The 124797-nt window shown below is 39.4% G+C and overlaps 3 protein-coding genes across 3 annotated transcripts; 1 reads left to right on the forward strand and 2 right to left on the reverse strand.

Annotated features, from left to right (window-relative positions):
- The first annotated feature begins 13902 nt into the window (after nt 1–13902).
- Nucleotides 13903–31317, forward strand: dla (deltaA). Its single transcript, XM_057843552.1, has 11 exons — nt 13903–14268; nt 14348–14671; nt 15181–15241; nt 16028–16285; nt 17933–17993; nt 18068–18198; nt 19926–20095; nt 21294–21510; nt 25071–25848; nt 26978–27086; nt 30484–31317. The coding sequence occupies exons 1-11, from the start codon at nt 14212–14214 to the stop codon at nt 30487–30489; spliced, it is 2172 nt and encodes a 723-aa protein (XP_057699535.1). The 5' UTR covers nt 13903–14211; the 3' UTR covers nt 30490–31317.
- Nucleotides 31318–44779: 13462 nt separating this feature from the next.
- Nucleotides 44780–74109, reverse strand: zbtb45 (zinc finger and BTB domain containing 45). The gene is made up of 7 exons (XM_057844419.1): nt 73823–74109; nt 72156–73022; nt 68955–69365; nt 61563–61703; nt 53730–53870; nt 49430–49700; nt 44780–45890 (listed from the first exon to the last, which is right to left on the reverse strand). The coding sequence occupies exons 2-7, from the start codon at nt 72774–72776 to the stop codon at nt 45490–45492; spliced, it is 1986 nt and encodes a 661-aa protein (XP_057700402.1). The 5' UTR covers nt 72777–73022; nt 73823–74109; the 3' UTR covers nt 44780–45489.
- Nucleotides 74110–79207: 5098 nt separating this feature from the next.
- Nucleotides 79208–117111, reverse strand: LOC130920118 (hexokinase-1-like). The gene is made up of 18 exons (XM_057843040.1): nt 116825–117111; nt 111034–111196; nt 106462–106610; nt 101454–101573; nt 100876–100971; nt 100701–100800; nt 97296–97479; nt 96741–96896; nt 96018–96251; nt 95521–95825; nt 94248–94396; nt 94027–94146; nt 93821–93916; nt 89925–90024; nt 89331–89514; nt 89106–89261; nt 88277–88510; nt 79208–80750 (listed from the first exon to the last, which is right to left on the reverse strand). The coding sequence occupies exons 1-18, from the start codon at nt 116885–116887 to the stop codon at nt 80600–80602; spliced, it is 2760 nt and encodes a 919-aa protein (XP_057699023.1). The 5' UTR covers nt 116888–117111; the 3' UTR covers nt 79208–80599.
- Nucleotides 117112–124797: the final 7686 nt, after the last annotated feature.

Consider the following 124797-nt stretch of genomic DNA (forward strand, 5'->3'; position numbering starts at 1 on the left):
AGCTTATTTACATTTTTTTTTTTTTTTTTTTTTTTTTTTGTGAGTTCAACATATTCATTCAGATTTAACAGCATTGGAGATATATACATATAAGACATGTTTCCCTTTTTTTCCAAAAGTATAATTAAAAAACAAACAAAAACATGTATATGGCGGAAAACACTCAGGTGACTTGAAGTTCCACTCTGAGACCCCCAATTTGGCCAAATTTAAATATTGTCCAATATGCATATGTGATACATCATTGGAAAGCTTAAAATCTCAATTTTCTGGGGAAGAAAAATTTTGCACAGGAGGGCATTTTTTATTTTATTTTATGTTTTTGCAAAACCCTATCTAGAGGTGAGAGCACCCGAGAGCAGAATTACAGACGCCATGACTTTAACGAGATGTTATCGCTTACTTACCTTGTTTTGATACAAACACTCCATGTCGCATGTATCACCGAGTGTCAAGACACAGCTGTGAATGGCCACAGCTGGATTTTTGGGGGATTTTATGGGTGAAACATGGTAATATAAGAAGGACCGCGGTGCAGAAATCGCAGACATCAAGGAGTGGTCGAGATTTTCTTTTTCATATATTTACCCTTTTTAACTTTTTTTTTTTTCAATTTTTCTTTGTTTGGATCGATTATTTATCATCTAACATATCGGGGGAAATGCAACAGTAACAAAAAAAATACAATTTAGCAATAGTTATGAGGTCGATATCAGTGACTTTTTTACAGACGCCATTTTTTTCATTGTGACGTAATTTGTATAAAGTTTAAAATATGCGAGGGAATAATTTTTTAACGACTTTTATTTATTTTTTCTAACGAACTATTAGACATCAATGAATGACTCAAAGCTAAAAATGACATTTTGAATAATAAATATAATTACTTACCTTGTTTTCATGGCTGGGTTAAAACAAAAACAGTTGCGCGACGTCTGTAAACGCGTTTTCCAGGGTAAAATGGGCAAATTAAAAATAGTTCGGGGGCTTAATGCGCCATGAATCTGCTATGGCAGCATATAGACATATTGTTCTATCAAACACAACAGTTATTTTGGCTTAAAAAACAGCAGTTTCTTTTATAGAGGAGTGCAAGAGCAGAAACTGCTTTTTCAGTCTTGTCTATGTTTTCCGCCAAATGTATATTTTTATTTTAAGCACTGCAAATTGAATGATTATGATATAAATGAGGAAAGTGGAAAAACACACTACAGGCTGATTCAACTTTCATGTGAACAAGTCAAAATGAGGCACAGTAGTGTGTGTGGCCTCCAAGTGCCTAGATGACCTCCCTACAACGCCTGGGCTTGCTGCTAATGAGATGACGAAGGGTGTCCTAGGGAATCTCCTCCCAGATCTGGACCAGGGAATCACTGAGCTCCTGGACAGTCTGAGGAGCAACCTGGGTCTGCCAGATGGACCTAAACACAATGTCTCAGAGGTGTTGTATTGGATTTAGGTCAGGCGAACGTGGGGGCCAGTCAATGTTATCAATTCCTTCTTCCTCCAGGAACTGTTTCATACTACAGCCACATGAAGTTGGGCATTGTCGTGGACCAGGAGAAACCCAGGTCCCACTGCACAAGCATAGCTTATGACAATGAGTCCAAGAATTTTATCCCGATACTAATTGCAGTCAGGGTGCCATCATCTAACCTGTAGATGTCTGTGTGTCCTTCAGGGATATGCCACCCCTGATCATCACTGACCCACCACCACACCGGTCATGCTGAATGATGTTGCAGGCAGCATAACGTTCTCCAAGGGATCTCCGGACCCTTTCACGTCTGTTGCATGTTCTCAAGTTGAACCTGCTTTCATCGGTGAAGAGCACAGAGCCAGTGGCAAAGTTGCAAATTCTGGTGGTCTAACAGGTTGAAGCAGTCATATCAAGAGTCAGGCAAGGTTATTAAATCTATGACACAACAACAAATTGCAACGGAGTGCCCACTCAGAGTGTCATGGGTGTTGGCCAAACATAAGAAGTCGTTCTCTGATGGAGAAATAATAAAAGAATGTATAACTGAAGTGATGACAGCATTGTTCAAAGGGAAAGAAAAGGAGGAAATGACAACAAAAATCAAACAAATCTCACCCTCAGATTTACCAACCACAAGACGCACTGAAGTACTGGCTGATGATGTGAGTAAACAGCTTTGTGACCCCCAAATGCCATTTCTCTCATTAAGCAGTTAAAGTTACTAGAGGTGGGAATCTTTGGGCACCTAGCGATTCGATTACGATTCAGAGGCTACGATTCGATTATAAATCGATTATTGATGACACCCCCCACCACCCCGCTATTAGCTGCTAATGTTTTGTACATTAGTTACAAAAACTGATTTAAAAAAAAAAAAGCCTCGCAGGCTTAAATAAACGACTATTTCAGTATCAAGTTAACAGTTAAAAACAATAAATAATATACTCAAATCCCCATTCTGTATCAGCAGCTTTAAACTACATTCAATTAATTTAATGTTGTCAATCAACCGTTAAAGTTGTTAAAATTGCTCCTGTTATTCCATAATTTCCCTTTTGTCTACTTTCGACATGTGAAAGTTTTAAAACTATTTTAAAGATAGATTCAAGTCAATATTTTACCGATTTAGGAGTATTTTAGATAAAAAGTTAATTAGGTTCGCTTGCAACGTTCGCTACAACAGCCTTGCAGGGAAGTCTACTGCTTTAAGATGGCGGCCGTTTACTAACGCCCGCATCTAGCTTTCTCTACATGTGCTCTACATGTAGTCTATTCTATATCTAGTCCTATATAAATTTGATATCTACCTTAACATTATGTATTGTGGACGTACTTTGTAGCAGCTTTCGGCAGCAGTCAGGTATGTTGTTGTTTTTTTTATCTCGCGGCATGAGTTGAGCTAGAGCGGTGATTTGAGCATTGGCATTACCCGAGGGGCTGGGTAATGACAAGCATGATGTTTAGGTACTCTCGCTCCATTTCACATTGCGTCCCGAAGACCGCGCGGCACGCTGAGTGTGTTTTACTTCCGCTTTTCTTGACATATTACAATAATCGGAATTTGGATGTTTGTGAATCGTTCTCGAATCTTCCACGGCCAAATCGCGAATAATCTAAGAATCGGAAATTTCGCACACCTCTAAAAGTTACTGTCAATAATTGTTATGTTTGCACCTTAGTGACAGAGCTTGTCATTTATGTTCTAAACAAATGTACATGTACTGTACTACTTGCACGTTTTCTTTTTTGTCCAGCAGTGTTTTACAGTTACAAAATTTAGAGTCAATAGTTACTGTTTGCACTTTAATGACAGGTCTTGTCAATTATTTAGTGTACATGATTAAACATTGTACTGGCATGTTTTTTTTTTTTGTTTGTTTTTTAATTTTAAGTAAAAAAAAAAGTAAATTTATTTTTATTTAATCGGAATGTACATTGTATTTTTGTTTGGTCAAAAGAAAACCACCTTTACAGGGGCGTTACCGGGGGGGATGGGGGACAGAGCCCACCCACGGACACGCTCTGCTCACCCAAAGAAAACTGGATGTAGTACTAACGGCACTCTGGGCACTGCGTATGGTATCCCATTCATATAGTACTGATGTGTTCTAAGTTTTAACCTTTGCGTTGTTACCTCCGCTTTCACCTCAAAAAAATAAATGAAATGAAATGTTGGTTTTGTTCCTAGGGGGCGTTACACATATTTACGCATATTTTGATTTATTTATTTATTTTATTTTACATTTTATCAAAGTTTTTACCAGTGTTCACCTGGCTGTTGAGTTTGGTGGGTTTTGAAGCATTCTGAGGGGGTCAAAGTAGGGCTCAAAGCGTCGGCGGGACAAAGTTTGTCCAAAGTTTGACAATGTTTTAAGGTGCTGTAGCACTACGCTGGATTTCAACCTACTTGAGCATTGTATTCCCCCCCGGGTAAGACTAATGCCCACCCACATCTGGCATCCTGGTAACACCACTGCACCTTTACCACCTTCGACTTGCCTTGTACTTGACCGACATTAATAAATGGACCAAGGGCGTAGGTTTGGTCTCAACATTGGTAGGGACGATATAACAGCATAACCTGCATGTACACATTTTGCTCGGGATGGAACATTAATAAGACCAAACAGATCGGGTGAACGGTGGTCAGGGCTACATTACTCACGAATATGAACCCAATTAATTGATATGCTAAATCAGGGGTGCTCATTACTTCGATCAGCATCGACTAGTCGATCGCAAGGCTAATGTGGGTAGCTGGCGGCTTATTTATTTATTTATTTATGTACATAGTTAATTATAATTATGTTCTGTTGTGTGAGCAACATATGAGGTTCTGCAGCACCCGTCTCTCTAAGCAGCTTCTTGCTCACATTTTTCTGGTTTTATCGTTTCCAGCAGAGTTCACTACATTTCTCACAGTTTAATTCATGTTAACAGTAGAAAACACAAAAATAAGGACATTTCTTAGCAGCTTCCTACTCGAGTTTTGCAGGTTTGCAAGTTCACACAGTTTAATGATATGCAAATTCTGATGCAGGTCAGGCTTTCAGTAGCAAAATTAGTGGACTGTTTCCCACCTCAGCAACATTGGCATCTTTTTAAATTGCTTACAGTGGCTGCTGCTGGCCCAAAAAAATTTCTAATATCCCTCGTCTTTGGAGGAGGCGGCATGTTGTCGATACGTATTTCTGTCGGGGCTGTGTGCATGTGAGCGTGCATACGTGTGTGTGTCGGGGGTGGGTCTAGTCATCAGCCAATCAAAGATGCAATTGAGGGGGGGAATGGACTGGCGCATTCAGCAAGTGAAAAGGGTTAAATATAAGTTTGAACATAATGAAAATAATTCACTCAATAATGGGCGGGTCAATTTTGTCCTTACAACATAAAGGAACTTGGGAAGACAATATAAATTAACTGTATAACAGAACTCATTACATAATGCATATACAGTGCCTTGTGTATTCGGCCCCCTTGAACCTTGCAACCTTTCGGCACATGTCAGGCTTCAAACATAAAGATATAAAATTTAAATTTTTTTGTCAAGAATCAACAACAAGTGGGAGACAGTCGTGAAGTGGAACAAAATTTATTGGATAATTTAAACTTTTTTAACAAATAAAAAACTGAAAAGTGGGGCGTGCAATATTATTCGGCCCCCTTGCGTTAATACTTTGTAGCACCACCTTTTGCTCCAATTACAGCTGCAAGTCGCTTGGGGTATGTTTCTACCAGTTTTGCACATCGAGAGACTGACATTCTTGCCCATTCTTCCTTGCAAAACAGCTCGAGCTCAGTGAGGTTGGATGGAGAGTGTTTGTGAACAGCAGTCTTCAGCTCTTTCCACAGATTCTCGATTGGATTCATGTCTGGACTTTGACATGGCCATTCTAACACCTGGATACGTTTATTTTTTAACCATTCCATTGTAGATTTGGCTTTATGTTTTGGATCATTGTCCTGAGGGAGATAAATCTCCGTCCCAGTCTCAGGTCTTGTGCAGATACCAACAGGTTTTCTTCCAGAATGTTCCTGTATTTGGCTGCATCCATCTTCCCGTCAATTTTAACCATCTTCCCTGTCCCTACTGAAGAAAAGCAGGCCCAAACCATGATGCTGCCACCACCATGTTTGACAGTGGGGATGGTGTGTTCAGGGCGATGAGCTGTGTTGCTTTTACGCCAAACATATCGTTTTGCATTGTGGCCAAAAAGTTCAATTTTGGTTTCATCTGACCAGAGCACCTTCTTCCACATGTTTGGTGTGACTCCCAGGTGGCTTGTGGCAAACTTTAAACGAGACTTTTTATGGATATCTTTGAGAAATGGCTTTCTTCTTGCCACTCTTCCATAAAGGCCAGATTTGTGCAGTGTACGACTGATTGTTGTCCTATGGACAGACTCTCCCACCTCAGCTGTAGATCTCTGCAGTTCATCCAGAGTGATCATGGGCCTCTTGGCTGCATCTCTGATCAGTTTTCTCCTTGTTTGAGAAGAAAGTTTGGAAGGACGGCCGGGTCTTGGTAGATTTGCAGTGGTCTGATGCTCCTTCCATTTCAATATGATGGCTTGCACAGTGCTCCTTGAGATGTTTAAAGCTTGGGAAATCTTTTTGTATCCAAATCCGGCTTAAAACTTCTCCACAACAGTATCTCGGACCTGCCTGGTGTGTTCCTTAGTTTTCATAATGCTCTCTGCACTTTAAACAGAACCCTAAGACTATCACAGAGCAGGTGCATTTATACGGAGACTTGATTACACACAGGTGGATTCTATTTATCATCATCGGTCATTTAGGACAACATTGGATCATTCAGAGATCCTCACTGAACTTCTGGAGTGAGTTTGCTGCACTGAAAGTAAAGGGGCCGAATAATATTGCACGCCCCACTTCTCAGTTTTTTATTTGTTAAAAAAGTTTAAATTATCCAATAAATGTTGTTCCACTTCACGATTGTGTCCCACTTGTTGTTGATTCTTCACAAAAAAATTAAATTTCATATCTTTATGTTTGAAGCCTGAAATGTGGCGAAAGGTTGCAAGATTCAAGGGGGTCGAATACTTTTGCAAGGCACTGTATGGTTGCTTAAAGTTTGGTGGGGACAATTTGAGCATCCTGAAAAGTTGGTAGTGTTATGTCCCTACCGTGTGGACCTTCAAGATTTGTATTTGAGGACCCCTGCCATATGCAAACCTACACCCTTTCTATTCTTGCAGTCGGACATCCGGGAATTAATGGCGTCACCAGCCACAACAAAGCGTCGCCATATTGAAATGGGGGCAAAACACGAGTCACAAGCAGTTGCTCTGTCGTGCATTGTAGTACAAACGCGTTGAACTTTTGTCTTATTTGTATTTATTTATTTGTCTTTTTTTCTGTCAGAATGACTAAAAGTTGCCGTGTTGCGAGTTGTACCACAAGGAAGAGTTCGGAGCCGCATTTGAAGTTCTTCATTCTTCCTCGTGAGAAGAAAAGGACACGGAATTGGCTGAAAGCAATCAATCGAGGAACAGTAAAAGAAGACGGTTCCGTGGACAAGGCACATTTACGTTTGTAGCCGACATTTTATTACTGGTGAGTAAACTTTAATCGATTTTTTTCCCCCAATTAGCTGCTAGGATTCAATAGACTAGGCAGTGGTTATTATTACCGGAACCGACAACTCGCAAAGCGTTATTTATCTTTTGCCGTGAACTGCTCTGATCGGTCAATCGTTATATTATTGGCCTGGTGGGAATTGATTAGTTTGCCGTGATGTGTTCACGGCTAAATCACGCTTGGAGGCGAATTACCGGTTACGGCAGAAATAATCACTCCGTATGTACTACCAGTTTTCTTAGTTCCACACAGTCCATATTCCACATAATTGATAAAGGTCAACTTGCTGGGTGACTTTATGAGGTAGTTGTAGATGTTTCCTAACTCCACTGCAGGCAATTCCTTTGGACTGTTTATCCAGCGATCAGCTGCGACTTTGTATGGGCAGATTTGCTGGCCAATACACGCTAATTTTAAGTTGTATCGCCTCCTCGCGTCTGTCTGCAGTGATTTGTGATAATAATAAGTCATGTTTAAGACGTTTTTATGAAAAAAAGATGCAAAACACAGCTGAAATATATGAATTTCAGATGTTTGTGTACGGATGTTGACCTGTGCGTGCCCCCCCTCTCAAAATGGCGACACGTTGCTATGCAAGATGACGTCAGCGTGACATCACGCCGACTGCGAGAATAAACAAACACCAAGCGGGAAGCGTGCATGAGTTTGACGTCACAATTGACGCTTCATAGTCAATGCTGTAAACGCACCGGAAAACAGACGCAATAATAGTCACCCACCAACGTGCACGCGCCAGATGTGTGCATTGTGAATGGAGTGGGACTGTTGTGGGGAGGGATGGGGCCACGTGTGTGTGTTTCAGGGGGATCTTGGACTTTGGGGGGGAGCGGGTGGGGGGGTGGGGGGGGTTCCGTCCGGCACAAGCAGGCAGGCGCGCGCATGCTGTTGTTGAGAGAAGAGCAGGTGCGAGCTGAATTAGCATACAGCTGAGGGGGAGGGAGGGTCTAAGTAGGAGATGGGGGGGGGGGTCCTCCTTGGTTTAGTCACACACAATGGCACAAGTTTCCCCTCATGTAGGCCACGCGAGCCACGCACACACGCAAAGTACACGAAATACACACACTTGTTTGTTACAGCCAATAACTCATTTTGCTCCCAACTTTGCCAAGGAATGTTTTCGACCACAAAAGTGGAAGACGAAGGACAAGATGGGGAAGATGAGGGATGTAAACAATTAGGCAAGCTCTCATTTAGTGTGTCAAGATCGTGTGTGTGTGTGCTTGGGGGCGTTGTTTAAGGCAATAAACTACTTTTGGGAAGAAAACAACAAATGGAAAACTAAAAACAAAGTCACATGTCATCTGTTTCTGAGGCGACTGGAAAAAAAAGTTTTACACTTTAAAATATTTCAAACAACATGTTGTTCATGAAAGAGAACGAAGGCAACAAAGGCAAACAAAATAATCTTTTTAGAAGGTTTGCAAGAACTCATTAACACTATAGACTCCTGTAACGGAAGCTGAAAAGTTTTGTTTTGATTGATTGATTTATAAACATTTTTCATCGGGCAGTGATGTTGCTGCAGGAAGGGGAAGACATTTTTGAAGGCAACAAAAGGTAACTAACAAATCAGCTGTTTGGGAAATTGGGAAGTTCTCATTAAGAAAAAAATCACAAAATCCAGAGATGTTTGAAAAAAGTTACATAATTAACATCTTTCATTATGCAGACATATTGTTGCTGGATAATTGCATCTATCTTTGAAAAAAGGAAGCCAAACATTTTATCTTTTTTCTTATTTACTTCTGGAGAACTTTGGAAGAGCTCACCAAGAACCACCTATCCCCCAGAAAGTTGTATTTTCCATATATCTTCACCAATGTACAGTCATTTCATTATGAGGAGGGCAGGGAGAAGTTTGGGGACAACAAAAGGAAACAACCATAAAAAGTCCCCTCGTGCCAGGTCAGTTGTTTGTGTAGTTTGTAAGTTCTCAAAATTTCTAATATTAGCTCTAAAAATACTATCCCATTTTATATCCTTTACACCATGTGCAGCCAAGTTGGTGCTGGAGGAGGAATCATAGTAAACACAAAAAAATCACATGTCCGCTGCTTGCAAGTTCATTCAAGTTCAAGCCAAGTTTTTTTTTTTTTTTTTTTTAAGATAATGTAGGTTATCTACGCAAGTAAAACATTTTAAGACGTAATTTTTCTTTGTGTGGTTGATGAGAACTTCCAATATTCCCAAACAGTTGTGGCGACACTTTGTATTTCCTTTCGTTGCCTTAAAACTTTTTCCTACCCTCTTTGAGTAAAATGTTGGAAGGTTGGATGAATATTTAATATTTCATACTCATGAAGGGTGTGAGGTGCTTAGAATAACTTCCAAACTTTCCCAGGTAGTTGACATGTAATGTTTTCTCCCTTTTGTTGTATCCATACATTCAGCCACCATACTGTATCACTCCATTCGTTTTGTCCGTTGTCGATCAAATTTTGAAGGCTACAAAAAGAATCAAGGAGTTACGTGCGAGCTTTTTGACGGTTGTCATCAACACAGCACCTCTTGAAATGTGTAAAATTTTGCATTCATGTTGTTGCTGAAGGGTGATGAGGAAAGGTTTGAAGGCAACTAAAAAAAACTACAGAGACATTGGCCAGGTGTTTGGGAAGCTTGGAGGCTGTCTTCAACACCACAAGCTCTGCAAAAGTTTTTTAAAAACAAAACAACAAACACGTTTTTACATGTCTTGAAAAAACGTTCATTGTATAGCCATGTGGCTGACATCGAGTTAAGAAACTACTTCCAGAGCTAATTAATTTCATAGAGGTACTACTGTACATGCAATCACTTGCTAACCACTTGTTTCAAAGTTTTAACAACTTTACAAATGCCCTAAAATAAAACATTTATTGTCTTTATTACGTACCCCCGTTGCTCCTGAAGTAAAATGTGGAGAGGTTTTCAGTTTTTGTTTTACCAAGCCAACTATCGTAATTTTTAGACTATAAGCCGCCACCCACCAAGTATGACACAAAAACAACATTTGTTCATAGACAAACCGGCACTGGACTGTAAGCCACAGCTATCCTCACTGTGTTATGCGATTTTTATATCAAAAGATATGAACCAGTAACACTTTATTTGACACCGGCATTATAAGACTCTCATAAGATCAAATGAACCACCATGACGCTTTGAACCAAATGACTGATAAGCACTGCTTCAAGAAGCTTCATTTGGCCATCACTGCTCCCTTGAGGAAGACAGTCAACCTCTGCTGCCACCTGCTGTCAACAATCTTGTCATCCAACATGCCTCCTAGCATGCATTGCAGCGCTACAAATGTAAATAACGATCTAAATTCATGTTCTGTGCTAATTATTTCTTCAGATACTGTTCCAGTTGTTCATTAATTACTAGTTATGGTATTTGGTAACAAGTGGTGCCATAGGACTGTCATAAAACTATCATTATTATGACATGACACTGTGCCATGAGCAGTAACAAATGCTTATGGCAGATATAATTTTGTGTCATCCGGCAAAATATCTCACTTATGAATGGATGTAAAAGATCTGAGCTGAACATACAATGCCTTGCAAAAGTATTCGGCCCCCTTGAACCTTGCAACCTTTCGCCACATTTCAGGCTTCAAACATAAAGATATAAAATTTAAATTTTTTGTCAAGAATCAACAACAAGTGGGACACAATCGTGAAGTGGAACAGAATTTATTGGATAATTTAAACTTTTTTAACAAATAAAAAACTGAAAAGTGGGGCGTGCAATATTATTCGGCCCCCTTGCGTTAATACTTTGTAGCGCCACCTTTTGCTCCAATTACAGCTGTAAGTCGCTTGGGGTATGTTTCTATCAGTTTTGCACATCGAGAGACTGACATTCTTGCCCATTCTTCCTTGCGAAACAGCTCGAGCTCAGTGAGGTTGGATGGAGAGTGTTTGTGAACAGCAGTCTTCAGCTCTTTCCACAGATTCTCGATTGGATTCAGGTCTGGAATTTGACTTGGCCATTCTAACACCTGGATACGTTTATTTTTGAACCATTCCATTGTAGATTTGGCTTTATGTTTTGGATCATTGTCCTGTTGGAAGATAAATCTCCGTCCCAGTCTCAGGTCTTGTGCAGATACCAACAAGTTTTCTTCCAGAATGTTCCTGTATTTGGCTGCATCCATCTTCCCGTCAATTTTAACCATCTTCCCTGTCCCTGCTGAAGAAAAGCAGGCCCAAACCATGATGCTGCCACCACCATGTTTGACAGTGGGGATGGTGTGTTCAGGGTGATGAGCTGTGTTGCTTTTACGCCAAACATATCGTTTTGCATTGTGGCCAAAAAATTCCATTTTGGTTTCATCTGACCAGAGCACCTTCTTCCACATGTTTGGTGTGTCTCCCAGGTGGCTTGTGGCAAACTTTAAACGAGACTTTTTATGGATATCTTTGAGGAATGGCTTTCTTCTTGCCACTCTTCCATAAAGGCCAGATTTGTGCAGTGTACGACTGATTGTTGTCCTATGGACAGACTCTCCCACCTCAGCTGTAGATCTCTGCAGTTCATCCAGAGTGATCATGGGCCTCTTGGCTGATCAGTTTTCTCCTTGTTTGAGAAGAAAGTTTGGAAGGACGGCCGGGTCTTGGTAGATTTGCAGTGGTCTGATGCTCCTTCCATTTCAATATGATGGCTTGCACAGTGCTCCTTAAGATGTTTAAAGCTTGGGAAATCTTTTTGTACCCAAATCCAGCTTTAAACTTCTCCACAACAGTATCTCAGACCTGCCTGGTGTGTTCCTTGGTTTTCATAATGCTCTCTGCACTTTAAACAGAACCCTGAGACTATCACAGAGCAGGTGCATTTATACGGAGACTTGATTACACACAGGTGGATTCTATTTATCATCATCGGTCATTTAGGACAACATTGGATGATTCAGAGATCCTCACTGAACTTCTGGAGTGAGTTTGCTGCACTGAAAGTAAAGGGGCCGAATAATATTGCCCGCCCCACTTTTCAGTTTTTTATTTGTTAAAAAAGTTTAAATTATCCAATAAATGTTGTTCCACTTCACGATTGTGTCCCACTTGTTGTTGATTCTTGACAAAAAAATTAAATTTCATATCTTTATGTTTGAAGCCTGAAATGTGGCGAAAGGTTGCAAGATTCAAGGGGGCCGAATACTTTTGCAAGGCACTGTAAATGGAGTTAAGACATAATTTGTCAGATGACACTTAATGACATCTGTCATATGCATTCGTTAATGCCCATCATAGTGTCATGTCATAATTATGACGGTCCTATAGCAGTCTTATGATGCGGTTGTCAAACAAAGTGTTACCTATTAACCCAATAAATCAACAAACAAGCCACACTGGACTATAAGCAGCAGGATTCAAAATGAGGGGAAAAAGTAGCGAAAATGATAGTAATTAACACTTTCAATCAGCATTTAAAAAAAAAAAAAAACAGGGCTACATTACTCACGACTATGAACCCAATTAATTGATATGCTAAATCAGGGGTGGTCATTACGTCGATCACGATCGACCAGTCAATCACAACGCTAATGTGGGTAGCTCGCGGCATCGCCCCAAAAAAACGTTGTTTTTTGTTTGTTTGTTTGTTTTCTTAATGTACATAGTTAATTATAATTATGTTGTGTTGTGTGAGCAACATATGAGGTTATGCAGCACCCGTCTCTCTCTATGCAGCTCCTTGCTCACGTTTTCCTGGTTTTATCATTTCCAGCAGAGTTCACAACATTTCTCACAGTTTAATCCATGTTAACAGTAAAAAACACAAAAAGAAGGACACTTCTAAGCAGCTTCCTACTCGAGTTTTGCAGGTTAGCAAGTTCACACAGTATAATGTTATGCTAACTCTGATGCAGGTCAGACTTTCTGTAGCAAAACTAGTGGTGTGTTTCCCACCTCCACAACATTGACATCTTTTTAAATGACTTACAGTAGCTGCTGCTGGCCCCCCAAAAAACGTCTAATATCCCTCGTCTTCGGAGGAGGCGGCATGTTGTCGACATGTATTTCTGTCAGGGCTGTGTGCTTGTGAGTGTGCGTGTGTGTGTCGGGGGTGGGTCAAGTCATCAGCCAATCAAACGTGCAATTGAGGGGGGCAAGGGGGATGGACCGGCGCATTCAGCAAGTGATATATAAGGGTATATAAGTTTGAATATAATCAAAATAATTCACTTAATAATGGTCGGGTCAATTTTAACATTACAACATATGGGAAGATAATCTAAATTACCTGTATAACTGAACTCATTATATAATGCATATAAGGTTGCTTAAAGGTCGGTGGGGACAATTTGAGCATCCTGAAAAGTTGGTAGTGTTATGTCCCTACCGTCCCTATATGCAAACCTACGCACTTGATCGAAAGTACAGTAAATGCACACAGCTAAGAAAGTTTTGATGTTCTCATCAAAACTACAATCGTCCAAAATGGGAAGGAAAAAAAATATCTATAGGTATCTTTCATTCAGCCACGTTGTAGCTGCTGAACAAGGAGGTTGGCAAGTTTGAAGCAATAAAAGGAAACAAAAGAGTCACGTGTCAACTATTTGGAAGTCACTACCTCCTCCTAAAACGTCCAAGAAGTTTCATATTTCATATGATCCGAGCAATACTCAGCCAAGTTGCCGCTGGAGGACGTCGAGGAGGCTCTAGGCCTAGTATAGGGAGCGCTCAAAAGGGGAGGGGGGGGGGGAGGGGGGGTAAAGGAGGAGAAAGAGGAGGAGGAGGCCACATTTGCATGTTATTAGCATAGCATGTATATAACCGGCTGTGGGCGGCCTGCGCTGGAGAGACGCGAAGAAAGAAAACAAGAAGGACAGGAGGACAGAAAAGAAAGGAAAATGCTGGATTTATCCGCGAGGAAAGGAGTCCAATTTTCTTTGGGATTATAAAACCACTGGAACACTTTTTTTAAATTCTTAAATTATTATTATTTATTTTGGGGTTAAAACCTCCAAGAACGCACGCATCACAATCCTCCGACTCAGGAGAAAGTTTTGGGATTGACTATCTCGCTTTCAGGATGCGCATGCGCAGCGGCGCTTTGTGAGCTGCTCCATGCATCTTACTGCGCCCGTTTAACCTATTTATTTATTTTTATTTATTTATTTATTTATAATGTATTTATTGAAGATGCTGCTGGGCGTCGCGGTGCTGGCCACGTTGCTGGGTCAGGTAAGTCGCACTTGATTTTGAATTTTTCTAATGAGAAGAAAAAAAAGTGGCAAAAAACAAAAAGTGGCTTCGCGCGCAGGGTCTGTGCTCGGGGGTGTTCGAGCTGCGTCTGCAGGAGTTCCTCAACAAGAAGGGCGCGCAAGGCAACAGGAACTGCTGCGGTCGGGGGGGCAACGGCGGTGGGGGATCCTCTTCACCTTCGTCCGTTCAGCAGTGCGCCTGCCAGACCTTCTTTCGCGTGTGTCTGAAGCACTACCAGCCCAACGCTTCGCCCGAGCCGCCGTGCACGTACGGCGGCGCCGTGACGCCCGTTCTGGGCGCCAACTCCTTCCAGGTGCCTGACACCATCCCGGAGAGTTCATTCACCAATCCCATCAGGATCAACTTCGGATTCACTTGGCCGGTAAGCAGGAGGGGGGACGCGGAGGGTGGAGGGGCAGCTGTGGCGTGCCCCTCTGGGCTTGATGTTAACGCGTAGGGAGGGAGGGAGAGCACCTGCCTCACCAAGCCACTTGTAAAGTAAATCTATCTGAAATTACCCCCCACCCCCACCCCACACACAACACATCCAAAATGTCCTCAATGATGTCTATTCCTTTTTCCACGCTAGAGTCAAACAATACAATGAAGCAAATTTGTTCAAAGTGTCCCTATATATAGTCCATCCATCCCAAGTCAGCTCAACTTAATGTATAGAGCACTTTCACAACAGTAACAAATCTCAACACATTTGGTCCATATGTCCTTCAACATTTTATCAATCCATCCATCTATACGGATCAGCTTTGTGTTGGCTTGGCCGACAAGTGGGTGGATGAAGCCAGAGGGAGGGTGGAGGGGCTGCCCCTCCGGGGCTAGATGCTATGACGCATTTGGTGTCCACCTGTCTCACCAAGCCACTTGTCTCCTCAGGGGACCTTCTCTCTCATCATTGAGGCCCTGCACACTGACTCCAAAGACGATCTGTCCACAGGTAAGATTTGGAATATTATAATCGATCTAGCTTTAGTTGCAATAGTTTTGATTTTCATTTTTCATTCATTCATTGTCTGAGCCGCTTATTTTGATCTGTTTCAAGTTAATAGGTATTCAAACAAAATATATGTATGTTGCCAAAAACAAACTGTTAACCCTTTCCGGCACAGTAGCGACTACAGTGGACAGCTATTCAAAAGTTGACTCTTTATAGAGCAGTTGACTGTTTTTGCTCATTCAAAGAAAACAATATAATCATTGCTAATATTAGGTAATCATGTACTTCAATAATATAAATAATTTCGTTAATCTATACATAGTGAATAAAAACTAATGAAATGAAATTGAATAAGTAACACTCTAAAGTGGATTTTTTTCCTCATATTATTTGAATCATTGCATTCCATTGTATGGCAATAGATGTCCAATTAATAAATGCTCATGTTTCAGTGCCACGAATACTGCTAGACGTCCAATCCATTTTGATTGGAAGGGTGCGAATGAACAAGCGTCAATTGGCCCCTCCCAATCAAAATGTATTGGACGTCTAGTGGCGTCAATGGCAGCAAATGAGTTCAATGAGTGCCCTGTAAGAATTTAAAAAACACAAACCATCAAAATAACGCATGTGCCTAACTCCAAAAGTGAAATACAACTGAATTGTATACAGGCAGTGTTCCTTTAACATACCACTAGAGGGAGCCCCCACACCACAGGCAGTATTTGAGACAGATGAACAATCATCACACGTTAATGCCAAAATGGGCTTTCCGTCCTCCCCCAGAGAACCCGGAGCGTGTGATCAGCACCATAAGCACGCAGCGGCACTTGACTGTGGGCGAGGAATGGTCGCAGGACCTGCACACGGCCGGCCGAACGGAGCTCAAGTACGCCTATCGTTTTGTGTGTGACGAACACTACTACGGCGACGGGTGCTCCGTCTTCTGTCGGCCCCGGGACGACGCCTTCGGACACTTTACGTGCGGAGAGCGTGGGGAAATTGTGTGCGATGCTGGATGGAAAGGACAGTACTGTACCGAGCGTGAGTACACAGACACTCAACCAAAAATAAAACACAAAAATAACTAAAAACCATGTCATGATAGGGAAAGTCACTATGCCATTATATTGTTTATTAAATCTGTTATACATGAGATATGTGTAAATAGGATCGATGGATGGTGAGTTAGAAATACGCATATGAAATGTAAATTTTTTAAAACTAACTTTGAAATAGTAAAAAGAAAAACAGAATTCAAACAGTAACTATAGTCATACTTGAGAAACAATTAAATTTACTTTGATGATTAAAAAAAAATCAGTCATTAATACCTTAAAAAACTGGAGAATAAATGGGGGAATGGGGAAAAAAAGGGGGGGAAATGAGTGTCATTCTTGAATGTGATGTAAAAAGTGGAAAAATACCAATTCTCATTAAATTACTAGTTACAAAAAATGTGAAAAAAATACTTTTAGAGAATGAGAAGATAACATTTAAATGTAAAAAAAAAAAAAAACTAAAAAAAAAAAAACACTGACAAGTAATAAAGTAGAAAATATTTTACCTTTTTTTTTCTTTAGCGAAGAAAAAAACCTTAAAGATTTGAAAAATAAAGGGAAAAAATATTGGAATTGTTTGAAATAGGATGAAGTAAAATAAGATTTACCAAAACAGAAAACAATTCATGAAAATTAGGAAAACTATGCACTTTGAAACAAAATTGTGAATTAAAAAAGATATTTTCACATCCTTTTTATTGCCTGGCATGCTCTATTATCATGGTAGTATATTATTACATGGTGTGTAGTACAGTAAGTTCTAAATATCGCCCAATTATGCATGCCAGATAACTGCTATATTGTGGTGAACAGCCTGTTGTTGTACATGACTTGTAATTTTACTCATTAAAAGTCCTATAAAAGTTAGTGTTAGCAGGATGTGCCATTAAACGGGAAACTTTTTGAGGGCGTAAACACAACCGAATCCATCCCAGTTATGATCTCGCCCCCTATGTGACACACGCGCGCGCACTTGATTTATTCCATGGAAAGTTTTGGGGTGAATAATGTCACGCGTGCCATAAATTGACATACGTGCCTCCTGATTGGCTGCCGCTGGTAGTCGTGGTTCAGGGCTGGGATGAGGGGGTGGACGGGGTTGGCGGGGTGCAAGTGTGGGGGGTTATCATTGTTTGAAGTGGGCAGCTGCCGGCAGCTCTCAGACAATGGGGCAGCTGTCGCACGCTGGCAACACACTCGCCAGCTGTCCACTCTTATCTGCGACCACCAGTGTGGGTGTGCACGCGCGTGTGTGTGTTGGGGGAATAAAAGAGTTTTGAACCTCAGTTAAGAAGAAAAAAGACAGTGGCTGTGGGCGGGTTGAGAATGAGGAGTCATAAGGATTGCTGAGAGCATGTGCTCTCTCTCACACAAGCACGCATGCACACACACATATTCACGCACACATAACCAAACAAATTAAAAAACATACACACTAACAAGCGTACGCAACTCCTTACAAACCGACAAATACAAACAGACGAACACAGAACCACAAAGACATTTTTGCACACAAAAATACAGTAACAACTATACAAACAGACTTGCCCTCTCATTTCCCCCTCAATCCACCTTTGTCTTTTAAAAAGTTAATATTGTAATAAAGATTTTTTTTTTCTTTCTTTTTTAGCGATTTGCCTGCCTGGCTGCGATGACGAGCACGGCTTCTGCGAGAAACCCGGCGAGTGCAAGTAGGTTGTAGGGCTATAAATGCACATGTACGCAGGTAACACGGTCTTATCTCTTTCCTGCGATTTGTCCACAGGTGCCGTGTAGGCTTCAAGGGGCGCTACTGCGACGAGTGCATCCGATACCCGGGCTGCCTCCACGGGACATGCCAGCAGCCGTGGCAGTGCAACTGTCAGGAGGGGTGGGGAGGCCTCTTCTGCAACCAAGGTACACATCTCACCTCGGAAAGTGGGGTGGAGCAATGGGAAATGTTATTAATTGCCAAAAGCAGGGGGAAAAAATCGACAATACCAGAATTTTAACAGGAGCTGCTCTTAGTCCTATAAAAAAATAGAACCAAGGATATGTTAACCCATTTTGAGAGGCTAGAAGCTTAAAAAAAGGCATAAAATTTGAGTTCAGGTTTGTCAAGGTTTTACTGCAAAATTAGGGCCCTAAGCCTTTCTCACCACCTTAAACTATATAACTGACTAACATGAATACATCATCTCAAGTACATTTAGGCTCCTACTAACCAAGCAATAAACTACAGGTAGTCCCCAGGTTACGCACGAGTTCCGTCCCTACGCTGGCGACTTAACCTGAATTTCCGCATAAGTCAGATTTAACCCTTAAATGCCCCTAAACCTCAAAATAACTGTCCAAAAACATGTATTATACATCATATTAACAACATAAAAAATAAGATACCGTACTTGCCATTAATGCTGGTGGATGGTAAAAAAGCTACACTGAGTATGTCGGCTTGTTCACAAGTGGAGACACAAGAGTTCTTGTTTCACTGATGTTTACCATAGTTTTACTTTTAAAAACCACAGACACACCGTAGAATACTTTGGCCTGCTAGTGAACAATCAGATAAGTCGATGTGACTTTTGAAGCTCATTTAGAACTTGATTTCAGCAACTTAGACGAGGTCGAACTGCTTATGTACACCGTTGCGCGCTGCATGGCACTCTACTTCCTTAGTAGAAAACAAAGCGACCTGAATGGGTGTGCGCTTACTGCAATTAAACATATACATTTCACCATTTTAATTTAACTAGTAAACAAATTATTATTAACAATATAGGCCCAAGAATTGTACAATGACGGCAGGAAAACAAAAACAATGCACGCAAAAGAAGATAAGTTCCGCATCATGTAAATTTTCATTTAACTGTAGTGAATCCTAATTGGCGAAACAGATATTGCAGGGAAAATTCACAGCTCTTGCACTGGGAAAAATATTGAGCTAACACATACTGTACACTGTACACTGTAACGCGACTTTAAAAAAAAGAAAAAAAAAACGACTGGAGACAAAATGGCGGTCGAGACTCCGGCGTCATAGTAGAAATTATGTAAGTCGGGTACGTCGTAACCCGGAGACTACCTGTACATACGATATCGCGAGGAACTCCCAATGCTGCCCTACATGGTTTGCAATTGTTTTCACTTCTAAACTTTAAATGCTGCACCATTTTCTTGAGCTACTGTACCACTTGGTCTGTACATGGAAGTCGTAAAAGTTTGGAACTGTGATTAGCTTTGAGTTTTAATAACACCTTTTTCTAAATTTATTACAACATTTGAAAATGAAGAAACTATTAGAAAAAATAACCCACTCAAAGTGGTCATCCAAGACAAGAAAAAATGCATTAAACATTGAGTGATTTTTTTTTTTGTGTGTGTAACTGCAACCATTAATTGGCTCATATAATATGTTAACCAATTTGAAACCTGGAAAAAGTAATAAAACTAAACTGTTGTTCACTTGAAACAAAAAAAAAAAAGAAACTTTTTCTCCACAATTACAGCTGTGGTTTGTTGGGGAGTGGTTAAGAAGAGAGGGCCCAGCTGTCATTCACATGAAAAATGGAGAAAAAAAACGCAGTCCGGTGTGCAAAAACATTCTTGGGCCTAATCCACATGTGTGCATGTCATGTGTCCAGACCTGAACTACTGCACGCACCACAAGCCGTGCATGAATGGAGCCACTTGTAGCAACACGGGCCAGGGCAGCTACACCTGTTCCTGCAAACCCGGCTTCACGGGCGCCAGCTGTGAGCTGCAAGTCAATGAATGCGCCGGAAACCCTTGCCGAAATGGGGGCAGCTGCACCGTAAGTCTGCACTGGAAAATCATATTCATGAATCCGGTTTCAAACACACAGAACACATAAAAACAAAGGTAAACAATCACAGACGTGAACATCAATCCAAAGAAACACTCTAAACGAGCGCTTTCACGCAAACATATTTAATAAAAAAAACAAAGAAATACATAGAAAAAAAACACATACTCGATCTCGCTGTTACAAACATAACGGCATACGCGCAGACGAACACAATATACACATTTAACCAAATGTACACAAAAACAAACACAAATTGCAGCAAACATATACACTTGTTAACAAACACAGGCATGCCAACAGACAGTCAAAGACACGTGTTCATGCATCCCCCCCCCAAAAAAAACACACACATTTGATCAGACACATACCAACCCAAACAACACCACAAACACACATGCAAACACCCCATCACTTATGAACACATATTAACATACAACTAACACAAACAGGCAAGCACACGCATACAGTCCCTGACAAAAGTCTTGTCGCTTATCCATTTTGTAGAAACAATTGCTAATAACCTGACTTTTAATTATTCAGTTGGTTTAAGAAATGGCTCATATGAAAGCTAAGACCCTCCCAAATGATGTTGAATGTACAAAAATATATTTGTTTCACTGAAAAAAAGATTTATCATTTAATGAAAACATAAAGGTCAAATTTTGGCAAGACAAAAGTTTTGTCGCCTACAGAAAGTAGTGTGAAAATTGAACAAGACATGTACTTCAAATACAAATATATGTTACATAATATAAGTGAATTAAAGTAGTGGTGCTGTGAGAGCCAAATTTCATATTTTGTATGACTTCCATGGGCTTGAAGGATTGCATCCATGTGGTTCGGCAAGGATTCATACAATTTATTGATGAAGTCAGATCAGGAACATCAAAGAAAGCAGTCTTGAATGCTTCCCAAAGTTTATCAACATTCTTGGATTAGCAAATGTCATTAGCAATTGTTTCTACAAAATGGATAAGCGACAAGACTTTTGTCAGGGACTGTAATCAAAAACACATGCATACATGTACATTATGGCACACACCCACACAATTAAACAAAGACACATGTACACATACAGATGTTTAAACAACAACACAAATGAAAACAGACACAGGACAGACAAAGCCACACAAGCACATTCTTTTCTGGGGTGTCAGCTACTGATGTTGCTTTCACCTGTCAGGACCTCGAGAACACGTACAGGTGCGAATGCCCTCACGGTTTCTACGGCAACAACTGCGAGCTAAGCGCCATGACATGCGCCGACGCACCGTGCTCCAACGGCGGCCGCTGCACCGACAACCCGGATGGCGGCTACTTCTGCCAATGCCCCACCGGGTACGCCGGCTTCACCTGCGAGAAGAAGATAGATCACTGTACCTCGGCGCCCTGCTCAAACGGTGAGGGCACTAGCATTCTCAACTCAAATGGCCATTTACATTCTGAGTACAGGTAGTCCCCGGGTTACAACGTACTAGACTTATGCGATTTTGACTTTACGACGCCGGAGTTTTGTTCGACAATTTGTCTCTAGTCATTTTTTTCCTGTCGCATGAACAGTACCTTATTGTATTTCACAGTATCTTATTTTTTATTTTACTTTAATAATATGACATGTTCTGTCCTCACGAAACGTGAAGTTTTTCAGCTTTACAGACAGCAAACAAGGTAATTGTGCTTTTTGAACCTTTTTACTTCCTTCACTTTTGACAATTTGTAAAGCTGTAATACACATATATACACTTATGTTAAAAAAGACACACATTTTAACAATAAAAAATTGACACTAAACAATTGGTGTTCAAATGTCCATCTAGTCAGATCAATATATAAATTTAGTAGATTAAATTAGCTTCATTTGCCGAACAAAAGTCCGCTCGCTTAAGTGCTACGAATGCTAACGTATTTACAATTCTCATAGCGAATTGCTCACACATAACTCCACAAACTTTAGCTCTAAAGTTTCTTACAAATGCATACACAAACATATATTAGCTGAAACAATATACAGCCGATGTGGGCCAAAACAGAGCGCAGCTATCATTTATCCATGTCAGGCATCTGAGTCTGCGCCTCAGTCATACGCTGCCACCAGAGGGCATCATTAAACAAATACAATACTCTGGGACTTTTCGGACAGTTATTTTGAGATTTACGTGTACTTAAAGCATTAATTCCGATTTATGCGGAAATTCAGGTTACGTCGCCAATGTAGAAACGTTCGTAATCCGGGAACTACCTGTAGTTGAGTTAAAGTGCAGGTACTTGATCGCAAGTGTTGAAAAAAAGCAACTGGTCTCGTTTTCAACAAGAATCGTTTAATTCAGGTAGCGTTATCTTCCATAGACGTTAACCTTTTCATGCACGAATTATATATATTTTTTAACCATTGCAGGGCAGTCATTGGTTACCATTGATGACGCTAGACGTCCAATCCATTTTGACTGGAAGGGGCGAATGGCATTTAAAGCCAGTTCTCCCGGCTTAAATCAATTGGACATCTAAAGCCATCAATCTCGTGAATTAAGTTAAATAATATGAAAAAAAAACAACAACAAAAAACTTTTGTGTTACTCTGGGTTTTTAATTCAATTTTATTTAGGTTTTAATAACATTGTATTAATTCAACTTAACCTCAACTTATGAACATCTCTACAGACAGAATTTTCAAGTTAAGATACGCCTCAATGGGAAAATATTGCCTCTTTTTACGAACCTCCTAGAGTTTGCTGAATTTAATATAGTGATAGCTGCTCTAGCCGAGCATTTTCCTGGCATCCAATTGGCTAAAAGGGACCACTACTGTATGTAGGGGTGTGCCATCTTAGGCACCACACGATTCGATTTGATTACGATTCAGGGTGCTACAATCCCGTTATTGAACAATGATCGCGGTACTGGTGATGATCGCGGTTATCGCGATTATCACGATTATCGATACATCGTACATTACTACTTAATACAGTAGCCAAACAAATTGATGTCCATTATTTATTGAAAATATCCTAATGATTCAATTGGAATGATGGAAACATGCCCATACAACAAAAAACTGCCCTTAAGATGCTTTTTTTATTTTTATTTTTACAAGAAAGTGCAAAAACATTAACCATTTTAAAGGGAGCACTTATTTCTCTCAACAATACAATAAAATTTACACAGGTGGAATGAATTCCACATATTCTGGAAACAAAGTGTCTTTAGAAATAAGACTTCTTTTAACCAGTATACTTTGTTTTCACAGAATTCTGTACTATTTTGCATGTTTGTAGTGTTACCATTGCATTTAATCGTGGTTTTACACGGTCTGCATATGAAATACACTTTAGCGAATTAGCTTAGCGCTCGGCGCTAGCTATTAACATGTCAAAAACAATAACAATAAAGGGTAAACAGTACAAGAGGGTTCGTGTTCTCACCTCTTTTAGATGCACACGACATTTTTCAATTGAAATGCCTTAAAACTACTGCTGGACATCTAAATGACAAGTAGCAATGAACTATCTCTCTTCCCCTCTTGCTCTAAAAAAAATAACTTGCGCGCAAAAGCGCGACCACTGTGTCGCGTATCTTTTTCTGCCTGTCTCATACACAAATCTAGTTTCCAGTCTTTTAAAAAGGAGTAAATCTCTCTCTCTCTCAGTAACCGGCAGCATCCATCATAACATGCGCACGCCTGTTAACGGTGCCCGGTGGCAGACGTGTCTTGAATTTTGTTCAGCTACGAGAGGCTGCCATAAAGTTATGGGCAAAAACGTAGTTTTTGAACCTTTATGAATCGTAATCGAATCGTCACGTGTCAAATCGCGATGCATGTAATAATCGATTTTTTGGAACTCCTCTCACTGTATGTGTGTATCCCAGCATCTTCATTCGCCCCTCGTTTTCCGACAGCTTTATGTGAGTGTATTAAATCATTTTCTTAATTTTTTTACATAATGCATAACTCTCATTTTATGTTTATTGTGCAATAATCTAATTGTAACATGTATTTGTTACATATTTTGATGCATTTTTCTTCATTATAAAATATTTATGTCTGAATTTTTTACATGGAAACGCGTCTCTATTTACAGAATTTTCAGGTTAGGAAACTACTTTCAGAACCAATTAATTTCTTAAGTGGAAGTACCACTGTATTTATAAAAAAAAATGAATAAATTACAATACTGATTGATTATTAAAAAGAATAACTGCTAACTTTTAAGTTCTTTTAAATTAACAGTTAGCGTCACTTGCCCTTTAACGAGTTAAAGGTTTGAAGTGTCAACTTATGAATACCATAGCTGTCCCGAAAGGGTTAAAGAATTTGCATATGTTGACAGAAGAAGGAGTAGAAAAAAATATTTTCCAAATATGTCAGACAAATTAGTACCTGAAAAATCTTTTTCTGAGGTTCAGGATTCAAACTGGCCATAAGGCAGGAATGCTTCTGCATTTCCAAGATATGATTTTTAGGTTTACCTCAAGACTTAATTGTCACACAGGGTGAATGTTAGTCTGAACAGCTGGCTGGTAACCAGTCCAGATTGTCCCCCACCTCCCCTCTTGCTCAAAGACATACAGTATCTGAAACATGTTGGAGACCAAGGACACATCACTCTGACTTAGGGGAAAATATGTTCCTGCAAGAGCCCATAGTAATATTTTTGTTCTCCTGAGTCGCGGCAACTTCTCTGTAAGTTAAACAGGCCCTTAATATACAACTATTTTTATGATTTATTCATGTTTAAAGACTTTTAAAAAAAAATGTATTTTAAATCCTTTCTATTTAACCCTCTCAATAGTAGAAACCTATAGTCCGTTATAAAATCAGACTGCTGCTGCGGTAAGTTTGAACCTTGAGGGTTAAAACTAAAGATTTACTCCAATCTCGCTGTGCCAGTGGATCAAAGCACAAGTCCTTCCCACATAGCTTCTATTTCGAGACACATCCTAACCCTTCTGCTTGTCTTATCAGGTGCTCGTTGCGTGGATCTGGTCAACTCGTACCTGTGCCAGTGCCCAGATGGCTTCACGGGCATGAACTGCGACAACACTGGTGACGAGTGTTCCTCGTACCCCTGCCAGAACGGTGGCACCTGCCAGGATGGCGTCCACGGCTACACCTGCACCTGCCCGCCAGGTTACACGGGGCGCAACTGCAGCTCGCCCATCAGCCGATGCGAGCACAACCCATGTCACAACGGCGCCACCTGCCACGAGAGGAACAACCGCTACGTCTGCGCCTGTGTCCCGGGTTACGGCGGACGCAACTGTCAGTTTTTGCTTCCGGAACACGCCGCCATCCGAGGTTCCGAAGTGCCCTGGATGGCTGTAGGATCCGGGGTTGCCATGGTGCTCCTACTTCTGGCAGGGTGCGCGGTCCTTGTCGGATTCTTCCGCTCCAAAGTCCAACGTGACAGTCCCGGGGAAGTGGGATGCGAGAGCGAAACCATCAACAACCTGACTAATAACTGCCAACGTGGTGAACGGGATAGCATGGTGTTGTCGACTCCGGGAGTGAAAAACATCAACAAAAAGATGGACTTATGTAGCGGAGGGGACCCTGACGAAGGGTCGTCACCGGGGCGGCGGAGCTACAAGAGCAGGCCGCCACCTGCTGACTACAACCTGGTGCGCGAGGTCATTTATGAGCAGGCGGCCAAAGAAGCCGTATTAGAGGCAGCCTGCGAAGACAAGTGCCAATCTTCGGACTCCTTTGAGTTTGAGGAGAAACACAGCAAATCCTTAAAATGGTAGGAAAGCCAACAGCTTTGAGTTCTACTTGAAACATCATAATTCCATAATGCAGATAATTAATCACCAGACTTTTCAACAGTTTATATAAAATGCAGTGGTTTGTTCAGTTTCAAATTTGACAAAACCCAAAATTAAGAACTGAAGATGATCATGAAGCCATCCAGGTGTCTTGTTTTTGAAATTTTAACCCCCCCCAAAAATACATCCCAAAATTTAGACCTACGGAAAACTTTTTGGATTTAAGGTGTTCGCTTGGTTTCATTTTACCCTTGAGGCTCCTGAAAAGAAAAATATTTTTTCATTTAAATTGTGTCCCTTTTCCATCTCCTTCTGAGAGCTGGAGATTTTTATCAAGCCCTTTTTCCATCGTTATGTAGAAATCTTAGCCTGGGTCGGGCCTGCTAACCAAGTTACTGACGCTAGGGTGCCTAATCATTTAAAATGGCAAAATGAAAATGTATTTAAAACTATGTTTACCAGAAATCTTGCTTCGAAGGAGCAGATTATAAATAGATTATTAGCATTTATTATATGTGTTAAATATTAGATAATTAATTCAATTATTACAAACTATTACAATATTATTTACCAAAGACTGGATACGTAGCAGTGCATACGTACTGTATAGTCATAGCATATTTCTTTTTTGCAATGCTTCGCAATTATTTTCTGTACAAACACACCCAACGCACACTATACCTGGTACCATTTGAGGATGTTTTTACTGAAAAAAAAAATCAAAAGGCTTATAATTGTCATTGTGTGTAAGTGTTTGTAAATGACACCCTTAATTTATCTGGATTCATGTAGTACCAAGCACTACATATGCTTTGCCATATTTCCTCATTTTCGCTTTTGGGAGACTTTCATTATTGCGATCTCTCAACACCTAATCAGCCCTGTTTTTCCATGTTGTCTCTTAAAGATTTCTTCATTGCACTAGGAATCTCCTTCTCTCTGCTGTGTTTACGCGTGTTCGGTGCATAAAAACCTTGCGCATACAGAAAATATTTCCCGCGCCGAATCTGTCAATAAGTGTGCCATTGCTATCTACTCTAGAGGACTACTTAGAAATTGATCAAATATGTGTTTTTGTATAAAGTTTTTATTTTTCTTTCCCAACAGCGATATTTTGGAGAGGAATAGCCCAGAAACGTCTGCATGTGCAGACAACAAGTACAAATCTGTGTTTGTCATGTCGGAGGAGAAGGACGAATGTATAATTGCAACTGAGGTGAGTTGTTGTTGCCGTTGTTGTTCCCATGTTACAAAAAACAAAATAATCTTCATTCACGATGATATCTGCACATAGTCTTCATAATATATTGACAAGACACGGGATCGATTGATAGGGGGCCTATCTCCGTCAAAACTGACAGAGTTGAAACCACAGACATGGAGTTTTTTACATTGAAAATTTTTGTGAGTAAATGCTTAAATCCTTGAATTCTTTATAGATATGGATGTAAAAGAGTCTCGATTCTTGGTTAAAAGCAAAAAAACGGGCACTTAGCCTTTATTTTATATAAATATGTCGAATATGCTGCTGGTCTTTAAGCCACTGTGGCGCCGGCTTATCACCACAAAGAGCTTTTTACTTTGAAAATTCTTGTGAATAAATGCTTAAATCTCTAAATTCTTTATAGATATGGATGTAAAACAGTCTCGATTCTTGGTTAAAAGCAACAACAAAAAAACGGGCAGTTAGCATTTATTTTATGTTAAATATTTCAAATGTGCCGCTAGTCCTTAAGCCATTGTGGCGCCGTCTTATCACCACAAAGAGCTTTTTACGTTTAAAATCCTTGTGAATAATTTAGGGCTGTCAAACGATTAAAATTTTTAATCGAGTTAATCACAGCTTAAAAATTAATTAATCATAATTAATCGCAATTCAAACCATCTATAAAATATGCCATATTTTTCTGTAAATTATTGTTGGAATGGAAAGATAAGACACAAGACGGATATATACATTCAACATAGTGTACATAAGTACTGTATTTGTTTATTGTAACAATAAATCAACAAGATGGCATTAACATTAACATTCTGTTAAAGCGATCCATGGATAGAAAGACTTGTAGTTCTTAAAAGATAAATGTTAGTACAAGTTATAGAAATTTTATAATAAAACCCCTCTTAATGTTTTCCTTTTAATAAAATTTGTAAAATTTTCAATCAAAAAACAAACTAGTAGCTCGCCGATCTTGATGTCAATAATTACACAATGCTTATGGTGCTTTAACCCATAAAATCAGTCGCACCCAAGCACCAGCAGAGGGCGACAAAACACCAAAGAACACAAGTAACAAGTGGACATGACAGTGCTGTCATTTTAATCTGTTTGAGCGGGGCATGTGCCTTAATTGCATCAAATATTTTAACGTGATTAATTTAAAAAATTAATTACCGTCCATTAACGCGATAATTTTTACAGCCCTAGAATAAATGCATAAAGCCCTAAATTCTTAATAGATATGGATGTAAAACAGTCTCGAGTCTTGGTTAAAAGCAAAAAAAAAGGGCTGTCAGCATTTACTTTACGTAAATATGCCGAATGTGCTGCTAGTCTTTAAGCCATTGTGGTGCCACCTCATCACCACAAAGAGCTTTTTACGTTGAAAATCTTGTGAATTAATTCGTAAATCCCTGAATTCTTTATAAATATGAACCTAAAACAGTCCCGATTCTTGGTTGAAAATAATAAAAAAAAACGGGCAGTTAGCATTTATAATAATATCACATAATATATATATATATATATATATATATATATATATATATATATATAATATATTATAATAATATAATATATATATTAGGGCTGTCAAAATTATCGCGTTAACGGGCGTTAATTAATTTTTTAAATTAATCACGTTAAAATATTTGACGCAATTAACGCACTAGGCCCGCTCAGACAGATTTAAATGTCAGTACAGTGAAAGGCCAACTTGTTAATTGTGTTTTATGGAGTTTTTCCGCCCTCTGCTGGCGCTTGGGTGTGACTTGCATATGTGATGTGGCGTAATGTCGCCCTCTGCTGGCGATTCAGTGCAGCTGATTATTTGGGTTTCGGCGCGCTTTTCTGACGTGATTATATGTCGACGCGAACTCACACTAATAGACAGTGCTATTCAGACCAGCTAACGTTCGCATCCAGTATTCAGTGGCAGTTCTCATAGCCCCATCACACTGTTTGTGTCTAATACATGCATCGCTTGAGTTATATTCCTCCTTTGTTTATATTCATGAGCATTAGATAGTTATTGATGATGTGTATTTGAATTTGTTCACATATATGGTGAAATGCAGTTACATTGTTAGATGCTTGTGAGCTAATTGGCTAGTGCTACTGCTCAAATGGACACGTGTGTGTACATTTTATGTTATTTTGTGATTCATGCAAGTTATTGACACATTGCCTTGTTATTTTCAGTTTTACAAAAATACAAGAAACGTGCTTCTGTCAAAAAGAGATGACTTCAGTAAAGCCCATGCAACTTTGCCACACCGTCTGATTTCTTTTTGGAACTTATGTTCGCTATCTGTCAATTTGTGTACTCACACACATTGAGGACAGAATAGGGCTACTAGTTTATTTTTTGATTGAAAATTTTACAAATTTTATTAAAACGAAAACATTAAGAGGCGTTTTAATATAACATTTCTATAACTTGTACTAATATTCATCTTTTAAGAACTACAAGTCTTTATATCCATGGATCACTTTAACAGAATGTCAATAATGTTAATGCCATCTTGTTGATTTATCGTTATAATAAACAAATACCGTCCTTATGTACCGTATGTTGAATGTATATATCCATCTTGTCTTATCTTTCCATTCCAACAATAATTTACAGAAAAATATGGCATATTTTATAGATGGTTTGAATTGCGATTAATTGCGATTAATTACGATTAATTAATTTTTAAGCTGTAATTAACTCAATTAAAAATTTTAATCGTTTGACAGCCCTAATATATATAATATATATATATATATATTATAATGTATATAATATAATAATAATAATATAATATATATATATATATATATATATATATATAATATCACAAATTATGACGCCAACGCTGTAGCGGTTAATTTCTCCCATTGATGTTTTTCACGTTTCAAAATGCATGCATGGCACGAAAAATATAATAATTACCTTGAATCCGCGAACAAATCACTCTTGAAACAATCCTTCCTGTTTGTATGCGGTACAGCTGTTGTACTTTTTCAACCTAAATCCGGCGTTGGATCGCTACATTTGTTTGAGAATAACTGCGACCAACTTCGACCGACTTAAGCGGAGTGTGGCACGGCCCCCTACTTGAAGGCGTGGCGCAGTGTCTGGGGAATGTGTCCTGTCAGTATCATTATGAAGTTTATGTCCTGCACTACATGGATCCGAAACCAAAAACAGAATCAGTGTTTGTGTAACCAAGCATTAGTATAGCCCATGACAGGAACATATTAATAAGCAGTTTTTCTTCACATTGGTGTTGAAAACTACTTTTGGCACCTGTTGCGGATTGGACTACTTTTCACAATTCCACCGATGTGAAGGACTGCTAAACCATTTTCACAACTGTTTTCTTAAAACGCCATTTATATCTTGCAGGTGTAAAAGGGCCGGCGACGGGCTCACTCATTTTGCTGTATGGGAGACTTTTTATGCTCCTGGATGAGATGCTGCTCTAAGCTCGCTGCTGCTGAGACCTTTGACTGATATTCAGACTGAGCTGGTTCTCGACTGGAAACTTCGGTGGCCTGCCGGATAGGAACTGGCGGGGTCGTGTAAGGGGGAAGTAAATATGTCAAGTTCTCGGTTAAACGTGAACGGCCACTTAGCTTTCTGTTTTGCCTCTTTGTTGGGCATAGGGGGTACAAATGAAGATAAATATTACATGGACGGTGTGAGGATTTTTTTAAAGGCACCAAGATAGGATTTTCTTTGTTAATTGTTTTTTTTTTTTGTTGTTGTTGTTGCAACATTTGCACCCAGGCCTTTTCTCGAACCCAGGAACCGCAACAAATGGCGGATGTTTGGCCATACTGGCCTCTTCGTAAAGAAAAAAAAATTATAAAGGAAAAAAAAAAAAGAGCGGTCACTGTATGAACTTTGAAGTTTCTTACCCTCCAAACTGCCCATGACATAAGTATTGTTGTCCTCTATTCCTCTGAACGGTTTCTCATGCAGATTATCCTTTTTGTAACATAAAGAGAAAAAAACAAGAAAAAGTTATGATTTAATTTAAGTTAATTTAAGCATTTTGTGTTATTCTTATTTTATATTGTGTATTTGTGCTTGTTTGTCAGGATTATTTAAATTGCTTTCTTTTGACAGATGATATTTGCAATGGCACTTCAGGTCAATGGGAAAGGAAAAAAAAGTTATTTAAGAGGGATTGTGCTGTACAACGTATTCTTCTGCTCTTTGTCAATGAAGGAATTAGCCAAGACTATTTTTCCAAATAATAAAAAGATGCTAAACGTCCTCGCTTGAGTGGCCTCCATCTGTTGTCATCCCGCCCACCCAACCCCGCGGCGACCATTTGAATGGACGCACTGTTGGCCGCCACCGCAACATGAAAGTATCTCCCTGGAGACAGAAGAGAAGGGGGTTTTGAGAAGTGTGAGGGGGGTGTCTATTCATGCAAGACAATGTCCATCCTGCCGCTACATTTAACACCAACAATGGTGCTGCCTCTCAAGTTGGAAGGAACTTCACAAAAACAACTTAAAAGAAAGTAAAAGTTTGGAAAAGTTCATTTTTAGCCTAGCTAAGTGCTTGGAAGACATCATCCACAATATGTAAGCATATGTAGGAAGGCAAACATGTTAAGCTTTTATTTATAAACACCTGAATCAGAATAGTCTTTATCTGCCTAGTATGTTAGAAATACTTTCCAGTTTGGGGGTGTGCAAGAGATCTGCAGGGTGGAAGGCAACATAAATAGTCTGAAATATAAACAAATCTTAGCTGCCTCTTAACTTCCTAACCATAAAAAGGGACAAATTCTGAAGCAGGATGGTGCTCCATCGCCTACTTCAATCTCTACCTCAAAGTTCCTCAAGGCAAAGAAGATCAAGATCCTCCAGGAGTGGCCAGCCCAGTCACCAGACATGAACATCATTGAGCATGTCTGAGGTAGGATGAAAGAGGAAGCATGGAAGACGAAACCCAAGAACGTTGATGAACTGGGAGGCATGCAAGACTGCTTTCTTTGATGTTCCCGACAAGGGCGTAGGTTTGCATAGGGACGGTAGGGACATAACACTACCAACTTTTCAGGATACTCAAATTGTCCCCACCAACTTTTCAGCAACTTATTTGCATTATTGGGTGATTCAAAATGAATGTGCTAAAATCATAACACAACATGTCAAAAATGAAAAACATTACAAAACTCTAGCTTGGACACAAGTTTTACACATTGATTAATTTATTATTAATGGCTCTATGGCTCTCTCTAAAATGTGTATTTACTGCCATCCTGTGGCAAACACATGACATGATATTTATTATTACGTACACTGCTGGCCAAAAGTATTGGCACCCCTACAATTCTGTCGGATAATGCTCAATTTCTCCCAGAAAATGATTGCAATTACAAATGCTTTGGTAGTAATATCTTCATTTATTTTGCCACACTGAGTTCTTGTAGTAGTAGTAGTTTGAGCACTTATAAAACATGGAATAAAACTTGAAATGATGTTCAACACATGCGTCCAAGCTAGAGTTTTGTAATGTTATTCATTTTTGATATGTTGTGCTATGATTTTGGCACATTCATTTTGAATCACCCGATGGGTCATTTAGATTGTCTTCCTATATGTTGTAAGGATATAATTGACCCTACCATTATTAACCGACTCATTTTCATTATGTTCAGACTTACATTTACCCCTTTTCACTTGCTGAATGTGCCAATCCACCCCCCCCCCAAACACATTTGATTGGCTGATGACTTGGATTTATTTTAAATTTATTTATTCATTTTCTACTATATTTAGAAAAGGTTTTTGTTTGCAGCCTGCGCTGACATTTTTTTTTCTTCAGATAATCATACATTAATCATAATCGAGGTAAAAAGTTTTCATATTTCGTTAAGTTTGGCTGTACTTGTGGACAAAAGCAGCAGTGTTTTACCTGAACGAAGGCTCCATTTTTATTATACCCTGATTAAGACATTATTGCTACAGATAATGTTGAGTGGTTTTAAGACAAATATTTATATTTTGCATTTCTGGATTGTTAAGAGATTATTTACATGTTTGTAGTTATTGTGCATGTTAAGGTAATTTATGTTCAAATATTGCAATTTAAATTTTCTAATAAAATCCGGTCATTTATTCTGGAAGTTTTCAAAATGTTTCTTTAGCAGTTTTGAATCGAACAGGGGGGGTCACTAGATTGGATACACGTGAAAGTGAGCATAAATCAATATTTTTTTTTTTTTGCATTGATCATTTGACATATCAATAATTAGGTTCCTATTTGTGAGAAATGCAGCCCTGACCTCAATTTAATAATCATTTGATCTCATTAATGTCCCGTCCACAGCAAAAAATTTACATGCAGTTTATGCTTTTATATCGTCCTTACCAATTTTGACACCAAACCTACGCCCTTGGTTCCCGATGACTTCATCATAAAATTGTATGGATCTTTGCCGAACCGCATGGATGCAGCCCTTCAAGCCCATGGAAGTCATACAAAATATTATATTTGGATATCACAGCACCACTACCAAATTCGCTTATGTTTTGTAACATATTTTTGTATTGGAAGTACATTTTTTGTTCATATTTCACACTACTTTCTGTAGGCAACAAAACTTTTGTCCTGCCTAAATTTGACCTTTAGGCTATGTCTTCATTAAATGATAAATCTTTTTCCAGTGAAACAAATATATTTTTGTACATTCAAAATCATTTGGGAGGGTCTTAGCTTTCATATGAGCCATTTCTGAAACCAATTGAATAATTAGAAGTCAGGTTATAAGCAATTGTTTCTACAAAATGGATAAGCTACAGACTTGTCAGGGACTGTAGTTCGAGCCACCCTAGTATTAGAACTCGCCACTATATCAAAGTGCAGTTCAGACATAAAGTAACAGACGTACAGAGAGCCATTTACTACAGCAATATAAAAGCTTTCTGAAAACTGCTTCACATCATGGAGCATGAAGATGAAATTGAAAAGCACGTTTTCAAAAGAATTTTGGAACGGAATCCTGGAATGTAGGACAATAGTCATTGGCTTGAATAATTCACAGTTGTTGTCAAAAACTACAACAGAATGCTTAGAAGGAGCACATACAGTGATATGAAAAAGCATGTGTCTCGTTTTGTTTTTTTTAATATGTGCAGCTTTGCCACTGTAATTGTTAAATAGATCAAACAAATGTAAATATCAGGCAAAGATAACCCAAGTGAACAAAAATGCAATTGTTCAAAGGTGATTTTATTTATCAAGGGAAAAAACTTCAAAACTACATAGTCCTATGTGGGTAAAAAGTAATTGCTCGGCTTGTTAAAATCATAACAGGCTCACTAAGCAGACTAGGGGAATGCTTGGGGCGCCTGCCAACCAGAGGGCGGCAGCTGGTGAAAGATGCCAGGTTTCCTCTCCTTTTTCCTACCAGAGGACACCCTGAGCACCAGAGGTCAGAGGTGGGTAGAGTAGCCAAAATTTTTCACTCAAGAGTACCGTTACTTCAACATAAATATTACTCAAGTAAAAGTATAAGTAGTCATCCCATAAATGTACTCAAGTACAAGTAAAAATGTACTTGATGAAAAGAATACTCAAGTAATGAGTAACATTGTGAGTAATTGCTTTTTTTTTCTCAGCACAAATTTATCTACAGTATATGAACTGTTATAATGATACTGAACAACCACATTAAGCCAAAATAATACAAAAACAAAATTCCAGAGAGAAAAAAATGACAGAAATGAAGCATTATTCGTCCAGAGAGCATGAATGCCCTTTAGCAGAGAAAATAGTTCCTAGTTTGAATAGTGAATAATTCCTTCATGAAATTAAAAGGATCATATCTCCATTTTTCCATGGTCAATTGGTGCCAAATATAAATTGGGACAGAGGTTAAAATCTGTGCTTTTGAGTCATGTTGAGGGCGACGCTCAATAACAATTACTTCATTTTTTTTTTTTACAGTGCTTTAAAGACGCCACGTGAACGAGCAGGCTGGCGTGATCATAGAATGGCAAGCTTGCTTCAGATTGGTGTAGTGGAGTCATGTGATTTTTGTTGCGATGTCTCATTGGTGAAATTGGTACAGCTAATCTTGGCATCACTGGCAAAAAAAAACAAAAAAAAGTAAATCTAATATGTAGAATAAAGAGGAAAAATGTAACGACTCTTGTGCAGCCCAAAGTAGTGGAATAAGTGTAGCGTTTATTTTCTTCACAAATCTACTCAAGTAAAAGTAAAAAGTATGGGTTAGTAAAACTACTCTTCGGAGGATGTACATTTTTCTCAAAAAGTTACTGAAGTAAATATAACTGAGTACATGTAACGTGTTAACCAGTGTTGTGTTCGTCAATAGGGGTGTGACAAAATATCGAAATGGTGATATATCGTGATACTTTGTATCCCAAAAGGTTTCTCGATATGCTCCTGTCAAGAATCGAGATATTGTTTTATAAAAGCAGTTAATGTTTAAAAAAAGAAAAGAAAAAAAACCTCATTGCCTGGCATTGGCTGCCACTGACAGCCATAGACGTTCAATCCGTTTGAAGTGGGAGGGATGGCAGCGAATGAACATTCATGCCACCCTCCTAATTCAAATGGAATGGACGTCTACTAGTGATAAACACACAGCCGAAGGATGAAACTTGTGTTTTTCGGTTCATTCGTTGCTTGTAGAATATCTTAGAATGATTTCCTGACCAATGTATTGATAATCGTTGTGTCGCCATATCGTCAGATCATTATCGTGAGCTTTGTATTGCAAATCGTATCGTATCTTGAGGTGCCAAGAGGTTCCCACTCCTATTCGTCAACCATGACTGTAACGAAAATATTTTGTCAACGAACACTTTTTTTTAATGACGATGACGAGACGATATTGGGCTAAAAACGTGTTTTGTGAGACTAAAACATTATGAGCCTAATGCCAGTTTTTGTCTGACGAGACGAGAACGAGGCCGAAATATGCAATAGTTTCTGTCACATGTTCACAGTGTGTGACATTTTATGCGTAGTGAGCAAGCATCGTCGCAGTTTTTGGTTGTGTTATTCATGTGACGTGCTGCGCACTCTCCCGCCATTCACCACTGCAGTGTTATCTCAAGGCTTGCACACACGGTAAGATTTGTTTTCTTATCAGAGAGAATATGCAATGTTGCTTTATCCTTTAAAGGTCTGTGCTGAGTGATTATCGCACACTAAATGTAACTCGTAGCATTAGCATAGAATTCGCGTTAGCATTAGGCTAATGCCAACAGTAAGCTAAACTAAATTCTCAGACAGCTGTTTTTTTTTTTTACATACAGTTCGTGACGTCAAGGCGGGTATAATTAATTGCAAATAATTTATTGTTCTCCTGCTGGGTGTGTATTATCACAAAGTTGATGTTGACCTTGTAGAACCTGGGAGGAAACTTTATTTAAAATTGGAGTATAATTTGTAAAATTTTAAAGACAAAACGTTTTTTAGTAAACTTTAGTAAACGACTAAAACTAGATGAAATTTATGGGTCTTGAGTTTTCGTTAACAAAAACCAGACGGAGACAAATACATTTTGAGATGACTAAAATATGACACTGACTAATAAGTATTACCTTCCAAAAGATAAAGACTAGGACGAAAATTAAAAGGGTTGCCAAAAATAACACTGGTGGTCACTTTTTGAGACAAATGTACCCCTAAGAGTAGTTTTAATCAGCCATGCATTTTTTTTTTTTTTACTTAAGTAAATTTGTTAAGAAGAAACGCTACTCTTAGTCCGCTACTTTGCGCTACACTGGTCGTTACATTTTTCCTCTTTATTCTACATATTAGATTTTAGGGGTTTTTTTTGCCGGTGGGTCTACCGGGTTCATCAATGAGACGTCGCAGCAATAATCACATGACTCTATTATACCAATGAGACTCAAGCTTGCCGTTCTATGATCTCGCCAGCCAGTTCAATCACATGGAGTCTTTAAAGCACTGTTTTAAAAAAATTAACTATTTGACATAGAGCACTGCCATCAACATGACTCGAAGGCGCCGATTTTTACCTCTCTCCCAGTTTTTATTTGGCACCCATCAGCCACAGAAAACTGGAGATATAATCCTTTTAGTTTTATTAGAGGAAATATGTTTTCTCCACTAGAGGGCACTCATACTCTTAGGACGAATGACGCTTCATTTCTGTAAAAAAAAATTCTATCGGCAGAATTCAATTTCTTTTTGTATTTCTATGGCCTAATGTTGTTATCTAATAGGTAGGGAAGTTGTGATCTGATCATGTGATCGGAAATCAGGCTGATCGCACCATTTTCAGAAGATCGGAATCGGATGAAAAGGATCGAGTTTTTAATTTAAAAAATATATTTGTTTTTCTGCTTCATGCTCATACAGCGCCACAGCGTTGCATCCCCCCTTCTGTTAAGCCAAACGGTCCAGCTTATGTTTGGTACTTAAAGTTTTGTAATTGACAAGTTTGTAACTTTGATCTTGCAAAGTTTGGTAGCTCTACGATCAAAAGCCTTAAATCTGTCAATCATAGTAAAACTTGCATAAGAGTGCTGAGGTAACTCATTGTGTGAGATGCTGTTCTCTGCAGCGCCAGCGTCAAAGCGTGAGTGGGCTCACTCAGTGAAGAATTTAATAAAGACATGCATTTTTCTATGTAAATGTTGTTTAAAAAGAACTCACATTAGGAAGGTGGCATGGTGGGACACTAACATGTTTGGAACTTTTGTTTTAAAAAAAAAAAAAAAAAAAAAGGTTTTTTTTTTTTTCGGTATCGGATCGGGCTCGGCAGACTCTCACAATCTGGTGACTCTGACTCGGGTGCAAAAATATGTAATCGAGACATCCTGAGTAATACGTTATAGTGCAGTATAATAATAACAGTTCATATAGACAACTTTGTGCTGAGAAAAAAAATACAATTGTTTAAAAAAACAAAACAAAAACATTGTAAGCAGTTACTCACAAAGTTACTCATTACTTGAGTATTCTTTTCACCAAATACTTTTTTACTTTTAGATTTTTTTTTTTTAATGACTACTTTTACTTGAGTGATATTTTTAAAGTTATGCTACTTATTTGAGTAAAATTTTTGCCTACTCTACACACCTCTGCTGAACACCCTTTTGCCTGATTCTACACCTATTCTGTCTAGCTGCACTCTCCCCTACCACTACCTTACAGCCAGTGATTGCCTTCGTCTGCACAAAACGGAATTATGAATTCTGTTCTTCAGAAACAGAATCATCTCAATCATAATGGCCAGATATGTTAGCATATTTGTTTTGCATGGAGTTAAAAAAAAAAAAAAAAAAGTGTGTTCAGAAGGATGTTGGTATGCAGTCCAGTGGCCCTGATCGTGAGTGGCAGTTCAGTAATTTACAGAATTCCATAACCTTTCATCATGTTTTACTTAATAAGAACATTTATTTCATATCACTGTTGCATGAAGGGAAAAAAAAAAAAAAAGACATTTTCTAGTTTACAAAGTTGCTCGAAAGACCTCCCCAAATATCTGTATATTACAAACATATATACACACAATGGAGGAGCAAACAATGGCGGCAGTCACAAAAGGCCCCAAGCTCAACCCTCAGCATGCTGGGAATGGGGGTGGGGGGTGACAGATGTTGTCTCCCGGCAGATGGACTGCCACAAAAAAAAAAAAAAAAGTTCAAACATGGTGTGCTACTCCAGAGAATTGAATGAGACTTCTTGTTTTTCATGACAAATGTTTGAAGGACTTGAAATGATGGACTCCATGAAACATAGATGTGAAGCACTTGTCAGGAGGTGTTTGAAATATTATACTGTATTGTTATTGGAGCTGTCCCGACTAGTCGACGTTGTCGACGTCATCGATGACGTAAATACGTCGACGGGCAAAACATACCGTCGACGGGTATTGACGGAAAGAGAGGGAGTGAGATCGGTGAGTTTGGAAAGTACGCGACTGCGCGGGTAGCGCGGAGTTCAGTGGCTGTAGCCCCTGCGTTTTTGTTTTGGTCAATAAAAGTATCCAAAAAGAGCCATCCGGCGCCTCTCGGTGTTTTTATGCACTCCGCCGCCTTCCTGAGGAGAAAATCGGACGAACCGACGACAACGAGCCAAGTGAATCGCCGGTTCACTCTTCACAAGGCGAGGAGTTGAAAACACCGCCAATTACCAAACAGGGCAGAATTGGTGACACGTGAAAGTGGCATAAAGCCAAAAAAGCGGACCAGAATAGCCAGAGCCTGGAATTATATCAAGGAAAATATGGAGGGTGCCACTGTGTGTACTCTTTGCTAAGTTGAGCTCCCATGCCACGGTAGCACGTCGGCTATGAATACTTGAAGCGCCGTCACCCAAGTATAATTTTCGAAGACAACAAGAAACAACAAGCTAGCGGATTGTAAGACCATACAACTTTCTAACGATGTTTTTTAAAATGGAAGTTACCTTTATGTGCGTCGTATCAACGTGCATTTTTATTTAATAAAATAATTAATGTATATATATATATATATATATATATATATATATATATATATTTTTTTTTTTTTTAAATTATTATTAAATTTATTAGCATCATGGAAGCTCCCACTTGGGGAAAATATATACATACATCCTGTATATACATAATATAATGAAAATATATATGGAAACAGCACTGGCCTGCTTACTGTAATCCATGACTGCACTCATGTTAGTCACTTTATATTATAAAGTATCATTGTGTATATACATATAGTAGTATACTATAAAATTAATACTGTATATTTAATTTTTGTTACTGTGAGTATGTGTGCCTCTCATTCAAAATAGTTGAGGTAATATTTCAGTGTGCCCTCTACTTTATCTATTTTCAGGTTAAAACAAACAAAAGTTGAACAGTTTTTCCCCTCCCCCAAAAATGCAGAATGCACACCAGAAAAAGCATCTAAACTCACACAAAGTATTCTGAAAATGGTTGTCCGGGACATTTCGATTCATTTTAACATTTAGAACAATGTAGACAATGACATACCACAAAAAGAGTGAGAATTGTTTTGACTCCTGTTAAAGAGGTGAAGTCTCAGTGTTTCCGTTTACATTTTTTTGCACTACGGTAGTTAATTCCAGCATCATTTGACCTCATTGTTTGTGATTTATTATTGATTTATTATTATTAATTATATTGATTTATGTTTATTTATAGATTAATAAAGAATGTAGGTGTTCCAAAATGTTTTTTGTGAATTAATAAGCTTCAACAAAAATTTCATTATTAAAGTAGTAGTAAAAAAAAAAAAAAAATTATTAGATTAGTTGACTAATCGTAAAAATAGTCGGCTGACTAATCGGGAGGAACTTAGTCGTCTGGGACAGCCCTAATTATTATTATATTAAATTATAATATTATCGATTATTGGGCAATCGACAGGAAAAAGAACACTCACTTTTTCGGAGAACTGCTTCTCAACTGTTTTGCATGGATTCCAACATCTATAAACTATTATTCCAGTCCACGACAGTACAATTTGTACAATTCACAAACGCTCTGATGGTTTAGCTTCCACTTAATGCAACATAGATGTGAGACATCTGTTAGAAACATTACTGATTCCAAAAAATCCTAGTTCAATTAATTTATTCACCGCAAAGGTTTGGCATCGACTTTAACATCTGTCGAAGAATTAAGCTAATCTGTTACCTTTGTTATGATAAGGGTGCTGCTACAATGGCGTTTTCCGTTCAAAATTCTTCTGAATAAATGCTTAAATCACTAAATTCTTCATAGATATGGACGTAAAACAGTCTCGATTATTGGTTGAAAGCAAAAATCGGGCAATTTTACATAAATGTGTCGAAGAATGACGTCAATGGCTCCCATTTATGTTTTACAACGTTTCAAAATGCATGCATTGTACAAAAAATATATTACCTTGAATCCTCGAACAAATCACTCCTGAGACAATCCTTGTTGTTAGTATGCGTTCTAGATTTCGTACTTTTTGAAGGTAGTTCCAAACACAGCATATGTGATAGTCATTCCCACCTACTTCTAATAAATGAAGCTGACTCACACAGCCCCCTACGGGCGGGTGGTGCGCAGAGAATACCTCAAGTGACTCGTCAAGTAAATCATGATGTCTATGGCCAGGTGTTAGAAAGCTGGGTCTCCCTCAGAAGTCAAGGGTCTTCCAGCAGGACAATGACCCAAAACAAACTTCAAAAAGCACTAGAAAATGGTTTGAGAGAAAGAACTTCTTTTAATTATAAAAGAAGTTATAAAGACTTCTAAAGTGGCCAGCAATGAGTCCAGATCTGAATCCCATATAACACCTGTGGAGAGATCTGAAAATGGCAGTTTGGAAAAGGCACCCTTCAAATCTCAGAGACCTGGAGCAGTTGGCCAAAGACGAATGGTCTAAAATTCCAGTAGAGCATTGCAAGAAACTCATTGATGGATACCGGAAGCAGTTGTTCGCAGTTATTTTGTCTAAAGTTTGTGCTCCCAAGTATTAGGATGAGCCCATTTTTGGTGTTTTGTGTAAAATGATAATGATTTTTTTCCCCCATTCTCTTTTGTTTTTTCATTGTAAGCAAAATTACTAAGACATAAGTAAGCTATTACTACCAAAGCATTTGTAATTGCAATCATTTTCTGGGAGAAACTGTGCATTACCTGACAAAATTGCAGGGGTGCAAATACTTTTGGCCAGCGGTGTACGAAGAGCAATTACTCGTTCCAATCACAAATACATGCACCTTACACACACACAAAATAACAAGAAAAAACGAGCCATCCTTTAGTCATAGAAGACGTTTAATTGAAGAAAGAAATCCTTGAAATCAATCAATCAATCAATTTTCAAATTCAATTAAAGTCATCGACTACAACATCTATAAGTTGTCAGAAAAGGTTAAAATCATGCCTCTTAGCCTTTGTTGTACAGAAAAGATCAGCGTTCTTGTTTTTTTTTTTTTTTTTTTTTTTTAAAGGATGACGAGTTTATAAAATTGCCACTGCTCGTCAGAGAAGATTTCCTATAGAAAACATCCCAGAAAAAGAACAGAAAAGGCATTACACAGTACGTCACAAAGCGGCGACATGTTACAGTACTGTACACGGGTCCTTGAATGCACCACAACCACTTCTGCTGCTGAGGAAAAGTCAATCCCACCCCCCCACAAAATCTCAACACTGTTAAGTCAACTGAGCAGAGCCCTGCCTGTGTGTTGTTGGCAGCTGGCAAAATGAGGTAAATATGTCCAGAAAGAGAACACAAACAAGAACAACAACAACAATAACAACAACAATTGAGGGAGAAACAAAAAGCACCAGAGGTTTGGCGTTCAAAGTGGACATTTAGCTTATTACTTGACAGCACTTGTGCACTCCTCGTCTTTGCCACAATTAACCACGGGGACATTTCATGTCAAATCTTTAGAGTGAGGTCTCCACAAGCTTTTTGCTTACGAAAACAACTTTTATTCAAGCGTGGCAAGGAGGTACACCGAAGAGGGAGTAACAAAAACAGGCCAAATGGTTGAGGGGGGGACAAAAACGTCTAGAGCTAATAAACAGGATGTGCAAACTTAAGTGTGCATAGAGATCAAATTGCAATAAATATTAATGTGATAACTTCCCGTTATCACTTTCTTTTTTGACTTGGTCAAAAACTCTTTGAGGGGTGATTGTACAATTTCATCATTCATTTTTAGTTTGACTACAAAAACTTTTTTTGTGCCACAACAAGAGCAACAAACATCAAAAAGCCCCAAAACACAACCAAACATTCATTTTACTTTTGTAATAATATATATATGTATATATAAAATCCTGATAGAAATCACTGATTTGTCAAACTGTTCCCCACTGACTTTCTCGTCCTCTCAATGGCTCTTTCACGTTAAAAGCATATTGTTTTTCAAACTTCTGCATCACATGAGCAACAAAGAACAAAGTGAGCGCTTTTACCGCATTTTTTTTTTTTTTTTTTTTTTACAATGATGTATGAAACTTTTCAAATGTAAACGGATCCATTTTTAAGCTTTAACTATTGTAGCTTCAAATATGACACACAAAGCTTGTCTTTGGACCGCCGAGGTAATTGTAGCTGTGTGTTTGTGTGTGTGCATGCATGCAATTGTGTAATATTAGCTTGAAATGTTTCCCAAACATTTCCTATTTGGAGTTCGTCCTGTTTCGAGGTATTTGATCTTGGAGGGCAGCCGGCAGACGCCCGTGGGAACTTAGAACAACGTGTCTGATGGATGAAGTTGTATTCATTTCACGCCACCTGTCGATACCGCCCTTCTACTTCCAGTCTCCTCCCAGGTTTTCATTCACAGTCAGGTCATTTATGTCTCAAAAATTTTGGGGGGCTCATAGATTTTCCAGAAAGACCATTTTTACCGCATGACTTTAAAAGACCATTCATGCTCGAAAACCCTGTTGCGAAACTAAAACAATTATGCAGGAAAAAGTGGACCAAAATATCTCTACATATTGCCTGTTTAACTTTGTATTACCATGAAATCCCATTAAAACAAGTGCCTCTAGTAACGTGAAAATATACACTACCTAGTACTTAAGGATGTAAGGGTAAACCTAAATTGACACATGTGGGAAAAAGCTTCTATTTGGTCACTGCATTTTCCATCAAATCCCTAATAGCGTACCGCACGAATGCTATTTTTAGACCACACCTCGCCAACTTAACACGGAAGTGGGTCAACATAGACATGCCCTTGCATACAACTCATGTTATTACTCCAATTTTCTGCCGGAAATGTTACAAAAAAGAACATGCCAAGGAGACACTGCTGCTATGGAACTCGTAGAAACGACTCTAGACATTACGACATATGAAGGATGTTTTCTTCATACGTTTCCTGAAGCCAAAAACTCGGAGGAAAGAATGTGAAGAATGGATCAACTTGTGCGAACGTCAAAAGACCAGTTTAACTCCAGCAAGGTGAAGCCATTCACCTTCATATGCAGTAAACATTTTGTTGGGGGCCATGGTCCTACAGACGAAGAGGTAAGCCATTTTGATATTTTTAAGCGTGGCATTTTGCCATGCTGCTTCTGTCTGATAATGACTGTGTAGCATTTGCGATCGCTACACAAAAATAGCAATGTAAATCACCCCCAAGAACGGTCAGAGAGGTTAAGAAAACCAGAGGATATAATATAGAAGAAAGACAGGGCATATGGTGGTAAAGGATGGATTGTTGAAACAGGAGAATGTCATTGTCAGTGGCGTAAGGCAATGCACACAAGCCGTCGATAAAAAAGCTACCCCTGGATCAGGTCGGCTTTTTCCCGTCTCTTTCAGCCCACGAGACTCAAGCCATCTCTTTAACTGAACATTTGTATGTTCTTCCACATCTTTACCCGTGAATTTGGCACCAGGGACATCATTTTCAGACAGAATTGGTAGGTTTAACTGAGTAAACATCTCGTTCGTACACCATTTCCATGCACTTACTTTTTGGGACAAACAGGAGGTTGACCCGCCTAGCAACAATTGCTAACGTCAGGAATATTGATGAGCAAAAGTGACGTGTTGCGTGCGGTACGCCATTCTGGGTCAGGGTGGCCTTTGATAGATTTTTTTGAGACCAAATGAATTGATTGTGAAAGAAACCTTAATTAATCTCCTACTGAGTTTTTTTATGATAACCCCCCCACCCCAACCCGAACCCGAACCCATAACACCCACCCCTCTCTAGACCCCTTCAAGCCGCATATGGACCCGTATGGGACTTCGTCCTAACGCAGAGGCTCTTTGTGGAAATGTTCAAGTGTCTGTTAATACTGTGAGGTTGTTGGCCATGTGGGCTCAGTAGAGCGAGTATGAGGAAATACGGTTTTAATGAATTGTGCGTTATGTTCCAAAAGAGCCTCTGCGGGAGCCCCGTTGTAAGTTTCTGGACTGTTATGCAGAGCTGGGAGTACGCCACATGTGCGAGTCGTATGCAAGTCTCAAATCCCAAATGATTGTGGCAAAAATCAAACAAGAGTTTGCTGAATTTGAGTCAAGTCCTTACTTGGGTTAAGCAAATCATAAACTAAGTCATACAACCTTTGCACTCAGTGTCTGCTTTGTGATAGTTATCTGGACTAACAAATTCAGATTCACATCTTTTTTCCCCAATGATCCCAAAGCAATATATAGTAAGTAGGGTGCTTTGAGATTTTTTTTCTAATATAGATTTAGAAAAATCTAGTCCAAGTCAAATTGGAGGCAAGTCTCATGAATACAGAGTCCGAGTAAAAGCTAATCATAGTCAAGCAAGTTAAAAGCTAAAAATTGCAACTGAAGTTTGACTGGGGTCAAGTCATGTGACTCAAGCCCCCAGCTCTGCTATTGGGACCCTACGGCGGCCAGCTCAAGGAAGGGCCTGACTGGCCTGGCACCGGCATCCCCGCCGGTGACTCTAATTGGACGCAGCGCTGTGGCCTGGCATGTTGGCCATGCCACCGACCATGCTGGCCGCTCCAGCCATACCTGAGGGCCCCCCCATTGCGGGAGGGCTGTGCTTGGTGGGAGAGGTCATTTCGGCGCCGCGCCCTGGCGGGGCTTGGGGCGCGTGCTGCAGGGCGTGGCGCTCCAGCAAGGTGCGATGAGTGAAGGCCCGGTGGCACACGTTGCACTGGAAGGTGCGCTCGGCACGGTGCGTGCGCATGTGCACGTTGAGTGAGCTCTTCTGCGTGAAGCGTTTGCCACACATGGAACACTGGAAGGCCCGCACACCCGTGTGCACCACCATGTGCTTGAGGAGGTAGTCACGCAGGGAGAAGGAGCGCCAGCAGATGGAGCACTGGTGAGGTTTCTGGCCTGTGGGCAGGTATGTGAGTGGAACACAATTAATTTTACTGCTTGCGTATGCACGGTCTACCTTTGTTCATCCTGAAGTGGGACAGGAACATCGTGTTATGTCATATACACAACCATGATGGGAACATAATGTACGAAGAAAGTTTTTCAAGTGCCGATGTGCCAAGGACTACTTAATTACAAAGATAGTGTCAGATCCATCCAGGCAAACCAGTAATAGCTCATCACAGGGTTCCTACAGGTTTGAACTAGTGAAATTTAAAATGTTTAGATCTTTTCAAAAAAGTTGCGGCACTATGCTGGAGAACTTGAAGCCATGACGTTTTTTTTTTTTTTTTTCTTAATGCAATTTAAGCAAGAAAGCCTGGACACTCACGCTGTGAGTTGGACAGAATAGTAGAAAGATGTTTGAAACAAATGTGTCAAAAGTGTCAAACAAAAAGGTATTTAAATGCAACTGCAAATGAGTGAACAGTTGCCAATTTGAAAAAATATATATATGGAACCGGGCAAACAGGGACTCAAATGATCTCTTGACATTAAGACAGTCAAAAACAACAGAAAAATATCATAATAGAACCCACACAGTAAACAATAAATACATTTACCTATTCAGCTACTTCACGTAAAACAGATGCAGCCTGTGCAAAGTTGTAGAACTATTAATCACATTACAGTCCAACTGAAACTAAAGTTATCTTTTTTGGCAAAAAGTCCAATTACAAGCAATTACAATTTTAAAATAGAATTTTAATTAAAAATAAATTGTTATATCCTTTAATATTATCCAAACAAATTCCACAGAGTAATCAATATATTAATTGACCAATTCAACACTACTTCAGACTCTGAAGTAAGTGAAAACTGACGGCACGCATATCTTTCAGCATATTTAAAAGATGCCTGCTAATCTTTGTCATAGAGTTGGGGCAGGGCAGTTTCAGAGATATATTTACGACCTGGCAAGCAATGCTTTGGCTCCAGGTGTTCCATTAAAGCAACACTAGGTAACTTTTCAACCTTTATAAAACAAGTTAACGTTTATGATGATATGTTGACTGACAAGTAGTTGAATGACACCTCTTTTATATCTTCAGGGGGTCTGTACTAGGGGTGAGAACCTGTTTTTACCTCACGATACGATACGATTTGCAAAACAAACCTCGCGATAACGATCTCACGATGGCGATACAGTGATTATTAATACATTGGTCAGGTAATCATTCTAGGATATTCTACAAAACAACTGATAAACAGAAAAACAAGCTACCTTCCTCCTTCTGTTGTAAGTTTATCACTAGTAAATGTCCAATTCATTTGAACGGGGAGGGTGGCAGCGAATGATCCCATCCAACTGGGCCCCTCCCACTTCTATGGCCATCAGTAGCAGGCAGTGCCAGCCAGCCAGGTAATTTGGGGCCTTTTTAGGTCATTACCTGTTGATTTTCAGTCATTTCCTGTTGATTTGGGGGACATTTTATGGGTCATCTCCTGTTGATTTTGGGTTACAGAACAGGAGGTTACCCGTGAATGAATAGGCAGTGACTCTAATTCAAATGAACAAAGTGACCTGTAAATGCCCCGAAAATCGGAGAGTGACTGAATGAATGTTCGTTCGCCCGTCCCAGTCTTAATGGATTGGGCGTCAAACGCAGTAAATGGCAGCCATAGAGTTAATTGAGACACTATTATGGTGGAAGATTCTGGTAGCCACTTGTTGGTTCCTTTTTTTTTTTTTTTTTTTTTTTTTTTTAAACATAACTGCTTTTATAACAATAAATTTCCATTCATTTCCTATTAGGGACGAACGGTAGTTTGTCCCTACTTAGCAACAGTAGCTAATGTCATGAATACTAATGAGCGGAAGTGACATGTTGCTTGCGGTACGCCATTATTGAAAAAACGGGAACAGTAACTGAATAAATAATTAGCACAGAACAATAATTTTGATTGTTATTTACATCTGTAGTGCTGCAACGCATGCTAGGAGGCATGTTGGAGGGCAACAGTGTTGATAGCAGGTGGCAGAAGAAGTTGACTGTCTCCCCCAAAGAAGCAGTGATGGCCAAATGGAGCTTCTTGGAGCAATGAAGCTTTTAAGCCAATTGGTTCAAAGCTTCATGGTGGTTCATTTGGTCTTATGACAGTCGTACGATGCCGCCGTCAACGTGTTACTGGTTAATATCTTTTGACGTAAACATCCCATAATACAGTGAGGACAGCTGCGGCTTATCTATGAACAAATGCCGTTTTTGTGTCACATTTGGGGGGTGGCTGCTTATAGTCAGGTGTGCCTTACGGTGCAAAAATTATGGTAGTTTGTTGGTCATTTGTTAGTTTCAGGGCTCCGGCTAAGCTGGCACTAGTCAATTGGACCATATTAGCATGGCAATGAAAAACAACATATGCACACATGAAAATCATCGATGACCCATGCAATCAATAGTGTTGGCCATGTTTTCAACATAAAGTTATTAAAACTGTCAATAATTTGAGTATGAACAGGAACATTTCTAATCCAGAAGCTCTGCAGAGGAGCAGGGCCCAGTGATATCACATCAGTTTTTTTCCACAGCTGACCGCAAAATAAAAAGCAACTTGTCAGGATCAGCCATCTTTGCTGTTCACATTAGCTTGGAACGCTTTGAGGTCGCAACTGGTACCCTCAGAAGGGGTAAGTTCGACTTCCCACCTTCCTATAATGCAGCGTGAGCACGATTGGCCACTCCGGAGCCCTGAAACTAACAAATAACTTGCAAACGGCCGGAATTTGTAGAAATGAACTCCACCAATTAATTAAACCCCTGCTCGAAGATTAAGCCCAATGTAAAAAAAATTCTGAACTTCAGCTTTAAGGCAAAACACTATCACTTTTGTCCACTGGTGTCGCTAAAAACAACGAAAACTGAAAAGTTACCTAGTGTTGCTTTAAGAGGCAAATTCCGGCCCGTTCTTTAACAGACAAAGGTTGGTCATCAAGGACAATAAATTCAAAATTTTTGTCTGTCATTCTTGTTGTTTTTTGGACGTCTCTAGGTAGTGTTTCCCTTCGCTGCATGCTGAGAGTTTGCGGTTGTGGCTGCTGTTGCAGCTGTTTTTTCCTCCTTGGTAAACTCCTTGTATTCCTTTCCATGTTGACTCCTCAGGTGCTTTATTTAGTTAGTGGTATTAAATTTGGCAACATTTGTGCCAACTCCTGAAATATCCTGATGACAAATCTTGCATTTTGACATGGGGGTGGGAGCGTCGATCACAAAGTATCACCAAACAGCTGACATGTTGTTGCTACTGCTGCTGTGCAGCCATAGCGTGTTACTGGCACTGCGCATGCGTCGCAAGCGTCGGCACCTGCTGTGGCGCAGCGGACATACAGGCATCGGAGCCTGCCTTTCTAAGAGCTCTTAAGTACACAGTACAGTGAATGCGGCCGTTTCGGCGTTAGTTCCGATGCTGGTATCCGAATCGGAACATTTTTATCTGAAATCAGGATTTTGAGCCAAACCAAGGTTTGTTGATGTGAGCAGAGTGTCTGCGCTTACCAGAGTGGATGAACATGTGCTTGCTGTAGTTCTTCCTGGAACGTAAAGATTTGCCACAGTGTGTGCAGTCAAAGGAGGTCTCGGATCCTTGGGAGGAAGGCGATGGGCCTGAAGAGCAGGCAGCTGGCGTGTTGGTGGCAGGCGGTGGCACCGGTGTCATGGGGGTTGGGGGCGGCGCCTGTTGGCTGGGTTCCGCCCCCGCCATAGTGTCCATCCCTCCCATGTAGAATGGCGGCGGCTGGGATTGGCTTACTGGGTACTGGAAAAGAAGCTGTGCGAAAAGCATCTGATGAGCTTTAGGCATGTTCATTCCACTCGATTTTTTTAAGCTTCAATTTCTACTACATTTACTATTATATTTATATTTACAGTGGGGCAAATAAGTATTTAGTCAACCACCAGTTGTGCAAGTTCTCCCACTAGAAAATATTAGAGAGGCCTGTAATTGTCAACATGGGTAAACCTCAACCATGAGAGACAGACTGTGGAAAAAAAAACAGAAAATCACATCGTTTGATTTTTAAAGAATTTATTTGCAAATCATGGTGGAAAATAAGTATTTGGTCAATACCAAAAGTTCATCTCAATACTTTGTTATGTACCCTTTGTTGGCAATAACGTAGGCCAAACGTTTTCTCTAACTCTTCACAAGCTTTTCACACAATGTTGCCGGTATTTTGGCCCATTCCTCCATGCAGATCTCCTCTAGAGCAGTGATGTTTTGGGGCTGTCGTTGGGCAACACGGACCTTCAACTCCCTCCACAGATTATCTATGGGGTTGAGATCTGGCGACTGGCTAGGCCACTCCAGCACCTTGAAATGCTTCTTACGAAGCCACTCCTTTGTTGCCCTGGCTGTGTGTTTGGGATCATCGTCATGCTGAAAGACCCAGCCACGTCTCATCTTCAATGCCCTTGCTGATGGAAGGAGATTTTCACTCAAAATCTCTCGATACATGGCCCAATTCATTCTTTCCTTTACACAGATCAGTCTTCCTGGACCCTTTGCAGAAAAACAGCCCCAAAGCATGATGTTTCCACCCCCATGCTTCACAGTGGGTATGGTGTTCTTCGGATGCAATTCAGTATTCTTTCTTCTCCAAACATGAGGACCTGTGTTTCTACCAAAAAGTTATATTATGGTTTCATCTGACTATAACACATTCTTCCAGTCCTCTTCTGGATCATCCAAATGCTCTCTAGCGAACCGCAGACAGGCCTGGACGTGTACTAACTTCAGCAGGGGGACATGTCTGGCAGTAGAGCTGGGAATCTTTGGGCACCTAACTTTTCGATTATGATTCGGAGGCTCCGATTCGATTATAAAACGATTATTGATGCACCCCCCTCCTTTTTTTTTCCTCTCTTTTTTTAAAAATGTTTTGTACATTAGCTCCAAAATTGTTCAAAAATACTCTCAGGCTAAACCACACTACTATTTCAGTATCAAGTTAACATATAGCAGTAAACAAATATACAAAAATAACATTAAATAAAAAACTCCAGTCCCCATTCTGTATCAGCAGCTTTAAACTACATTCAATTAATTTAATGTTGTGAATCAACTGTTAAATTTGTTAAAATTGCTCCCGTTATTCCATAATTTCCCTCTTGTCTACTTTCGACATGTGAAAGTTTTAAAACTATTTTAAAGATAGATTCAAGTCAATATTTTACCGATTTAGGAGTATTTTAGATAAAAAGTTAATTAGGTTTGCTTGGAAGGTTCGCTACAACAGCCTTGCAGGGAAGTGTACTGCTTTAAGATGGCGGCCGTTTATAACGCAGCATCTAGCTTTTTGTAGATGTGTTGCTAACACTACCAAATCTATATTGCATCTAGTCCTATATCAATGACAGCCACTGTAACATTATATGGATGTACTTTGTAGCAGCTTTTCGGCAGCAGTCTGGTATGTTGTTGTGGTATTTTGTCTCGTTGCATGAGTTGAGCTAGAGCCGTGAGTTGAGCATTGGCATTACCCGAGGGGCCGGGTAATGGGAAGCATGATGTTTAGCTACTCTCGCTCCGTTCCATCCCGAAGACCGCGCGGCGCACTGAGTGTTGTGTACTTCCGCTTTACTTCGCATATTTCAATAATCGGAATTTGGATGTTTGTGAATCGTTCTCGAATCTTCCACGGCCGAATCGCGAATAATCTAAGAATCGGAAATTTTGCACACCTCTATCTGGCAGTGCAGGATTTTAGGCCCTTTAGGTGCAATGTGTTACTGAAAGTAACCTTTGTGGTCCCAGCTCTCTGTAGGTCATTCATTTACTAGGTCCCCCCGTGTGGTTCTGGGATTTTTGCACACCGTTCTTGTTATCATTTTGACGCCACAGAGTGAGGTCTTGCATGGAGCCCCAGATCGAGGGAGATTATCAGTGGTCTTAAATGTCTTCCATTTTCTATTAATTGCTCCCACAGTTGATTTCTTTACACCAAGCGTTTTACCTATTGCAGATTTAGTCTTCCCAGCCTGGTGCAGGTCTAAAATTTTGTCTCTGGTGTCCTTCAACAGCTCTTTGGTCTTGGCCATAGTGGAGTTTGGAGTGTGACTGACTGAAGTTGTGGACAGGTGTCTTTTATACCGATGAGTTAAAAGAGGTGCCATTAATACAGGTAACGAGTGGAGCCTCGTTAGACCTCGTTAGAAGTTAGACCTCTTTGACAGCCAGAAATCTTGCTTGTTTGTATGTGACCATATACTTATTTTCCACTCTAATTCGGAATTTTTTTATTTTTTATTTTATTTTATTTTATTTTTTTAAATCAAACAATGTGATTTTCTGTTTTTTTTTTTTTTTTCAATATTCTGTCTCTCATGGTTGAGGTTTGCCCATGTTGACAATTACTCTCTGTAATCTTTTCAAGTAGGAGAACTTGCACAATTGGTGGCTGACTAAATACTTATTTGCCTCACTGCACATATATATTTGTATTATATTTACTTCTATAATAGACTTACCTTTTTACTTTTATATTTTTAAGTCATTCAGACTATTTAGAGCATCAATGTACTGGATTTTTCATTTGCTTTTCAATCTTTTAACATTGAAATTATTTTCTTTATTTTAAATATGTATAGTTTTTCATTGCTTTATTTTTGTTAATTATGATCTTGTTTCCTGAGCATTTTACTGGAACAGTATAATACAGTTTATGCTTAAATGAAATAGATTTGATGACAATGAGCACAAGCAAAATTCAAACAAAGGCGCACTGGTTTATCAGGCAAACCGTCAATTTTTAGAAGGATTTAAAGTGTTTTATAATGTGAAAAATACAGTGAGTAATTGTTATGCTTGATTACTGAATTCAGTTTGTTGTTTGCTACAGTGCCTTGAAGAAATATTTGCCTCTTTCTGAAATTCAATTCTGTTGTACACAAACTAATGTAAAAATCAAAGACAACCCAAGTAAGCATAAATAAAATATTTTTTAGATGGTAACTCTATTCAAAGGAAAAATCCATTAAAAATTTGAAAAACTGACACTTTATTAAGTTCCACTTCACTAAACAAACCCAAGCCTGATTACCACCAGAGCTGCCAGAAAAGAAACAAACTCACGTGATCCTTAAGTATTTTTTTAAACAGCAAATTAAAATTAGCATATATTTAACATGTCATCAATCGAATCATAACTTGTCTCAAATATAATTTCTTTTCATCGGCAAATTTGTCAAATCCCACCCCTGCTGGTCTTCTGGTCCAGTGGTGTGATGTCAGTGGTGCCACTGGAGAATTGTTTTTATTGGAAACGACATAACCCATCATTACATTACTTTATGTGGACAACTTAACCCTCTGAAATTATCTTTCAATGTTAAGTCAATCCATACATCTACTATAACAGAAAAATGAGTGTCCCTGAATGTGCTAAAAGCCATCAATGAGTTTTTTTTTTAGTAACATTAGTTTAGATAGAGAAACTACGCAAAAAAAAAAAAAAAATTCAAAAGGGGGGAAATACTTTTTCTCTATTTGTTTTCCCTTTCTTTTTTATTTGTTTTACTCTACAAGTTTGGTATAGCAAATGAGTATATTCATTGTTTTGAAAGTTTTTGGGAGGTTGCAATGGATCAATGGCATTGCCGTGTATTTTAAGAAGGAAAGAGGAATTGAGATCCGAGTATTTTGAATTAAAAACATGGTCACGGAACAAGTTAAACCAGTATCTCAGGTTATCACTGTATTTCATTTGGGAAAATGCTCAACTGTGTTTCACATCGTGTAGACCAAATACAACCGATTTTAGTAGTTCAAAGGCCAAATGTTGAAGAAAAAAAAACGTACCTGATTGTTGATGGACTGTGAAGTTGGGGGCGGAGTCAGGGGCTTGCTGACCCGTCCTCTGGGATTAAACGCCATGGGCTGAGGAGGTTCGCTCTGCGGCCAGAAACTCTCAGTGAAGACGCCCTGCTCATCATAAAAGTCCTGAAAGACAACACACAATTGGAATAAAAACTCAGCACTTTGTAGGCCTTTTACAAATCCTTGATGGGAAACCAAAGTGAGAACCTTGGACGCTCACCGTCATGAATGCAGCCCTCATCTGAGCCGCGATGCTACGCATGTCCTATTTCCGCGCTTTCCACTGCGCAAAGCCCCTGAATTTTTTTTTCATTCCTCAAACCCAGCTATTATAACAGTCGCAAAAAGCCGCTAGCATTTGTGAAAAAGAAAACTGCCGTCGGACTCGTCGGGCCACATCGCAGGGTGCCTTTCTGCTCACTTTTTAGGATTTGAGGTCGCACTGAGTCCTGACAGCAATTAACTTGTCTGTTGTGTCAGATGCCGGAGGCAGTCAGGCAGGGCAACGTCAAAATGAACAAAATAGATCAAGCGACCGCCACTCTCTTCTATTGAATGTGATAGATTGTACAGCGAGACCTTTAATTTGATTTCAGAAAACCTTGTAAATCACTATTGTGAAGGCAGAAACAATCTAAACCTACAGTACAGCCATGCTGTTAAGCAGATCCGCTGCAATAAAGACGCTACTCATTTAATGCACATTTTCATGTTTTTTTTTTTGTTTTTTTAACCAGAGACGACGTCTGTTGAATTTATATCAGGACACTACAGCAGGTAAAATCTAGCAAGGCGACCCGGGCAAATGTGAGCATGTGGAAAAGAAGCCACTGGTAGCAGGTCGACACCAAGTGTGACATGTCTAATGCGAGGCTGAGTAAGAACCTCGTATGGCGGCCGCAAGTAGAGTTGGAGTTGGTTGGTTGGTTGGTGTTATACTTGTATAGCGCTATCGGGGGCTACTTCTGTGCTCCTGCCTAACTCGACCTCCATCATTCAATTTAGATTTTACTATCTTTCAATGCCTAATGTAAAATGTAAAAGTGATTGTGCCAAATGTGTACATAACATTACAGATGTCCCGATCCGATATTTGGATAGGATCAGACGCCGATATGGATCGGAACACGGGAAAAATTCCGATCCAGACTTCCGATCCAGTTTTTTTTTTTTAAGTACGGTCTGGGTTTTCTAGCGCACCGGTTTACATAATCCATTCCAGTTTTTGCTTCGGTTTCCGTAAAATCCGGTCCACATTTTACGGCATACCTTCAGCACACTACATTTACATAACCGTCTCCCAATTTACCGAGAGACTTTATCGGTAAAAATGTCAGCTGTGTGGGATCATTTCACCTTAAAGGACGACAAAGACGAAGAGGCAGGGAGCCAAATATGCCACAATAAAGGCAAGCGTAGTGGTAAAGCTGTAAGAAGTTTGAATACAACCAACCTAATCAAGCATTTAGCGAAATACCACCACAAACAATATGAGGAGTATGTTAAGAAAACCGAAGACAAAAAGATAGGTCCTACGCAACTAACACTGGCAGAAACTTTTGCTCTGCGTGACAAACTGGCACTCGACAGTCCCAAAGCCCAGGGAATAACAGGAGTCATTGCTGAAGAATTCATTCTGGATGACGAGCCATTATCTCACGTGAGTAAAGACGCGCCATCCAACACGCGATTCGGCCGTGGAAGATTCGAGAACGATTCACAAACATCCAAATTCCGATCATTGAAATATGTCAAGTAAAGCGGGACACAATGAGAAACTGACCGCATTGCGTTCCGAAAGTAAACATAACTTGTCTTAGACCCGGGTAATGCCAATGCTCAACTCACGGCTTTAGCTCAAGTCATGCCGCTGGATAAAAAACACAAGTATACCTGACTGCTGCCGATAGCCGCTACAAACTACGTCAACGTCGTTTTACTGGAGATAATAGATATCATATGTATATACAACAAGATGCTACATGACAGACTCGACTGCGTTGGCAACATTGAAGTATTGAAAACCAGATGCGTTAGTAAACAGCCGCCATCTTAAAGCAGAAGACTTCCCTAGTAGGCTGTTGTGAACCTTCCAAGCGAACCTAATTAACTTTTTATCTAAAATACTCCTAAATCGGCAAAATCTTGACTTTAATCTATCTTCAAAACAGTTTTAAAACTTTCACATGTCGAAAGTAGACAGAAGGGAACTTATGGAATAACGGGAGCAATTTTAACAACTTTAAAAGTTGATTTGCAAAATTAAATGAATTGAATGTAGTTTAAAGCTGCTGATACAGAATGGGGACTTGAGTATTATATTTACTGATTTAAAATGTTAACTTGATACTGAAATAGTCGTTTATTTAAAGAGCATATGACACCAGAAGAAAAGTCTTAAATGGCATTATTATGTGAATTAGAATCATATTTTGAGACGATTCGACTATATACAACAATTTAGCAAAGCGCAGATGACGAGAAATTAGTCTTTTAATCTGCCGGTTAGCCACGCCTACCATTATAGGGCTTTAGCGTCCCCAACAGGTGGATGACGTCAGCGGTAGACTGGGCTCATCGGTTTTACTATTCAGCCCATTGAGGGGGAATTGTTCAGAACGAGGAAAACGCGACGAAGAGAGCCGCAAAATGTCATTGTTTCAGTCTCTCTACTCCCAATATTGTTACAGGATATTCTTTTTATCCAAGTATTTTTCCCCCATAGCTATATAAATGGCTTGAGAAGGACCAGTCAGCCCGTCGAGGGGGAACTATTCACAATGAGGAAAACGCGACGAAGAGAGCGGCAAAATGTCATTGTTTCTGTCTCTTTACTTCAGTATTTTTACAGGATATTCTTTTTACCCAAGTACTTTCCCCAATTGCTAAATAAATGGCATGGTCATGACAAATAACAATCTTGTGCTAAATGGAATATAAAATAATAAAAATCTATTTATTCAAGACGACATGGCAAAAATACTCCATAGTGGTCAAAACTGTCGACTTCACCTTTACTGTCACACCTCCCGAACGATATTTTATGACACCTAAATCGGACATATGTAATTTCCCTTCCCCGGCTTCGGAGAATGTAAACAGACCAGAAGGAGTGACAGCTAGCCGACATGCTAACCCGAACCGAGGGATGTTTTAAAGTCTTCGAAGTGGAAAATCACACATAACTAGCCTGGATTATTTGACATGACGACCCGGTTGTCGAGTTTCTTTGCGGATCGGCAAACCGCCCGGCGGAGAGCAATTTACAGTTCGTTCCCTGGAGGAGGGTGGCTGGAGTTGTTGTGCAGCTAACGTGCTAACAGCTAACTGCTAATGAGCATGAGGATAGCTTTTTACATGCCTATCAATGATCAAACGTAAGCAGTCCTTTATTTAAAGGAATTTTATAGTGTTTACTTTGTAATCACTGTATTCGTATTTGACATAATACAAAACAAGATGTTTACTCACTTCCTTGTAAGTCCAATGGTCCCACAGTAAATATCCACGGTGAATGGGAACCTTTTGAAACTCCAAAAAGGCGCATACGCCTCTCCCGCATACAGAATGATTTTTCTGCAGCCGTTTGGCTGGCGTGATGCAAAAAATAAAAGTATTAATCCGCAAAATCAGCTGAATCCTTCGTCCTCATACACAACAGTACACTGTATAGTGAAGAGAACGTCTTCTACCGTACACGTCACAGCGCCCTCCTCCTCAATGCAAGACCGAAGCCGGAAGTCACTCATTTTCATGGCGCGGGATTCAAAAAACTAAATAAATATAGCGATCGCTTCCACACACATCCAAGCGGTCCATATCATTCAGGGGCATAAAATACAGCGTGTATTATGAAATAAACATGCTTTTTCATGTCACAGGCACTTTAAACCTGAGAGGCTTTTTATACAATGTTTGTAACTAAAGCAGGAAACATTAAAAGCATCTAATGGCTTGGGGAATTTGTGGGATTTTCCACTGAGGTTGTTGGTGTGTTTTGCTTTTTTAAGACCATTTACAATATTATTTGCACGTTTTACTGACTGACTATGCCATTTCTGTTTGTTATTTATAATGTTTTGTGTTTGTCACTGAATAAACAGGTCAGTTTCTTGTTACCAACCGTGTGATATTCAAACTCACCTAATTCAGCTGGCTAGTTGTTATCAAGAGTACTAAAACCTTTTTCAACATGAGTCTGACAACTAAGTAAGGAGGCTAAATAACTTTAATACATGCTCAGATAGGCCGGTATCGGTATCAGCCAGTATCGGTATCAGATCGGAAGTGCAAAACAATATCGGTATCGGATCGGAAGTGCAAAAACCTGGATCGGGACATCCCTACATAACATTTTATTAAATTGATCAAACGCCCTTGAATCAAATCAAATTGTGACACTTTGTAATATCGGCAAATTTCGTATTATAAGATTACGTAACACTGACTGTGTAAGTAAGACTAAGGCTAGGTTCATACCGCAGCTCTTAATGCACAATTGTCATATTGTTGTTTTTTTGGCGTGCCTATTCAGACTGCCTTTGTCCATTGAGCCCGTTTAAGTTTCAAGCATGTGCACTAATTCGCAGTTCGAGATGCACTGTGCAGACCCGCATGCGCAGGTGCATCAAAACAAATGCAGGCTCAACGTCATTCTAGGGTGATCATATTTTGATTTCCAAAAAGTGGACACAAATAACAGACATAAATAATCCACGTTTAGTCTTATATTCAAAGTTTATATGGATTATATGGATATAGCGTGCATGACGCACACATATAGGGATAGTTTGCCCCGACTCTCGGCCTGTAAGCAAAAAGCAATCTTAAAATATTGCTCATTTGAAGCACAGAAAGAAAACCAAGCATTCTTAGGCTTATCCCATACCCCCCACAACCTCCTTTTCTTAATTAGTGTTTCTTACCTAAAACGCTAATGCACAGCTCCATCGCTATCGTAGCGCCCTGTCTCTCTCACTCTTTGTTGATGTAATTGTTGCATGAATTGCGATTTGGGGGACTTGACAGTACATACCGCAGCCACATTCTGGAAAAATGTGGCCCAGATCGGATTTTAACTACATACGAAAGTGACCTGGATCGGATTTGAAATGGTTCACTTTTATGCGACCTGTTCCGTTTAGACAATCAAGTTAATGCGTGACTTAAGTCGGGAAAAACACAAAAAAGTTTGATTTGTGCATTTAGACCTGCGGTATAAACCTAGCTTAAGATTCAGTACCGTGCAGTAGGGTCATGAAACTGGTGATTTACAACTTTTTTTCTTTTGACATTATCCTTTTACATCTTTATTAATTTGTTACCTTGAAGACCTTAAAAAACCATTTTTAAAAATACAGTTTAAAACCAGATCTTTTTCACATTATTCCGATTCTATGAAAAAAAATTGTTACCGTAATTCCCCGAATATAACGGCAAAATCAACTTGTAAAATCATGGTGCGCCTTATAAACGGGTAAATGGATGGAGACAGAAATATATATATATATAAATATATATAAATAAATATATATAAACCGATTTTTTTAAATTGACACGGCCACGTTGTGTTGAAGAAACGAATGCAGCGATCCGTTGTCGACCATTACGGTACGTGACGTCACCATTTTGTTTTGGTAATACTTCACTCTAATCGGCCGAATGATTTCGTCTGTGTTAAATTCTGCTTTTTTCACTCTTCGTAAAGCACAGAATTTAGTTTCTTGAAGTCATTTGAGTCAACGTTTATTGCAGCTCTGCAACTCGGACCATAACAAACGTAAGCACACAGACTTCCTGTGTCCGTCAACTATATGTCCCTCGGGAAACTCAAACCCAAAAAAAATAGTTCCTACTGTTACTGTCGTGTCGACAGCGATGAGTGCTCACGGATTTCCGACTCACTTTCATTTGACCGTATCAATCCATGGAAGACGAGCAAGTTATACAGCAGCCTTTAAAAGAAAAGTCGCATCTGTTTTGTTTTCTCCTCGGTTCTGGTGAGTTGGAGAAGTTGTCAAATCATATTATTACAGTAAATATTGTCAGTTTATTGTAATGTTTTGAACTACCAATGTGCTATGCTTGTGCTGTGTTTCACCAGTCAGTAAAATGACATTTCTGTATCTGTACACGAGCTCTGTTTTCTTGTATTCTTCTATTTATTGGTGCTAAAATTAGGGTGCGCGTTATAAACGGGTACAATAATTTTCCCTAGATTTTACAAGTAAATTTGGGGTGCGCATTATACACGGGTGTGCCTTATATTCGGGAAATTACGGTATATACTGTGAAATATATTGAGGAGTACAAAACTAAAATAATTTACTCTAGTACTGTATCCCAGATTTAGACGGGTCGGAGTCATTGTCTATACAAGCTAGAGCAGGGCGGTAAACCGAAAATTTACCGTCACCGAAATTCTTAACGATGACCGACGTAATTTTGACCATGTCGGTAAATTCGGTAAATTAATAAAACAAGAAAATATAGTCTTTTCATCCCGCTTTGATTCTGTGTTGTCCGTCTATGTTCATTCCCCTTTAAGAAACCGTCAATGGGCTTACGTAGGGAGTCACGTGATCATCAAGGAGCCAATCAAACAAAAGCCCAGTAAGCTAACGCTAGCAGCTAACGCTACAAGCAAAACGTGATGGAGTGTGGCTTAAGAGAGGTTCACCAAACTTTTAACCGACATTTAGTAGACTCTTAGTGGCATCCAGACGGGCTTTCACCCGCTGTCCTCCCTGCTGTTCTCACAATTTCCGGAGATGGTGCTTTCAGTGCTTTCTACTGGTAGCCAGGCTAGCGCTAGCTAGCGGCTAACGCTACAAATGAACGTGATGTAGTCGGATAGCGGCTCTAACTTGTCGAAACGGCTGAACTTAATGAGTGGATTGGGCACGGACTGCATCTAGCAATTACTATGTGGCATTATTTTGTATCTGTCTGTGTGTGATTCCTCTGATAGCTTTTGTGATGGTAAAGCATTCAGCTTAAAGTACAATCCAACGGCGAAACTTATAATGACCGAGAAATGGCCCCAGCTATTTTTCTGTATGTGCTTATTTCTGTGTCATTATTGCTATCATAAAATCTTAAGCGTTTCATTTGAAGAAGATCAATATAGCTTTAATGTGTGTGTGTCTCTCTCTGTTTGTTTGGGGTTTCATTTGTGCGTGCATTTATTAAAAAATGCACTGGGGGGGACCCTGAAACCATAATGTAAACACTTGTATTTAATAATTATGTCACAGCAGCCATTAACAAGTTGTCTTTTTGAAGTGTACTGTTCAAGCTGCAAGTCATTTGTGTTACAATGACATGTTTGCACAGGCATATTGATTTTGATAATGTACATTGTTCAAGTCATACACGCTGTTATAAATGTTCATACTTGAATTCTTATTGCTTACATTACATTTTTATAAACTTAATGTTTAGACTGCATGTACAATTGTTAAATACAGTATATGAAATTGAATGCTGGTAAATAAATCAAGAAACAGTTAATCTGTATTTCATGCATTGATTCAGATTTTCAAATTATATAACAGTACGCTTGGGCGAATTTATCGTCATTTATCGTTATCGAGATAAATCTGCTCAATTTATCGTGATACATGTTTAAGGCCATATCGCCCAGCCCTAATACAAGCATGCACTATATTGTTTGCACAAGCTGTGCTGTCCTCAAGCAGTCTGTTGCATTAATCCACTGTAACATATAAGGGATCCAAAAGCCCTGCTGGCATCCTTTGCTTTTGTGCCCGTTTATACTTGCCGATTCCTAGCCATTTTCACTTTTGAGCTCACCTGTCCAAATCCCGCCATTGCTCCCTGGGTTCCACCCTGCGCTACATCCCGCCTGCCGTCCTCCAGGGCAAAGGCCGTCCCATCGGCATCCTGCACGCCTTCGTCCTTCACTACCACACCCTCGCTTCCGTCTCCCATTACCTGAAACAGAAAGGTGATTATCACTGAAAAAGAAGGAGCTGCAGCAACAGCAACATCTTTTCATGACCTACAGTTAGAAAGCAGATGTCCATTGCTTTCAGTGAGAGGCACACTGAGCACCAACATGTCAGTCATGTGCGCCAATGCAGTGCGAGAGGAGGCTAAAGCAAAGAAAAGCAAAGCGATGCAGCCCTGCATGCCTGAAAACTGTAACCATGGAAACCCTTCCCCATGAACCCCCTTACCATCCGTACAACCACAGAGGTAGCAGCAATACTTACACTCCATACCTAAGTAGACAGTTTGTGTTTAAATAAATAAATAAAATCCTTTTGTAAAACCACATTCTACTACTTTGGTACGCTTCTGAAATGTACTTCTAGAATAAATATTAGGAATCTATTTTGGTCTGCGATGATGATAGGCTTCTCAACACTCATCGGGATTATGTACGGATGATGAATGAATTTGAAAAGAAATAATGGGTCATAATAATTATAAAATCATGAGATCGACTTTTAACAATAATAATTTATGATGACATTTACAAAGGCTGCAACAACTAATCGTTTAATGAATGAGTTGTCAAAGAATTTGATAATCGATTTTTGCCGGAAGCTATGAGCTGTCCCGTATGGGTCCTTGTTTGTGTGTACTGTGAAGCTGCATGCGTGCGCCTGTAATTAGAGCAAGAGAGAGTTCACTGCTACTCTTAGGTTGGGTTGCTGAATATATAGTATTACGAAGTGTTGAGAGTTACCTTGTATTTTGTGTTGTTAGATCCAGTGTACTTCCTTCAGAGGTGAATAAATGAAGCCAGTTGTATTTTTTGTATTTTTTGTTGATGAGACGTTACTACATGGCACGGAGCGCTAAGCTAGTTTGCGATTATGCGAATCAATGTCTTAGTGTACATTTGTATTGTGTTTTGGAGAAGCATATTAGGACTTTGAGTTGTTAGATAGGAAAGACGTCTCATTTCTTTTTATTAAAAAAAAAAAAAAAAAAACACACACATAAACCTATTCATATAACAGCTTAGTCTCCTTTCAACACAAACTCCCATTCAAACTGCAGATTGTCATACAAGAGAGTGTGCTTAGAAATTGGATTTGGATTCTATTTATGAACAACTGTTTGATAAAGAAACCTGATTTACTACAGTCAGTCTACTACTTATTTCGGTTTTGTTGTTTGAAGAAAATAAATGAGTCATTCACACAATGGACCAATCGCAAAACCACGCCCCCAAATCCCAAAGGATATCTAGCCATATATGTGCACAGGAATGCAATGTGTTCATGACTTAAAACATAATTTTTCTAACTTTCAAAAAGCAAAAACCCGATGGTTTAATGCTGTGCGTGGGGTACCTGTAATTCCGACGCCAGGTACACTGAAAGATTGGGAGGACCATTGTGCTTTTATCGAAGCCAAACAAGAAGGCTCACAACATGCACGCTATGGATAGGGCTCTGTCGTCGACCACGTAAACAACTGAGTGTCAAGTCAGTCACCCGAGGACACTTATGCTTGCTCAAAGTAATGATCAATTTGTTAAAAGAAAATATATTTGACAGCATGTAGTAAAAACGTACACTTAACTTTTAATGTTAGTTTGCTAACATTTGACTGCCTACGTGTTTACTAGTGGATTGTATAAAATATAAATAATCTAATCTGTCAAGACCCCAGCACTGAAGTGGAAAGTAAACACCACAAACTTTCTATTAAAAAAGGAAGATGGACTTAAGTTTGGTCACAGACGGACACGAAGGGAAGTTCTCCTCACACACAGACCTAGCATTTTGCTGCAGTCAACTCGAATGCACGCCGCTCTCTCAACGTTGAGTATTTATATAAGTCTTATTCATGTCAGATGTACAGTGGGGCAAATAAGTATTTAGTCAACCACCAAGTGTGCAAGTTCTCCTACTTGAAAAGATTAGAGAGGCCTGTAATTGTCAACATCGGTAAACCTCAACCATGAGAGACAGAATGTGGAAAAAACAAACAGAAAATCACATTGTTTGATTTTTTAAAAAGAATTTATTTCCAAATTAGAGTGGAAAATAAGTATTTGGTCACCTACAAACAAGCAAGATTTCTGGCTGTCTAAGAGGTCTAACTTCTTCTAACGAGGACTAACAAGGCTCCACTCATTACCTGTATTAATGGCACCTGTTTTAACTCATTATCGGTATAAAAGACACCTGTCCACAATCTCAGTCAGTCACACTCTAAACTCCACTATGGCCAAGACCAAAGAGCTGTCGAAGGACACCAGAGACAAAATTGTAGACCTGCACTAGGCTGGGAAGACTGAATCTGCAATAGGTAAAACGCTTGTTGTAAAGAAATCAACTGTGGGAGCAATTCTTAGAAAATAGAAGACACACAAGATCACTCTCAGTCTCCCTCAGTCTGGGGCTCCATGCAAGATCTCACCCCGTGGCGTCAAAATGATAACAAGAACAGTGAGCAAAAATCCCAGAACCACACGGGGGGACCTAGTGAATGAGTTACAGAGAGCTGGGACCACAGTAACAAAGGCAACTATCAGTAACACAATGCGCCGCCAGGGACTCAAATCCTTCACTGCCAGACATGTCCCCCTGCTGAAGCCCGTACACGTCCAGGCCCGTCTGTGGTTCGCTAGAGAGCATTTGGATGATCCAGAAGAGGACTGGGAGAATGTGTTATGGTCAGATGAAACCAAAATAGAACTTTTTGGTAGAAACGCAGGTTCTCGTGTTTGGAGGAGAAAGAATACTGAATTGCATCCGAAGAACACCATACCCACTGTGAAGCATGGGGGTGGAAACATCATGCTTTGGGGCTGTTTTTCTGCAAAGGGTCCAGGAAGACTGATCTGTGTAAAGGAAAGAATGAATTGGGCCATGTATCGAGAGATTTTGAGTGAAAATCTTCCATCAGCAAGTGTATTGAAGATGAGACGTGGCTGTGTCTTTCAGCATGACAAAGATCCCAAACACACAGCCAGGGCAACAAAGAAGTGGCTTCGTAAGAACCATTTCAAGGTCCTGGAGTGGCCTAGCCAGTCTCCAGATCTCAACCCCATAGAAAATCTGTGGAGGGAGTTGAAAGTCCATGTTGCCCAACGACAGCCCCAAAACATCACTGCTCTAGAAGAGGTCTGCATAGAGGAATGGGCCAAAACAGCAGCAACAGTGTGTGAAAAGATTGTGAAGAGTTACAGAAAACGTTTGGACTCCGTTATTGCCAACAAAGGGTACATAGCAAAATATTGAGATGAACTTTTGGTATTGACCAAATACTCATTTTCCACATTGATTTGCAAATAAATTCTTTAAAAATCAAACAATGTGATCTTCTGTTTTTTTTCCACATTCTGTCTCTCATGGTTGAGGTTTACCCATGTTGACAATTACAGGCCTCTCTAATATTTTCAAGTGGGAGAACTTGCACAATTAGTGGTTGACTAAATACTTATTTGCCCCACTGCTTATTTATGATCTAAGTTGTTTATTTAGCACCTCTGGAAAATATTGATAATCCGACTGACTATAAAAGACTGCTTATTCATCGCCACAAAAGCTTTGGGTGAAAAATCTGACAGAACACATGCCATTACATTACTAAATAGCTAACGTTACAGCTATATAGATATTTGGCCTATTTGGGTTTTCGTTTGTAAGTTTCGAGAGGTAGTATTTCGCCTCGATTATAATAATGGTCTCCTCTCTGAAAAGTTTAATACCATGGCATGGACACAGCGCTCCACTGCATACTGAAACCCTCTCTGAAAACAAATATAAAACATTTAATTTTCAAAAGCAGGTCTATTGCTGGCGGCACGGTGGCAGAACGCTTAGCACGTCCGCCACACAGTTCTGAGATCAAGGGTTCAATCCCGGAATCCGGCCTTCCTGTGTGGATGTTTGCATGTTCTCCCCATGCCTGCATGGGTTATCTCCAGTTACTGCGCCCCCCCACCCCCACCCCCATCCCAGCTGATCGAACACACTAAATTGGCACTAGGTATGAGTGTGTGTGTAAATGTTTGTTCGTCTTCTTGTGCCTTGCGATTGGCTGGCAACAGATTCAGAGTGAACCCCACCTACTGCCCATAGTTAGCTGGGATTGGCTCCAGCACCCCCGTGACCCTGGTGAGGATAAGCGGCACGGAAAATGAATGAATGAATGTCTATTGCCAGCTGTGGTAGTGCAAATTCAGAAGTTTGAACTCTCGCCATCATCCATAAATTGTTCATTCACTCAATCACAGTCACTGAGAGAATATGACAGAGCCTTGGGTTGGCCGAGTTTTACAAGGGGACAGGGCTTTTGCGATAAGTCCATTGATATCAGCGCTTTGACCACAAGAAAAAAAAAAGTCAATCAGCAACACTTTTCTTATTTGAATGAGCAAGACTTTTGTCTTATTTTTGTACTGAGAAATTCTTTTTATGTTTTATACTGAGAACCTTATTTTATAAAACTAAAAACTTTTATGTACTTAAAACAGTACAGTTGTAGACTACAGTTAAAGTCAGGAAACTGTAATAAAAAATTTTTTTTTGAAGGAAATAGTCATCCATTTTATCTTCATTGTTACTTTCAACATGCCTAAAACAACTTGAAGTTAAATTGTTAATGTAACTGAAAAAAGTGACATTTATCCAATTAAACGTTTAATAGTCCGATTAATCGATTATAAAAAAATAATAATAATAATCGCTAGTTGCAGGCCCAACATTTACTGATCTAAATTGATTTTTTAGTAAATCACCGTAGTCTTAAATGGACAAATTTATCTACTATAGCCGGAGGCTGTTGAGCTAACATGGTTTTTTTGCCTGCTATATGCCAAAAGGCCACCCTGTTATGAGTGAATTGGAAATAGCTACTGAAATGAAGTTGTTTTATGTATTTGATTAAAAATAGAATAAAAAATACATTAATGAACATTTAGTGAAATGACCTATTTTGTGTTGATTCATAATTGCTCTTTGATTAAGCAAAAATACAGTGGGGAGAACAAGTATTTGATACACTGCCGATTTTGCTGGTTTTCCCACCTGCAAGCCATGTAGAGGTCTGTAATTTGTATCATAAGTTCTCTTCAACTGTGATGGACGGAATCTAATACAAAAATCCAGAAAATCATATTGTATAATTTTTAAATAATAAATTTGTATTTAACTGCATGAAATAAGTATTTGATACATTACCAACTAGTAAATATTTCCGCTCTCAGTTCTTTTTTAAGAACCCCTCCTGTTCTCCACTCAGTGCCGGAAGTAACTGCACCTGTTTGAACTTGTTACCTGTATAAAAGACACCTGTTCACATGCTCAAACAAACAAACTCCAACCTCTTCACAATGGCCAAGACCAAAGAGCTGTGTAAGGACATCAGGGATAAAATAATAGACCTGCACAAGGCTGGGATGGGCTACAGGAAAATAAGCAAGCAGCTCGGTGAGAAGGTAACAACTGTTGGAGTGATTATTACAAAATGGAAGAAGTTCAAGTTGACGGTCAATCTGCCCCGTTCTGGGGCTCCATGCAAGATCTCAAATCGTGGGGCATCACTGATCATGAGGAAGGTGAGGGATCAGCCCAGAACTACACAGCAGGACCTGGTCAATGACCTGAAGAGAGCTGGAACCACAGTCTCGAAGAAAACGATCGGAAACATATTACGCCGTCATGGATTAAAATCCTACAGCGCACGCAAGGTCCCGCTGCTGAAGCCACTGCATGTCCAGACACGTCTGAAGTTTGCCACTGACCATCTGGATGATCCAGAGCAGCAATGGAAGAAGGTCATGTGGTCGGATGAGACCAAAATTGAACTTTTTGGTCTAAACTCGGCTCGTCGTGTTTGGAGGAAAAAGAAGGATGAGTACAACCCCAAGAACACCATCCCAACCGTGAAAGATGGAGGAGGAAACATCATTTTTTGGGGCTGCTTCTCTGCCAAGGGTACAGGACGACTGCACCGTATTGAGGGGAGGATGGATGGGGCTATGTATCGCCAGATCTTGGCTGACAACCTCCTTCCTTCAGTGAGAGCCCTGAAGATGGGTCATGGCTTGGTCTTCCAGCATGACAACGACCCAAAGCACACAGCCAAGGCAACAAAAGAGTGGCTCTGTAAGAAGCATTTTAAGGTCCTGGAGTGGCCTAGCCAGTCACCAGATCTGAACCCGATAGAAAATCTATGGAGGGAGCTGAAAGTCCGTGTTGCCCGGCAGCAGCCCCGAAACCTGAAGGCTCTGGAGAAGATCTGCATGGAGGAGTGGGCCAAAACCCCTGCTGCAGTGGGTGCAAACCTTATCAAGGACTACAGGAAACGTTTGGTATCTGTAATAGCAAACAAAGGTTTCTGTACCAAATATAAGTTCAATTTTTGTGATGTTTCAAATACTTATTTAATGCAATTAAATGCAAATTTATTATTTAAAAATCATACAACGTGATTTTCTGTTTTGTTTTGTTTTTTGTATTAGATTCCGTCCCTCACAGTTGAAGAGAACTTATGATACAAATTACAGACCTCTACATGCTTTGCAAGAGGGAAAACCAGCAAAATCGGCAGTGTATTAAATACTTGTTCTCCCCACTGTATCTATTTATTTGAACACTTGATTAGTCAATTAATTCTTCTGTAGGCTACTTGAATCCTAAAACATTTGACAGCTGCAGCCCTAGTAGTGACATACTTTTTTTAAGTAGAGTATCTGTATCATGCTACCCTCTAATGGCCAAAATAGGCATGAACTAAAGCATGAAATCAGCACAAACTGCAGTAATTCTTTGACGGCTCGAAGTTATTTTTAAGGCTCTAAAATGTTTACTCTCCCATGAAAAACCTGAGGTCCCTTTTGTCGCATGAATGTTAGCAAACAGTATATGCCTAAGCGTTGATTTGATTAAAACACGCTTATGAAATGCCATGTATTAAATCACGCAGGCTTCCATTGATTCAATTGAAATAGGTTCTGTAGCCAGTAACTATTGCAACACATAACTCACTATAAAAACTAAAATGAAGCAAAGTTCTAAAGTGTATTTTAAATTTCTAGGGAAGCAATGAATTGAAAATTTGACTACCACCATTATACTCTCAGTTACTTATTATATATACTTTTCATAATCTTGCCTGATCAGCAAAGTTTTATTACCTTGCCCGTGACCATTTTTTAAATCCAGCAGCCAAAGTACCACTTTATTCGCACTTTGAACCATGTGCCACACTTACCTGGAGTCTGAGTGGCTGCCTTTGCTTGCGGCTGTGGTTGGCTCCCCTGTCTCGGTCTCCGTCTCTGCCACGCTCCCTGCCGTCCAAATCCTCCTCCTCACTGAAGTGCTCAATGCCCACCAAGTCATCAGAGAGGTCGGTGGCATTGCCACGGAGACTGTCTCTACCGACGCTGTCTACACTCCCCACACCCGAGCTGCAGCTTGCAGACAGGCTGCCTGCTTGGCCGGCAACCTGGTTGTCTGCCGTCTGGGCCAGTAGGTCACGCAGCTTGTAGCGGACGTCCTGTGTGCAGCTGGGGCTCTGCTTCATGAGGCTGCCGCCCAAACCCTCACTGCCGCACAAGGTCGCCTGGCCCATGTCCCCTAGCGCCATCAGACTGTTGGCCTGCTCCAAGGGCCCGCACGGTTCCTAAAAATGAATGAAAAGTACATCTTTGATTCTCAAAACTTTGGTATCTGACTATGCTTACCACTGCAGCGTAGGGATGCAACAATAAAGTTAAGTCACGATTCGGTACGATTTTCGATACAAGGGACACGATTTTTGATTCGATTCAATACATTTAATGCTCTGAAACAAAAAATACTAGTGATTTTATTATTTTTATTTTGCTAACAAACAAAAATAACAATGACATCATATAAACATGCATAATAGCGCATAATATTTATGTGCTTACTCTTGCTGATCTGAAGAAATTTTGTATAAAAGTGCTGAGAACAATCTTTACTGTTTGTAAAGTGAGGCGGGGCACACTGTTGATTGCTACTGCTCTCTCAGCAGGTATGTTTACCACATGTGCAAAACATCCTATTAGTGGTCCGAGTCCATCTGTGTTACGTGCTGAATTAACAATATTTACAACATTATCTACTGTATAGCTGTATTGTCACTGGTATGGATTGATTTGGCCTGCTTAGCTTCCATTCAGTCATGGCGGTTTTTAATTTATCGGTGTAGTATATGGACTACGCGTCCCATGATCATTCTGGGCTCACGCAGCCAATGGCATGGGACTTGGGTTGGGGTGTAACATAGCATATCTAGGTTGCTATTTGATGATATCAAGTGTGCGCGCGCGAGTGTTGTCGGGCATTAAAAAAGTAAGCAAACGCCACAGAAGTCACGTCTAACCCGTTCATAAACAGGACGAGTTTGAAGTACAGCGCTCTTAATTTGCCACTCATTGTTCATCGTGTAACCGTTAGCTTTCAGTGTCGTCCCGGGGTATCAAGCTGTCTAATGTCAAAGCGAGGTTGTTCGTAGCAGCCAAGTCGGCAACAATATATTGGTGGACTTTGTTGTACGCATCCATAAAGATGGTCTTTGTTAAATATGTATGAGTGGGGATAGCATATCAGCTCACCCAAAATGCTGCCAAACAACGGATCTGTACGACATTGAAGCCTTCTTAAAAGAAATTTAAGAAAAGAAAATTTCTGTCTTTCTTCACGAGCGATGATCCTCGTGTGCCACACCTCCCATCTTTCAGGCAGTTTGGGGGAGGAGTGGAGGAGGGGGCTGCTAGCGGCAGAGTTTGTTTTTTGAAGGCAAAGCTGCGCCGGAAATTTTAGCGAGAAAGACGACAAAAATGAATTCTGAAGATACCTGTATATTTTGGAAACTTTTGATTTGGATTGAATGTTTTTGCATTTTGAATCGAAGAGGGCGTATCGAATGGTTCAATACAAAACCAAGTATTGTTGCATCCTTACTGCAGTGGTAAATTAAGAATGACCCAAGTGACCTTTCGCAAACTCCACAACCCAAACGGCCATCGACCTAGAGGCCGTTGTTAAGTGAGCAAACTCTCGGATGGCCCATTGTCTAATTGAATGATTTGGTGGTTTTGAGATAGCCAACTGCCATAGAGGCCGTTGTTAAGTGAGCAAACTCTCGGATGGCCCATTGTCTAACTGAATGATTTGGTGGTTTTGAGATAGCCAACTGCCATAAAACTACCATAAAATGGTGAAGTGATGCAACCATGAAAATCTGTATCAGACACAAGGTGCTGTCAGTCCTCCCAGTCAAAATGGATTGGACATCTAGAGGTGTCAATGGCACTAAAAGATAACCATTCACAGCCAGTCCACACAGTTTAAATGACTTGGACATTTATTGGCATCAATAGCATGGATTGAAAAAATATATATGTATATGGCGGAAAACAGACAAGACTGAAAAAGCTGTTTCTGCTCTTGCACTCCTCTTTAAAATAAACTGCAGTATTTTAAGCCAAAACAACTGTTGTGTTTGATAGAACAATAAGTCTATACTCTGCCATAGCAGATTCGTGGCGCATTAAGCCCCTGAAATATTTTTAATTTGCCCGTTTCACCCTGGAAACCCCCGTTTACAGACGTCGCGCAACCGTTTTTGTTTCAACTCAGCCATGAAAACAAGGTAAGTAATTATGTTTATTATCAAACTGTCATTTTTAGCTTAGAATCATTAATTGATGTCTAATATTTTGTTAAAAAAAAAACTTCGCATATTTTAAATTTTCAAACAAATTACGTCACAATGAAAAAAATAGCGTCTGCAAAAACTGATATCTACCTCCTAACTAGCGCTAAATTGTATTTTTTGTTACTGTCGCATTTCCCCCGATATGTTAGATGATAAATAATCGATCCTAACAAAGAAAAATTAAAAAAAAACCTTTAAAAGGATAAAAATATGAAAAAGAAAATCTCGACCCCTCCTTGATGTCTGCGACTTCGGCATCGCGACCCTTGTTATATTACCGTGTTTCACCCATAAAATCCCCCAAAAAATCCAGCTGTGGCCATTCACACAGCTGTGACACTCAGTGATACATGCAACATGGAGTTTTTCGATCGAAACAAGGTAAGTACACGATAATATCTCGTTAAAGTCATGGCGTCTGTAATTCTGCTCTCGTGTGCTCTCACCTCCAGATTTGCTGTTTAAAAAAACTTTTTTTTTTTTTTTTAAATGCCCTCCAGTCCAAAATTTTTCTTCCCCCAGAAAATTGATATTTTAAGCTTTCCAGTGATGTATCACACACATATCTGCCCTATAAATTGTTAAAGTGGCTTGCGATACTATTAAAGAGTTAACTTTTTAGGAATAAAACTGCCTCCTTGTTAATACTAATCTTTGAAAATACAATTATTTCCATTTTTCATACGTTTTCCAGACCTAAAAATAATTAAAAATGAAATTCCGTACTTTCCATACTTGAGTAGGAACCCTGGGCCCGCTCTCACCACCCATGTTACTGGCACCACACTCCACCATGAAGTTGGGGAAGTTCGGGTATCCTCCGCTGCTGCCACCCGAACAGCTTCCACTGCTCTCTCTTCCTTTCCCCCCACTGCCGCGCTCCTCTTGCTTGGGGAGGACGCCGCCCAGCATTCCTCCTCCAGCTGCTGCTGCCGCAGCAGCAGCAGCAGCAGCTGCGCTAGCCGCCTTCCTCTGAGAGATGATCTGCGTGCACTCGTCAATGACTGTCTTGATCTGCAGGATGCTGGCGGCAGTGAGAATGCAGAGCGCCTGTGACTGAAGCACCACCAGCGAGCCACTGTACATGAAATCCACCAGCTGCTTGACGGTTTCAGCGGGTACCAGGGGTGGCACTGAAATCTCAGAGTGTCCCAGAAGCAGCTTATCCTGGAAGAATGGGCTTCCAGCAGCCAGGACGCACGCGTGGGCCCGCAACGAGGCATCATGGATGCGCACCGTCACGTCACAAAAGAGGCCCTCGCGTCTTTGGGTACGCAAGGCCTCCAGCACAGACTGGCTGGAATTGTGCAGGTGGATGTAGTGGACAGTCTCCGTGCCGGGAGCCATGGCGGGTGGCGGTGAGTCACTAGGGACTGGGTGGGGATGGGGGAGGGGGAGGGGAGGGAGGTGCCTGGGGTTCTGCGTCAGCTTGAGGGATAAGGAGGAACGGGAGGGAATCGGGTACAGCGCATGGGCCACGGTCGGGCCGGGTCCCAATTTAAGGAGTCATGTGAGCGTACGTTGCTGAGAGGCAAGCTGTTGCTGAGGATGCCCTACGGAGCGAGGTGGTGAGAGCCACTGCTTTTGTCGTATCTGTCAGGGAAAAAGACAAAAAAAATAGTCTTTAATGTTTTGTAAGGAGGATTACATCAAGGCTAATTCAACAGAACTCCTTTTTGATCTGATTGACCTCAAACTTTTTGACACATCTGTTGAGCTTGCTGCAGGGTTTGCATGAATCAAAAGACTCAATATTTTATGGGACTGCAGAGAGCAGGTGAAGTTCAAACACATCATGCAATGTGCAACGCAACTTAGGTTTTGCCATGATCCCCAAAATGCCAACACCTAAATGTGGCAAGGGCTTTCGGGGCTACTTGTTATTGCATTTTTGGTTGACATCTGCTATTAATATTTAGGGTACAATCAGTGATATGATGTATATGGTGCTTTTAAGGCACTATTCCTCTTGCAAAAGGTGGCTGCTGGTTGACCCAAACAAATGACGTCATCGAACAGGTTAGGTTTTACCCGAGTGACGTCGCAAGGCTAGTTTAGTGAATTGGTGTTAGCTGTTGACGTTAGCCTCACGGTTATCCACATGAAAAAAATTCAATTTTCAGTCCCCTTCACAAATATTTCTCTTTTATTGTATACGGCTGTATACAAAAAAATACACAATTAAAGCGTCTACTCGATCTTGGGTGCCTTCGCCCCGCTTCCCACGTTCCTTAGCATAGCTACACGCTAAACGCCTAGCTAGCCAAATTAGCATGTGGAGCTAACGGGCTACTGTACGAGCCTGCTTTTCTGTTCTGCAAGGTTTAGCAACGTCAACGTCAAGTATACATGCGCTATGCATGCACACACGGTATTAAATGTCGACCGCGTACCTGAGACGTGCGCTGACACCTCTGAACTCAGTGTCTTTTTTTTCCTTTTGCTTCAGCAGGGTGGATGCAGTAAGAAAGCCCGCAGTATGAAAGCTCAAATAGCTGCTGCTGCCTGCCTGATGGTGGTGGTAAGGGTTGGAAACAAACACATGCACGTCAACATGCACGCCCACACACACAACACAACAGGGACGTGATGTTTAAATCACAGTTTTAAAAAAGAAGGGGAAAAAAGCACACAGCGCTCAAAGAAACACGCATGCTCACAAGACGTCTAGAAGTAGGACTGTGTGGCTGCCTACCTTGCTTCGAGTGCACCAAGCGTTTAAAGAACACCTGCACGCCCACGCTGTCTAGCAGAGTCACGTAAAAACAAAGACTATTGTTTCGATACAGTATTTTCAATTCAAATGAATCGAACGAGTTTGGTTAAGAACTCATTTTGTACTGGATTTGGTTTAGGACTATACAAAGACTATTTAAATATCTTATAATTAATAATGTACATGTATATACACTACCGTTCAAAAGTTTAAGCTCATCTAAATAATTTAGTGTTTTCCTTCAAAAATCACACTTTTACTTTTCAAATGAGTTGCAAAATGAATAGAAAATATAGTCAAGACATTGACAAGGTTACAAATAAGGATTTTTATTTGAAATAATCCTTTTTTTCTTCAAACTTTGCTTTCATCAAAGAATGCTCGCTTAGCAACAATTACAGCTTTGCAGAATTATGGCATCCCAGCTGTTAATTTGTTGAGGGAATCTGGTGAAATTTCACTCCACACATCCAGAACCACCTCCCACACGTTGGATGTGCTTGATGGGCACTTCTTGTACCATACGCAGGGGTGAAAGTGGCAAGAAATTCTTGCCGGAACTCCCCAACGAGAAGGTAGCCACAGAGCCAGAAATTTTGTTTATTTATTTATTTTCATTTGGGGGATGCATAACCTCCTAAAAACTACTGAAATGCAAAGAAAACTGTTTTGGCACAGTTATTTCTATAACACATACAAAAAGTGATTGTTATTTATAATTGTATTTTTTTCAATGATTTGCAAAAGTAAAAAAGTTAACAAAAAAAGCAATAAACCCAACGTCCATCTCCTAAGTTTTTATTCTCCCTCATTTCCTGACATACTAAATGCCAAATCTAAATTTTAACTACTTAAGAACATAGGATGTATATTAAAATTGAAGTTAATGTAAACATTTGCTATTGCTTTCTTTTTTTTCTTTAATAATAAAGATATAAGTAACATACATTCAGAAAAAATAAGTACAAATGTAACATATTATGCGGAGTGAAATGGAATATATTATGAAGATCGCCCAAAAATTGGCAACAATTTTTTTTAAATCATAAGAAATGAATAAGTAGCCTAACGTAAATAAACAAATATAAGTCCAAAGTGCACTTTGACAGCTAAGATGTTCTGAACCTCCTATCAGAGCAAATAAAATAAATATAAATGAGCCTCCTCAACTCTTTCCTTGCTCTTAAAGATTTGATCCATTTTCAGTTGCATTGCCCTTTTTTTGTCGCATCAATTCAACACTTTTTTTTTTTTTTTTTTTGCTGTTCCAGAAAACATGCACATTTGAACCACTCAGAGCTAACTATCTCTGCTGATCACATGCCAGTATGTCAACCAATTGAACGGATAAAGGAGTCCAGGTGTTTTGCTTTGCTGCGTGCATTCACACATTGATGTGACTCGTCATCGTCAGACTCAGATAACTGCGGCAGCTGGGGAAACCTCCATGCCGTCCGTGGAATAAAATAAATAATAAATATCGGTGGAAACAGATTACGAGACACAAGTACTTTATTATGCTTGTTGTTAATACTTGTGTATGTAAATCTGATGTTGGTAGATTATTTTCTTCTTGGAGATGAAATGCATGTGTGGCAGTTTAGCATTATTATATTTTTTTTACATAGCGTTTTGACAGTTGCCATCATATTTTTGGAATCAAAGCACCGTGTACCGGAACAGCATTCCGGCCGTGAATCTTATTCCGGAACTGCGTTCCGGCCCTGAATCTTATACCGGAACTGCGTTCCTGACCGTTCTGGCCCACTTTCACCCCTGACCGTCCGGTCAAGCTGCTCCCACAACAGCTCAATGGGTTTGAGATCTGTTGACTGTGCTGGCCACTTCATTACAGATAGAATACCAGCTGCCTGCTTCTTTCCTAAGTAGTTCTTGCGTAATTTGGAGGTGTGCTTTGGGTCATTGTCATGTTGTAGGAGGAAATTGACTCTAATCAAGTGTTGTCCACGGTATATGGCATGGCATTGCAAAATGCAGTGATTGCCTTGTTTATTTAAAATTCCGTTGATCTTGCACAAATCTCCCACTTTACCAGCACCACAGCAACCGTAGACCATCACATTACCTTCACCATTGTTGACAGATGACATCAGGCAGTCTTACAGCATCTTTTCAGTTGTTTTGTGTCCCACAAATGTTCTTCCTTTTGATCCAAAGTCCAAACACCTCAAACTTTGATTCATCTGTCCATAACAGTTTTTTTTCCAATCTTCCTCTGTCCAATATCTGTGTTCTTTTGCCCATATTAATAGTTTCCTTTTATTAGTCTGTCTCAGATTTTTTTTTTTTTTTTTTTTTTTTTTGTCTTTTTTTTTTTTTTTTTGCCACGCTGCCCTGAAAGTCCCGGAGTCGTCTCTTCACTGTCGACATTGACACTGGCGTTTTACGGGTACTATTTAATGAAGCTGCTTGATGGGGACTTGCGAGGCATGTATTTCTCAAACTAGAGGCTTTTATGTACTTGTCTTCTTGCTTGGTTGTTCAGCGGGGCCTCCCGCTTCTCTTTCTACTCTGGTTAGATCTTGTTTGTACTGCTCTCTGAAGGGGGTAATACACAGCATCATAGGAAATCTTCAATTTCTTGGCAGTTTCTCTTATGGAATAGCCTTCTTTTCTAAGAACAGATTGTCAAGTTGCACGTGAAAGTTGTCTTTTTCTGGCCATTAAACTCTGGTCAGAGTTTAATCAAACCCACAAAGGTGATGCTCCAGATGCCCAACTAGCTCAAAGGAAGATCAGTTATATAGCTTCTTTAACCACCTAAACTGTTTTGAGCTGTGCCAACATAATTGCACAAGGTTTTCTAATCATTTATTATCCTTCTAAGGCAGGGGTGTCCAAACTTTTTGCAAAGGGGGCCAGAATTGGTGTGGTAAAAATGTGGGGGGCCGACCTTGGCTGATGTCCTTTACATAGAACAATATACAGTGCTGCTCGAAAGTTTGTGAACCCCACAGCGATGTTCAGATTTTTTGTAAAAAAAACTAAAATAACCTTATTAAATGTTAAGTTATACCCAAATCCACAATACTGACATTCCAAATAATGGACTGAAACAAAAGAAATAGTTATATTGTCATTCTTTATTTAACAAAGGTGGTTGATTTAAGAAAAACTCAGATATCATGTGTGCAAAAGTATGTGAACCCCTTCAGTTAATAGGATATTGCGCCTCCTTTTGCAGAGATTACCTCAACCAAACGGTTTCTGTAGTGACTAATCAGCCTCTCACATCTACTTTGGGGGATTTTTGCCCATTCTTCCTTGCAGAACGCAGTCAGTTGAGAGAGGTTTGATGGGCGTCTGGCATGAACTGCTCGCTTCAGGTCCCGCCACAGCATTTCAATGGGATTTAGGTCAGGACTTTGACTGGGCCAGTCCAGAACACGAATCTTCTTCTTTTTCAGCCATTCCTTGGTTGTATTGCTGGAATGCTTTGGATCATTATCATGTTGCATGATCCACCTTCTGCCAAGCTTTAACTTCAAAACAGATGGCGTCAGGTTATGTTCTAGGATTTGACAATATTCCTCAGAATTCATGATTCCCTGGACTATGTGGAGTTGTCCAGGTCCTGAGGATGAAAAGCAAGCCCAGATCTTGACATTCCCACCTCCATGCTTCACTGTTGGGAGAAGGTTCTTTTGGTGGTATGCAGTGTTGACTTTTCGCCAGACATGGCGGTTTTGGTTGTGACCAAACAGTTCAATTTTGCACCTACATCAGTTGATGAAAACTCTTTTTAATTTAGTCTCGACAACACAACTGTTAAAAAAACAAAAAAAAACTACTGAATTGATTGATTAGGAAATCAGGTTGAAATAATAGAAAATTCCAAAATGTTGAGGGGGTTCACAAACTTTTGAGCAGCACTGTATTTATGCAAATTTTAGCAAGCCATTCTGTGTGTCACATTTGCTTTATTGTTATATTTTAATTAATAATTTCCACAAAATCTTGCAACTAGCCTTTGTGGCGTTCTCTTTCATCTCTTGGGCTCTTGCGAAATACTGCTGCTGTAAAATTAAACTAGCTTTAAGTTGCTTCAATTTCTCGCTACGTATCTTCCCTGTAATCTTGTCGTTCATGTCAGCTTGTCTTGTTTAGTAATATCGCCTCACATCGAACTCTTTAAAAACAGCGACTGTCTCTTTGCAAATGAGGCAGACAGTTTTTGCGTGTTTTAGTGAAGAAATAGTCCAATTTCCGCCTATCTTTGAAGCGTCGGCCGTCACAGTCAACTTTTTTTTGTTGTTGTTGATTGTCGCCATTTTAGAAAATTGGGAGTAAAGGGTCACGCGGGGTAATGTTGCTTAGAGTGCTGCTGCCTTTTAGTGGGTAAATGAGGAGCAGCATTTTGTGTGTAAGCTACTTCATATGCTGGTAGCAGTACTGCTGACCAATTTATTAGGTCTGTGTGCGGGCCAGACATTATTGATTTTATGACAGAGGCTGGGGGCCGGATGAAATTTGACTACGGGCCGCATTTGGCCCCCGGGCCGCACTTTGGACATGTCTGTTCTAAGGCAACTAGCAAACAATGTACCATTAGAAAACTGGAGGGATGTTTGCTGTAAATGCACGGGCCTCTTAACAAAACTACGTATATATTGCATTAAAACCAGACGTTTCCAGCTAGAATAGTCATTTACCACATTAATAATGTGTAATGTATAGTGTTTTTCTGATTAGTTTATTTCCATTAAAAAAAACTGCGCCTTTCAAAAAAGGAGGAAATTTTTAAGTTACCCCAAACTTTTTAACCGTAGTGTATATAGAGATGTGTATGCGTGTGTGTGAATTCAAATAAAAAGTTTAAAATAAGACACTTATACAGTATTTGGAGTGTAAAAAAAAAAAAAAGTAGCCTCCAAAGGTAAAGTTTTTTTTTCTTAACTGGCACTCCCTATTTTCTATCTGGGCTGTGCAAGTAGATGTCACTTAGTTTGTGGCAATGATCCAAGCCTGTATTTGTCATCATGGTGACAAAGATCAAACTTGACCTGCAGTTCATGGGGCAAGGTATACAGTAACTCAATTGCATGACACAGGGCACTCACAACAAGCTAATTTCAGCAAGCCAAAACATTTTTAAAATGTACTCTAATTTTTTATCATTATAGTATTTTGACATGACTTTAAGAACGAGACAGCAGACTTTGTTCCACAACAAAATAGAATTTAATCATGAACTCACTTCTGTGTGAAACAAAACGCATCACAGCTCTTTTCTCCCTTTTGTCTGCGTGTAAGGCATGCAGTCTCCACACAGCTTTGACATTGAAAGCGTACAGGTCCGACACACACACACGCACACACACACACCTTTCACGCAAACTAGACAATAAAGCGCCTGCAGCAGTAGTACTCCACCCTTCCCGTTCAGTGCCGATACGGGATTCAATACAACAACAAAGCATAGTAGTTCACAAGTAAGTTCTAAGCAAAGACTAACATTTGTCCCCTGCTACCTGGACACGTGACGACACAAATAGACGCACACCAGCAGTCAGGAGCAGAGATGGGATCAAGTCACATGTGCAAGTCCCGAGCCTTAATCTTCAGTGAGTCTTCAAGTCTTCAAGCAAGTACAAAGTCATTAATCATGTTATCTCAAGTCAAGTTTCAAGGAAAGTGACCTCATAAAACAAGTCTTGCTTAAAAGGTTTTAAGGTGCAATTTCAGATTGAACCTAAATAAAATACAGGTGAATTTATATTCCTTAATTTCTTTTTCTTAAGAATTTGGATGCACAAATCAAACCGTTGAATGTTTTAGGACTTTTTGCCCAAAATGCTGTTCTCTAACAAAAAGCTGAAAGGCGTTTGTCCACAAGTATCCTGGTTGAAAAACAAAATCCTCCAAGTTTATATATGTCTTTTAGTGTCCCCCACCCAAGTCAAATCATCAACTGAGTCCACGTCACAATGACAAGAGTCCCCAATCCCTGGTCAGCGGTTTAGCATGTGATGTCATGGGAAGGAATGGCGCAGCCGTGACATGGCAGCAAGCCCTTGTCGCCCAGCATTTGGGAAGGTATAACATCTTGGCCCATCAGAATCGTGTGTGCGTGTGTGTGTACATATTTTTATATATATATTTTCTTGTCTTTATGGTGTAAATCCTTTTGGATCACAAAGTGGCCTCAGCAATATAAATAGTCATATATTTGCTTCCAATATAAAAATAAAATTAGCAATACATGAATAAACACACTTACGGACTTTAGACGACAAAAAGCAACAGAGGAAATTGTACAAACACAAGAAACCTGCTGGTGCAGAAAAATAAATATGCAGAGCTTTAGGTGTTTGTTGTGCGCCGCCCTGTCAGTGAGGTGGTGATCGGGTAGGGTCACGGCTGTTGGGGGTTGGCGGGGTGAATGGTGCCGATGGAGCAGCAGCTGGTTTCTTCCGTACTCTCCGGGAGGGCCTCAATGCTGCTGAGCTTCTTGTTCCCTCTGACGGCAGCCCACTGCTGTGATGAGGGCGGCTCCCTTGCCGCTGCCGTCCTCTGACAGCAGGAAGGTGACGTCGCATTTGGGGGAGAGCTCCTTCACCGTTTGCTGGAAGATCCGTGAAAAGCTGAAAAGGAGATGGATTGTGGAAAAGAGTAAAAGAGGTGGCTTGAGTGTTAAAACTAGGGCTGCAATAATATAGTGATCTGGATCGATACTATCAGTCGGTTAAGCAACCATGAATCGATAGTCATCTTTTAAATATCCCGTTTTTGCTAGAATTTGCATTTTTTTTATTGCTTAGGTAAAAATTGACTTATTGTGTAAAATGGGTGGATGATATTGTATTTAATTGATCCGACTCAAGGATCTTAAATCAACATCAAATTGTAGCAGACTTTGTAATATTGGCAAACGTCGTATCGTGTCCAAAGAATTGATATCATATTGTATCATTTTGAATATTATAGAATTGAATTTCTATAGTTACAAATACTGTACAGTGATCCCTTGTTTTTCGCGGTTAATAGGGACCAGAACCGGCTGCGATAAGTGAAAAACCCCGAAGTAGCGTGTTCAATGTATTTAATCAGATTTAGCATTGGAAAGATATATATATACTGTATATAGATAGATAGATAGATAGATAGATAGATAGATAGATAGATAGATAGATAGATAGATAGATAGATAGATAGATAGATAGATAGATAGATAGATAGATAGATAGATAGATAGATAGATAGATAGATAGATAGATAGATATGTAGATATATAGATATATACTGTATAGCATGCTTTTTCCACTTTTTTTCCTAGTTAAAATGCCTTTATTAAATGCTTCAATGAGTGAGTCCACTCAAATTCCCTCACGCTGCTCACTTACAATGAGTTGCCACAGCAACTGTTTAACAAGTTAAACTATGATTGACGCATGCTGCGCTTTGAAGTTCACTTCTCTGGCAAGTTCAAACACTAAACTTCTGTCAATCACCGTTAATTTTTATAAGCAACTCCAGTGCACTCACTGCCTGACCAAAAGAGAGCAGGGAAAGGGAGGGAGGGAGCGAGAGTGAGAGTACGCGATCGGCTCGGGACAGCTCGTCTGTATTTATTATTATTATTTTTTTAAATTGAAAATAAAATCCGCGATGGACTGAGGGCACGAAGTAGCGAGGGATCACTATACAATAAAAAACAACATTTAAACATAAAAAGAGAGCCACACCCCCTTTTTTGACCTTGACCTTCTTTGACTTTGCTACGATGTTGCATCTTTAACACTAGAAAACCCAGCAGAGGCCGACTCGGCCCTTCCTCAAGACAAATATTCCTAATATTCCCAAGCAATGGCCGATTTGGCCTCTCTTCCTAAAAAACCCAAAGGTGGCCCAAATGACCCAAGTGCTTTTGAATTAGCAAGTCGTTGTCCGACAGACAGCAACCATTCATATGTAAATGCAACCACTAGACATACATTGTGTTAGAATGTGGCCCAAACGGAGGGGAACACACCACGTTTGCACACTTAATGTGATAGTTTTTGTCAGTTCAAGTCAAGCTACATTTATTAATGGAGTTTTACGCTTTTTACAAACTTTTAACTTAATTCTCCTATACTCCACACAGAAAAACAGAAAAAAATGGCCCAAATGTGTACATTGTTTTTGCAAAAAAAAACTGCAATTTGAGTTTAAAGCGAGATCATGTATATAGTTTAGAATGACTGGATCTAATGGAGCATGAATTGTGGCCATTTTGTCTGAAGTTAGTACGAGAAAACGTGTAGAAAACCTTTGAGAAAAGCAGAAACAGAATTTGTGTCATGAGAAGGTGGAAGGGAGCGGCCCTGAACAGTTTCTTTGACACACTGAAACAATGACTGAATGTCCTAATAGTCCTAATTATTATGAAGGGAATATATACTGCACAGTGTTGTCGATCTTACTTAAAAAAGTAATTAGTTACAAGTTACTAACTACAGTAAATTACTTTTTGGGAGAAGTAACTCAGTTACCTCATTGTAAGAGTAATTTGTTACTCAGCAAAAAAACTCATGTTACTTTTCATGTTGTACACGTTATTACAAATATACAATAGAAAACATTTCACATCAAAGATGTTTATGTTAACTGATTGAATTGATTTTTTCATTCCTCCCCCAAAAAACGTAGGTCAGATTTTTTACTTTTTTTTTTTTTTTTTTTTAAATTCACTTATATGAGAGTTAGTGGTATACAATTTCATTGGGCTGTCATGATAAATGGTAAAAAAATCACAGGGACTTTGATTACTTGCCATTGAAAATAAATGGGAAATTTGTTTTTATATGTATTTGTTTAAATTCTGATACAGGACATACCATCTTCATAAGTAGGACTGATAATTCAACATTCAGTCATTGTTTCAGTGTGTTCAAAAGCAACTACTCAGGGCTGGTCCCTACGCCCTCCTCAATTATTTATTTTGAGTCCTAATTAATAAGTCTCACCAAAAAACAAAGGAACAATATGTATGCCGATCCTTTCCTAAGGTGGTAAAATGATCAGGTGTTTATTTTGTCATAACATAGCAATTGCATAAATATATATATATATATATATATATATATATATATATATATATATATACATACATACATATATACCGTATATATAATATATATTTCATGTGTGGTGCTCTTCGAATGAAAATATATACTTTGATTGAAGGAACCTTTTTTTTTGGATTGACTAAGACATAGACAAATCTACCTACAAATTTATCAACCTACAGTAGGCAAGTAACAAATAAGTGTCTACTAGTCAGGCTACTTTAGCTGAGGAGGGGGTTGGGCGAAAGAGAAGCAGCCTCACTCAGCAAGGTTTCGCCCAACCCCCTCCTCAGCTAAAGTAGCCTGACTTGAGCCTTTTTCGCACAACCCCCTCCTCAGCTAAAGTAGCCTGACTTACTCAGACACTTATTTCTTACTTGACACTGAACTGCTAAACTTCTGAGAATATTTTAATAACAGTATTTTAATAATTCTAATTCATTCGGATGTATTTGTTTGAATACCCTCTACATGTTAAAAAAAACCATTTCAAAAAGATCAATTAACAATTTGCTGTGGATATACATTTATGTGCATAGATATTTAGAAATAATACAACTAAGCACACCAAGACACAGTGGTGAAATGAAAAGCACCATACATGAAATTGCAGGGAAAAAAATATGCAAGATTAGTAAATACCACTCTTGGTTCAGAAACAAGCCATCATTCAGGTTTCATACAATGGTGTAAATATTACATTGAATTTGAAACCAAATTAAATAAAACTGAACTAGTGCTCCACATCTATGTGCATGTGTTGTGGACCCTTCCGTTAGTTACCAGTGTTTGTTTTGTTTGCTTTGCTTAAATTAAATGAAACAAGCTTGATACAGCCAAACAATATTCTAACAGCTGATGACCAGTATTATCTACTCTCAATGCGTTTTCTTCAGTCAGAAAAGTAATAGTTAAAAAAAGATTAATCACGATAAAGTTGCACTAATTAGGGGTATAATAAATAAAAAATCGACACCACTAATTGTAATGTTAGTTCATTGTTCATTGTGTTTCTTCATTTGTAATGTTTGTTTTGTTTTTCAGTGCACTTTTTGTCGTTGCTTTTGGTTACGTAACAACTTTCCGAACGGACTTATGACGTACGTGAGTGTAAAGAGGTGTCCCAATTCGTAGGGCTGATGTTTCAAGCCCTACCCCTTATTGCTTCGTTTGAAAGGCCAAGGGGTGGGCCAAGGGGTAGAAATTGGATGTGGCTTGCGGTAGGGTAGGCTCGGCTTCGGGGCGGATCTCCAGGGTGTCCCAAAATGGGACACCCTTGGTAATATTAGAGAGCACCAAAACCCCATTGACTTCTCGTGATAATCTTTAAAAAATCCGGAACTCTTATTGTATGATTTTTTTTTCAATAATTTATTCGTAATTTATTGGGGTTCATAAGTATTTGTACCCTTGAGAAAATCATTGCTAATATTTAGTGCAGCAGCCATTGTTTGCAATTACAGAGGTCAGACGCTTTCTGTAGTTCTTCACCAGGTTTTCCCATATGAAAACAGAGATTTTGGCCCATTCCTCCACACAAATCTTCTCTAGATCAGTCAGGTTTCGGGGCTGTCGTTGAGAAACACCAACTTTCAGCTCTATCCAAAGATTTTCTGGATTCTTGGATTGATGTCTGGAGTCCACTCCAGAACCTTGAAATGCATTTTACGCAGCCACTCCTTGGTCAGCTTGGCTGTGTGATTCGGATCATTGTCATGTTGGAAGACCCAGCCACGACTTATCTTCAAGTCCCTGACTGTGGGAGGGAGGTCATGGCCCAAAATCTGACGATACATTGCACCATTCATCCTCTGATTTATAGAGTCGTCCTGTCCCCTTTGCCGAAAAGCATGAGGTTTCCACCTACATACTTCCCAATGGGGATGGTGTTCTTGGGATTGTACTCTGCCTTTTTTTCCCTTCACAAACGACAGTAAAGTTAGCACCAAAAAGTTCTACTTTGGTCTCATCTGACCACATGATTTTCTCCCATGACCCCTCTGCATCATTCAGATGGTCCCTTGCAAACTTCAGACAGGCCTTTACATGTACTGGCTTCAGCAGCCTTTGAAACTGTGCATCCAGCTCTCTGCAGGTCATTGACCAGCTCCTACCATGTAGTTCTAGGCTGAGCCCTCACTTTTCCCATCATGAGTGATGCCCCACGAGGAGAGATTTTACATGGAGCCCCATTCCAAGGTAGATTATCAGTCATGTTTAGCCTTTTCCATTTTCTAACAATTGCTGCAACTGTTGATTTATTCTCACCAAGCTGCTTTCCAGTTGTCCCGTAGCCTTTTCCAGCTTTGTGGAGCTAATCAATTTTTTTATCTGGTGCCTTTCGAAATCTCTCTGGTATTGCCCATGGTAGCGGGTGGATCATAACTGCCTGTGGGGTGCACAGGTGACTATGATGAGCTCAAACGGGTGGGGTAAAGGTGGACTTTTTTTAAGGTAGAATGACAACTCTTTGAGTGTCATAATTATTGCTGATTCTCAGGTGCACAAATACATGAACTGAACCCCAGTAGATAAAAATATATAGCAAATAAATTTTAAAAATCATACAATGTGATTTCTGGATTTTTTTTTAGATTGTCTCTATGAGTGGAAATGCATCTATGATTGAAATTTCAGACCTCCACCTATTTTCAAAGTGGGTGAACTTGCAAAATCACAAGGAGTGCAAATAATTGCTCCTCATTGTATACCAAGTAGTCCCAGGAAAACAAAAAATTCTTGATAACCTTTCAACAAGTCCAGTACAGAGGATAGAGGGTGTATTAGAGGTACATTTATGTGTGTTTTCTATGGTATTTCATCGTTTTGACTTGATAGTTTTGATTTGCTATGATTACTCTTGTTTGAATCCTGTGCATCAATAAATACCAGGAAGAAAAGACAAAAATTAACTTTGTCAGACTCTTATTTCAGTTTTACATTTGATACTGATTCAATGTTCTATTTTCTGCAGGCATCACAAATATACTGTTATAACAAATATTGCTAGCATATAAAGGCCCCACAAATACACTGTCAGAGATATTTTTTCCGACAGTAAAATCGTAAAACAATACACATTAATAAAATGTGCAAAACCCCATAAATGTAGCTTAGTAAATGTAGCTGTTGTGTGTTCCCCTCCATTTGGGCCGCATACCAACACAAGTGGTTGCATTTCCATATGAACGGCTGTTGTCTGTCCGACAACGACTTGCTAATTCAAAAGCACTTGGGTCATTTAGGCCACCTCTGGGTTTTTTTGGAGGCGAGGCCAAATTGGCCATTGCTTGGGACTGTTAGGAGTAGCAGAATTCTCTGGGACTTCTAGTGTTAAAACGCACTATGCCATGGAACACAGGATGAAATTGGTCAGATAGTTGAAAAAGTTGGTCAAAATATGTCGTCACATGAAACTGGTACATAGCGGGAAAAAGTTTGGTAACCTAATGTTCAAAATAGTTTCTGCTGAGGGTACCTGGTGTCCATAACTAGGGTTGTTCCGATCATGTTTTTTTGCTCCCGATCCGATCCCGATCGTTTTAGTTTGAGTATCTGCCAATCCCGATATTTCCCGATCCGATTGCTTTTTTTTTTGCTCCTGACTCAATTCCAATCATTCCTGATAATTTTTCCTGATCATATACATTTTGGCAATGCATTAAGAAAAAAATAAATAAAACTGATGAATATATACATTCAACATACAAGTAACATACATATACAGTACTGTGCAAAAGTTTTAGGCAGGACACCTGCCTAAAACTTTTGCACAGTACTGTATATTTTTATTTTATTATGTATATACAGGATATACTGTATGTATATATTTTCCCCAAGTGGAAGCGTCCATGATCCTAATAAATGTAATAATTTAAAAAATATATATACATATAAGTACTGTATTTGTTTATTATGACAATAAAGCCTCAAGATGACATTTACATTATTAACATTCTTTCTGTGAGAGGGATCCACGGATAGAAAGACTTGTAATTCTTAAAGAATAAATGTGACTTTGTATATTGTGACTAAATATTGCCATCTAGTGTATTTGTTGAGCTTTCAGTAAATGATACTGTAGCCATTTAACTGTTCTGCCCAAATGCATGATGGGAAGTGCAACCATGACTGTGCAAATTGGCACCAATTGATATATCTTCTCTGCGTTGGGAAATAACATAGGGTATTAAGAAAAAGATCAACTACTACCTTTCTTCCCCACATTGCTTCCCACGATATTTCTAATTGTTGAGAGAGGGATTGTAAGGCTTTAGCCAATTAAAAAAAGGCTCTAAAAGCTGCCAAAATTCACTCTACTCATTTTACGCTGCCTTTTAGCTCTATATATAGGTAAAACGGCGGCATTATAGATTGAACATGACATTGCGTGAGTGGGTCATGCAGCGCATGCGTTGATTGCGGTAAATACTTTAACGTGATTAATATAAAAAAAAATTAATTACCGGCCGTTAACGTGATAAATTTGATAACCCTACTTTAAGCCAAAACTAAAGACTCTGGATGAGTTTAAGACATTTTATCTGTAACGTTAATACAATTAGAAAATGATTAAAAAATATATATATTTAAAAAAGGCATGTCCGATATTTTTTTGCCGATTCCGATACTTTGAAAATGACGTGATCGGACTGGATCGATCGGGACGCCGATCGATCGGGACATCTTTATCCATAACCTTTAAAATGTTGTTTTACCATTAGAAATATGTGCTTTTCGTGCTTATTTCTTTTGTTTTTTGACCAGTTCAAGGCTACAATATTCTAAAAAACTGTCCTAATATGGTACTTTAAACTAAAAGGGCCTATTCTATTTTAGCCCAGGATGTTGTTTTTCCATTGTTTTGTATATGTTGTTTCGGATCCTGTTTTAATATTAAGGGAAAGGAGAAGGATTGTTTAGTGTTGTGTTTTTAGTTCCCACCACCAAAACCTGTGGCCAAGCCTAAGTGTTGCGTCTTCACTACTGTATGTCAGGTGTGATTGAGCAGTGACTGGTAATTGCTCTCCAGCCACATGATGATTTGCCAGGTGACTTACTGTGGGTGAAGCTTGTAGAGCGTTCCGTCAACGCCCACAGTCACGTCCAGGTGGTCCAGTTTCCGATTCTCTCGGATTTTGTCTACTACCGCCGCCATGCCAGCCCCGCAGATCTGAGCAGCACGGCGGGACACTGTGCCACACACCTCCTTGACGATGATACTGTCATCACAGGTGCTGTCCAACCCCAGTTGCTGCAGGATGGCCCTGACCTGCAGCAGTGCCAGACGATCGCTGTGAAGAAGGGGGATAGAGGTTCGGCTTAGGAGGAGAAAGACATGTCAAAGGCTTGCCAGCAGAGGGAGAGTCATCCGATCCCTTACAGCTGTTGCCAGAGGTGACAGGTTAAACCTCAAACAGTTTGACATTGTATAACAAATCAACTTCTTTTTTAAAAGTAAATGCGAATGTCATTGTTTTTGAGTATTTGCCAACCATCAGATGCATATTTCTTTACATACTGTACATTTGAAATATGGACTGCTGGTCACATACAAGTTTTCACTTATACATTATGTATAGAATGCAGGTGCTTTCTGATTAAGATTTTTAGGTGTTGGGATGTAGTCAAGAACAAGATCTCGAGCAGCTTAGTGGAACTCAATAAGATAAAGTGGAAGCCGGGAATAAATTTAGAATAGGACTTTAGAAGCCGAGACAAAGTCAAGACCAATATTTTGAGGAGCTTGTACAAAGTCAAGACCAAAACCAGGTTGGTGCTTCTATGATGTTGTATAGAACTGCTGTCTCTGCAGTTAAAAATTAAATATATTAAAAATATAATGTATTTCAAAGACTAAAGCATTGTGAACTATGATAAGTGACTCACCTTTCAATCTGAGACAGGAACTTTGTCTCAAAGATGCCTCTAGTCTTTAGCGTTTCGGAGATCTGTCCCCGGAAAAGAAATCCACGTTTGGTGAGATCAATCAGAATCTGCCTGACAATCTCTCCCAGGTACATGCCGCTGCACATCTTCTCATATCTGAAGAGGAAAATTTGTGAGCAAATGGTTCTTGTGAAAGTACTCCAAGATACTGAAAAGTCTCCTGACCGCTGTTTGCCTTCATTGAGCGAGTTTTCATCCACCGCTTGGTCATACTGTGTCCTGATGTCATCCAGGCAGCCGTTGTCTCCAAACGCTCCCCATTCCATGTTGACGCACATCCGGCCTTCGTTACCCTCAACAATCTCGATGTTTCGCAACTCCTCCATGTAACAAGCATTGCTTCCTGTCCCTGAGGGGGCCCAAACCACTTGTTTTATAGCAGTGAAAAGTATTCATTTGTTACTTGTTAGATTTTTTTTTTTTTTAACTTCTTTTAGTCCAATATTTGATAACAGATACACTAATCACAAAATGTCACTGGCCTTGGGTGTGAAGCTTTAAATTGGACCTAACATGCACTGTGACCTTTATAAATGAACTTAGTTTTACCTTGAATAATCTCTTGACTGCACATGTCTAGCCATTCCAATTTTTCAGTACTTTTTGCCGTTCTCAGGTTTTTACTCAGTTCTCAATTTTATCAGAGGTTATTATGTATGAAGAAGTGTTTTTTTGAATACCAAGGTATTAAAAGTGATATTGTATCGTAAAATTGAACTTTAAAAGTACTTAAGAGTTTGAATATCTGCAAAAATTTACCTGCAATAAGACCCACCTCGCAGGTGGGTTCCTCGTATGCGCAGGTCATCATGGTGCCCACTGTGTCATTGACGATTGCAACCACATCCAACTCAAACTCCTAGGAGAGGAAAAATATAAAGGTATAAGATGCTGCTTGAACCACTATACACCGTAATGAACCGTTCTTTCAACTTCAACCTAAGAAGCATGCGTTAGCTTTTGTGTTGGTGAATATTTGTTACTGGACAAGACAACTCAGCTCATCAAAATGTCTTCTCAAACTTTGAGCTGATGACTCAAAATATTCAACCCAAAAAGTCCATCAAAACCTACACAATGCTTGCACCTCAAACTGGACAAAATGCTCCAACAAGCACCAGGGGAATACTTTGTCACCATTTAGAAAGACGTAACACTGCAGACTCGTACATTGGGTGGTGGGTGTTAGGGCATGCTACCACAACAGTAGCCACAAACATTGTTGCCCTGGCACTGCGTTACCTGTCCCTTAAGCACTAAAAGACAGTGAATACTTACTGGCTCCTCCATCTAAAAGGGTAAAAGTCCTATTAGACCATGACAAGTGATGACATACGTTTCCAAACAGTGAGAATGAAGTGTCTGCGTTTAGTCCAAGGAATGCTGGGAAAGATATGGTTGACTATAGGGTTTGAATTTTATGTGTCTGTTACAAGGAACATTTCTCACACAGAAATTAAATAAAACTTTCGGATCCTTTTAAAGGATCTACTTAATGGGAAGTCTGCAAAGTTAATCTATTAGATGTGAAGGGGGTACACTCTGAAATGAAAGGTGCAGTATGGTTGCATGCCATGTATCTGAAAGAGCGGTTGAAGCCACTCACAATAGGAAGGCTTCAGGTGAAGGTCTTTCACAAACTCTCAAAATTGTATTCAAGCACGCAATGGGGCACGTGTTTTGATTTTGCGATAGTGTTACGGCCACAACGTAACCTGCATTTATACCGATGTAGGATGCTGCCATTATCTAGCACTAAAAAATAGCAAGAATTTGCATTTTGCACTGTTGTATCTTAAGAAGGCTCTAAGTAGAGTTTCAAAATGCAAAAAGAAGAAATGGGAGCAAGAGACTACATGTTTTGAGCAGGCAATTTATTGAAAAGAACAATTTTAACTAAAATAGGCCGTTCATCAGCTGATCAAAAGTTTAAGACCCTAGCTCAAAAAAACCCTAAAACAGAAATTAAAGTCTCAAAAACAGACTCAGTAATGAGTAGCTCCACCATTAGTGTTGATCACTTCAAAAATTCGTGTTGGCATGTTTGATGCGAGTGTTTCCAAAAGGCTTGTTAGGAATGTTGCTCCAAGTGGTGAAGATGGCTTCACGAAGGGCATCCACTGTCTGGAACTGATGTCCATTTTTGCAAAATTCCCTTGCCATCCATCCCTAAATGTTCACAATTGGACTTAGATCAGGGGAACATGCAGGATGATCCAAAAGAGCGATGTTATTCTCCTGAAAAAAATCCTTTGTTAGATGGGCATTGTGAATTGCAGCATTGTCCTGCTGAAAAACCAAGTCATCACTACACAGACGAGGGCCCTCAGTCATGAGGGATGCCCGCAGCAACATCTCCACGTAGCCTGCTGCTGTTTGACGCCCCTGCACAACCTGGAGCTCCACTGTTCCATTGAAGGAAAAGCACCCCAGATCATGATGGCGCCTCCTCCACTGTGCCGTGTTGAAAAAATCTCAGGTGGCATCTCCCTGTCATGCCAGTAGCGTCGGAAGCCATCAGGACCATCAAGGTTAAATTTTTTCTCATCAGAGAATAAAACTTTCTTCCAACTTTGAACGTCCGATGTTTGGTGCTCCCTTGCTAAGGCCAAACGGGCAATTTTGTGGCGTTGAAGGAGACGTGGCCTTTAAAGACGTTTTTTGTTTGTGAAACCGTTTCTTCGCAGATGCCATCTGATGGTTATTAGGCTGCAGCAGCACCAGTAATGGCCTTAATTTGGGATGAGGATCGTCCTGTGTCTTGACAGACAGCCCTTCGGATCCTCCGGCTCAGTGCCAGTGAGATTTTTTTGAGTCTACCACTTGATTTTCTTGTTCCATAAACCTCAGAATCTTTTAAAAAATGCAATATGACTGTCTTACTGCCAGTGTTGTTAATCTTACTGAAAAAAAGTAATTAATTATAGTTACAAATTACTTCTCCCAAAAAGTAATTGCGTTAGTAACTCAATTACCTGAATGTAAGAGTAATTAGTTACTTGGCAAAGTAATTGGTGATAATTACTTTTTTTTTTCCTACAAAAAAAAAAAAAAAACATTGGCCACACTATGTGAAGTTTTTTTGTGAAGGTTTTTGGTACAATTGGCCCGAGCCCAATTCTTTACCCGAATTTACCCTTCACACTGAATCAACTGTTAAAAGTTGTTAAAATTGCTCCCATTATTGCATTAGTTCCCTTCTCTCTACTTTCGACAAATGAAAGTTTTGAAACTATTTCATCATTTAAAGATAGATTCAAGTCAAGATTTTGCCGATTTAGAAGTATTTTAGATAAAAAGTTACTTAGGTTCGCTTTAAGATGGCGGCTGTTTACTAACGCATCTAGTGCCGTGTCTGTCATTTTGCATCTATTTATATCTATATACAATACTGCGTCCAAGCTCAGCAGCGATGAAACGCTGTGAGAGGCCTTGTCTATGCAACACAACAATCCTGCCATGTTCAAAGGCGGTGAGTTTTTTTTTTTTTTTTGTTACTTTTCCCATCAAGAGGTCTTGACAGTGTGATTACTTGACAGAAAATGACATGGAATCCAAATTTTTGCACAGATTTGGGCTTTTTAAGGATGTGCTGTTAAACTTTTGATCAGCTGATGAACAGCCTATTTCAGTTATATTGTTCTTTTCAATAAATGGCCTGCTCAAAACATTTTGGCTCTCGTTCCCATTTCTTCTTTTTGTATTTTGAAACTCTACTTAGAACATTCTTAAGATACAGCAGTGCAAAATGCAAATTCTTGCAATTTTTTAACTGGTTTTTTGATCAGGAGTGTATATAGGCTATACATTTACAAAAAATATTAGTAAGTACAGCATAAAATGAGCCTTCCTGTGCTGTGAGACAGCGCAGCCTTCGGCGCAAGCTAGTTCATTTGTAACCCAAAATCCTAATGTCAGGAGACAACCAAGGACCCGCTTCCGAAAAAGAACTGATCTAAAATCACTACAGATTTTGACAGGATGAGACATGGTTTCCATGAGGAAAAAAAAACTGATGTTTGCAGGGTTGTTAAGTCATGTTTTCTTTGTAACGCTACTTATAATCATACAGTATGACATGTATATTCAATCATTTTTTTCTGTATCATGTATCCCTAGTTCTTTATGTCAGTCCCCTTAAATCGTTTTCTGTCCAGTTCCCCCTTTAAGTAAACACCACGATATAAACAACTATAAAGGGAGTATTTCAAAAGCCCCCGGCACAAGCAGCTGAACAAGACAGGGTTAATTAAAAGTTAAAAAAAAAAAAAACATACAAAAACTAAAACTGGTATGTCAGAAACCTTACAGTAGAACCCAACAAAGCTGAACCAAAGAACAGGAATTGTAAAATACTGGTCTGACGGCAACAATTGCTCCCAACACACAAACGGGATAGAATAGCCTAGTATTAAACTTTACAACTTAGGCCAGACTTTCCACAAGGTCCTTGTTACAACCACTGTACGGTCTCTTTTAGTTACTAGTGAGCTTGGAATTTAAGAGACTAAATTTTGTGTCGGTACCTGTTGCGAAAATCTATCTTTAAACAAGCAGTATGAAAGGGACTTATGTCAAGTACAGGTCACGTTTCAAGATTCAGTACCTGCAGACTATACTGTATGAAAGGGAGTGTTTTATGCCAGTTAAATTACCTCTTTCCTCTTGATGGCTTCCCTCAGAAGCTCAACTACATCTTCGCCCTCACAGTCTGTGGCTTTGAAACCTTTGGTCCAGGTCACAAGTATTCCCTACCAAACACAAAACATTGTTATTAACTACATAAAACTAAAGGTTGGAAATCATTTGATGAATTTGCTGATTTAGTACAGTAATTGTAGAACATTTCTGGAAAACTCACTGCATCCAGGCTGGTCTGATGGCAAGGGAAGGAGAAGGTGAAACCCAGAGGCAAACGAGCGCTTTTCATGCCCATGTAGTCCAGGAAGTCCGAAATGCAGTGGACAATGTGGTCAAAGAGCTGCAAAGCAATAATAAAAAATAAAAAAAAAACAGTAAAATGAGAACCAGTCCATAATACTGTCAGTTGTGGTGGTGCAGAGACTGTGGTTAATGTCTTACTTCCTCTCCTGTGCCCTGCATAACCTCGATAGGAATGGCGTAGATTTTGTTGTGCATCTCCACTGAACGCCTCTTCCCACTGCGAATCTTTACCAGAAGTACCCGAAAGTTAGTCCCACCAAGGTCAAGTGCGAGGAAGTCTCCATTTTCTGGGCAGCAAAGAAACAGTTCCATTATCAATGAGAACATTTTCTAGCCATCCCTGATGTCACTTGAACTTTCAAGACGATATATTTTGGAGAGCCTATGGCAATGAGGGGGCTATTTCTTTCTTGTTCATGTGTACAAGCAGTCTAGTTTATTCCAGTAATTGTTGCGTTCATGGGAAAGAATTATTTTCATAGCTTTTCTGGGTCGTTGCCCCCCCCCCCCCAACAAAACAAGATTTAAAACTGGAAAATGTGGTGTGATTCTTGATCTTAGTGCTATTTTGACAGAAGCACATCGGGCATGCAGTGTTGTTTTTGTCAAAGATGGCGCTAACAAAAATATTTCTGCGTCAAACAACTTTTTTCATGACGATGATGAGACGATAAGCTAAAAATGTGTCTTGGGGGATTAAAACATAACAAAACGAATGCCAGTTTTTGTCGGACAGGACGAGAACGAGATGAAAATACGCCATAGTTTCCGTCACATTTTCTCAATGTGTAACGTTTTTATGTGTAGTTAGCCTACGTTGTAGCAGTGTCTGGTTGTATCAGTCATGTGATGTGCTGCGCCCCCTCAAATTCACAGTGCCTTCCCCAGGCTTGTTTGTTTTGAAACATACATGGTAAAATTTGTTTTCTTATCTTGGCAAAACAGAATATACAATTTTGCTTTAGCCTTTAAAGGTCTGTGCTGAGTGATCATCACACACTAAACGTAAGTTGTAGCGTTAGCATAGCATTCACGTTTGCTTTAGGATTAAGGATTTAGGATTTATGCTAACAGACAACTTTTTAAATGTATTTATTTTTTAATATATACACAGTTCGTGGCGTCCAGGTGGCTACAATTAATTGAAAATAAAGTACTGTTTTCCTGCTGAGTGTGTATTATCACCAAGTTGGTGTTGTCGTTGTAGACGCTACAATATGTGCTCGTCTGTCAATGTTCATTAAACTGAACTAAGTTCACTTAAAACGATGTTCACTAAAATATGACTAAGACTAATTAGTACTATTGTCCGAAAGACTAAGACAAAAATTAAAAGGGCTGACACACATAATAACCGTTTGAAATTGTTAAAATTGCATTATGTCCTACAAATTAATACTTATTTACTCACCTGTTCCATCTGGTGTACTCCGGACATATGTGGGTAACATTTTGACTGTGGCCTCCTGGTGGGTGTCCTTCTTGAGGCCCCTTTCAATTTCCACTCGCATGCGTTTCTTCACCTCTAGCAGCTGGGTTTTGCTCAGCCTAAACTCGGCCAGTGTCTGCTGGATGTGTCGTGCCTGCTCCGTCAGGCGGTATGCAACGGCCGTCACCATTGCGGCGCCTTTGGCACTCCCACTTTCCGACAGCAGGAAGCGGACATCCGAATCTGGGACTAACCGGCGAACCATCTTGTGCAAACGGCGGGCATACCTGGCCACAAATACAGATTCTTAGTTCCATCTGTCTTATCTGGCTGAGGCAGTTCCACAACATGGTTGTTAAACTTTTTTTGTGATCGTACTTGTGATTCTGGCTAACAGAGATAAATTCCTTATTTGTTTTAACATTTGTGACCTATAAATTATTCTGATTCTGCCATTAGGTGAGGGCTCTTCTGCTTACTGAGGATGCATCTTGTATAGAGAACCGTCGATGCCCACTGTGGTGCGTAGGCGAGCTACCCCTTTGTTCTCTTTAAGGCGAGAAAGGATGCCCCCCAGGGTTGCAGCGATGAGATTTGCTGAGCGGAAGGACACAATAGTGCAAACGTGTTGCACAGCCAGGCAGTCTTCATCAGAGGGTTCCACCCCAAGCCTCGTTAGGATTTCCATGCACTTTTTTAGCCCTTCTTTGGTCCTGGTGGAAGAATTATTAGTCTCAATGTTTTGTTCATACAAAGTCACACAAGAATTTCCCCTTCACCTCTCATTTTTTCCCCAGATTTTAAAGGCTGGTTTGAAATGTAGAAAAAAATGAAATCAAAACAACTTTGTAATAACCGACTAACCTTTGAGATACGGTACTTTGACAAAAATTGGTATCTTCGAAGCTAATTTTGGAATATCTTTCATGATCTTGAGCTGCATTGGCTGAAGCATATCCTACTATTAATATTTGCTTCTATGCTTCAAAATTATGTGGGATTTTCAAAATAGTATTGTATACAGTAGTTTTAAAGATGTTAACATTGAACTGTATGTTGAACTGATGAAAGTTGGTTAGACACATACACAGCCTATCCTATACCTATAACTTTCTAAACCTATAAATGGTTTAGAGTTTAAACGAAACAAAAAAAAAAGGTTGTGGGGTGGAAAACTCAGGGCATCGAAATGTGTCACTCACTTCTCAATGGCAGACACATGCTTGGTCTCAATCTTTCCTCTTGTTAGGAGCTCAGGGGTTATACGTCCTTCAAACAGCAGACCCTCTTTGGCCATCTTCACCAGAATGAGTCGCACCAGCTCTCCCATGTACATGCCGCTGGCCATCTTCTCAAAACTGAGTGGGAAAAAAAGCACAGCTAGAAGTTCAATTCAGGCGTTCACTATTATCATTCCTAAATGTGTGGATTCAATCATCAAAGTTATGGTATTCACCAAACGTTGAATAGAGACAACAAGACCTTAATGACATTACGCCTTTGCAAAAGGCTTCTTTATTCCTAAATCCTTAATGTGGAGTTCTCCAAATTCTGCAAAAGGCCTTATTAGGGAAAATCCACACCTAAAATTTAGAGCTGGAGAAGGCTCTTGGATCAAAGACAAGAATGTCTTCAACAATTAAAGAGTCCAGTTACCCCAATTAAAATTTTGAAGACTCTTGTTTTATTTCCTTTAAAAAATGTGGCAGTGGAAATCATAAAACAACATCTATCTTCCCAGAGTGAACGACACTCACAGCTGCTTTCCTGGGTTGATGGACCCCCTGTCGATCTCGCGGTCAAACTCTGTGCGGAGGTCCTCCAAGGAGCCGTCATCCCCAAATGCTCCCCACTCAGTGTTGATGCACATTCGACCCTCGTCGCCCTCCACTTGGTCGATATGACGCATTTCCTCCATGTAACAAGCATTAGTTCCTGTACCTAGAAGCAGGTAAAGTAGACCGTGTCATCCTCATGATGTAAAATTACTTATTAGTGTATATACAGTGCCTTGCAAAAGTATTCGGCTCCCTTGAACCTTGCAACCTTTCGCCACATTTCAGGCTTCAAACATAAAGATATAAAATTTTAATTTTTTGTCAAGAATCAACAACAAGTGGGACACAATCGTGAAGTGGAACAAAATTTATTGGATAATTTAAACTTTTTTAACAAATAAAAAACTGAAAAGTGGGGCGTGCAATATTATTCGGCCCCCTTGCGTTAATACTTTGTAGCGCCCCCTTTTGCTCCAATTACAGCTGCAAGTCGCTTGGGGTATGTTTCTATCAGTTTTGCACATCGAGAGACTGACATTCTTGCCCATTCTTCCTTGCAAAACAGCTCGAGCTCAGTGAGGTTGGATGGAGAGTGTTTGTGAACAGCAGTCTTCAGCTCTTTCCACAGATTCTCGATTGGATTCAGGTCTGGACTTTGACTTGGCCATTCTAACACCTGGATACGTTTATTTTTGAACCATTCCATTGTAGATTTGGCTTTATGTTTTGGATCATTGTCCTGTTGGAAGATAAATCTCCGTCCCAGTCTCAGGTCTTGTGCAGATACCAACAGGTTTTCTTCCAGAATGTTCCTGTATTTGGCTGCATCCATCTTCCCGTCAATTTTAACAATCTTCCCTGTCCCTGCTGAAGAAAAGCAGGCCCAAACCATGATGCTGCCACCACCATGTTTGACAGTGGGGATGGTGTGTTCAGGGTGATCAGCTGTGTTGCTTTTACGCCAAACATATCATTTTGCATTGTGGCCAAAAAGTTCATTTTTGGTTTCATCTGACCAGAGCACCTTCTTCCACATGTTTGGTGTGTCTCCCAGGTGGCTTGTGGCAAACTTCGACGAGCAAACGAGACTTTATTGGATATCTTTGAGAAATGGCTTTCTTCTTGCCACTCTTCCATAAAGGCCAGATTTGTGCAGTGTACGACTGATTGTTGTCCTATGGACAGACTCTCCCACCTCAGCTGTAGATCTCTGCAGTTCATCCAGAGTGATCATGGGCCTCTTGGCTGCATCTCTGATCAGTTTTCTCCTTGTTTGAGAAGAAAGTTTGGAAGGACGGCCGGGTCTTGGTAGATTTGCAGTGGTCTGATGCTCCTTCCATTTCAATATGATGACTTGCACAGTGCTCCTTGAGATGTTTAAAGCTTGGGAAATCTTTTTGTATCCAAATCCGGCTTTAAACTTCTCCACAACAGTATCTCGGACCTGCCTGGTGTGTTCATTGGTTTTCATAATGCTCTTTGCACTTTAAACAGAACCCTGAGACTATCACAGAGCAGGTGCATTTATACGGAGACTTGATTACATACAGGTGGATTCTATTTATCATCATCGGTCATTTAGGACAACACTGGATCATTCAGATATCCTCACTGAACTTCTGGAGTGAGTTTGCTGCACTGAAAGTAAAGGGGCCGAATAATATTGCACGCCCCACTTTTCAGTTTTTTATTTGTTAAAAAAGTTTAAATTATCCAATAAATGTTGTTCCACTTCACGATTGTGTCCCACTTGTTGTTGATTCTTGACAAAAAAATTAAATTTCATATCTTTATGTTTGAAGCCTGAAATGTGGCGAAAGGCTGCAAGATTCAAGGGGGCCGAATACTTTTGCAAGGCACTGTATACGCCTATGCATTTACACACTAGATGAGTTTGACTTTTTAAAGTAGTGATTGGCGCACATTTTACTAAAACGAATATACAGTACTAGGGTGACCATATTTAGATTTCCAAAAACGAGGACACTCGGCCTGGCCTCGAGATACTTAAAATTTTACTCGAAGTGCACTCAAAGATGCCTTATCACTTTAATATATTTAATGTGTCCCTCCTCCGCCTGGGTAGAAAATTCAGGTTTGTAACAAAATAATAGCTATATAACCAAAGACACTAATTCCAATTCTCAGAGGTTACTCAACAAGCTTTATTATTCCTAAAATAATACAACAATAAGAACATTAAAAAAAAAAAAAAAAAAAAAAAAAAAAAAAAAGCCTCTTCTGTATTGGAAAATCATCCTTGAGCAAAATAATAGTGGTCTAATAGCATTCAGCCGCTCTGCTCCTTGGCTCTGGAATTCACTACCACCTGACCTCAGGAACACAGACTCACTCCCCCTTTTTCAATCGAAACTCAAAACTCACCTGTTCAGACTTGCATATCCATAATAATCCCTGATTTCTTTGTGTTTTACTGTTCTGCTAATTATTTTCACAGATTAGCATTTTGTTGTTTTGAACATTCTATACTTTATTATTATTTTTTACTGTTTTTAGTCTTTAACTTGTCTAGTATTTTTAAAAATGATTGTACGGCGACCTTGAGTGCCAGAAAGGCGCCTTCAAATGAAATTTATTATTATTATTATTATTTTCAATTCTTACTGTACAAATGAATAATATGAATTCTGAACTAATGTTGTGAATAATACCCAATCTGTAGAAAATCCACCTTTATCAAAAAGCTCTTTTCGCTTCCCGGTGAAATAATGTAAATCAAACCATACCCTCACAACAACACAAATTTAACAACAAAAAAAGTCACTGTTTTCTCTGTTGATAAACAGAGCAGGACCAACCAAAGGGCAGGCTGTCTGGGAACACATCACAGGCAGCACAGTACCGTAGTATTCTGTGCAAAGCGTCAATTTCAAAACATGCTAATTAGCCCCGTGAAAAATAATGAAAACCGGACATTTTCATGAATTTATAAAATCCTGCCGGGTGCTCCGGACAGGATGTAAAAAGTGGACATGTCCTGGCAAAAGAGGACGCTTGGTCACTCCATAAAGTATATACACTCTCAACCCTTTAAGACAGATAGTTACTTACTAACTACAAACTTTGGAATTAATAAGCAAACTAGTAAGCATTCGCTATTTAACAACTAAACTAAATAGAGATAAAATAACTACCTACCTAGTTTACTTTGATTGCAGTTTATTCATTCATTCATCTTCTGTACCTCTTATCCTCACATAGGTTGAAGGAGTTACTGTTTTTTATATTTATTTCTTTGTAATTTCATTTTCCAAAACTAAATCGCATTATTCTTGACAAACATTTGCAATATCATGTCATTAGTTACACTCTAAAGTCAGTTCTTCGCCAAATTTGGTTCGTCGAAAACTAACAAATACTTACCTATGATGATGCCCACTTCGCAGCGCTGATCATCAAAGCCACACGTCATCATGGTCCCAACCGTGTCGTTTACTACCGCCATTATGTCGGCCTCATAGTCCTGACAAACAGACAAAGAAGTTTCGCCGATAAGAACTAAATTGCCTTTTATGGGGTCTGGATCAGTGGAACCTACCCCCCGTTTCTTTATGGCCTTGTTGAGTAGTTTAACAACATCCATGCCTTCTACACCACTGGCCTTAAACTTCTTTGTCCATGTCACCAAGACGGCCTATGAATGGATGGAATTAATCAGTAAGCAGGTTCACATTGTGGGGGCTTGATAGATGGATACATGTAGCTTGGTCACAGCTTAAAATTTAACTAAAAAAAACAAAACAATACATATCCACCAAGTGATCTTATAGCTCAAAAGACATACGGTAAGTTGGGACGCAATCAAGCCAAATTATGCTCTCTAATAATATATTACTTTTTACCAAGATATTTTTGTTAAAGAGTTGTATGGTTGCTTAAAGTGTTTTTAGGTATCAGAACTTGTTTTCAAGATTTCATTTGCAGTTTGAATATGTTTATCATAAAAGACAAATTCCAGAACACTATAGGTTTACATAGTATACATTTTCCTCTATTATTTCCTGAATATTTTGCTCATGTAAAATATTCTTTATTAATCCATATTAGTACTCTTCCTTGTTTTTAACCTAGTTTTTGCAGTTGTCTGGGATTGAAAACAAGCCCAATCATGTTTACCTCATCCAGTTTGCTTTGGGCGCAGGGAAAAGAGAAGGTGAATCCAACAGGAAGCTTTTTGTCCTTAATCTTTTGTTTCTCCATGAAGTCACCAAGGCATTCTGCCACGTGGTCAAAAAGCTGCAGGCACAAAACGAGAAAAACAATTGATCTTGATTTGTGGTTCATTGTTTTTCACAATTTTCTTATTTTGTAACTATTAGTTAGTCCTAGAGCTTTGTCACAATCTTCAGACCTTTAACACGGGACCTTCCCTTCCTATTTAGCGTAAACCTCAACAGCAAACAGGTGCTGAAATCGTTACCGAAAGTTACGATATGTGACTAAAGCACTCTGCTGTGAAACGAACCATTTTGTTTATTAAATCTCTTGTGTATCACGATACTTTTTAGTCACAGCTGCAGTTTCATGAAAGAGCATCTGTCTTTGTTGGCCGCTGGCAATTTATTGCATGAGCCACCAGCCACTGCCACGATCGCGTTACGAGGCAACTCTCAGCTGTTGTCCACCAGTTCATAAGAGGTCATCAGGGGAGCTGACATAACTCTGAGTAAAACTCTATTCTGCTTTTGATGTGAATTCAACTCAAGTTTTTGCAGGGTATCTCAGTAATGTCCGCTTCACGTCTGGTTTAGCAAAGTTACCTTTGTGCTTGGTCACTGTGTATATGCCTTGCAATTAAATGTTGACTAATCCAAGGTGTCTGTCTGTCACCCACCGCAAGATGCACTGTATTTCTCTAGCTCTTCGAAATGTTGTGACTTTTATCGTGTGTGTGTAGTCAATAATAGTTTTCAGTTTTGACTTACACGAAAAAATAGCAGTTAAATTCCTGCAGTAAGGATGAACTCTTGTAAAGAACCAAAGACATTGTATTGTTGTCTAAACCCCAGTTAAATTTTCCATCGGTTAGTTTCAAATCTGTGCAAATAAGGCATGAAATATCTCTACCTTCTCGTGTTGGTTGCAAGAATGTAAAAAGGAAGGGTTTTTTGTACGGCCTGGGTTCACAACACCAGTACACATGAAATTTAGAAGGTTGCTGCATACATATTGAACCAAAAAAGCAACTTGTTGCTACTTGTCTGGCTTTCTTAACTCAACCAACAACACTGAAATTGGTTTGGTATTGTAGCAAATCCTCTTGTTTTAGACCAGTGGAAACAGTCTACACTGGAGTTTGATTACTCCACTTCCAGACAACAAACTAGACCTCAATCAAAACTCTTTCCACATACCCTTAATAATCACGTACATGCTAAACTGATAAAGTGTGGTGCCAGTTGGCAGTCCCATTGTATAGGCCACCTGCACTTAAAGTGCGTACAACAAAAGAAAACAAGTCTTAAATAGGATTATTATGTGAATTAGAATCATATTTTGAGACGATTTGACTATATACAACAATTTAGCAAAGCACAGATGACGAGAAATTACTCTTATAATTTGCCAGTTAGCCACGCCTACTATTATAGGGCTCTAGCGTCCCCAACAGGTGGATGACGTCAGCGGAGTCACGATTTCATCTGATTCAGTATGCAGCCCATTGAGGGGGAATTATTCACAACAAGGAAAACGCAACGAAGAGAGCCCCAAAATGTTATTGTTTCAGTCTCTCTACTCCAATATTTTTACAAGATATTCTTTTTATCCAAGTATTTTTCCCCAATGGCTAAATAAATGGCTTGAGAAGGACCAGTCAGCTCGTTGAGGGGAAATTATTCAGAACGAAGAAAACTTGACGAAAAGAGCCGCAAAATGTCATCGTTTCAGTCTCTCTACTGCAATATTTTTACAGGATATTCTTTTTATCCAAGTATTTTTCCCCAATAGCTAAATAAATGGCTTGAGAAGGACCAGTCAGCCCGTTGAGGGGAAATTATTCAGAACGAGGAAAACTTGACGAAGAGAGCCGCAAAATGTCATTGTTTCAGTCTCTCTACGCCAATATTTTTGCAGGATATTATTTTTATCTAAGTATTTTTCCCCAAAAGCTAAATAAATGGCAGGGTCATGACAAATAACAGTCTTGTGCTAAATGGAATATGAAATAATAAAAATGCATTTATTCAAGACGACATAGCAAAATTACTCCATAATGGTCCAAACTGTCGACTTCACCTTTACTGTCGCACCTCCCGAACGATATTTTATGCCACCTAAATCGGGCTTATGTCATTTCCCTTCCCTGACTTTGGAGAATGTAAACAAACCAAGAGGCGGGACAACTAGCCGACATGCTAACCCGAACCGAGTGATGTTCCAAAGTCTTCGGAGCGGAAAATCACACATAACTAGCCCGGATCATTTCACATGACGACTGGGTTGTCGATTGTCTTTGCTGATCGGCAAACCGCCCAGCGGAAAGCAATTTACAGATTGTTTCCCTGCCACTACGGACAGGAGAGCTTTATATAGGAGAGTCTTTTATTTAAAGAAAGTGTGTAGTGTTTACTTTGTAATCGCTGTATTCGCGGCTATTTTTAACTCAAAGTTGAAATTTCTGATAGGTCGGAAAATTTGACAGAACGCCGGGCACATGAAGAGGGGAAAAAGCCGAGTATAGTGCTCTCCCGGCCGGGGGGATGTGCGACAAGCTGCCGGTCGTCGGCCGAGGGGGCAAGGAGCATGTCAGCCACAAAATGCAAGCCACCTACATATTAAAATGATCCCAGTATTTAATATAAAATAATAATAAAAATACAAAACACAATGTTTACTCACTTCCTGTTAAGTCCAATGGTCCCACAGTAGTAGGGCTTGTTTTGGCCAATATCCACCGGTGAAACGGAGCCTTTCGAAACCCCAAAAAGGCGCATACGCCTGTCCTTCGTACAGCAAGATTTTCTGCAGCCGTTTGGCTGGCGTGACGTGAAAAATAAACGTATTAATCCGCAAAATCAGCTGAATCCTTAGTCCTTCTCATACAACAGTACGGCTGTATAGTGAAGCGGACTCCTTCCTCCGTACACGTTACAGCGCTCTCTCTCTCAACTCGAGACTGTTGCCGGAAGTCACTTATTTTCATGGTGCGGGATTAAAAAAACTAAATAAATATAGCGATCGCTTCCACACACAGCCAAGCGGTCCATTTCATTCAGGAGCATAAAATACCGTGTGTATTAAGCCTGAATGTTTAAACATCGCCATTGCAATGTGCGCGATAGTCCCATCGCAAGCACGTGCAATAGTTTTTATTTTCTTTTATCCACATACGCCGTGCTTTCTGCTCTGCTCACAGCCCCACACCCTCCCTCTCCCAGCCCTTTGTTCCTCTCAGTCACTGGCACTTGCTTATTAAAGTTAACGATGGCTTTGATCTGGCCAAAGAAGCCGGGCAGCAATCTGTCAATCATCATTTAACTTGTTAAACAGTTTCTGCAAGGAAGCCGCGCTGGAATGAATGTGCGTGTGTGTGGAGACGTTGGAGACATATAAAATTAATGACAGAAGTGATCATGAGGAGTTTGAAATTTCTACATGTCACTCCAAGGCTCACAGGTAAAGTAGGTAAACAGAAGCATTTAATAAAGTCAAGCATTTTTCTACTACAGTACTTTATTCTTGTTCAAAAATGATTTGGTTGGACAGTTATGTTTAAAACTGATAATAATTACGACATTGAAGTGCTTAAAAAACATTTATTTATATACATTTTTTAAATCACTTTGGGGGAAAAAGTGAGAAAAAAACATGTCTTATATGTATCTCTTTCCAATGCTAAATCTGAATAAATACACTGAGCACAAAAAACACACACACAAAAAAAAAAAAAAAAAAAAAAAAAAAAAAAAAAAAAAAAACAATGGGGGGGGGTGCACTACTTTGCGGTTTTACATTCATCGCGGCGGGTTCTGGTCCCCATTAACCGCAAAAAACGAGGGATCACTGTACACTGTGGTGATGGTGAGTCATCCAAAGTCTTTCCAAACAGCTATTCAAGTCCAGTCAAGTATACATATATATATATATATATATATATGTATATATATATATTTTTTAATATCGCAATATATCCCAAACCCCAAAAAATCGCAACCATAGTTTTTTCCAATATCGTTCAGGCCTAGTGTGTATTATGAGACAAACATGCTTTTTCGTGTCACAGGCACTTTAAAGGGCAATCAGGACGTTCAGGGATCTATACATACTGTATTACCAGAAGTGGGTAGTAATGAGTTACATTTACTCCGTTACATTTACTTGAGTAATGTTTTGAGAAGAATGTACTTCTAAGAGTAGTTTTACTAAGCCATAGATTTTACTATTACTTGAGTAGATTTGTGATGAAGAAACACTACCCTCACTCCGTTACTTTGGGCTACTCTAGTCATTACATTTTTCTTCTTTATTCAACATATTAGATTCTACCTTTTTTTCTCAGCGATGCCAGCAATAGCTCTACCAGTTTCACCAATGAGGTGGCGCAACAATAATCACATGACTCCTTTATACCAATCAGACTCAAGCTTGCCATTCTACGATCACATCGGGCTGTTCAATCACAAGGCATCTTTAAAGCACCATAACAAATTGAATATTTGACATAGAGCGCTGCCCTCAGCATGACTCGAAAGCGTGGATTTCAACCTCTCTCCCAGTTTTTATTTGGCACCGATTGACCATGGAAAATGATCCTTTTGATTTCTGAACAGGACCTACTATGACCTATTCAAACTAGGAACTATTTTCTCCACTGGAGGGCACTCATGTTCTTTGGACAAATGATGCTTCAGTTCTGTAGATTTTTTTCTCGCATTGGAATTCAATGATTTTTTTTTTTTCTTAAAATACAACTGTTTAAAAAAATAATAATAATCAAACATCGTAAGCAGTTACTCACATGTTACTCATTATTTAAGTTTTTTTTTTTTTTGTACTGAGGATGTAATTAAAAGAATCTAAGCACCCTTACCGAGGATGTAATTAAAAGAATCTAAGCACCCTTGAGTATGAGGATGTAAGTGTAAGGTTACTGTATGTATGTTTCATAAAACCTTGGGTTTACCTGAGTCCCACTTCCGTGAATGATGTCATCGGGGGTCTCATAGACCTGGCTCTCCATTTGGACCGGTTGCTTTTTATCTTGGGTCACCTTGACTCTTAGGATCCGAAAGTTTGATCCCCCGAGGTCCAGCGCTATGAAATCTCCCTTTTCTATCAAAACATCAAAACATTTTCCAGTAACCACAGGTGAACAAATAGGTTATTTAATGTAGTCCCCGTCTAAAGAATTACATTGTTACAACATCTCTTTTAATCGAGCATATATTGGAAAATTGCCGACATAGTAACTGAATAGGAGACCATGTCAACATGCATTCATTTTTATCCTGAGATGCATTATTGAGCCATATTGTGTGTTACATGATTGTCAACGGTTTGTCAACTTTGCCCTTTGCTGTCCCCAGAAGCCGCTGCAACCTGAATCTATTTTTACGCTAGTGTCAGGCGGTCTCTGCTGGCAAAGACAAGGAAACAAGTATGAGTGGTGTTTGTTTTCCGCCAGGCTAATAAACCATGTCTGAAAATTAACATTAGAAAAAAAAAACAAGCACACACAAATGTAATTTTTTATAATAAGATAAGTATGGAGACTTTTACCTCTAAACTAAGATAAGTTTCTAATAGCAATAATTCATAATGAGTTAAAATCTAAAGATGTTTGGTTACGGTCTGAACTTGTAAAGTGCATCTTGAAAGTATTCAAAGCGATGCACTTTTTCAACATTTTATTTGACAGTCTCATTCCAAAATAGAATAAATCATCCCTTTTTCCCAATCAAAATTCTACATTCAAAACCCCATAACATTTTTTTTCCCTTTTGATCATGTACATGTAATGTGATTGTGTTTTCAATTACTGTTCTTTTGTACATTTTTCCTATATCTCAGTAATATTAAATAATGGTAGACTATTTTGTTATTGTTTTAGTCATTAATATGGCAGTTTTTATTTTAACGAAAAATAATACTTTTGATGGTAATTTGATTGTAAATGTAAAGTATGTTGGTTTTTTTGTTATACTTGCCACTAGTGGTACACATGCTCCCTCAAATGGTATGCATTAGAATTGCTACTCAAATACAATTCCATTGTATTTAACTTTTAATTAGAGTACAATGCATTTGCATTTGATCTACCAAAGTAGTACTTGTTTTTAAAGTGGTATTTTAATCATTTTAGTGCATTTCAGTTGTATTCTAATCATTTCAGTGCATTTAACCCTACATGTATTAGCAGTCTCACTGTTCAAGAAGTGAATGATGTCACACCTGGTCACAATAAAATAGGTTTTGTTTCATTTTTAAATTTAGTCTTTTTGTGGGTTCGTTTTTCAAACAGACGGCCCAGAAATAGAATTTGCTCCGGAATTCACAGATATTGATTGACTGTGTGCAGTCGCTTTTGCGAAAGCTTGCGTCCCTTTTGCCTAACCCGCTGGAACGTGCCGATACGTCGACAACTCTTGTTAATTTGTATTCCCGATTCAACACAAAAGCATGTCGGCCGACACTTCTGACCTCCTGGTACTTGCTTCCAAGTTCTCTGTTAGTTGAGATCTGTTGACACTAAGACAACATGTCTCTTAGCATGTAACTCTACCAAGCTATGAACTGGATGTACACAGTAGACTCTAGTCAGGATAAATTCTTCTTTGTGTTTTTAGTCGGTTGGTATCCTACGTTATTAACGCTACTTAGAGTGTGGCCCACAGAACGTGCTGTTACTATATACTGTACAATCTTCGTTCTTTCAAAAAGCAACCACAAATTTCTTAAAGCCCTGTCCATTTGCCAATAACTATCTCGCAATCCATTGCATCAGGAAAGCCACGAACCACTATATTGTTTCCCCACATTTGATTTTTCTTGGTTGGCCTGTGCCTGATAACGTTCAGTTGGCCTAACTATGATAATGACACATGGTTTTTCTTTGTTTCTTTCTTTTGAGTTTATTCCCAAGGTTGCAGTTATCAGCACCGTAGTAAATGTTATAAGTCTCTTCGTGTCTTCCAAAACCCTTCCTTCCCCTATTTCCTCTAGTTGTTTCTTTGGTTGTTCCCCTTTTCTTTCTACTGCCTCTCCTAGACTCTGTTGTATCACCACCATTAAAGCGTCTATGAATGTCTTTTTTTCCCCTCACCTGCTGTACTTACCTCCCATTTCATCACCTCACACCCTCCATAAGCCTCAATGTGGCTCCCTCCATAATTATAAAATTAGAGTTGTTTCCCATTTTTGCACTGTGACTACTCGTTAACCTCCCTGCACCTTGGATACAGTCTCTTTCTGATACACACCGTTGCTGTGTGCCAAAGTTTTTGATACTCCTAGCACCTCAATGGTCTCGGCAGAGACTCTGGAGCGATACTCTCTCTGGGAGTACCTCCTAAAATACAAAAAGAACACTTTACTATTCACTTTCTTCCAATCCCCCGTTGTTTGCAACTACTTTGCATCCCTTAATGTCCCTCCAACCAAATATGTTTTAGTTTCCTCCATTGACACTTCCTCTAGTAATTCGAAAATCAGCCCATTATTTCACTTACCCCTAAATCCTTCTTTGTTCACCCCCATCAATTTAGAACTCAGAGGTAGAATGTAACGAAGTGAAGGTACTTCATTACTGTACTTAAGCATATTTTGTGTATCTGTACTTTGCTTGCATAAAAATATGAAGTTGTACTAATTACTTTTACTTCACTACATATTGCAGCATGTATACTGTATGTACTTTTTACTCCACTACTTTTCAAATTGTCGCCTGCGTTACACGTTACTTTTGTTTGTATGGTTTTTTTTTTTTTCTCATTGTGAATTGATAGTTTCGTTTTCATCTTTCATGCCTCTGGCACAATCGATAAGCCCCGTGCAACTTGCCTGGCACGGCCAGACTGTTCTACTTGTATTTTTCAAACACTGTGAGAATAGTGTGGCACCCAGCCCGTTCACGGCCTCTCGAGCAAGCACAAAATCAACCGTCCAATCAGATTTGTTTATTTGCGTGACGTGTTCTTAACGAGCAACGTCACTCTTCCGCGTCGGAAGTCGTCTCCACAACAACACAGATGGTGAACAGGAGAGCCGAGAATATGTTCCAATCCACAGTAAAATCAGTTTTAAATGACCAAAAACACATCGACACAAGTCATTGACAACAGTCTGTCTCGCCCTAGTCAAGTTGAATAAACTCCGCTCTCCTCGTATGTCTACTTCCGCGCGCAAGTCCCTCGTCATTTTACTAACGACATGTCCGCCCGTCGCTGATTGATCCACTCAGCTGTCTGTTTGCTGTGACTTGCTCCGCCCTGGAAAATTTATCCGCTGAATAGTGGCCAGACTCAAAAGCTGGAACAGCTGTGAGTCTGGTGTACCAGGCTACCGTGCAACTATACGGAAATTGAACACTAGAGGCACCAAAACAAGTACAAGCAATATTATGCAGGTGAACAAGATAATGACGAATAAAAACCAACAGTGAGAGCAGTGCACCTTCAGATGGGTGCTGCACACTTTTGTACAGTAGGTGGAGATATGCACCTGATAGTTGCTTGCAATCCCCCATTAAGCTACATTTTAGAGAGTTTTATTTTTTTAGCTTGTTTAGCTTCGGTTTACAGTGCAGTCAACTTTATTGCTTGTTTCTTCCATTTTGCACAGTTTTAAATAAAATTGAGCAGCCAATGAATTTTCTGGTTCTTACTTTGAATATTGGCTCAGATCTCTATATACATATTTACACACTTTATATATAAGCTTTCGCTCGTTGTGCTGCATCTACACTTGCAATTGTTAAGTTTCCATCACTTATCACCTTTGCAAATCTGATGTCTCACAACTGTCAAGTCGCAAAACAAGTAGTTGTTGTTCTTTTTCTTGCTTTTGTGGAAACTAATTCTGAAGTCCTACTCCTTTTTCTTGTGAACCAAAAGTCATGAAACTTGGCAGCAAAGTAGCATGGATCAGCATCTATCAATGCTCAGAGCACGATCTATTTATTTTTTTTGTATCAGGGTTGCTTAATTAATTGAGGAATTACAGTATATTTGACTGTAAGTTACAAGTTAGCCAGTAGAGGGCATGCCTTTGTCACAGCCTTCTGCCTGCAGTATGCTTTAGCACACAGGTGTCAAACCGATTCCAGAAAGGGCCGAGTGGGTGCAGGTTTGCTTTCCAACCATTGAAGAGGACACCTTTTCACCAATCAGATCTTTTACATGTGTAATCAGCTAAACTTTGTCAGGTGCTGCTTGTTTCAGTAGGAAGTTCATCGGTTAAACTCTCTGCACGGTATTGGTTGGAACAAAATCCAGCACCCACTTGGCCCTTTCTGGAATCGGTTTGACACCTGTGCTTTAGCACATTCACTTTTGTTTTCTTGAGAATACTTGTTAGTTTAACTGAAGTGACGACAAAAGTGAATTATCCTCCACAAATCCAAGAATCACCTGAAATTCACACTCCACTGCCTTCTCTGTTCCTTTTCCCAGCCCAGAATTCCTTGTCTTCACTATTTATTTATTTCCCCCAAAATTCCTTGCCAAGACTAAATGAACAAACATTTTTTCTCTGATACCTGATCCATCAGGGATGGACCTGACGAAGGTGGGCAACATCTTAACGGTGGCGGTGGGATTGGTGCCATGGCCAAGGCCGTCCTCCATCTCTCGGCGGAAGCGGTTCATGACGTCCTTGAGCGTCTCGTCCGACAACCGCATGGAGTAGAGGTACTTGTCGATCTACAGACACAAAATCGACATTGGTCACTTAATGTCTGTGACCACTCGGGAGCAGCACTAAAATGTAAATTTTACATTTTAGTTTGGGCCTAAGAACTCCAGTGAGAGCTGCATCTTGTCCACACTTTGAAACTAATGACACTACACTTTTTTTTCTTCTAGGGAAAAATATTGTAATCCTACTAGAATAAGGTCAGGATTCTTATTTTTCATGAGTTTATTTTTTTCCTTGGAAATTTACAGAAATCTTGGAGGGATTAAATTGAATTTATTAAAAAACAAATTGTATCATTCAATATTTTATTTCAATCTTACAAGAAAAACATTTCCGTTATTAATAGTAATTTTACAAGAATTCATTCATTTTAGAAGAAAACATGTTTCTCAAAAGGATGTTACATTTGGCCAAGATTTATTTTGTCATCTTAAAATATATCTTTTTCCCCGCATGTTTACAAGAGTAACAGTTATGTACTTCTGTTTTTTTTTTTTTTTCTGGGAACAAATAGTTCATAGTTATGGATATAGCAAATACGTTTTTAAGAGACAAAAAATCATGACAACGCAACAGGATTTTCTAAAATATATTTTTGTTAAATATGTTTTTGCTGGATTTATATAAGGAAAAATGCTTCAATTGAAAATTGTCTTTTGTTTCCAAAAAAGTGTTGTAAGCTTTATTACAATTTAATGGGGGGAAATAATGGTGATTACTGCGGAAAACGAGAGAAAAACATGCTTTTGTCTCAAATGCTTTTAAACCTTCTGAATTCAACCATAATAAATTCTTACATCAGAAAACAATTATTTTAATATCTATTCTGGAAAAATATATATACTATACAGTATGATGTAAATATTAAGCAACGCTCATAAAAAAAAAAAAAAAAATATATATATATATATATATATATATATATATATATTAGGGCTGTCAAAATTATCGCGTTAACGCGCGGTAATTAATTTTTTAAATTAATCACGTTAAAACATTTGACGCAATTAACGCACATGTCCCGCTCAGACAGTATTCTGCCTTTTGGTAAGTTTTACAGCAAGGCTTTTTGTGCTGCAGCACAACAGCGAACTCTTGTGGTCGCTTTGCGACATGGTCTGTTTTTTTCTTGCCAGTTCATATGGCTGCACGACGTCTCGGGCTGACGCCTACGTTGTAATGTTGTGCTTATATGATCCTTGGACAAGATTTGTCCGTAAGTATGGTTGTTGTAAAGAATGTACATATTATGTTAGTAAGCGAAATGGTCTATTTTTTGTATGAGGCGCTTTTTGTTTATGTTTAGTGAACCTGTATAGCGTGCTAAGCTAACGTTGTTGCTAATGCAATGTTTGTGTTTTTTTTTTTTGTAGTTTTATGACGGTCTAAAGAGGACGATGGTTTGAGGCTATTTTATTAATAAATCAGATGAAAAAGGAAGAAGTCTGATTATTAAGGCGTCGTTCACTAGCTGTCTAGCTTTGGAAAAAGTAGACGCTTCGGAGTGAGGACAGCATACACAGATTTAAATGACAGTAGAGTGAAATGCCCACTACAGTCCTTATGTACCGTATGTTGAATGTACTGTAGATATCCATCTTGTGTCTTATCTTTCCATTCCAACAATTTATTTTACAGAATATATATAATTTACAGAAAAATATGGCATATTTTATAGATGGTTTGAATTGCGATTAATTGCGATTAATTAATTTTTAAGCTGTAATTAACTCGATTAAAAATTTTAATCGTTTGACAGCCCTAATATATATATATATATATATATATATATATATATATATATATATATATATATATATTAAACTATCCATTCACACACACACAAAACTAAACTAAAAGTGTCTTAAAATAACTATACATGAAAAAAATTATACTTAAACATTAATAAATAAATAAACTACAGCTACACCCACCCCATTTTTTTCATCGCAGTTCATTCGATGAAATTATAAATATTATTTTTTTAATGTCATATTGAAATTCAAAATAAAGAGTTCTTTTTCACTCATGCAGGGTTTTGGAACCAAAACACAGTGTTCATACTAAAAGGACAGCAAACATTAGCACAACAAATGTCTTACATTCGCTAGTAATGATTCTCCATTAGGACAACCCCACAAATTGCATGCATTGTTGAAATCAATCAATAAATTGATTGAGAACAAAGCAGACCTAATCTACACAGTTTTTCTTACAATTTCATAATTCACATCAACTAAATTAAACACAAGATGGATTTTTAATACTAAAATAGGTATAACGAAACAATGTAAAGCACCAAACTGTCGTCCTGTCACTCTACGCTTGAGCTACTTTGTTGCTGTTGTTGTCTAACATGAACCACAAGCAGACGTGCACATTTGTTGGTCAACGCGGTGACCTTTTGTTGCGTCACTATTATTACACGCTCATTAACATTCCATTCCAGCCATTTGATAAAGTGAAACTAGTAAGTAACCTTTCTCATAAATCCTGGATGTTAAAATGTAAATGTTAGCTAAAAATATTTCAGTGATGTTTAGGAAAATAACATCCTTCAATTTCTTAAAAATACATCAAAATAAAAAATATAAAATAAAAAAAGCCTTTCCGGGGATAAAACATAACATGTCATCCTGCCTGATGTTGGGCCCAATTGCATCATGTCTTTATTTGCATGCACATCCATCTACTGCATCGGTGACATTATGAAATCATTCATCGATATCAGCTCGTCATCTTTATAGGGCAATCGTTTAACTCATTGGTTGCCATTGACGCCGCCAGAGAGGCTTGCTGCAAACCCTCTGAGTCAAAACGTATATGTCGTCTGTCAGCGGCACTGAAACATGAGCATCCACAGCCATTCTCCCTGTTTAAATTAGTTGGATGTTCTATCATTGTCAGTGGTCGACAATGAGTTAAATATATTCAATTTCTTTTTAAATTATTATTATCATTATTATTTTAAAACAACTTTTTTATTATTATTAGGGGGAATTACCAGAGTGTATTTAATGGTTTTATTCATTTTAAATTATTTATTTTGTTTTATAAACATTTCATAAATTTCTAACTTATTCATTAAATATACATACTAGGGCTGTCAAAATAGTCGTGTTAACGGGCGGTAATTAATTTTTTTAAATAATCACGTTAAAATGTTTGACACAATTAACGCACATGCCCCGCTCAAACAGATGAAAATGACAGAACAGTGTCATGTCCACTTGTTACTTGTGTTTTTGTCTCCCTCTGCTGGCGCTTTGGTGTGACTGATTTTATGGGTTTAAGCACCATAATGTAATGTAATTATTGACATCATCAATGGCGAGCTACTAGTTTATTTTTTTGATTGAAAATTTTACTAATTTTGTCAAAACGAAAACATTAAGAGGGGTTTTAATATAAAATTTCTATAACTTGTGCTAACATTTATCTTTTAAGAACTACAAGTCTTTCTATCCATGGATCGCTTTAACAGAATGTTAATGTTAATGCCACCTTGTTGATTTATTGTTATAATAAACAAATACAGTACTTATGCACAGTATGTTGAATGTATATATCTGTCTTGTGTCTTATCTTTCCATTCCAACAATAATTTACAGAAAAATATGGAATATTTTATAGATGGTTTGAATTGTGATTAATTACAATTAATTTTTAAGCTGTGATTAACTCGATTAAAAATTTTAATCATTTGACAGCCCTAATATTATACTGTATACAAAAATAATATTAAAAATAACAATAATGAAAAATATATATAGTATAATTATAATTGAGACCTGGCCTGTCCTGAAATATGTGTCCGTCACATATTTGGTCATTTGGAGACCACACTTGTATACGAAATGTTAACCCTTTATTGCCACATGTATCACATTTGATACACTTAAAATATCAAGCTTTTTAGAATCCAATTCAGAATTTAGAATTTTTTTTTCTCCAAAAAAAGGATGGATCCATCTGCAGTTTCCATGAGAAAAAAAAAAAATCTGGATTTAGCAAGGGCTACAGACATTACAGCGCTTATTACACATATTCGTTTTGATTTTTTTTTTTTTTTTAACAAATTTGGAAAAAAAAGTTTAAGACCTTATTTTTCAAATTTTGGGTTCTCTCTTCTTTTTTTTTTTTTTTAAATGATTTTTTTTATTGTTTTCTAGTTACAAATTAAATTTAACATTCATTCTCAGCAATGGACTCAAACTCGCAAAATATGTGACCTTCATGTATAAGGGGATAGTACCCCCTGAGACAGAAAATAGAAAACAAAAAAGACCCATACATACAAAACAAAAACCACACACATACACACAAACAGCACCTCGTCAGTCATAAAAATAGACAAAAGGACAATGTCTCCGTAGTTCAGTAGCACCAAATAGCCCCACAGTGCCCAAAATTCAGCACACAAAATGTACACATATAAATATACTTTTGGGTCCAGTGGGAGAAGCGGCCACATACCGTATGTCACTAACAGGAAAAATAAATCATCATTATTCAGGAATCTGAGGGAAATTCAAGGCCCTAGCATACATCAGGAAAGGGGTCCCTTGCATTAAATTTGTTTTTGCAGCTTCCAAGCACATCTCGGCTCTTCTCTAAGTGAACATAATTCAAGATTGTTTTTATCCAAAGCGTGTGAGACGGATGGATCAGAGATTTCCATGCAAGAAGTATCAGTGTTTTGCCAAAAGGGTGACAAGGGCAATTCTGTCCTCATCTATCCTGGATAATTTCAACACAGATGAGAACGTTCCAAACAGCGCTATAGCAGGGACTTATTTGTATGCCGCATATTTGTGAAATTGTCTTGAATACCTTCGACCAAAAGTTATCCTGTATGAAATAAAGAAGGCAAGACCAGAACATGTTGTGAGTATTATTTTGTGATTATCTGACAATTGCTTCATATGCCAGGCCTTTAAGGGTTTTTGTAGATATTGTATTGTGGGTCTCAAACATTAAAGGCATTCTAGAGAAGGATATTTTCCCCCTTATATGGATGGACATGATCATATAAATTGAATTTACATTACATAAAATTACATTATTTTAGGAAAAATAATAAATTTTTCAAGAAAATTTATTTTCTGTCCTTCCATATGTGTGTTTTTTTTTTTTTTTTTTTTTTTTTTGCTGTGACCTCAAGCCTGATGTGTGGCCCAGTGGGCATCTTCACTCACGACTTCCTATCTGCGCACGTGCCTCTACTGCACTGTGACGTCACACCCCAGCCTCCTCCCACCCTTAACTAGTTACAAGCCCCCCGCCCCTCGAAGCTATTCTCCATCCGTGTAGCCGGTCTGTCATCATCACACACACAAGCACTATTAGCAGCGCCACTAGCATCCGGTGGCTAATATGTGCAAGGTCAAATTTCGGGAAGCTTTTAGTGTGCTCGCTGATAGAATTCGGAAGTATTGGTGGCACCTGTGGAAGCTGTCATGGAGCCGCCCATGTCAAGGACACGAGCTAACCTCTTGCCGTCCATCCTCCTCCTTTTCCTCCCCCGCTTCTTCTTCTTCTTCCCCCTGCATCCTCTGAGCCACCCACCAAGTAACATGGCTGCCTTACAAGACACGAGTAGTGTTCTACAACCTCACTAAAACTGCTCCTACCTTTTTGAGTTGATCATCTTTCAACTCGGTGAAGTAGTAGGCCAGCAGCTGAGCCGCGATCATCCTGCCTTCCTTCCTGTCGAGATTGTCGAGAAGAAACTGCAATGCTGCCTGCTTATTCCCCCGAGTGCGGATGTCCCGTCTTTTCCGTCCCACCGGTGGGCGAGGCTGGCTGGGAGAAGAGAAAAGTCGGCAGTAGCGATCGTGCCTGCTAGTCTGCGACTATCAGACGCACACGCGCGAGGGAGGGAGGCTGGTTTTGAGCGTGTCCCCTCCCGACGTGTAGCGGCTCGGCCGCGGAATGGCGCTCCCACCTTACCCTCCCCCATTCGCCCTTCTGATTGGCTGAGCAGGATGGACGTGCTGGGAAGAAGGAAGGGAGCAGAGCCTGGAAAAGTACCAATTTTTTTCATGATCTGGCTTTATATTCTATAATAGTTTAAGGAAAATTCTTTATAAATAAAAATATGTTTCTCAAAACCAAAATGAATTTTTATGTTTTTCAGAAGGAACTTAACTTTGCTTCTCTATGAAGTATATGAGATGTGAACCTGCTGTGAGACTGTTTAAAATGCTTGATGACTTGAAATTATTGGAAAACCCCTAGAAGCACTGCTATTCTACACAATGTAATATCAATTTATACACTCACCAGCCACTTTATTAGGTACATCTATCCAACTGCTTGTTAACACTTAATTTCTAATCAGCCAATCACATGGCGGCATCTCAGTGCAATTAGGCATGTAGACATGGTTTAAGACAATCTCCTGCAGTTCAAACAGAGCATCAGTATGGGGAAGAAAGGTGATTTGAGTGACTTTGAACGTGGCATGGTTGTTGGTGCCAGAAGGGCTGGTCTGAGTATTTCAGAAACTGCTGATCTCCTCGGATTTTCATGCACAACCATCTCTAGGGTTTACAGAGAATGGTCCGAAAAAGAAAAAATATCCAGTGAGCGGCAGTTCTGTGGGCGGAAATGCCTTGTTATGCCAGAGGTCAAAGGAGAATGGCCAGACTGGTTCGAGCTGATAGAAAGGCAACAGTGACTCAAATAACCACCCGTTACAACCAAGGTAGGCAGAAGAGCATCTCTGAATGCACAGTACCTCGAACTTTGAGGCAGATAGGCTACAGCAGCAGAAGACCACACCGGGTGGCACTCCTTTCAGCTAAGAACAGGACACTGAGGCTACAATTTGCACAAGCTCATCGAAATTGGACAATAGAAGATTGGAAAAACGTTGCCTGGTCTGATGAGTCTCGATTTCTGCTGCGACATTCGGATAGTAGGGTCAGAATTTGGCGTCAACAACATGAAAGCATGGATCCATCCTGCCTTGTATCAACGGTTCAGGCTGGTGGTGGTGGTGTAATGGTGTGGGGAATATTTTCTCGGCACTCTTTGGGCCCCTTGGTACCAATTGAGCATCGTTGGAACAGGAGAGCCTGAGTATTGTTGCTGACCATGTCCATCCCTTTATGACCATAACTTACCCAACTTCTGATGGCTACTTTCAGCAGGATAATGCGCCATGTCATAAAGCCGGAATCATCTCAGACTGGTTTCTTCAACATGACAATGAGTTCACTGTACTCAAATGGCCTCCACAGTCACCAGATCTCAATCCAATAGAGCATCTCTGGGATGTGGTGGAACGGAAGATTCGCATCATGGATGTGCAGCCGACAAATCTGCACCAACTGTGTGATGCCATCATGTCAATATGGACCAAATTCTCTGAGGAATGCTTCCAGCACCTTGTTGAATCTATGCCACGAAGAATTGCGGCAGTTCTGAAGGCAAAAGGGGGTCGAACCCGTTACTAGCATGGTGTACCAAATAAAGTGGCCGGTGAGTGTATATACGTATTATATATATGTGTATATGTATATGTATACAGTATATAACAGGGGCGGGCAAACTATTCCACAAAGGGCAGCAGTGGGTGCGGGTTTTTGTTCATACCCATCATGAGGACAGCCTTTCACATACTGTATCTGGTTTCTTACAAGTGCAATCAGTTGATTGCAGTCAGGTGCTTCTTGTTTCCACTGAAACCTCATTGGTTAAACTGTCTGTGCTGAATCAGTTGGAACAAAGACCAGGACCCACTACGGCCCTCGAGGACCGGTTTGCCCAACCCTGGTATATATACTCTATATATACAAGGGGTATAGGCGGAGTTTGACTTTTAGGGCAGGGGGGGCACAACATGTTGATGACATCGAAACGCGATGTCAGCAATAAAATTAACTTACAAGAATATTTATAATAAGTTGAAAATGAGCGTTTTTTTTTTTTGTTTTTTTTTTTGTTTCCCGTCATTCTTGAGGGGAATTCTAAATCAGACTGCTTAGGACAGCTATACTTTCCACCAAAACCATCATCCATTGAATATGGTAAGCCAGCCGGTGTCGTGACAATGTAATTACCCCTGTCAAAAACTGTATCCCCTTGGCAGAGCCACTGCGCTATACTGATTTGCTTGATTTCCGTGTTTTGGTGATGTAGTTATCTACTAGGTTTTAAAACATGGTCCAACCATTAAAAATTTAAAAAAAAATTTTAAAATTAAAAAAAAAAATTTTTTTCTGTCGTATAGCTTAACATAAGTACTGAATGTAAAAAAAGGCAATGTTTTACTGTTTTACTAGGAGGATGACCTATAACTGTTATTACTGTAATTCAAGACCTGTATGGAGTTTCTCCAGTTTAATAAACGTTGATGTCCAAAATATATAACTGTGGTTCTTTCCTGGCTTCAATTAATTAAGTCGACATAACTCATAACTAATGTGTGTGTGTGTGTGTGTGTGTGTGTGTGTGTGCGCGCGCAATTTTTGATGTGGGTAACTACATTGGCAAGACACTGGTGGTGACTCTGTTGTACAATTTTAGTGTCTTTAGTGGGGCAAATTGAAACTCCGCTCACCATTTTGACAGTGATCTGTAGCATTTCATGGTCCACATTTTTAATCCTTGGTTCTTGCTCAGTAGTTGTCGGTTTTGAAAGCTTGGATTTGAAAATATTTACGGATATCCATCTTGCCTTTTTGGTCCTCGTGTGGTTTTGGCTAAGCAAAGCAAAATGACCTTCTAAGGTGCTAGACACATAATCTGTTTGAAAAATCATTTTGAGTCATTATAAAAAGATCTTTTTTTTTTTTTCCATTTCATTCATTTTTGTTTTATTGCTTTAGAAATTTTAGTGACAATATTTTACCGGAAAATTCTTAATTTTAAAATCATATACTGTTTAGGAAAGTCAACTACATGCAGAGACACTTTTCGGCCACCAGGAGGGGGACGACCCCCCCACCCCCCTAGAATCTGCTTATGTATATACAGTGTATCACAAAAGTGAGTACACCCCTAGCATTTCGGCAGATATTTAAGTATATCTTTCCATGGGACAACACTGAGAAAATGACACTTTGAAAAGTAGTCTGTGTGCTGCTTATAGAGCCTACCCACCGACGTCATAAAACCACGTGCTCGCTGTATGGTTCCGCCCACTTGTCCGTCATTTTGTCTCTCTATTAGCATTGGTTTCAATTGATCGAGGAATTTAAAATGCATTTCATGGAAGACCCGGTGCTTTCTGATGCCGTAAACTCACTGGATGTGTTGCATAAAAGGCGTTATGTGGAAAAGCTTCGTTCTATACAGTCGCCAGATCCATATTTGATGCCTAAATCGATGATTTTTGACCGGCTGCCTTCACCGTCTCTGCCTGACCCTGATATTTACAACTATCTTGTCCACACAAAATCAGCCTATTCTCACGAAAGTTTGAAAAACTTTAAGAGCTTGGAGGCTTATAAATGCTACGTTGCTGGTTGGGTGAAACAGGTCCTCGTACACGAAAATTCGGCAGGAATCTTGTGCTCGTAAGGTGAGTTACAAAATTTTCAATTCAAAATCTTTTGTTCTTGCTAACATCCACTGTCAAGTCTAATGTATTTCATGTCATTTGTCAATGGAGCTAGGGCTTTTAATGTTTATATGGTTTAGCGATAGCACTCACTACATACATACGTGTATGTTGTCGGCGATTAGCCTAGCAATGATCTTAATTGTGGTTGTCAGCCCAAAACCCTCTAAATATATATTAAATGCATCTTACCAGATATAAAATGACTACTACATAATCTGTGGTAATCGTTTGGAGCCCAGTTTTCTCGTCGAATTGCAGCAGCCCATCTCGCTCTCTTCTCTCCGGGTCTCTCGGAATCCGGTAGAACTTCAAGTCTCTCCGTCTTCTCCATCTATCTTCTCTGTTATTGCAACCGACCGCCGCACACGCCTTCACCATTTTGATTATAAATGTTAACGAGCAGAAAAACACGTCGTAAATAGGAGGAATGTACGTAGCCGTAACAGGTCAACACGACGTGTTACAGGTGTTGTGCCGAAAAATAGCCGCCCTGCGTGAAATATCCCTTATTTTTCGGCACAACACCTGACAAGTGGGCGGCACCAGTCAGGAGAGCGGAGTTGTGACGTCACGTGGGTAGGGTCTATATAATAGAGTATAATAGAATATAGTATAATAGAATAGAATATTTATTTTCCACTCAAATTATACCGATTAATATCCAAACCTCTGGAAACAAAAGTGAGTACACCCCTTGGAAACTACCTACATCCCTAAATGTCCAAGTTGAGTACAGCTTGTGATTTTCCCTCTAAAATGTCATGTGACACATTACAGGAGTGCTGTCAGCATTGCTGCAGAGATTGAAGAGGTGGGGGGGTCAGCCTGTTAGTGCTCAGAACATACGCCGCACTCTACATCAAATTAGTGTGCATGGCTGTCACCCCAGGAGGAAGCCTCTTCTGAAGACGGTACACAAGAAAGCCCGCAAACAGTTTGCTGAAGACATGTCAACAAAGCACATGGATTACCAGAACCATGTCCAATGGTCTGATGAGACTGGCGGGCTTTCTTTCACATACAAAATTAAAGGTCAGTAAACAATATCATGAAAATGTTTCACACCAACTACGAGAGTTAACTCCAGCATGTTTAGTGTGTTTAGCGGTGGTAAAACATGTAAATTTTTTCTCTCTGGCAACTGTCTGTGTTGAGAAAGAGAGTGTGTGTATAATGTAAGCATGATACGAGTCATACACATGTGCTTTTATGGAAAATAATTCTATTGTTTTTGTTTTTGTTTTTTTTTTTTTTTTTTTGTTTTTTTTTTTAAAACCAAGACTTCTCAAAGTAACACATTTTAGAGCTGTAATAGCAATACCGTGATACCGTGCTATTTTGGGTTAAGGTTATCACACCGTCAGAATCTCATACATAATTTATATACATATATATATATATATATATATATATATTAGTGCTGTCAAGTTATTAAAATATTTGATCGCGATTAATCGCACAAATGTCATAGTTAACTCGCAATTAATCGCACATTGATCACAACTTTTTATCTATTCTAAATGTCCCTTGAAATATTTTAATACTCTTCTCAACATGGAAAAGTGGATAGGCTTACTTTGTGCATTTTTTTTTAAATTGAAAACAATATGTAGTGTTCTATTCCGCAGTACCATTCTCACTTTGAGTAGTCATTCACATTTCAAGCAATATCTCACACAAGTTCAGACACGTACCTGCAATAATATAAAGAAGCTCTTCAGTGTTGTTAGTCACATAGAGCTCACTCACTCACTCACTCACTCACTCACTCACTCACTCACTCACTCACTCACTCACTCACTCACTCACTCACTCACTCACTCACTCACTCACTCACTCACTCACTCACTCACTCACTCACTCACAGATAGCCCACACTGGTATCAGTAGTATATGAGGAGAGAGGACGGATATTTCTCTCTGTCTCTCTCTCTCTCTCTCACTCTCAACGCACACACACACACACACACACACACACACACACACACACATTAACATTACTGTTCTGAAACATCTACTTTGATTATTCATTTAACAGATAGACATGACATGGACAAACTATGAGTTACCTGCACTGCTCCAACGCAGCTTTGAGCTTACTCATTTTCTCCAGCTCGGTAGCTGTTGGCATGGCGACATTGCTTGGGTGTAGAGCCAGCGCGTCTCTCAGATGTCCCGTATTCCGCTGGACGTGCTTGATCATTTCAAGGGTACTACTCCATCTAGTTGACACTTCCTGTGTGAGTGACTCTTTCTTCTGATGGTGTGCGATCTGTTGCTGCTCTAGCTCCACGGCATTTGCTGGGCTGTGTTTGAAATGTCCAACTTTTCGGCATTTTGCCAATGCGCTGTCAAACTGGCTGTTGTGTAAAGAAACCGTGACTGCTGGGTGCACGCTGTGTGCGATGCACGGCAAGTGTTCAAAAGGAAGCTGTCTGGCCGCAGCAATCAAGTTGCCTGCACTATCAGTCGTCAGTGAGACCAGTTTGTGTTCAATGTTCCAGTCTTTGGCTTACTTGCATGAACTGCGCTGCAACAACGTCGCTGAAGTGCCTCTCTTCGGTCTTCATAACAGTCAAAGCATGCGACTGAAGTTCCCACCGTGGGTCAAAATAATGTGTTGTGACCCCGAGGTAGTTATCATTACTGAGGGACGTCCAATAATCTCCAGTGAGCGCGAATGTGTTTGTCTGCTCCAACGCGTGCTCTACCTCGAACTTCTCCGTGAACTTTCCGTTCAGAATTGTTTTCGTTTCCATTTTGTTTCACTCAAACAGCCTACTCTTTCACAGCGAGTGAGCAGGCAAGATCAAGCACATGCGCAGGGAGTGCCTATTGTTTTGTTTCCGGGTTACGACCTTTTTTCTCACGTTGCAACCAGTGGCCACAGTTTATAAAAACTACAAGTCCACTTGGTCACAATAAACGTTAATCTCGCGATTAAAAAAATGACACCGTTAAAATTGATTTTTGTTGACGCGTTAATAACGCGCTATTTTTGACAGCAATAATATATATATATATCATTATTTTATTTATATTTTCTGTTTATTCCCCCACGTTTTATTTTGCAGTTTTATTCATTGTTTTTCTCTAATATTTCTTGTACGTTTTCTGTTCATACAAGTTTCAATGATTGTATGATATTGCTTGTCATTAAAAAAAAAGTAGATTTATTTATTTATTTATTTTTTTACCCCTTCAGGTACAAATGTTGGGTTACCCTAAATAGAACAAGTGACATTTTATTTATTTATTCATTTATTTTAAATGAAAGACATTAAACCCTTTATAGGGCAAGTTAATGGGGCGTTTTTTTTTTTTTTCATTAAAAAAAAAAAACAATGTTAGCAATTATTATTATGCAGTGTTTATATATTTTTTTATAATATAAATTATTTTATTTGTGTATTTTGCTATGAATACAATTAGAAACTAATACCATGCCAAAACAAAGAACTAAAATACTAAAATTAAAACAAAGAGAAACAGAACTCGATTACGATCCCAAGTAACAAAAGTAATTTTTTTTTTTTTTTTTCATAGTATTTAAGGGTTTAGGGTTGTTTTGCATGCTGCTGATGGCGGGAGAATGCGACAATGCATTTGACGTAGAAGGGGCGGATGAACGGACGTTCGATGCCCTGTAAGGGTTAAAAAAAATCATAATTCGTACATGTGAGGGTTAGAAGTCAAATGCACGTAATGCATACTTTAAATTTACTTTATTTTTTAATTTAGAATTCTCAGGAAATGCATTTTAAAGTCAGAATTCTCACCAACTGTTTATTTAATCACCGCCACTAATCCTCTTCCGTAAACTTACAACTTTTGGCCTATTTTTTTTTTTTCTCGCTTATTTTATCACTCAAGAAAACTTTTAGCTTTTTTTTTCTTGGTTTCGAGTATGATGTACCCTCCCGACACGGTCCAGCTCAGCACTGTAATGTGCTCTGCCCCCATGAAACATTCTGATTGGCTGAGCAAAAATGACACAGGGAGACGAAGGGGAGGAACCAACTGGTGTGGCTA

The sequence above is a fragment of the Corythoichthys intestinalis genome, chromosome 8, assembly GCF_030265065.1.
Source record: "Corythoichthys intestinalis isolate RoL2023-P3 chromosome 8, ASM3026506v1, whole genome shotgun sequence".
NCBI classification, from domain to species: domain Eukaryota; kingdom Metazoa; phylum Chordata; class Actinopteri; order Syngnathiformes; family Syngnathidae; genus Corythoichthys; species Corythoichthys intestinalis.

Coding starts and splice junctions, on each gene's coding strand:
- dla (XM_057843552.1), top strand. CDS start 14,212: ATGTATTTATTGAAGATGCTGCTGGGCGTCGCGGTGCTGGCCACGTTG. Junction 14,672..15,180: donor ACTTCGGATTCACTTGGCCG/GTAAGCAGGAGG, acceptor TTGTCTCCTCAG/GGGACCTTCTCTCTCATCAT. Junction 16,286..17,932: donor AGGACAGTACTGTACCGAGC/GTGAGTACACAG, acceptor TTTCTTTTTTAG/CGATTTGCCTGCCTGGCTGC.
- zbtb45 (XM_057844419.1), bottom strand. CDS start 72,776: ATGGCTCCCGGCACGGAGACTGTCCACTACATCCACCTGCACAATTCC. Junction 69,366..72,155: donor TTCCTACTCAAGTATGGAAA/GTACGGAATTTC, acceptor ATTCATTTTTAG/GAACCGTGCGGGCCCTTGGA. Junction 61,704..68,954: donor GGCAGCCACTCAGACTCCAG/GTAAGTGTGGCA, acceptor TTTCTGTTTCAG/GTAATGGGAGACGGAAGCGA.
- LOC130920118 (XM_057843040.1), bottom strand. CDS start 116,887: ATGATCGCGGCTCAGCTGCTGGCCTACTACTTCACCGAGTTGAAAGAT. Junction 106,611..111,033: donor GTCCATCCCTGATGGATCAG/GTATCAGAGAAA, acceptor ATGTTTTGATAG/AAAAGGGAGATTTCATAGCG. Junction 93,917..94,026: donor ATCAGACCAGCCTGGATGCA/GTGAGTTTTCCA, acceptor TGTGTTTGGTAG/GGAATACTTGTGACCTGGAC.